A 144,179-nucleotide genomic window follows, 5' to 3' on the forward strand; every position below is an offset into this window, starting at 1 on the left:
GACAGGGCTGTGGGGACATTGGGCATGACACCAGAATAGGGGCTGTGAAGGGAGGCAGTGTCCCAGCCACAGGGTGCAGTATTACAAAGGCCCGGAGACGATCTTCGGGTCGTGGTTATGAGTTCAAGGAGGGAAAGAGTTTTGAAGGGAGAGGCTGGAGCCACCGGAAGCTGGAAGAGACAAGGAAGGATCTTCCCCAGAGGCTCCAGAGGGAGCCCCACCTGCCTGCATCTTGATCTCAGGCTTCTGGCCAGCACCACGATGACAGAATAGATTTCTGTCACTATAAGCCACCCATTCTGTGGTCATTTGTTCCAGCAGTTCGAGGAAAACTAATACAGGTAGGTATATAACCAACACTTGCTTTTTAAAAATTGCCCACATTATTATCAAGTGGGGGCCCCGGTTTTCTCTGAGGGTCATTCATGAGTTACATGTTTGTGTTTGATGTGCAAAATGAGTGGTGTTCCTTGTGCATAAGCGAGGTAAAACTATTTCTGTCTTATTTGTTTATGTCTTGGCTTGCTGAACTCATTTATCAAAGTCAAAGCGAAAATAAACATTAGTCTATCCTAATCCAAAGCCGAACTGGCAAGATGCAGAGTTAATGAGATGCTAATGTAAAATGATGCGATCTTTGCTATTTTTAAGGCATGTGATGCTTGTGTGCGGCAAATGTAATTAATCGTCAGCCAAAATCATCGGTTCCAAATTTACACCCCCAAACTGTTGGCAAAGCGCCTTCCTGCTTCTGTTTGTGTTCAGTGTGAGCTCAGCAGCTTCACTGCAAGTAGACACTTGCCTGTTGGCTTAGGCAGAGGTTCCCGACCACCATGCACACCCTTGGCGGCGCTAGGCCATTGGCTTCTGATCTGGGGGTGTGCTCATTCCTGGAATTCAATGGGCCAAGCCCATCCCACTCAAAATGCCCATACGCACCACTGTGAGAACTATTGCTATGGATTTCCAATGCCTATCTGACACCTATCTGATCAGGTGGTTGGGAAAATCAAACAAGTTAGCCACGGGTGAGTCTCTGTGACATGACAAAAAGATGCCATTCGTCTTTAATGAAAAATAATCAAAGTGACTTGCATTGGCTTCTTGTCTTTGTATCTGAGGTACCTTCTGGATGACGGCCTTGAGCTTTTTTCTGATAGGCCTGTGTGTCCACATGTCCATCTCCCCATGGGCTCTGTGCTATGCCAGAAGTGAGGCAGCGCTTCCTGTACCTGTGTATCTCCAGCACACGTCAGCAACAGAGTGACTCCTCAGTTCAGGTTGATGAATGAGGGAATGAAATCTTGGTACACCAAAAAGTTTTTTTAAATGTTCATAAGAACAAATCATCATTTTTGTTACAGAAATACCTGTGGGCTCTGGTTCAGTCAGGATCTGGTATCCTGGCCTAGGGTTCTTGACAGGTGAGTTCTATCATCATCTTAGTAAGTCTTAGTTTCTTCATCCAGGAAACAAAGAAAGCTGAAGTGTGGTCTGCAAAGGTCTTTATCAGCTTCAAAAATTCTGTTTCTTTGCTAAATAAAGACAAAAGTACATCAAGATTAGACACCACATCTCCATTGCCAAGGGCAAACAATTTCCTAATTCCTCTAATCTAACCGCGGGCATTATCTTATTCAATGTCAGAGTCTGGATTTGGCCAAACATCATTTGTAGAAGCTACATTTCAGAAAAACAAATATTTCAAGTTCTAGAATGTAAGCTATGCGGCCATGTATCATCTTGGTTTCCATGGCAGAATATGTTTCTTATCATCCCTGGAGGAAGACAGGGGAAATACCAAGAGATGTTTTATGTAATCAGAGTTGAATGAGGATGGGTATGGCACAAAAGTAGAGAGAACAGAATATGGCAAAAATGATGGGATGTCACTTCGTGATTTGGTTATAAAAGACTGTGACTTCCATCTTACTAACAAACTCTCTCTATTGCCTTCTCAGTTTGAACAATTTTTTGAAGCAAACTTGCCTTATTGATGAAGCTCAGTGGCAGGAAACTGAGGACAGTGTCCAGCCAGCAAAGAACTAAAGCCTCCAGTCCATCAACCCACAAGGATGCAAATCTTGGTAACAACATAAATTTGGAAGCAAATCTATCTCCGGTTGATCCTTAAGATGACTGCAGTCCAATCCACACCTTGATTGCAGCCTGTTAGAAATTCTGAAACAGAGGGCCCTGTTCAGGCATGCCTGGATTCCCTGCCCCACAGAAATTGTGAGATGATAAATGTGTGCTGTTTGAGGCTGCCAAATTTTGAGGTAATTTGTTACAGAGCAAATACCTAATAACTAATATGCTTGGTATCAAGAACTTAGTTTGTTACCTGGCACCATGGAGTCTAAACACCAATGTCTATTTTTTATTCTTCCCTCTGGTATTTACTTTGCTGATTAAAACTCCATCTGGTCACCTAGCATCCTGATCTTGGTTTCTCCACTAAATTGAAGTAGAGCTCCTAAGGAAACACTTGAATCCAGAGTTAGGGCAGAAAGAAACAAAAACAGAGCCTAAGACATTTTGTAGTGCCATAAAATAAGGAAGTGCTCAAGAAAGGATAAGGTCAAAAAAAAAAAATGATGGGGTGTGTCAAAAGGACACAGGAACTAACTTGAAGGATCCCCCAGTGGTCAACCTGGAAGTTGAGAAAGAAATTAAACGATAGTAATAGATTATAACCCACAGAGTTAAATAAATATTCATGACTCCGTTATGATATAAATAAGTAAGAATGGGAGAAGGGACAGTAGAATTAATAAGCATAGAAAGAATGGTGCAATTAGAAAATAACAAGATGAATTCCACAGTAATCATTGTACGATGAGAGACAGTGTATGTACATAGTCTGAAAACAAGATCTTTATTAATTATAAAAGGAAAAAAACTGGAGAAACTTGTAAGATATCACCTTAAGCAAGTACGTAATCAAATTTAACATCACTAACAATAAGGTGTAACATAGAAATGTCATGTACTCGCTGATATCATACCCCGAGAAGGGTACAATATCACTTTGGTGGTATTCTTGTCAAAAGTGCCCAACTTCATTGAATTAATGAAAAACAAAATCAGACAGATGCACATTGAGAGTTTTACTATGATCTTACTGTGTGGTACTCTCTGGGTCTTAGTTGGAAAACAAGGGTGTTACACTATCTAGTTTTCCAAAAGTGTCCAAACATGGAAGCAAAGAAAAATTGAGGATTTTCACAGATCAGTGGAGAGTAATGAGACATGGCAACCAAATGCCATATGGGATCAGAAAAGGGATATCAGAGAACCCTAGTAAAATTCAAGTAAGATCTCTATATTAGTTAATATCATTGTATTGATGTTTTATTTGTGTCCATTAATTATTAATTATTAAATCAATTTTCAAATGTGTATCAATATTTCCTGGTTTTGATCATTATACTATGGTTATGTAAGGTAGTAACCTAAGGGTAAGCTGGAGTGAAGGGTATGTGGGATGTGTCTCTACTCTTTTTTGCCACCTTTAGGCAAGTCTAAAGTTATTTCAAAATAAAAAGATTAAAACTAAAAAACTCCACCTGGTACCCTAAGGCTGGAGTTCTAATGATCTTTCAGCCTCACACCACAGCTTAGTGGATAGAAGACCTTTGGTCTACACTAGGAAAGTCTCTACTTAGTAGATACTTATCAAGCCATATCAAAGGATACCTTGCTTTTCAACAGCAGGTGGAGTTTGCATTTCTGCTATATTGGCTATTTTTCTTTAAATCCCTGTAAGACATTAGCCCAGTTTTAATTAATCCCTTCTAACTTTATAGAGTCAAGAGTCTACAGGTTCTTGCCTCTGTCCTTCACATCATTAAGGGTAGAAGGAATTGCTCATCCAAATCATTAACAAAAGAAAGAAGGTGCACATCAGGTCCTTCTGTACCGCTCTGTAGTCATGTTTTTATGTTTTCACGTGACTTACATAGTCAAACCTCAGTTATCTGCCAACATGAGAACATAATAGCATGCCTCATTTCCTAATATGAGGAACAAGTGGTCACCACCAATCATTACATATATTACGTGGGCCATAGATGTTGTCTAACATTGCCCTAATTATTTCTTGTAACAATTAACGTTTTATTCTTACTATGTATGGGGCACTGGGAAGACCACTTAATGGATTATTTCCTTTAATCTGCCAATACCCTATGAGGCAGGCAGAAATGAGGCAGCAGACCTTAATCTGTTAGTAAGAAGTGGCTGTAGAGAAAGAGCTAGGTGGGTGTACACAGGGCTCCATGGACATTCTGCTCTGGGGGAGTGACTGGGGTGCCACAGGCGATGTCCACTATTTGTTGGCCAATCCCCTTTTATCCCTCTTATCAAATTATTAGCACTGTGGTGGGGGAAAGGGGGAGAAGCAGGGAAGAGAGGAAGGAAAGGAGACACATCTAGAATTGCATGAAGATTCTCCATGTTGTCACCCAGTGGAACTTTTGCTGTGATGTGTTTTAAATTAGAGAAGTTTCAAACTGGGAGAGAAAGACTCAGGGGGAACATGAATGCCATCTTAAAAAATGTGAAGGGCTGTTTTGGGAAAGGGGCATTAGAATTGCTGTGTGTGGTCTGAGAAGGAAGTTCAGAGAGACACATTTCAACTCATTCTCAAGAAACTCTCTCTAGCTGGAAAATCCAATGGCAGACAAGGCTACCTGAGGACTTGGTGAGCTCCTGGTCCCCAGACAGACAAAAAGAAGGATAAAAGCAGGGAGTTGATACTTACATTAGAAGACCTTGAAAGTTTCTTGTAGCCAAGAAGCTCCGCAAGGAATTCTGGGCCTCCAGGTGGCGGCTGCATCAGCCCCAGCGAGAGGTGGTGATGTGCAGCACCTCACTCCTGCTGTCTCGTCTGGTATGTGCTGAGTGAGCAGAAGCAAACTCAGTCAGTGTTTGGGGATAAGAAGTCAGTTTAGATATTCGATGGATTGATGTCAGAGCCTTTCAGAGCGAGTGAGACCTACATGAGTTCTAATATTTGGAAGACTCTTAGCTTTGTAAACTTCTCTCCACGATGGTGCCTAGGTCCACTTCCTGGTTCCCATCTCCTGGCTGGGGTAGTCACTGGTGCTATTTCCAAACATTTCCAGATCTTTTATCCTGCACAGTAGAATTAGACCTCCCCCCACCACACACTGGCTGTGGGTACGTGACTTGTTCTTGCCCAGGACATGATATCTGTAAAGCCAGTGTGAGTTTTGCAGCCTGGTCTCAAAGTGACAACAGTGTAGAGCAGAGATCTCAGCCATGCATGATGGACATGCAATGTGAGTGAGAAATAAATCCTTGTTGTTTTACGCCACTTAGGTTTTGAGGGTGTTACCTCAGCATAACTCTGCCAACCTGACTCTTACACCAGTCCTGAGCCAGTTATTGAACATCTATAGGCCCCATCCATAAATGGAAGATTAATGCACCCATCTCATAGGAGGGCTGTGGAATCAAGTGAGAGTGAATCCATCAAGTTAATGCATATGAAGTGCTTAGCCTGGTGCCTGGCTTACAGGGAGTACTTAAAAATATCATCTTCTATTACCACTACACCAGAAGCACAACTGGATCAGAATCCGTGGAACCTGACACATTGCAGGCACTCAATAAAAATGGGTTGCAGAAGTAAATTAAGTTACTCTTGACAAGAACATCAGTGATGCATCCCAAGCAGGCACTAATCAGGTGATTCCCACCATCTGGGACCAGGCAGGCTTGAGGAAGACTTTACCTGTCCCCTGGGAATGAGGCTGGGGGATAAAGCAAGATATCCTTGATTATCTCTCCTTGTACTTCAGGTGTAAAGGTCCAGGCTGGAAGGGTAGAAGGCCCCCTTGGTGTGAGCCTCAAGGCCAAATGCCTGGCAGCTTACTGCACTTAATTCCTCCATTTCCCTCCTGCTGGAATACTGGAAAGCGGATATGACATCATGGCAACACAGGGGTTGCCTAAGGAAGAGGAAATTAAGTAAAGTATGAATTTTGGCCAGACAACCAAAGCAGGAGGGGTGGACGGGGCTCACCACATTTGAGTCTAAGCTGACTTTCTGAGCCACGTGCTCTTGCTTCCCTTCCTGCCTGCACAGGCTGCGCTGAGCCCTGAAGACTCCAGGTAAGCAGAGTGAGTGGCGACCTCCCCAGAGGTCACCTGCGGCTGGTTTGAATCCCTGGAAGATCCTGTGCTTTCCCAGGGCTTCCACAGCATGTGATGAGGCCCGTGATCCAGGCTTCAAGGTTCAGGGCAGTGTTAGGAGAGACCTCACTGACCTGGGAGGGAAAAAAAAATCAACAGGGCAAAATGGGAATAAATAGGCAAAGGGAAGATTACAGAGAAGGGCAAAGAAATGAGAAAGGCTGGTGCTTTGAGGACCTTCGATGTGGCCGGAGTGCAGGGTATGAGGGGGAAAAGATACAGGTGGAGACCTGGGAGGGGCATGGCTGACCTGTAGGGTGAGGAAAGTTTTCCGGGTTCCAGGGAACACAGGACGCACAGAATCACTTAGGAGCCTGTTGAAATAATCCAATTACTGAATAAATTCGTTTCTACACCAAGTTGGCAACAGTGGTAAATGAAGAGGATGGGACAGATTCAAACTGTATTAAGGAGGTACCAAAGAATACAAAGAATTTGGAAACCAACTGGGTGTGTGTGATGAGGGGCAGGGGATGTGCAGGACCATTTCCAAGCTTAAGGCATAGCCAACTGGGCAGGTGGTGAGGCCACTAACAATTACTGGATCAGACAGCATTTGGTCAGGAAACAGGAGCTGCTCTGTGTATTCCAAGCACAGCAGGTTTTAATACGGGGAACTAGAGGCTTACAAAATCTCAAGGGTTAGCAGTGGTTCTCAGATGCTCTAGAGCTGCTGCCCAAAGGAGAGGCTACTTCAGGCCTGAAGAATTTCAGGAAAGCCCGGATGCCAGCCTCAATGCCAGGGTGGGTCCACCCCCAAGAAACGGTCAGCGGCTGTCTGGGTGGCCTGTCACACACTAACAGGTGCTCCCCTGGGAGCTCAGCTGGGGTCGGAGGTGGAGTAGGGGTGTGCTGTGTGATCTCCCAGAGGAGGTGCGATATACGCATCCAGGCCACACACACAGACTCTGAACCAGGAGGCCGGATTTGAGAGTTGTGGGGCTCAGAAATGATGTTACCCAGAGAGACTGCAGAAAGAAAAATGAGAGACAGTTTTTAAGGACAGTGTCCACAATGGGCCAAAATACAAGGCAACAACAAGCAGCAAACCATGCTTTCTGATGCGGCCCACCCACCTCTAACCTTCGGAGCCCTTTGTCTTCCAGAGCAGCACCAGACTGTGGTCCCAGCAGCTCCCAAGCCACATCTTATCCATCCAGTGCACTACTGACCAGGCTCTGTACGGAAAAGGATCTCCTGACACAGTGTGCCAGGCACGTATTGTATATCTGGATTAGCTCAAAATAGGAAGAGGTGATAGTCAAGTGTGGATGGGAAGAGAGGAAAACTGGCAGAATTAGGGACTGAGGTATAGGCTGGGTAAGATGTTTTCTACATTAAATTTAAGCCCTTATGTAACTGAAATAAAGCCCAGAAGAGAAATATGTCCGATGAAAACCACGATTCAAACTAAGTGAACTAAACAACTCTTCTCTATGCTAAAGATTTCATGGTTTGTCTCATTTGCAGTAGGGTTGGGGGAGGGAACCTTTTAAAAGAATGAATCTTTAAAAGCATTCCATGTTTACCTGCCAAGTAATTTAGAAGATCATTCAAAGAAGGACAAAATAACTGGTATCAAAAGTATATTCTAAAAAGTTAAACTTACACAAAGATTCACTGTTGCAAATAAGATATCACAAGGCATGATTACGTAGTTTCTAGAATTTCCCCCCAAAACATAACTTTTGCTATATTGCAAGAAAGGTTAAGTGATGAAGTAGGAGATTAAAGCGAGTGGTATAGGTTGAAAATGGCTTCAAGACAATTTCCCTTCCACCTTTTGAGTCGTATTCTACCCACCAACAATATTTCCTCCTTTTTTGCCCTCTTTTAATTTATAATCACTTTTCCACATTGTTTAAAGACTTCGGCAGTTGACCACTGCCATTTCTGCCATTGTCCAGAGTGACTTCAAAGTCCATGTGAACGCCTCTCTACTATATGGGTGCTCATCTCCTTGACCTCACCTCCAATAAATAATTCCTTCCTTCTAGTTCAGATTCCACCTTCAGGGTCCCGTTTTTTACTTCAACATCACCTGAAGTTTTCACTTCCAAAAATGACAACTGTAATTTTGGAGGTGAAGTAGTGAAAATGTGTAAATACCCAATTCTGTGACCAGAACCTCCCATCCTTCCTGCTTTCTTGCTCAAGTATCCTGTGGTAGGCTGAATAATGGCCCGAAAGATGTTCAGTCCCAAGCCCTGGGACCTGTAAATTATAACCTTTATTTGTTACCTGATATTACATTAGTCTTGTGGGGCCGCCAAACCCTTGACTCACCGGCTTCCTCCCCACCCTCTTCACCTTCCTTTCTGTCTTCTCCTCCGTCCCTGTCCATCCTGAATGTCCCTGTCCATCGTTACAGTACTGCACCTCCTCATAATCCCTTGCCCTTCTGTCCATAGCCAGCTGAGTTACTCCCCACCCTGGGCCCATCTAACCATTGGTCAGCTCTGGTTATTCTGACCTACTAAGTGCTGTGGCTGAAAAATCATACAACCAGGCAGACTGATGCGGCCCAAAATTGCTGACTGTGAGCCTCAAATGTGCCTTCCACACTGCATGCTCTCAGTCATGTTCCAGAGCATACATACATAACTGCCAGCTCAACATGGAGGGGTCACACAGGCATTTTAAATCCCGTATGTCCAAAACTGATCTCAGAATCCCACTCTCCAAACCTACATCTCAGTGTTCCACAGTTCAGGAAATGGTACTAATCCTTCCCAGTTACTCATGCCAGAAACCTAGGAGTCATCCTCATCAGTTTCCTCTGCTCACACCCTGGGCTGATCCATCACCAAGTCCTGCGGATTTTACTTTCTGAAGATTTCTCAGAATGGTTCATTTTTCTCTACGTTTTACCAAGGCCATGTTTGGCTTCCCGTTGTCCACTGCCTAAACTGGGGCCATAGGCTTGACACAGGTCCCCACATCCATGCTTTCTTCCCTCCAGGTGATTCATTTTTCATGACCAGAGTTACTGTTTAAAATACTAGTTTGATCATTTTATGTCTGTACTTAAAACTAAGTATCTGAATCGATCCCAGTTCCTCATAGGGTAAAATTCCTGAATCCAAAGCATGGACTCAAAACCCCTCATTTAGTCCCTTCTGCTCCTTACAGTTTCATCTCACCTCGTGCTTCTCCTTAATCCCTAAGCTTCAATCTGCTGGTTTTATTTCAGTTCTTAGAATGCACCCAGTTCTTTACAGACTCAGAGTGGTTGCCCACACTCCTCTATTTGGAAAGAATGTCTTCTCCTCTTTGCTCCACCATGGTTATTTCTAGGCCTTAGTAGCTGCTTATTCAATTCTGCACAGAAGGAATAAAAAAGTAGGGGGTCAGGATATAAAAAATGAGTCCAGCCTGGTTTTGCACCTAAGAAGTTGGCGTTTGGACATTGGTTCATTCTTATCTAATCTAACCCACCTGAGAAAGAAGAATTTATTTTACATCAAGAAATATATCAAGACACATGTCTGAGAAATGGAAGATGGAAAGAGTTGTTTGAATCATGCCCACAGTCATCTGTCACATGGGTTCTGCCCTGCTTAAGTGAACATAGTCAGGAGGTGGGTAGGACCTAAAATCCATCCACACTTGGCTTTCCAAGCCATGTGTCTGTGGGGACTGCATCAGCTGAAGATGTGGAGTTTTTTCTAATTTGCGCAAAATAAGGTAGAGGCTAGTGGTTTCCTTGATTCACATCTCAAAGACATAGGCCCTTGGTGATTTCAGTGGTAGCCAAAGACATGGAATAGCCTGAAAGTCAACCAGGTAGTAAAAGAACCAAGAAAAAGCCCAACACTTGTGGCAGGTCCATTACTTTACTGTGGTGCAACTCAAAGAGTTAACTGTGAGGAAGAACAGAAGATGTGATATGTATGAGTTCTGAGATGATAATTAAGGACATCTAATAGAATCTGTAAGTGGTTCCTATCTGACTTTAAGATGTCTCCCAGAAGTCAAGACAGGTCAAATGGAGCCTCCATACATTTGCCAATAATCTCAATGTTGACCCCTCAGTAGCTCTCAGATACTGTACCACTTGCTGCAAAATTAAAATAAGAATCAATACAATGAATACTCAGAATGTAAAACAATTTCAGGCTCTATTTCAGCATGAAGTTTCATTGAAGCTGTAGGAATAAAAAGAAAAGACAACCCTTTGTTCTCTTCATTTCACAGTCCTGCAAATGGCCTCTTAGCTAAAATAGCTCCTCTAATCTTTAAGTTTTAATTAGCTGCCCACAATTCATAAACTATCAGGAATTAAAAAGCTGATACCTCATTCTCCTGAGAAATGGAACACAATTAACCTCTTTTTTCTGGTTAAAGACAGAAATTGAGAAAGGGTAATGACAAAATTAATCTATTCTGGTGGCAAGGCCTGCCACAGTGCTGGGAAACAGCCTCTGACCCTACATCAAAGGAGAGAGCGGTTTGGAGCACGTGGGGAAACTGCAGATTCGTCATGGATAGCCTGTTGTATTCATGACAAGTTATAATCACAAAAACCATACTGGGCCCTGCAAGTCTTACAAAACTTTAAACAATTCCTGAGTTAATCAACCTAGCCCACCTTCCTTTTTCCTCTGAAAACAGGTACATCTATAGTCTTTAAGTAAGTTCTGAGGCTGTGGCTTTCTAGCAAGGTGAAAGAAAAGGCTAAGGAACATGTATCCTCTTGGCATGATCTCAAGATCAAAATATACACCCAACAGTGAAGTCAGATGGAGGTAATGGAACTGAGTTTATGCCTGTCTGGAGTAATTATTCCCCCAAAAAGATAGATTGTGCTTTTTTTCTGATGGTAAATGTTTAAATAAGACTAGCCATATCCAATCCATCTAAATAGTAGGAAGCTCACAGAGACAGAATAGAGGCCAAAGCATTTCAACATATGCTCTCAATGCAGGAGGAGATGAAGGGTAGGATGGAAGCTGTAGAGTCCACCTGCCTGCTTTCAAATCTCAGCTTGGCAACTCAATAGCTGTGTGATCTAGGGAAAGTTGCTTAACCTCTCTGATCTTTTGTAACATAACTCTAAAATGGGGAAAAAACCTGTGTTGTAAGGATGAAATAGAATGCTTATAACATGCAACCTGACCCTTTAGACGTGCTCATTAACTTCTATTATTGTCAATAGAAGAACCCAAGTATCTTTGATAAGCACAAAGAGAGAAAGATACTGTTTATGTTAAGAACCCTTTGGTAATTCCAATTGCTGCTATCTATGTATTAACCCATTTAAGGTCTCCAATTCAATGGGTTTTAGCATATTTCAGAGTTGTGTAACCATCGTCACAACCAATTTTAGAACGTTATTAACGCAAAGAAAAAAAAAAACCCATACCCATTAGCTATCACATGTTTCCCAAGCCCTCCATTTCTCCCAGCACCAAGCAACCACTAATCTATTCTATCTCTATAGATCTGCCTATTTTAGACATTCCAAAGGAATCGAATCATCTAATACACAGTCTTCTTGTGAGAGAATCCTTCCACTTAGCGTAATGTTTTCAAGGTTCCTCTGTATTACAGCATATATCAAGATTTCATTCCTTTTCTCTCCTTGCCTGGGATCAAAGCCCCTTTCTGAGGATTGTCCAAATTGTGCATCCACTTCCACCCTCAACCTCACCAGACAGGGGAGGGAATTCTACTGCCCCTCGTCCTGCCAGCCTGGTTCCTTCTCTCCATTGTCTGCCCTTTTCCTCTTCTGTGAGCGCAGCACTGCACCACCCTCCAGGGCAGTCAGTTCATACCACACCCCTCCAGCTATTCCAGGTCACACGACCTCTTTCAGTGCCCACCACTCCTCAGTAATGCATTCTCCTGCTAGAACATGGAGCTTCTGCAGAGTATCTTCCTGGAGTCAAAGCCAACTTTTTTGAGGAGGTAGCCTTCTGCCATAAGGAAATGGGCACACATTCAAAACAGAAAGTGCTGCTGTGTACCTGGGAGGTAGGGCAGGGTCATGGGACAGGTGTCATGATTAGCTTTTCCTGCCTATAGTAAAAATGCTGCAATATAATGTGGGGAAGTTGGGTTTCCTATGGCCAGGATCCTTACTGAACTTAAACCACCTGATGATGTAACTGGCCTGTTGCTAGGCTACCGCTTCCACACCTTTAGGCAATAAGCTATTATTGCGCTACCTAGAGAGCTCCGCCCAGTGCTCTGGACAGAGGTAGAGACGCTAGTGCTCGACCTGCCCCGGGAGAACAAGCCGGGTAATAAACCCTTTCACCCCAAAGAACATTTTGCTGTCAATTTCTTTGGTCACACTGAATCCATAGCAAACTTGCCCAGGGCTGAAACCCATTGGCAAGACATATAAACAGCATAGTAAGAACAGGAGGGATTCGATCTTAAGGCTGATTTCACTTTAAAAACCAGGAAGTTAGGAAGATTCCTAACATATTCTTCAGCAAAAAGACAATAACGAAACCCACTTTGGGGGCAGGGCAGGCAGCTTGATTGATAATGTTTCCAGAGGGAAGTTGCTATCCTGGAGAAGAACTGACCAACTTCTTGTGTTAATTTTGCAGAATTACCTGGAGGACTGATAACAGAGGAGAGGAGATATAATGTCTCCCACCTGAAATAAGCAATTTGAGACCACTTTACAAGTCTATACATCCTGGCCCTTTGTCACATTCCTGAAAAATCCTTAAAAGACAGAACCCCCAGCCTTTCAGTGCACCTCCTCTCTGAGGTCACCAGCACTTTCCTTTCTTTAAGCGTGTTCTTTTAAATAAAGCTCTCTCACTGTTCAACTGACTGCATTTTGTTTTTTTGCTATTTCATTCTATTTCCAAGTCTCCATTTTACCCCCAATAAGCAGGGAGGGGGGCTGCTGAGAGCTCTGATTTGGGTTGCAAGTTCCTGTCACCTGGGTGCCAGACGGAAGTACAGCTGCGTGTTTTTAAAAGCCTGCCTGAAAATCTTTCTTTGGGAAGCTCTCAGAACATAATCTCACTCCATACCGTGCTCCGTGGCTCCCCCAAATCCTGGGGTGGCAGGGGCTAGTCCCAATGCTGGGCAGATCCAAGTGGACAGCAGGACTCCAGGTACCCCTGGCTTTAGGAGTTGGCAAGGGAATCTGCCCTAGGCTGATAAGGACTTCGTTGAACTTCCCCTCTTTCCTCTGCACTGTCCTATTCTCAGTCACCTGCAGGGCAGCTGCCATTCATCTCTACTTTTGCTCTAATGAATTCCTTCCTTACTACACTAGACCGACCTGCTCAAGGATTCTTTCTTGTTCAGCATCAAGAACCTTCCCCTGTCTAGGTTGAGTGACCTCCCTAGACGCAGCTGCCCAGCAATACCTTGTGGGTAAAATTGTTATTTATCCAGAATATCTCATCTGGCTTTAGTACATATGCATATCAACAGGAGCTCAAGAGTGGAGAGAAGTATGGCTTTAGTGGATTTGCATAATTCCTCAGCAATGGAGAGAAGTTCATCTCCACATCAATGGGTGATTACCTGGGCAATGAGAGCTTACCTGTACCTGAGAAGTGAGGAGAGGAGGGCTGGTTTTGCTGCTGCTGGAGCAGGAGAGAGAGATGGTCCAAACGGCAGTTTGTAAGCAATAAACGGGTTTTAAACTTTATTTCTCCCTTTGACTGATTTCGTTTTTTAGAGGTATTTTGCCCCAGGATTTCCTTTTCCCGGACTTACACACCTGCATGTCATTCCTCCCCACTCAGTAGCTGAACCTACTCAACAAATCAGGCCTTTGTAAAATAAATAAAACCAAAATCTTCTGTTAATAATTGTTCCTGGAATAAGAGATCAGACCACATTTAGATATCATTTGTGGATTTAGTATTAAAGCCCTTTACAATCATGTCTTTAAAATTTGATCCAGTTGGGAATTTAAACATCATTGCTGTTGGGTGAGATTATGTCTGAACACTTCACAGGATACTAAATAGTCAAAGCTTAGTTCAGGTTTACAATTGGTTAAGAAAAAAAAAAAGAAAAAAGGAAAGCATGGTATGTATAAAGGAGCATCTTTAAAGTGTGCATTTTTAAAAAACATTTTACAGTGGAGTGCACAATACTGTTTGTGTAAAATGAGATATATAATTTCTAGGCAGGAAAATAGAGAGCGGGGTGGAAAGAGACTAATGCCAGGAAAGCCCACTAAAAGGACCCAGAATTAATCAGTTAAAGCTCAAAAAGCCAGGAGCAACTTGGCCTGGAATGTTTGAATATTGCCCAGATAAAGGAGGGTACCTCAGCATAGCGCATGTCTACATTGTGTTAATCATGCAGGCCCAGCTTATTTTTTAACTTTACCTATATACTATTTTTTTTTCTCCTTCAGCCCTAATCAAGTAGTTTGCAACCTAGGCAACTAATTTAGCATGCAGGCCCCACTGTAGACAACATAGTAAAAGGCAGGAAGGATTCCATCTTAAAAATAAGATTGCATTTTAATACCCAGGAAGTTAAGAAGTAAGATTCTTAACTTACTCTTTGGCAAACAGACAATAACTCAGCCCACCTTGGGGGCTGGGCAGGCAGTCTTGTTTGATATGCTCCCAGACCACAATGCTGGTATCTCAGGAAAAAATAAGAGCAGTAAATTTCTTGTGTTAAGTTAATTATAAATATTCAAAGACCACTTGTAAGTCTGGGGAGAGGAAATCCCAGGGCAAAATATCTCTAAAACAAAAATCAGTCAAAAGGAGAAATAAAATTTAAAAAAGCTTTATTGCTTACAAATTGCAGTCCTTGCCATCTCTCTCTCTCTCCTACTCAGGCAGAAGCAAGCAAGGGCCTCTCCCTAACCTCTCAGGTTCAGATAATCCCTCTGTTGTCCAGGTAATTACCCACTGATGTGGAGATGAACTTCTCTCCACCTGAGTAACACCTGCTGATATGCAAATACACTAAAGCCAGGTGAGATATTCTGGAAATATTACAATTTTACACACACCACTTAACAAGTCTACACCACCATCCCTAAGTCACATTCCTGAAGAATCCTTAAAAGGGGGAACCCCCAACCTTTCTGGACACTCCTCTCTCTGAAGGTCACCTGCACTTTCTAAGTGTGTAACCTTTCAACTTTAAACCCTCTCTTTTCAACCTTTCAGGGGTGCTCCTCGCTGAGGTGGCCTGTACTTTTTCTCTCTAAGTAACTTTAAATAAAACTTTTACTCTGCTTCACTACTGTGTCCCTGCCCTTCAATCCTTTGTTGTGGCAGGGACAAGAACCGAGGAAAACACACAACGCTCCCCCAACATAAACATACATGCTTCTATACACAAAAATTATTTACTGAAGGATACTTTGGAAGCTACTAAGCTATAAAATGTTTCTTAAAGATGCACACTTTAGAAGCCTCTGCAGAGAGGAACAAGCACAGCTAAAACAGAGATGTACTTTTCACTGTATACTTTTTGTTGTTGAATTCCTCCCCATATTCTTCAATTACCAATTCTAAAAGGCAATTCGATTTTTAAAAACATTTTCTCAAATTCCCAACTCTTAAGTAGGAGAATAGACTCTCTGAGTTGGCAGAGAAATTGACACAAAAGATAGGATGGGAAGAAAGAAAGAAAAAGAAGTTGTAAAATAGAGGCTGTGTTCTGGAAACTAAGGGAAGCAGTTAGAGAACAAACCTTTGTTCATATTGTCTTCGTGTTTGAAAGACAGTTTCCCTGGGACTGGGCTCCCCAGTTAAAAAACCACTAGAAAAATAGAGTCAACCATACATAGACTTTGTGAAGATGAGAAAGACTGGGGGAAGATTCAGATTTCAAAGAGAACCATACCGAAGGGCAGATGAGGGGGCTCTGACTTGTCTCTGCACATGGGCCATTGTAGCTGGAAGCTTCTCCAAAGGCAGATCTCTGGATTTTAGAAAAATCACCCAACCCCATCATTTTCCCTCACGCAGTAAATGTATATAATTATGTGAATATTAATTTCCTGGATAATTAACTTCATGGGCTACTACTTACCTATGATATTTCCCTCTAGGTAATCATGAAATTTACATGAAATAGACTGGCAGGATGCCCCCCACCACACACACCTTTAACAGGACAGGCCAACATCATTGAAGTGTGTGTTTCTGTGTAAGACTAGTCAACATTGTCAGTTCTTCCTCCAACACTCATTCTTCTGTGCCTGATCTCTTATTTCAAAGCCATCAAGAATGGGATGGCAAATTTCTTTTCTGAATTCCCACCTCATATAGCTTCCTGCCTCATGCATTCACTTTCACAGGTTTCAGTTTGCCTGAGATTCTGTTGATGGCCCCAAGTTTTTAGTTTTCTATTAAATCCATCATTAAGCAGACATTCGCTCTGAGAAAAGCATTTAGGGAAAAAAAAAAGTCGTTTACTTGCAAAGAAGTTTAATGAGGAGGTCCAAGTTTTAAAAAGACTAGCTCAGAAACAAAACAAACAAGAAACTCTGAGATGAACACATAAATCAAAACACACCCACATCTATACACAAGATGAGCAATGCAACCAAGTTTACAGTTACTCTGTGGTGTGAAAACAGCAATTTTGTCTCAGTGTTTTATCTACTGAAGTCACCACATATTTTCAGACATCAACATTAAGACCGTTGTGGATAAAATTATCTTTGATGCAAAGTCAATAATTTTCAGGAAAGGCTCATGGTTTCCTTATTGTGGGGACTCTCAGCAGACAGGAAGACCTGGGGAGCTGTCTTGGTGTATCTCAGGATGCAAAGTGCTTTAAAAAATTTTTGTCTTACTGGAGTGCAAAGGCTGGTATGCACACTAACTCATCACAGAGGCTGCGGCAGGTGCTGGTAATGCTTCTAGATGTGCTTAGTGTTAAGAGTGAGGGGATCCATCCCAGTGAGGCCACCACCCTTTTTTACGGCCCTGCCATTAATGTCCACACCCCATGCTACCCTACCCCCTTCCTTCCTGAACTATCAGCAGCAACTCCCACAGAGAAACCACAATTTAGTAGATTTATTTTTAATTCCTGAAGGATAGCAGAATATGCCACCTAAAACATGCCAGTTTGGCAAGGGTTATTTTTGAGCTGAAGGCAATTGAAAAGCTGATACAAGAAAAGCTCTCTGCCCTTCCCCTATTTGCCTAAAAGCTGGATATAAATGTATAAATGTGTCTCCCCTCCCCTCTACCAGGAAGGACAGCAGTTAATCACCAGAAACAACAGTACACCCTGTTCAGCCCACAGATGGCACCAGAGGAACCTATGTAACAAACTTTACTTACTAGCCTCATCTGCTATTAGTTTCCCTCATATATTTATCTTCCCACAGTTCAACGCCCTATAAATCTAGTCTTTTTCCTTTGTCTTGTCACTTCTTTACAAATGTTTTGTTCTTTTGTTAAGACTCCTTGAGTTACTCATCACTGGGTATTTCCACATGTATGCACAATGCACAGGTTAATAACCTTATGCTTGTTTTTCTCTTGCTAATCTGTCCTTTTTCAGTCTGATTTATAGGATCCCAGTCAAGAACCTAAGAGGGTAGTGGGGAAAGTCTTTATTCTTCCTTACATCCCAGAAGTTAGCTATCAGTCCTTTACACACTGGCAAGTCTATGCAACACCAAATCTTTAGTTCACCCAATCTTGGTCAGACAACTTTTTATCACCCAATTAGGTCAAATATCTTTTATCAATTCCTCTTTATCTAACAGAAAGCCCTCCTGCCTTCATCTAAACCCATTTCTTTTGGTGGTATCTCCCTGGAAACTATGTATTTCTGAAAAACAATAATTTGAAACCAATAATCGAGTTACCTGTAGCTTTCTTTTATTGTAACAAATCATGTTCATATCTTTTTTTTTTTTTTTTTTTTTTTTTAGCACCTTGATTTTTTTTTTTTTTTAAATAATTATTTTTTATTGAAGGGTAGTTGACACACAGTATTACATGAGTTTCAAGTGTACAACACAGTGGTAGAACATTTATATACATAATTCTAGGTTCCAGCTATCACCCTACCAGGCTGTTACAATATCTTGACTATATTCCTTATGCTATACATTACATCCCGGTTACTAATTTATTTTACCATTGGAAGTCTGTCCTTTTTTTTTTTTTTTTTTTTTTTTTTTTTTGTGAGGGCATCTCTCATATTTATTGATCAAATGGTTGTTAACGACAATAAAATTCTGTATAGGGGAGTCAATGCTCAATGCACAATCATTAATCCACCCCAAGCCTAATTTTTGTCAGTCTCCAATCTTCTGAGGCATAACAAACAAGTTTTTACATGGAGAACAAATTCTTACATAATGAATAAGTTACATGGTGAACAGTACAAGGGCAGTCATCACAGAAACTTTCGGTTTTGCTCATGCATTATGAACTCTAAACAGTCAGTTCAAATATGAATACTCATTTGGTTTTTATACTTGATTTATATGTGGATACCACATTTCTCTCTTTATTATTATTATTTTTAATAAAATGCTGAAGTGGTAGGTAGATACAAGATAAAGGTAGAAAACATAGTTTAGTGTTGTAAGAGAGCACATGTAGATGATCAGGTGTATGCCTGTAGACTATGTGTTAATCCAAGCTAGACCAGGGCAATAAAACATCCACGTATGCAGAACATTTCTCTCAGAACGGGGGGGTGAGGTTCTAAGCCTCACCTCTGTTGATCCCCAATTTCTCACCTGATGGCCCCCCTGCGACTGTGCCTGTCTTAGGTTGTTCCTCCCTTGAGGAATCTTACCCGTCTCTGGCTAACCAGTCATCTTCCGGGGCCATACAGGGAAATGTGAAGTTGGTAAGTGAGAGAGAAGCCTTATTGTTTGAAAAAGTTAGCTTTTTACTTCTTTGCATATTTATGCCCTGTGGCTTCTATGCCCAGCATTTGTCTTGAGGTATCTTTACCACTTGGAAGAATTATGATACTCGGTAAATTTGATATGAGGCACGAATTCTATTTAAGGGTTGTAATTAGGAAGGAAGAAGAAAAGCTATAGAAGTAGCAGGCGGAAGAAAACATGGGAAGATTGATTATTTCTTTGATATATCTTCTTGTAGAGTAACTTCAGCATGTACAGGTTTTAAGCTACTACTTAAATTGCACACACACATTAACATAATAGGAGCATAGTTACATAACCAAAGCATATCTGTAATTACCAGCCATCTGCAGTGAAACCAAGAAAACCAGTTAGGCACCTTAGGCATTTGTGAATGATTTGTGAAATCTATGATATGGTGGATATTGTCCAACTGAACTTGAACAGTCTGAGAGAAATCAGACAAATTAAAACAACCCATTCCTGGGGACTGTTCACATGCCATATGTTCTTTTAACAGTAAATAGTTTGTAGTTGTAAGACATTCGAGCGCTACAATTTGCACTTCTCCAAATTCTTGGTTGAGTTCCAACAGTATAGATCCAGTCCAATTTTGTTGTTTTACTGTATGCACAGGCCAGCTTAGATATCTCCTTCCTCATTCCCATGGCAAGTCCAGGAACTGGTGGGATGACTGCATCTACAGCTGTAGCAGTGCGTGGATCTTTGTTGGGGTTTTTTGATGATCATCTTCTGGCATGAGTCTTCCAGAGAGTGCAGATGTTGGAAGTTCTTTTTCATATCGTATCTTAGTTCATTTTCGGGGTAGCCCAATTAGGCTTTGATCCTCTGTATAAACACAAACAGACCCTTTGCCTACACTTTTATATGCCCTTTATACCCTTGTGTAGAACTCGTTGGAGGTTACCACACAGAAAATGCCCTTTTTTTTTTTTTTTCTATCACTAATCTACACTTACATGACGAATATTATGTTTACTAGGCTCTCCCCTATAAACCCCTTTACAGTCACTGTCCATCAGCATAGCAAAATGTTGTAGAATCACTACTTGCCTTCTCTGTGTTGTACAGCCCTCCCTTTTCTCCTACCCCCCCCATGCATATTAATCATAATACCCCCCTAATTCTCCCCCCCTTACCCCTCCCTACCCACCCATCCTCCCCAGTCCCTTTCCCTTTGGTACCTGTTAGTCCATTCTTGAGTTCTGTGATTCTGCTGCTGTTTTGTTCCTTCAGTTTTTCCTTTGTTCTTATATTCCACAGATAAGTGAAATCATTTGGTATTTCTCTTTCTCCGCTTGGCTTGTTTCACTGAGCATAATACCTTCCAGCTCCATCCATGTTGCTGCAAATGATTGGATTTGCCCTTTTCTTATGGCTGAGTAGTATTCCATTGTGTATATGTACCACCTCTTCTTTATCCATTCATCTATTGATGGACATTTAGGTTGCTTCCAATTCTTGGCTATTGTAAATAGTGCTGCAATAAACATAGGGGTGCATCTGTCTTTCTCAAACTTGATTGCTGCGTTCTTAGGGTAAATTCCTAGGAGTGGAATTCCTGGGTCAAATGGTAAGTCTGTTTTGAGCATTTTGATGTACCTCCATACTGCTTTCCACAATGGTTGAACTAACTTACATTCCCACCAGCAGTGTAGGAGGGTTCCCCTTTCTCCACAGCCTCGCCAACATTTGTTGTTGTTTGTCTTTTGGATGGCAGCCATCCTTACTGGTGTGAGGTGATACCTCATTGTAGTTTTAATTTGCATTTCTCTGATAATTAGCGATGTGGAGCATCTTTTCATGTGTCTGTTGGCCATCTGTATTTCTTTTTTGGAGAACTGTCTCTTCAGTTCCTCTGCCCATTTTTTAATTGGGTTATTTGTTTTTTGTTTGTTGAGGCGTGAGAGCTCCTTATATATTCTGGACGTCAAGCCTTTATCGGATGTGTCATTTTCAAATATATTCTCCCATACTGTAGGGATCCTTCTTGTTCTATTGATGGTGTCTTTTGCTGTACAGAAGCTTTTCAGCTTAATATAGTCCCACTTACTCATTTTTGCTGTTGTTTTCCTTGCCCGGGGAGATATGTTCAAGAAGAGGTCACTCATGTTTATGTCTAAGAGGTTTGTGCCTATGTTTTCTTCCAAGAGTTTAATGGTTTCATGGCTTACATTCAGGTCTTTGATCCATTTTGAGTTTACTTTTGTATATGGGGTTAGACAATGGTCCAGTTTCATTCTCCTACATGTAGCTGTCCAGTTTTGCCAGCACCACCTGTTGAAGAGACTGTCATTTTGCCATTGTATGTCCATGGCTCCTTTATCAAATATTAATTGACCATATATGTCTGGGTTAATGTCTGGATTCTCTAGTCTGTTCCATTGGTCTGTGGCTCTGCTCTTGTGCCAGTACCAAATTGTCTTGATTACTATGGCTTTATAGTAGAGCTTGAAGTTGGGGAGTGAGATCCCCCCTACTTTATTCTTCTTTGTCAGGATTGCTTTGGCTATTCGGGGTCTTTGGTGTTTCCATATGAATTTTTGAATTATTTGTTCCAGTTCATTGAAGAATGTTGCTGGTAGTTTCATAGGGATTGCATCAAATCTGTATATTGCTTTGGGCAGGATGGCCATTTTAACGATATTAATTCTTCCTAGCCACGAGCATGGGATGAGTTTCCATCTGTTAGTGTCCCCTTTAATTTCTCTTAAGAGTGACTTGTAGTTTTCAGAGTATAAGTCTTTCACTTCTTTGGTTAGGTTTATTCCTAGGTATTTTATTTTTTTTTATTCAATTGTGAATGGAGTTGTTTTCCTGATTTCTCTTTCTGTTGGTTCATTGTTAGTATATAGGAAAGCCACAGATTTCTGTGTGTTGATTTTGTATCCTGCAACTTTGCTGTATTCCGATATCAGTTCTAGTAGTTTTGGGGTGGAGTCTTTAGGGTTTTTTATGTACAGTATCATGTCATCTGCAAATAGTGACAGTTTAACTTCTTCTTTACCAATCTGGATTCCTTGTATTTCTTTGTTTTGTCTGATTGCCGTGGCTAGGACCTCCAGTACTATGTTAAATAACAGTGGAGAGAGTGGGCATCCCTGTCTAGTTCCCGATCTCAGAGGAAATGCTTTCAGCTTCTCGCTGTTCAATATAATGTTGGCTGTGGGTTTATCATAGATGGCCTTTATTATGTTGAGGTACTTGCCCTCTATTCCCATTTTGCTGAGAGTTTTTAACATGAATGGATGTTGAACTTTGTCAAATGCTTTTTCAGCATCTATGGAGATGATCATGTGGTTTTTGTCTTTCTTTTTGTTGATGTGGTGGATGATGTTGATGGACTTTCGAATGTTGTACCATCCTTGCATCCCTGGAATGAATCCCACTTGGTCATGGTGTATGATCCTTTTGATGTATTTTTGAATTCGGTTTGCTAATATTTTGTTGAGTATTTTTGCATCTACGTTCATCAGGGATATTGGTCTGTAGTTTTCTTTTTTGGTGGGGTCTTTGCCTGGTTTTGGTATTAGGGTGATGTTAGCTTCATAGAATGAGTTTGGGAGTATCCCCTCCTCCTCTATTTTTTGGAAAACTTTAAGGAGAATGGGTATTATGTCTTCCCTGTATGTCTGATAAAATTCCGAGGTAAATCCATCTGGCCCGGGGGTTTTGTTCTTTGGTAGTTTTTTGATTACCTCTTCAATTTCGTTGCTGGTAATTGGTCTGTTTAGATTTTGTGTTTCTTCCTGGGTCAATCTTGGAAGGTTATATTTTTCTAGGAAGTTGTCCATTTCTCCTAGGTTTCCCAGCTTGTTAGCATATAGGTTTTCATAGTATTCTCCAATAATTCTTTGCATTTCCGTGGGGTCCGTCGTGATTTTTCCTTTTTCATTTCTGATACTGTTGATTTGTGTTGACTCTCTTTTCTTCTTAATAAGTCTGGCTAGAGGCTTATCTATTTTGTTTATTTTCTCGAAGAACCAGCTCTTGGTTTCATTGATTTTTGCTATTGTTTTATTCTTCTCAATTTTATTTATTTCTTCTCTGATCTTTATTATGTCCCTCCTTCTGCTGACCTTAGGCCTCATCTGTTCTTCTTTTTCCAATTTTGATAATTGTGACATTAGACCATTCATTTGGGATTGCTCTTCCTTTTTTAAATATGCTTGGATTGCTATATACTTTCCTCTTAAGACTGCTTTTGCTGTGTCCCACAGAAGTTGGGGCTTAGTGTTGTTGTTGTCATTTGTTTCCATATATTGCTGGATCTCCATTTTGATTTGGTCATTGATCCATTGATTATTTAGGAGCGTGTTGTTAAGCCTCCATGTGTTTGTGAGCCTCTTTGCTTTCTTTGTACAGTTTATTTCTAGTTTTATGCCTTTGTGGTCTGAAAAGTTGGTTGGTAGGATTTCAATCTTTTGGAATTTTCTGAGGCTCTTTTTGTGGCCTAGTATGTGGTCTATTCTGGAGAATGTTCCATGTGCACTTGAGAAGAATGTATATCCCGCTGCTTTTGGATGTAGAGTTCTATAGATGTCTATTAGGTCCATCTGCTCTACTGTGTTGTTCAGTGCTTCCGTGTCCTTACTTATTTTCTGCCCAGTGGATCTATCCTTTGGGGTGAGTGGTGTGTTGAAGTCTCCTAGAATGAATGCATTGCAGTCTATATCCCCCTTTAGTTCTGTTAGTATTTGTTTCACATATGCTGGTGCTCCTGTGTTGGGTGCATATATATTTAGAATGGTTATATCCTCTTGTTTGACTGAGCCCTTTATCATTATGTAGTGTCCTTCTTTATCTCTTGTTACTTTCTTTGTTTTGAAGTCTATTTTGTCTGATATTAGTACTGCAACCCCTGCTTTCTTCTCACTGTTGTTTGCTTGAAATATGTTTTTCCATCCCTTGACTTTTAGTCTGTACATGTCTTTGGGTTTGAGGTGAGTTTCTTGTAAGCAGCATATAGATGGGTCTTGCTTTTTTATCCATTCTGTTACTCTGTGTCTTTTGATTGGTGCATTCAACCCATTAACATTTAGGGTGACTATTGAAAGATATGTACTTATTGCCATTGCAGGCTTTAAATTCGTGGTTACCAAAGGTTCAAGGTTAGCCTCTTTAGTATCTTACTGCCTAACTTAGCTCGCTTATTGAGCTGTTATATACACTGTCTGGAGATTCTTTTCTTCTCTCCCTTCTTGTTCCTCCTCCTCGATTCTTCATATGTTGGGTGTTTTGTGCTGTGCTCCTTCTAGGAGTGCTCCCATCTAGAGCAGTCCCTGTAAGATGTTCTGTAGAGGTGGTTTGTGGAAAGCAAATTCCCTCAGCTTTTGTTTGTCTGGGAATTGTTTAATCCCACCGTCATATTTGAATGATAGTCGTGCTGGATACAGTATCCTTGGTTCAAGGCCCTTCTGTTTCATTGTATTAAATATATCATGCCATTCCCTTCTGGCCTGTAGGGTTTCTGTTGAGAAATCTGATGTTAGCCTGATGGGTTTCCCTTTATAGGTGACCTTTTTCTCTCTAGCTGCCTTTAACACTCTTTCCTTGTCCTTGATCTTTGCCATTTTAATTATTATGTGTCTTGGTGTTGCCCTTCTTGGATCCTTTCTGTTGGGGGTTCTGTGTATTTCCGTGGTCTGTTTGATTACTTCCTCCCCCAGTGTGGGGAAGTTTTCAGCAATTATTTCTTCTAAGATACTTTCCATCTCTTTGCCTCTCTCTTCTTCTTCTGGGACCCCTATAATACGGATATTGTTCCTTTTAGATTGGTCACACAGTTCTCTTAATATTGTTTCATTCCTGGAGATCCTTTTGTCTCTCTCTATGTCAGCTTCTATGCGTTCCTGTTCTCTGATTTCAATTCCATCAATGGCCTCTTGCATTCTATCCATTCTGCTTATAAACCCTTCCAGAGTTTGTTTCATTTCTGCGATCTCCTTTCTGGCATCTGTGATCTCTTTCCGGACTTCATCCCATTTTTCTTGCGTATTTCTCTGCATCTCTGTCAGCATGTTTATGATTCTTATTTTGAATTCTTTGTCAGGAAGACTGGTTAGGTCTGTCTCCTTCTCTGGTGTTGTCTCTGTGATCTTTGTCTGCCTGTAGCTTTGCCTTTTCATGGTGATAGGAATAGTCTGCAGAACTGGGACGAGTGACGGCTGGAAGGACTTCCTTTCTTGTTGGTTTGTGGCCCTCCTCTCCTGGGAGAACAGCGGCCTCTAGTGGCTTGTGCTGCGCAGCTGCGCGCAGACAGGGTTTCTGCTTCCTGCCCGGCTGCTATGGAGTTAATCTCCGCTGTTGCTGTGGGCGTGGCCTGGCTCGGGCAGCTGCTCCAAAGTGGTGGAGTCGCGTTGGAGCAGGAGCTGCTGGGAGGCTATTTATCTCCGTAAGGGGCCTCCCTGCTCCCTGCAGCCCAGGGGTTAGAGTGCCCAGAGATCCTGGATTCCCTACCTCTGGATTAAGTGACCCGCCCTGCCCCTTTAAGACTTCCAAAAAGCACCCGCCAAAACAAAACAACGACCAAAAAAAAAAACAAGAAAAAAATTTTTTTAATTAAAAAAAAAAAAGGTGGTCGTTCGTTTTTCTTTATTCTCCGGTGCCAGCCTCAGGCCTCTGCTCACCGGTCTTTCTGCCCTGTTTCCCTAGTATTGGGGTCCCTGTCCCTTTAAGACTTCCAAAAAGCACTCGCCAAAACAAAGCAGCAAAAAAGCAAAAAAGAAAAAAAAAAATGGTCGCGCGCTTTTCTTATGTCCTCTGTCGCCCAGCCTCCAGTGCCCGCTCACTGTTGTTGCTGCCCTGTTTTCCTAGTATCGAGGGCCCTGCACTCTGGCCCGGATGGCTGGGGCTGGGTGTTCGGCAGCCCTGGGCTCCGTCTCCCTCCCGCTCTGCCTGCTCTTCTCCCGCCGGGAGCTGGGGGGAGGGGCGCTCGGCTCCCGCGGGGCCGGGGCTTGTATCTTACCCCCTTCGCGAGGCGCTGGGTTCTCTCAGGTGTGGATGTGGTCTGGATATTGTCCTGTGTCCTCTGGTCTTTATTCTAGGAAGGGTTGTCTTTGTTATATTTTCATAGATATATGTTGTTTTGGGAGGAGATTTCCGCTGCTCTACTCACGCCGCCATCTTCCGCCCCTCTCTCATGTTCATATCTTTTTGTTATTTTTAGAATAAATCTTCTCTTTTCTTGATCATGTTTTTGCTCCTTGTTAACCCTTTCTTCTTAAACTGAGTTTAACTGCTCTCACATGGGTCTCATCAATACAATGTATAAAAGAACTATGACTTTATTTTAATGGCTCATGTTCCATTTTAATACTTCTCAAAATTATGCTGGCTTTTTCCAACACCTCTCCTAAGCATTTTCTTTTTTATTTATGAGTTAGGGCAGGGACATGGGACAAGCATCATGATTAAATTTTCCTGAATATGATGAAAGATGTTGAGATATAAACAGTATAGTAAGAACAGGAGGGACCCCATCTTAAGGCTAAGATTCCATTTTAAAATGGTAATCAGATAATAACCCACCCAATCTAAAGGCAGGGCAAGAAGCCTTAAGTGATATGTCCCCACTGCTTGAGGGTGACCTCTATCGTGGAGATGAACAGAATCATTAAACCCCTTGTGTTAAGTTCATCTTACAGAATTATCCAGAGGACTGACTGTGGATGAGGACAGAGTGTCCTTCACTGGAGAGAGACATCATGAGACCACAAGTCAAGCCTACACCCAACAACACCCCCTTGGCCTTTTGCCCCTTCTTGAAAGCCTTGAAAAGACAAAATCCCCAGCCTTTCAGCACTCCTCCTCTCTAAGGACACCCACATTTTCCTTTCTTTAAGTGTGTACTTTTAAATAAAGCTTTCTCACTGCTCAAATTACTGCATTTTGTATCTTTGCTATTTCATTCTATTTCCCAGTCTTCACTCTGTCTCTGCTTTATTCCGGATCAGCAGGGAGAGGCTGCTAAGAGCTCAGATTTAGGCCTGTGAGTTCCTGTCACCTGGGTGACCTGGACGGAACTACTGTTGCAGGAGCCTGCCTGAAGATCTTCCTTTGGGAAGTTCTCAGAACATAATCTCACTCCATCTCATGCTCGATGGCTCCCAAATCCCAGGGTGCTAAGGGCTAGTCCCCACACAGTGCAGATCCAAGTGAACACGGATGCCAAGTGACCCTGGCTTTAAGAGCTGGCAGGGGAATCTGCCCTAGGCCAAGAACTTTCTCTCTTTCCCTCTGCACCTCCCGCACTTTCCTGTTCTCTGCTGCCTGCAAGGCAGCTGTCTTTCCCTGCTGCTCTTGCTTTAATGAATTCTTTCCTTACCTAAACTCATTTGACCTCCTCGAGAATTCTTTCTCATTCAGAGTCAAGAACCCTCCCCCATCCAGGTTGAGGTTTCACCAGGTGTGCAGGGAGAGACCTCCCCAGATGCAGCTGCCTTTTATATTTATATTTAACTATGCCTCCTACATCAAAGAATTATTAACCAGTTTTGTGGGATTATGTATGAAATGTGCTCATCAGAAAGCTGTCCACATGGCGAGCACTCCAGGAATGGCAACTCTGGTGATTAGTGATACTTTGGACCGGAGAGTCAATGAAGTATGTAGGCGGAGCATTTGAATACTCAAAATGCACTATTGAGTGTATTTAGGTAGTGACTCTTCCAATATTGGTGCGCTCTGCTTTAAGAGAACTCATCATCTGGAAATTGGAATTTACGGAACTAATGTGTGATTTAAGTATCTGTTAAGTAGAAGAATTTTGCCTTTGCTCAAACTGTCCTGCTTCATTCCCCAGGCTATCTGTTGGCCTTCTCCCAAACATTAGACTCCAACAGTGAGGAACTGCAAATAATCCTCCAAGAATATCAGTTAATAAGTGAGCTTTGCTTAAACAAGGTGCTGCTTAGGATCCATATATTCCTGGAATCTGAGGCAAATACAAACAGGAGTTTCTGTATTTCCGACCAAGTTTCAACATCAGATACATTTGAGATATGACAAAAAATACAACATGAAACCAAAAATTATAAATGACTTTACATTTAGAAGAGTGGAAGTGTGCCCAAGACTAATGGAAGCATTATTAATGTATGTATACACTGAGTACACCAAAGGCCCCAATGAATTATTAAATGCTCATCTAGTTTTATTGCATGTAACAATTATAACAGCCTTACTCTATCATAATTCTAGCCTAAAGTGAATATAGTACCCAGAATAATTAAGAAATAAACAATCACTTATCAATACACTTATGTGTCATCTTAGAAATTTGTCCCATGAGCCAACCCAGATGTCTCAGTTTCTTTCTAAAACTTTCCAAGGATATTTGAGAAGATGCCTCCCCCTTCCCACAGTGGGTAAATGACCTGAAGCAAGAGGCGACATTCACAACCTTTCTGCTGGCAGGAGCGAGCTGGGCTGAGCTGTCACCCCTATCGGTGTTTAATGTTGATCACATTCCTTCCATTGAAAGCATTTCTTTTCTAAAGTAAGGGCAGACTCCACACTTTGATCCTTTACCCTGCCCCCTGTCCTTTCCTGGGAGAGCTATGGAGAGCTCTCCCAGAGCTGCCTGGCCTCAGGGGCTCCTAGGAGACAGCTCTTGTTCAGCTTTTCTCAGCCTTCGCTCCTGGAGGTGACAGGGTTTGATATCTATCATAGTACTTCACACGTCACATCAGTGAAAGGCAATAAAAACAATCAGAAACATCGTAGGTTTTACTTGTTAAGGTTAAAAAAAACTGTATGTACAAATTATATAACTATTTTTTAAATTACACATATATACTTTAAATGTTGTCTACCTCCTTTCTGGTCATTCCTCCCTCGCACAAGGCCAGCAAACCCTTTACAACCGAGGTAGAGCAGGGATGTAAGAGAAGCATCATGGGTAATTTTTTCTGCCTACGATGAAAAATGCTGACATATAAATAGTAGAGTAAGAACAGGAAGGACTCCATCCAAAAGGCTGATTCCATTTTAAAAACCAAGGAGTTAGGAAGTAAGATTCCTAATACAGGTCATTAGCCAACAACTGATCCCACCCTAAGGCAGGGCAAGCAGTCCTAAAAGGTACATTTCCTCTGCTTGAGGGTAACTGCTATCTTGGAGAAGAACACCATCAATAAGTTCCTTGTGTTAAGTTTATCTTACCAAATATCTAGAAGATTGACTACAGATAATGACACAATGTCTCCAGAGATAGACATCATGAGACCACATATCAAGCCCACACCGCACATGGGTCCCCCGCAATGCCACCCTTTGTCCCATTCTTGAGATCCTTAAAAGACACTAATCCTAAACTTTAAGTTGATGCTAGGTTTCTTGTTTGTGGAATCAAAGGATGAACTTAACAAACACCCAAAGTAAGAGAGGCAGGGAGAGGCTTTTATTTAGAAATAAAGTGAGAGGACTCTTTCACACCAGGAGGGGACAAGAGAGCCCGGGGTGGTGTGTTGTCTAGGGGATTTATAGGCAGTTGAGGATTTTTGGGAATTGAGGGCTTAGGTGTGGACTTGTACCACCTGCCCTGCCCTCAAGGTGGGCTGGGTTGTTGTCCGTTTGCTAGGGCTGTTTGCAGTGAAGTCATGGGGTACACTGAGATACCCTTGCAGAACACTCAAACATTCCAGGCCAAGATGCTCCTGGCCTTTTGACCTTTAACTGATCTCACCTGAAGATGTCTATATTCCTAGTCTAGTATCTTTACCCTAGAGAATTAGTGTGACCTTGACTTTGCATAATGCTGAACACAGAGTTTCGATAGGGACTTTACACTGTTACATTGCTTTGACTGTAAATATATTGCCTTGCTTTTTCTGGAGGCCCTCACCCCACTCTGTCTAAGCCCACAGTCCCTGTCTCAAAGTGCTCCTCCTCGCTGAGGCTGCCTGCACTCCCCTTCTTTGACTGTGTACTTTGCCTTAAATAAAGACTTCTTTCTGCTCAACTTGGTGCATTTTGTCTCTGCACTCATCCAAGACTCTTGGGAGATTAATAAGCAACCCCTTTAACCAGTGCTAAGCATCTTTGTTACTTCACTATTTCATTCTGTTTTCTAGACATAAGCATTAGTCTTCTCTCTCTGTTTTACTTCAGTCAAGCAGGGAAGGGCTACTAAGATCTTGATTTGGGCTTGCAAGTTCCCATCACCTGGGTGACTCAGACAGGACTGCAGCTGTATGATCATTCTCTTTAGTAGCCTGACCCCAAATGTCCTTTCTTTGCTTTGGGTAAGTTCTCAGAACATAATCTCTTTCCATCCAGGGCTCTGAGGCTCCCCCCAATCCTGGGGTGGTAGGGGCTTAGTATCCATGCCATGCAGATTTAAACAAACACTGGATGCCAGGAGTTGGCAAGGGATTTGCCCTGTGCCCAGCAGGAGTTCAACAAACTTTCTTTCCCTCCCTCATTTCTACCTTGCTCTCTACTGCCTGAATAGCTTCTGCCATTCACTACCACTCTCACTTAAATGAATTCCTTCTTTACCTATAGTGGTCTGACCTGGTCGAGAGCTATTTCTGTCCAGGCTGAGGTTTCACCTAGAATGCAGGAAGAGACCTACCCAGATGCAGCTGCCCAGCAATACAACAACCCTGTTGGAGGTGTTTGTGGAATTAATGGGATTAATACATAAATCAAGTAATGTAGAAATCAAATGTACAAATATATGTGACTTGATCGTTTTTCCTCCAACTCTTGATGCGTGATCAAAAACAGAATGATTAGAGCCAAAACAGTTCGTACAACTCCTGACCGCCCTCGCATGGTTTCAGTATCCTTGAGGAGCCTCACGCCCTAGGGCTAGACTCAAGGTCAGATAATGATTGTGTGTTGATCATGTGTTGAACCTCCTACTCAGAATTCTTTAGATGTTTAAGTTCATTTGCTCAATAAATATGAGGAGTGCCTTTTCAGTGTTACTCTTGTGCTATGACACCTTGAGTCCCCTGGCTGGCCTTTCAGGCCTTCAGCATTCTGTCGCCTTCCCTCCAAATCTGCGGGTCAGAGGGAGGGGGGAGCCAAGAGGCGTTCCATCTTCCCCTCTTCAGACTTCTAACCAGATATGTGCATAGCCTCCCCACACACCAAATGTCCCTACTCGAATAGCAAACACTTGGTCTTACTGTGTCTGCCCCAGAAGGTGGTGAAGTCTCAGGTTGTCTGAAATAACAGCCTCTCACTTTCAGCACCCACACCATTCCCCTCTCACGTAACGGGGATAACTGGTTGCACTCCAGTTCTCTTTCCCTATCCAAGAAATCTTCCTCTGAGGAGCCAGTCAAGACTTACTTGCCTATAGAGCCTGTACAGCTTAAACAGCAAAAGCTTTTAGTTTCCTTAACCAAGCATCCCAGCAACTTTTCAGGGACATTAACAATAAGGAAGTGGCAGATGTTAGATGCCTGACATATGTTAAGTCCTTGCAATTCCACAAGGACTTATGTGTAAAATGAAAATAATGATGGTACTTTTAGAGTAGTTACGAAGATCAAATAATATCTGGCATATAGCGGGAGGTCAATAATTAATGTCAAATTGAATGAATTGATAACCTGAGAGCTATGCAAGACCTAATAATGGATAAATCCCACAAGTGACTGTCTCTCATCTGCTGACTAGCGACTCACCATCTTGCTAGATGCCAATAGATTGAAATTTCTTCCTCCTTTAATTCAGACTTACATCCTTGCAACTTCTACCCCTGGATCCAGGCTCAGCTTGAAGGAGCCACACGATACAGAATCAGATACCTGGGGCTCCATTTTCTTTACTCCACAACACCTAGTTTCTTCTTGGGGTGGGCTCCCACAGGTAGCTAGGAAAATTGATGCCCTTGCACACACACACTCACTGTGAAAACAAAAATTCTCAGAAACATTAATCTTAAGCTCTTGCCAAAGTTTTATTCCAGATTTGCAGGACAAAAGACCGCAAAAGGAAAATGCATGTTCAAAAAACCAATCTTAGGAAAAGGCTCTTTAGAAATAGAAAGGAATGTCTAGGTAAGTGAATTTCAAACGTGAGCTGCTTTAGAATCTCACTTGGGGGGGGCTTGATAAAACACCTACTGCTGGAAGACTCACAGACTCCAAGAAGAGACTAGTGCTTACCAAAGGGGAGGGATGGGGGAGGGTACATAGGGAGGGGGTGAGAAGGGGATTGTGGGGTATCATGATAGGTGCACATGGTGTGTGGGGGGGGTCACGGGGAAGATAGTGTAGCTCAGAGAAGACAAATAGGGACTCTGTGGCATCTTACTACACTGATGGACAGTGACTGCAATGAGGTATGGAGGGGACTCAATAATAAGGATGAATGTAATAACCATATTGTTTTTCTGGTGAAACCTTCATAAGAGTGTATATCAATGATACCTTAATTTTTAAAAAGGGACAGAAGAGGTATAGTGATTGCAAAAAAACAAAAACAAAAACACCTACTGCTGGAAGCCAGAATAACCGATTTTGTAAGTCTCAGGTGGGGCCCAGAATTTGCATTTCTAACTAGATACCAGATGAAGATGAGGCTAGTGGTTGGAGGACCTTTCGTTGGAGACTCCTGGTTTAGACTCCAAGTAAAGTTGCGTAGGTGTAACAATTAATTTCACAGAGCAGTAAAGCTGCCACGCCTTCACCCACTAGCCAAGTAACCCTTGGTTGTGCCAAGCGGAGTGCCCAGGGTGCCCCTCTAATTAGAAATGCCGAGCAACGCGGTTCCCTTCGCGGTAGAGGGTAGACGGGGGTCATTTGATCAAATAGCTGGGTTTCGCTTTCAAAATTGGGATGCTTTGGGATGAAGTTGTCTTTCTGGCTCCGCCGACTGCTTTCCAACACCAGCCCCCAAGGCAGTGCTCCCGCCGCGGCCGCGCAGCAACCCGGGACGCGCCCGCGCGGGGCTCCAGGCCGCAGGCTACGCGCCGCGCACACGCAGGCCGCTCTCCGACGTCCACCCGGAAGGCATCCCGGAAGGCGTCCCGGAAGTGACCGCTCCTGGGGTGACTGGGAAGGAAATGGCTTTCCCACACCTTTGCCCTTCAAATCCGTTTTCACCTGAGCTGACGTTAACAAGGCCGGGTTACCCCGGGCAGGGGGTCCTAGAAATTTGACGTGAAGTGAAAAAAGTGAACGACCTGCCGAAACCCGGGATCGAACCAGGGGCCTTTAGATCTTCAGTCTAACGCTCTCCCAACTGAGCTATTTCGGCTCCCGCCTGTCCTTTCCGAGGGTAATCTATCACTACATTCCACATGCCTGCCCGTTCCTCCCTCGCCCGGTAATCCTTCCCGGCCCTTCTTCCTTATCATATTGACTAATTACGGAGGAGTTCTTCCGTTTTGCTCTTTACAAGCCGTGATGCGGTGCGCTGTTCACCTTACTTTCTTCAGGATAATCCGGGCTTCTGACCTGACCACCACCAGCAGGGATCACGAACGTGCGCGGGTGCGGGCCGCCGGATGGGCGGTGGGGCTGCCGCGGGCCCTGCGGCCGGCCGAGCTGAGGTGTCGGGGCCGCGACCCCGCCCCGCGCTCGGCAGCTCCTCCGCCGGCGGGTCCCGGCCCCCAGGGCTGCTTGCCCCGTCCCCGCGCAGGCTGGTACCCAGGCGAGCCCCCCGCCCACGCGCCTCTGTCCTGGGGCGCACCCGTTTATCAGATGGGGATGGAGGTGTGGACAATGGCCCGGAGGCAGGACTGCAGCCTCCCTGTGATCCTGCCACCAATGCGTGCCGTCAGCCTGGCTCCCCGCAGGGCCTCCGCCAAAGCTGGGCGAGCTCCTGCAGGACCGTCATTTGTCAGTAGCACGTCCTACACCAGCAAGAGAATGTTTTTGAAGCATCTGCTCCGTACCCGGCACAGACATTCTGCAATGCCCTAACATCCTATTTTATATTTGTTTCTCTCCAATTACATTGTAATGCTCTGAAGGCAGGGATGGTTCTCGTACCGCCCTTTAGCCCGCTCCTTGGAGCTCTGCGTTTAAGTGGAAGAGTCAGAGATAATTTGGAGGGATAGGTGCGCACACGCATGCATTCGAATGTGAACGAAAAAGAAAAAAAAGGTATATTCGAAGTGCTTGCAATCTCTAAAATGGAGAGTCGCTTTCTCAGATCCTTTGTTGTGCCACATCCAGATAGCAGAAGAGCTTGAGATTTGGAAGTCATTGGCAGAGGAAGGGAAGGAGACTAAAGAGAGTTTGGGAATAGACATGGACTGTGAAGGCTTTGGGAGGCTTGGAGTGGAAGGAGAAATTTGGAGATGCGGAAAGAGGTCTTTTACAGGCGTTCTTGTATGTCACGAATATACCTACCTTTCACATTCTCCTCAAAACACTGCAGGAAAGATTTGAACCTGGGTGACTGGGAAAGGGGCAGGTAACTTTTGGTGGGATTTGGGGTCCAGGGAGGAAGGGAGAGAAGGTCCAGTGTCTGAGGGGAATTGGAGGGAAAAGGATAGAAATAAGAGACAGAAGAGCAAAACCAATGAACTTCACCTTTCACAATTTAATGTGATAAGATTCTTTGCAAACTACAAGAAAATAAAGACGTAACAGCAACTATTCATTGAGTAAAGGTGGATTTCGGAATGTAAGTGTTGTGATGTGTGTCATGGGTTACCTGGTGTCCAGATGCCCAGAACAGTCCTTGTTTACATTTCCTGTCCCAGAATCCTGTCACGGTAGTACTCCTTGCCCTCTTTAAAGTCTCCTAGAATGGCTGGGAAATAACAATGTGATCACCCAGTTTATAAACCGAAATAGAACATAATGCTACAAAATGAACTATACTAGCCTTCACCCTTAATGAAAAGATTTTTAGCATCAACTCAACTTCTTGTTGCTGTTTTATAAAGAAGACTGGAAGTCTCCAGGACTCAGTGTCACAGTTCCCAAAGTATGCAGCCAAACACCCTGGAGTAATGCCGTAGAGAATATTCTACATTTTTTAGGGTGACCCAATGATACTGGACATCTGTGGGACACTGCACAGATGACTAGATAGTTCATATTTCTGGACTAGATTGCTCCACATTTCTTTCAGTGACGTCACCTGCTCACAAAACTAGGTTTTAAGCAATTGTGAGAAAAAGCAATTGCCCATGAAAATAAATACGTAACAGGAAAATAAGAGTTGTGCCCAATCTGCTCCAAGGCTTGAGAAATTGTGCTGGGGTACACATCCCATTGGTAAATAATGATGGTTGTTTAAGAATGAAGTATTCTAACCTTTCTTTTAATTGATTGTACAATTTTTTCCCTAACAGTTACAAAGTTGTTGGCCATAAAAACTTAAAGTTGCTTGGGCCTGAGTACTTAATAAAAAGAGCAGTTCAGTACTGCTTTTAGCCTGGGGGTACTGGAAAAAATTACTGAGACACTATGAGGATTACAAATGGAGTAAGTTGGGAAACCTCTAGCTTACTTCCTTAGTGTTGATTGCAAGAATTAAAATTATTCCTGAGCTTGGAAGAAAATCTGGCTTTGCTCAGTAGGATTGCTGAAGCGAGAAGAACCATCAGGACTTCCACAGAACAAGCGCCGGGGGCTGAAGCGAAGTGCATACCTGTGCCCACATAGGAGACAGATGACAAGGAAGTTGGTAGTCAAAGAGCATAAGATGCTGAAGAGGATTCCATGTTGCCAAGAAGCTTTGCATGGGCTGCAGTCCTGTTTCCAAATTAGCTCAAAGATATTGACCAACTCCAGTCTAATTACATATGATGACTATGAAAACTAATTAAGAGAACTAAAAGACATCAGAGTCTTCTCACAATACAACTAAAGAGAGTATGTTGTATATGGCTATAGCACCTAATAAATTTTTAAATTGCTGTCAATTGATAATCTGTCCTTAACTTAGCTCCTGGGACCCCACAGCATACACACAAAAAATAGTGCTTGTTTTGATTTGCTTCTGATTTAAATCAATGTTTCTCCAAAGTGTTAAAAAGATGGGAGTATATCAAAAGGCTATAAGAGCCAGTTTGATGGAGCTCCCGCTAACCAAACCTGGAACAATCCAAGCATAAAAGTAAATATGGAGAGTGATAGATTTTTTATCCTTTGAATAAAATAAAAATTCATTAGTACAGTGATGGAGGGAGGAGACTGAGAGTTCTGGCTTTCAGGTGAATCACTTGCATGGACTGATAAACGGGGGTTGGAGGAGAGTGGTGCCATTGGACATCATCATTTTCCAAGCATCGACATAAACACTGGCTTGGTCACGGATCACTAATGGTTGGTAAGGCTGGGGAGAAAGCTCTATGATGAGCAGGACCATTGCATGGTCTCCAAGTATCTCTCCCAAAACGCTGGACAATACCTTCATCTAGTCATCAAGATTAATGAACATCACCAATGAAGGACACTCAGACTTGTGATTCCTAAGGTGCTTCCCAGAAAACGATACAACATCACTTACCTAGTGGTCCAGCCAGAAGTGCATAACCTGACTTTCTTTAATCTTGAGTCAACACTAAACAGATTCAAAATAAAGGTTTTCTAGTAAATGACTGGCCTGCCTTCCTTTGAATGGTTAAGGTCAGGAAAGCCAAGCCAAGCCGAGGAAGTGTCCCAGATGGAAGGAGGAATGACAGTAAGGAGCTGTATGTGATCCTGGACTGATTCCTCTTCAGGCGGGGAACTGCTTTACAGGATATTACTGGGACAATTGAAGAAATTGGAACATAGGCTATAGATTACAGAAAAGTGTTATATCAATGTTAAATTTCTTGAAGTTGGGAAAAACTTCCTGATAAGTAAGAAAAATCTTGTTTTTAGAAAATACATATGGAAGTATTAAGGTATAAAGAGATATCATGTCTGCAATCTACCCTCAAGCAGCTCAGAAAAATAAAATAATGTGTGCAAATATATGGCGAAAATATGGAAAAGTATATGGAGAAAATATTAAAAGTTGGTGAATCTGGGTAGAAGATACATGGGACTTCTCTGAATCATTTTGTAGCTTTTCTGAAAATTGAAAACTCAGAATTAGACAAATGGGTTTTTTTTTGGTGCTCTTCTTCTGGAGCCACGCAATTTCAGTTAAAATAATCGTAATGCTACAGATAGATGAGAACTTAAGGTTAATTTAGTCTAATACACAAATTTTACATATCAGGAAATGGAGGCCCGGAAACACTATAAATAACTTGGTTAAGGTCACTGTCTTAGGCAGCTTGGGCTGCCAAAACAAAGTTCCGTGGTTGGGGTGGTTTAACTAACAGATACTTACTACCACACAGTTTGAAGGCTGGGAAGTCCAAGACCAAGGCGCCAGTCAATTAGGTTCCTGGTGAGAGCTCTTTTCTGGGCTTGCACGTGGCTCTTCTCTGTGTGCTCACATGGTCTTTCTTCGGTGTGTGTGCATGAAAGAGAAAGAGATCTCTCTCTTCCTCTTCTTATAAAGCCACCAATTATTCTGGATTAGGACCCCACACTCATGACCTTTTTGACCTTATTGCCTCCTAAAGCCTTTTTTCCAAATAGTCATAATGGGGTAGGGTTTCAACATATGAACTGGTGTGTATGAGAGGGGATCAAGATTCAGTCCAAACCAGTCACACAGTTTGGTACAGAACTGACTACTGTCCTATAGAGAATATTCTTCAGCTTGCACAAAATGCTCTTATATTTTTTTAAAAGAAAGATCCTATTTCAAGTAAAAACTGGCATGAGAGTCTAAATCCAAACCTAGAATTTGAGTTTAAGGCTCAGCTTTTTCTTGATGCTTTTTTGGGGGGGGCATGTCTATGCACTCTGAAGTTGTCTGTGTCTAGAAAAGAATACCAAAGTGATTTCTCCAAAGTTATATATTACAGTCGTAATTTAGGGGGAGAAGTATAAAAGAGTTAATAGTTTGCAAATATCATCAATGTGCTGAGTTGATCCAAATAATGTACTTATTTAAAGCCATTAAACAACAAGTCAATATAGACTTCATTGTTTTTTGTTTTTGTTGAATCACGTATATCACTATTAGCCTCTGAGTATACTTACCAGGCCAGAAACAATTAAGTCAATTATTCTCAAGAACAACCTACCAAGCTTTTCCTATGTAACTAATCCAATCCTCCCACACCATCAAACAAATGTCTAACTAGCCATGTGGATTTTGCACAATGCCCCTAAAGGCCAGAAAACTTGGATTCCATACTTCCAGTTTTAGAGGCCCTCTTTAAATACTGTCAGCTTAATTGCTTGTCTTTCTTTTTTGATGAAGTAGCCCAGCACCCCAACTACTTCCCTGCCCCATCTGCCCATGCCACCCCATTCAACAATTAAGGGATGAGGCCTAATAATCCACCCAAAGAAGTAGGACAAAATAACACTAACACAGGATTTTCCTAAATTCTTTGATAATTAAAACAAACAAGAAATAAATCAGTCTCTTCCTTTGCACCAGTGAAGATGCACAAGACATAGTTAAATGACCAGAGGCTCAGAAAGGGGGCCTGGGACCCTGAAGCCCCTGTGCTATTTGGCCCTGACGCCCGTCCAAACTCCCAGGTGCCCCTGTCTTTGCTCTCCACAGCCTTCACCCACTTCTCTGGTCCTGTTGTTTTATATCTTATACCCCCAATTACATGCCTACCCCTGGCCAATCCTGACACACCTCACTTCACTGAGGAGCCTTGGTGACGAGGGAGCTCTTCACTATAATTTCTCCCTGTCTTCTTTGCACACATGGGCCAGATTTTCTAGAGCACTTTTTGTAGATGGGTGGGATGTGGTGAGAGGAAGGGTCAATGGAGCTTTACTGTTTCCTGTGGGCTGGATGTCGGCAGGACTCAGCAGTGTGATGGAGAAGCTTCCCCAGACCCAGGCCCCTCTGTGCTGCATTTGGAGCTGCCAGGCCACATTTCCAGGGCCCTCCTAAATTAGGGGACAGAAGGCAGGGCCCAGACCCCACATTGCACCACTTAGCTATCCAGCCCACTGTCATCATTAGCAATTAGAAAAGTTGACTATACCCACTTTTCCCCCACCACCAAAGGCTGCATGTGACTCAGAAGGGGCCGCAGCTCCACTCATCCTTCCCCATGGCTTCCCATTGGTAGTGCAGGGTCCACTTCTTCCCTGATGGCAGGAGGGAACCTGTCATACCACAGACTAGGTAGTGGCCTATTCAGACTATGCATGTTGCCCTCCTAAAAATGATTAGATAGATGACTGGATAAGGAGGAATGCTTTGATTTGGGGATAACAGATGCTTCCCTGCTTGTTTTATAAGGAAGGCAAGAAGTAAAATCAAAGTATTGTTCCTTGTCTCAACAATAAGTAAACACTGACATTCAATCACATCAGTGCCTCTGTAATATTTGCAGAATGACTGCCCATCAGCTGAGACCATAGCTTCTACTCCAAGTGTGAGTTGATGAAAGTCCACATAGGTTGATGATTCCCAGTGTCACACAGTTATTTGGTGACAGAGGTGGGTCCAGAACTCAGATCTGAGCTCTCAGGCCAGAGCTGTCACACTGAACTATGCTTGCCCCATATTAGACCAGTCTTTTCCAAAATACAGCAGTTCATTTAAATCAATGATCCACATGCACTTTGGGGACATCAGGTTTAGAGACAAACTGTCTTCTTGACCTTTCCCAACGCTGAGTCTTCCTGCTTACAGCAACCTGGCTCATTCCCCCAACACAGGACGAAACTTTATGCCAACATTATTCTGAGCATCTTGAGGTCTGGTTGCTTTCAATTCACTCTGTCCTAGTGAAAATCTGGGTTCAGAAAAGGAGCTGCTGGAAATCATTCCTACTTCAGGGTAAATAAAAGTCCTTCAGTCCATTTTTATGGGCCTTGGCACTGTACTATAACGTGCATAGTATCACCTATGAGGCCTTTTGCCAAAAAATGCTTGACCTGAAACTACTCAAGCCTCTGACTTCCAATCATGTCTACAACTTACTTTCAAATGTCTCAAAAACACATGTAGATAAAAACTGAGAACAAAATGTTAACTGTGAATCTAGATAGAGAAATATACTTTTTGGTTTCTCTGTATGTTTTAAATTTTTATAATAAAAGTTTGAAAAAACTACTTCTGAATTTTAATGCTATTTTTCATTTAAGCTTGAAGAACTCTGCTCCTTATTAATGGGATTTTAGACATCAGAAAGTAACTAGGGATATATTATTACAAGAGCAGGGGGGCCCTTCCCCAAATCCATAATCAATCTAAGTAGTTCTTTTGTCTGTCTATTGCTAAGGGTTGTCCTGTATATACCAGGACCATATTTTTGTAATCACCAAATCAGGACATGTGATCTGACAAGGACTTTTTCTCTTCTACTTTGACTCACATGAAAGCTCTACAAAGGCATAAAAGTCAAACCATGTGTAGATGTGATTTTTTTGAGTGTTTAATATATAATGAATCACCTTTCTTGAAAAATAGCACAATGGAATGAGATTATGGTGTTTCGAGAGGATTTGGAACAGTTTCCACCCCTTGTAGTCAGCTCAATGTGATTTGCAGCAAAATCATTCTTTAACTCTACAAGGTCAATTTAATAATCTATCATGACATATGCTAGGGATAAAACTGTCTTCCTTGTCCTTTATTCTTAACTTTCAATTCCCTTTTTGAATCAGGCTTTCAGTTTTGACCTTCACAATTACTAAGGAAAATCAGATTGTAGTAATTAGAACACTGCAGAAACATCATCTAAAACTATAGTTTGATTAGACCATTAACTGAAGGAGCCAGAATTTCAACTCTTGAGAATTTTAAACTGATTTAATTTAGCTCTTTGGTACACTATTCTTTTTTATGATCGCTAAAATATTTGTGGAGTCAGAGGTAGCATACTTATTTAGAATGTTACCAGGACAAAAGAAAAACCTGCAGAGTAGCAGGTTAATTTAAGGGAAATGGTTATTTTCTAAAGAGTAACACATGAAAGTTTCACTTGATATGTTAACATCCAAATAGCTAGAATGAACACTTTGGAGGCATTTTTGTGGGCAAAGAAAAATTGCTTCATATTTTCACTTAAATCCGTTTTATTTTTTTAAATGTGAAGGTCAAAATTCCAGAAACATTCATTAAAGTTTAAAATTTGCTGGAAAAAGAAAGATGTTTCTCAAGGGCTTATTTGGCCTATTTTATTTCATAGTTTCCATCTCTATAAATTTCATTGTTTTAACCTGAAATGTGCTTCCCTTCTCTCCAGCCCAGATAGTTAATTCTGACAATTATCTTCATTAGGTAACAATGTTTTCATTCCAAGTTAGTAGATGAAAAACTAAGCCAAGTATAGAACTTACTAGACAGTTGATTGGAGGGTTTTCCAGCAGTTTAGAGACCACGAATTAGAATTGCTTCTTTTACTCCTTAAAACTGACGAGATTAAGTTGGGATGATGAAAAGGGGGCTTCCCACTTGCTGCATTTAGAGTAGAAAGATTATGCTGGTAAAATGGATTATTTTCCACAGTTGGGTAAACTCGTCTTTTTGAGTGTGTCAGTTAGAACATAAATGGGTTAGCTATAAACACAGCTATATTAGAAATACTGTTAAAGCTAAGAACAGATCAAAGAACAATGATTCAAAGATACAAGTTTGAAGAATGAAGAAAAGTGGGGACTAAAGATCAGTTCATCTAAATGGCAATGCAATAATAAGCAAAATCAATAGCAAACATAGCACTTGCAAAGCTGGTTTACCTTTGAAAGTGTGGGGTTCAAGGAAAAGGTGATCTTTAATGCATGTGAGAAAGCAAGGGGTTTTGTCTGGAATGAGGATGGAGAGCAGATGGGTGTGTGTGTGTGTGTGTGTGTGTGAACAGACAGGCAGAGAGAACCCGAGAGAGACACACAGCAACAAGAACCTGCTCCTTTAAAGCCCTACAAATGCATAGTGATGCTGAGTGTCCAGGTCCTGGGACACAGAGATGACTACACTCCCAGGACCAGGCCAGGGGCCCTCGAACCTGTCGACAGATTAACCAAGTGTGGTCATCATATGGAGCGCAGTCCTCAACACCGCTAGTGAGGCCAACTTCGGTGAGCATGTGACTCTAGGTAGAGTTTTGAAGGTTGACCAGTTCTCAAAGAAGAGGAAGGTGCACTTCTGACAGGATGGACAGCTGCACAGAGGCACGGGGCCTTCAAAGGGCCTGGAGGGCTGGGCATCATGAGGCCTGTGAGGGCAGCTATGGAGGCAACAGCAAAGAAGGAGGGAGGCTGGGTGCGCATCGCCTTTGGCATTTGGAGCATTGGCTATGCGGAACCAGAATACATTTTCTACACCAGGGAGTGGTTTGACTCATGAAAACACAAGTCTGTTTGTTACCAGCTGAGATGCTATTTTTCCCAGAATTGTGTCTCAGAGGTGAAGAAAAATGAAGCCAGCAGACAAGAGTATGGAGCAACCAGCAAAGTTTAATGAAAGAGTGAAAGAAGAAAAGAAAAACTCCCCCTTATCAGGAAGGAGGGCCCAAGGGAGGAGGCCGTTAGAGCCGCGGTGTCTAGGGTTTATAAGCACAAATCTGAGTAAACCACCCAAGTGGCTGGGAGTTGTTGCTAGGGCCTGTTGCTATAGCTGAGCTCAGATCAAAGGAAAAGAAAAACTGCCTTATTTCTCAGGCTGATTTTCCCAGGTGTCCAGGATGAGGCTTCTTGTTCACTGCGAAGCTGTGACCCTGGCTGACTTACCGGGGCCTTGAGCTCCATCAGCCTGCGTCCCACTAACACTTGCCTCTTGGGGACACAGGAAGGCAAGGTCTGAGTGGAAAGAGTCCAGGGGCAGGAATATGGGCAGGGAGGGTGTGGCAATAAGAGCTGAGGCAGAGGCAGTACAGTGGAAGAAGAGGTGCTGGATTCCAGAGACGGCTAAGGAGGAAACTGCGGGATTTAGAGACTAGACATGGGTGGTGAAAGAAAGGTCAGTGATGGCATCAAAGTTGCTGGCTTTGAAAAGGGTGCGTGATGGTTTTTGAGGGATTTCCTGGAATCCAGAGGAGTCAGTCCAGGGTGCAATAGGCACTCAGTGCATAGAATCTGGAAAAATAAGGTAATGCTGGGAAAATGAAATGTGAGTATCATGGCTACCATGAGGATGGCAGTTTAGGGAAGAGGAATGAATGAGATACTAAGAGGTCAGGTGAGTGAGGAGGCCCAGGAAGGAAGGAAGGCTGGGAATCTAATTTTAGTGCAGTGGTTCTCAACTGGGAGTGAACTTTGCTCCCCGTAAGACTCTCTGGAGGCATTTCTGGATGTCACAACTAGGAGAGAAGTTAGAGGCCGCAGATGCTGTTAAATCTTCTGCAATGCACAGGACAGCCCCCCATAACAAGGAATTATCCAGCCCCAAATGGCAATTTAGCCAGCAAGAAGTTGGGGGGCAGGTAAGATGGGAGAGGTTGGTGCCAATAAAGGCAAAGGAAGAAAATGTTTTAACAAATGGGGTGTGAACAGGGCCAAGTGCTGCCTGGAAATGAGGAAGAAAACTGGTCTTTGAAAAGCTTTTGCAGTTAGAAGGTTATGAGTGACAATGGTGAAAACACATTCAGCAAAGTAACGGGGTGGAAACCAGGTTATAATAGGGTACTGAGACCCGGGACACTGATGGGGAGTCTCTCTCAAGAGTTTGTGGGTGAATAGAAGAGGGAAACCAGAGAACAGGCAAAGAACAATTTTTTATTTAGAGCAAAGATCCTGTTTCCTCTATTATTTTTTATTTTTTAAGGTATCACTGATATATACTCTTATGAAGGTTTCACATGAAAAACATTGTGGTTGCTACATTCACCCATATTATCCAGTTCCCCCCTCCATACCCCATTGCAGTCACTGTCCATCAGTGTAGTAAGATGCCAGAGAGTCCCTATTTGTCTTCTCTGAGCTACACTGTCTTCCCCGGGACCCCACACACACCATATGCACCAATCATAATACCCCTCAATCCCCTTGTCTCTCCGTCCTCCCCTCACTCTACCGCCCCTCCCCTTTGGTAACTGCTAGTCCCTTCCTGGAGTCTCTGAGTCTGCTGCTGTTTTGTTCCTTCAGTTTTGCTTCATTGTTATACTCCACAAATGAGGGAAATCATTTGATACCTGTCTTTTTTCTACCTAGCTTATTTCACTGAGCATAATACTCTCTAGCTCCATCCATGTTGTTACAAATGGTAGGATTTGTTTTCTTTTTACTGCTGAATACTATTCCATTGTGTATATGTACCACATCTTCTTTATCCATTCATCTACTGATGGACACTTAGATTGCTTCCTTATCTTGGCTATTGTAAGTAGTACTACAATAAACATAGGAGTGCATATATTTTTTTGAATCTGAGATCTTGCTTTCTTTGGGTAAATTCCTAGGAGTGGAATTCCTGGGTCAAATGGTATTTCTATTTTTATTCTTTGAGGAACCTACATATTGCTTTCCACAATGGTTGAACTAATTTACATTCCCACCAGCAGTGTTCCTGTTTCCTCTATTTTTCCTGTAAAATGAAAGCTATCATTTACTGAGCACTTATTATTAATGCACTAGGCAGTGGTTGAATACTCTTCATACACCATCTTATTTTAAATTCACAGTAACTACTATTTCCATTTTACAAAAAAGGATACTGATCCCCAGTTGAAGAAATGCACTAAAGATCAGAGGCAAGAAGTGGGCTTTGAACTTGGAAGTGCTGGGTGTCTCTCCTAAATTTGTTGACCAGCCCCAGTCTGAGTCAATCCGGAGGCCCCCACCAAGTCATGTCATTAGTATAAACTCAAGAGTTATCAAATGGGGCCCCTATTACTCAGGAAATTCCAAGGGTTTAAGGAGTTGTCCTAGGAGCCTGGGAAGAAGACTGAATATATTTTGTGTAGCACACTTTCCATGACTTGCATCCTCTGTATAGCTGGCCCTACCTCTACTCTATTCAGCTTTTTGAAAAGCTGGTCTAAATTCCACTTCTCCCTTCTTTGATCCCTAATCACTATTCAACCTACATTATCCAAACACTCTCCCTTTCCCCCACACTCCACTAAAATAACTACAAAATTTGCCTTCATGTTGCCAAAATAGACACTTTTTAATGTCTTTGTCTTACTGAACCTCAGCTGGCTGCCTGCTTGTTACTGAATGTCTATCCCTTTGGCTTCTGTGGCTTTATTTCCCCATTCTCTTCCACTCCTCTAACCATGTTTTTTCTCACCATTCCTTGTCTCCCAGCTCCTCTGCCTGCAGCTCACACCTTCATGTTTCTCTTGGCTTGTCTGTGAATCTCGCTGCAGCATCAACCATGTCATTTTGTGGGCTCTCCCTGGGGGGATTTAATCTACTTTCAGGGTTTTAATAGCTATTTAACTCCTAAATGTGTATCTGTAGATCTCTAACCTTGCCCATCAGTTTGAGCTGAAGATTTCATATGTCTGTTAGATTTAATGTCCACCTGGACATTAGCGTAGCACCTCCCAAATGAATTTACCATTCTCCACTCTTTCCAATTCAACATTCAAAACCTTAAAATAACACACAATTCAAGAAAGTGCACCTCCCACATATAATCAGTCAAGCCTTTTAATCTAAAATGTCCTCACCCGTCCCTAATGCTACCCCTGCTTTAGGACTTATCACCAGCCTGATTTACAGGAACAGCTCATAATGTGAATCCCTTCAAGATTTCCATCTGCTTTCAGTGAAGTCATCTTCCATACTGTTGCCACACTAAGCTATCAAAACCTAATTTTGCAGTCGGTAAAAATGGCAAAAGATCTCATGACATGTAAAAACACTTGTAATATATTGCTTAGTGCAAAAAAGCAGACTCTCAAACAGTATGACCATTATGATCCCATATACAGTTTTTTTAAATGTGTACATATGCCCCCAAAAATGAAATGAAGAACACACAACTAAATATTAACACGAGTTATCTTCCAGTGGTAGATCATGGATGGTATTTTTTATTGGCTTCGTTTTCCAAGCTTTCTGCAATGAGCACATATTATTTTTGAAATCAGGAAAGACATAAACCCCACAAATCTATGATGTCAATTTCTTCCTTAAAATCCAGAGCTAGCTCTCTGCTGGTGGGATGAGAACCAAGAATGTTTTCATGGCACACAATGACCTGGCCCCTCCATTCCTCTCTAGCTTCATCTCCCCTCCCATGTTTTAGAGCGGTGGTTCTCAAACATTGGGGTGCCAACCCCCAGAGTTTATGATTCTGTAATTCTCGGGAAGAGCCCAGGAATCTGCATTTCTATCAAGTATTTGGATGCTGTTGATCTGGGAACACATTTTTTGAAATTATTATTGTGGTGAAATATACACAACATAAAACCATGTTAACTACCTTAAGTGTACAGTTCAGTGGCATTAAGGGCATTCACAATGTTGTGCTACATCACCATTATACATTTTCATAATTTTTTCATCATCCCAAACACAAACTCCATACCCATTAAATATTAATTCCCACTTTCCCCCTCCACCCCTCCCCTGTAAGACTTGTTCTACTTTCTGTGTCTATGAATTTACCTACTCCAGGTACCTCATGTAAGTGGAATCATAGCATTCCATTGTTTGTATACACCACATCTTGTTGATCCATGGATCTATGGATGCACATTTGGGTTGTTTCCACCTTCATTTGGGTTGTTTCCACCTTCTGTCTACGGTGAATAATGCTGCTATGAACGTTGGTATACAAACATCTGAATTCCTGACTTCAATTCTTTTAGGTATATACCTAAAAGTGGAATTGCTCGTTCATATGGTAATTCTATGTTTGACTTTTTGAGGACACACACAATACTGTTTTCCACAGTGCCTGCCCCATTTGTATTCCCACCAGCCATGTATGAGAGTTCCTGTTGTGTCACGTCCTTATTAGCATCTGGTATTGTAACTGTTCTAGGTGTATAATGGTATCACATTGTTTTAATTTGTATTTCTCTGATGATATATGATGTGGAACATTAATTTCTTTTAGACTTTTTAATTGCATGTTTTTTTAAACTGGTTTCTCATAATATGTTCTTAATGCCTCTCAAGGCCATCTCCTGAGAGTAGATAAACAATAAAGATAAATCATCTTGAGTATATTAAAGTTTACACAAAATGTTTACAGAAAATAAAAAGTTTACACAAAGATATGTAAAAAACAACTGACACACAGTATTTTGTCACCTACCCTCAGTCACCAAACTCCACCAGAGGCCACTGGTTCTCAGTCAGTCCCGCGTGGGCTGTAACTGTGGGCTCCCTGAGCCCCCACCTCCGCTCCCTTGCGCCTGCTCCTCCGCTCCCGGTCACAGGCCACCCCCTGGAAGCTTCTTCGGCCCTACGGGTCTCAGACCAGCAAGCTGACACGGCCCCGTCACGCGCAGCTCCCCACCTGGCTTGTACTGCGCCCAACTCCGGCTCAGTCTAAATCTTTCACACGTCTCGGAATTCTGCAACTAGGGTGCCCAACCGCACTTTGTGTTTCATTCCTACTTGGCAAATCCCTTATTGATTTTGGAGCTGCTTACTCTTTTCCCAATATCCACACCCTCAAGGTCCTCACTCCACTGTTAGACCCTCCCCTCAGCCGCCTCTGAGGTAACCACCTCACTTCCTACTCCACAGAGAAAACAAGCCCTCCCTCACGCACTGCAGCCAGAAAGCTGGGCATGACCTTTAACAACTTTTCTTTCTCAAGGCAGTAAGTAACTAATCAGTTACTTCTTCAAGTCATTTTAAGTCGTTAGTTAAGGGAGAGAGGAATTAAATAATTCTAATTATAAATTAAATATAATCAAGTATTTAAAAACTTTTTCTACAGCAAAATAAAAACATGCATTACCAATAAGAAAGCCACCTTAAATACATTAAAATATGGATAATTTTATAAATAAAAGCATTTTAAACAGTAAATACATGATACAATTTTTCTGATACATGGTTACCTATATATAGGTCAACAACTGATTTTGGAAATATAAAGACTAAAGATGACATCCTTTTTTTAAAAAAAGTTTAACTTAATTTTACAAAATTATCAAAAGTTAAAAAGTGCTACATATGCTCTCATTTTGTTCCATTTTTAAGGCAATTACAGCACATTAGACTAAAAAAATGAATTAGGACATAAGGCTCATCCTATATTGCCTAAAAATGAAAACTTGAGAGACTTTCTAGGCAAAGGGGTACGTTGGATAGCTGCCCGAGTTCACCGTCAGGGGAGGCTGTCATCTGCTCAGAGCTGTTTCCTGTTCTTGGTCTCAGAAAGTTTTCTCCTTCTGGCTCACTCCTATAGAGGAGTCTTTCTATGCCTATTGATTCCTAAATTTCAGGAGAAAAGATTTCTGAAAGAATTTTGATATTTAAATCCTTCATCAATACTGAAACTCTTCTAAAGGTTAAGGGATTTTGCATTTGAATTTTATATAAAAAGTCATGAATCTAATTTCAAATGAGAAGAACACTTCATTGGGTCACTTGATTTCATATCACTTGTCCAGGTAGGATAAATTTTCTTCTTTCTCCAAAAACTGTCCTGACTATACAAATGGTGATTGTACTGGAAAGGGTTCTAATGCCTTTTCTGCATTCTTCCAGTTGTGAAAATTCTCTCTGTACCACTCAACTAATAGGAAAAAACAGAAGACAAAAAGAAAAAGAAAACACTAAATACCAGTTAACCAACATTTACTGAGTTCCTGCTAAGAAAGTCTTTGTCCATCAGCTAATCATCTAATTTTACTTAGAGTCTTAATCTAAGCAAGGATCAGTCTTGCCTAAGGGTTGCCTGATTAAAACTATTTGATTTTGAACTAACCAATGATGTTAATCAGAAGATATTTCATCACCTAAAAATTTAGATTTAAAAATCAACAATTTTTTTCTGTTTAATTTCTAAAGGCTTTTAATGCTAAATTTGCTGGTATATGTGTTTAAGACACTGTGATTTAAGGAATTCAGGGGGAAAGTGGGAGAGGCCATTTACACTGGTTTTAAATTACAGGATAAAAAAGTGTAATCTTGTTCATGTAAATGTAGCAATACTATATTATAGGCATAGTGAGATGATGTGAGCTTCCTTCTGTTAATATGTAAAATAATTTTATGTTGCTATACTATTAGTCAAGTTTTTTACTTAAAAAATAAATTATCTTTAGATCTGACTTAAAATTCAACACAAGTATTCTGTAAGTCAAGCTTTGAATCAAGACTTTTTTGCTACATTTGGGTATATCTTTTCTCATGAATACATTTCTACACAGAACTCTAACATACATACACAGACTTTATATACATTTATTTTAATGGCTATTTCTTCACATACTAAATTTGTTTCCTATTTGTTTCAATATAAAAAAACAAGATACCAGAAGACTACAATTGACTATATTCCATCAAATCTAAGATGCCACTGAACTTAATAAGATGGACCATTATTTTCCTTACTACTAAGGAAGAAAAAAGCTGCAAATAGTAATTACAGGACACTAATGATTGTAAAACATGTACCTTTTAAGGATGTGAAAAAGTGAAAAAATGTGTCCCTGAGAATGAAATAGGTATCTGATAAGTGCTCAAAGGAAGACTGATCAGAAGACTGATCTATGAAATTCAAGATGCTAAGGAAATACATTACTATTGTTAGAAATTAAGGTAACAGTTTGAAAAATGAAAATAATTTATCACAACATTCTGCTGAATTTGTAGGTGTTCTAAAAATAAATTATTATTATCCTGTAAGTTTTTCTGAATCCTCTCCCTAAATGATCAATTCATAACATACTTGTTTTCTTTATTCCTTCTTCCCAAGGCACTTTAGGTCTCCATCCTAAACCATGTATTTTTTCTGACTTCATTGGATATCTCATATCATTGGTAGGTCTTGGAAAACAAAACAGATTTAAAATGACATTGTGGATATATATGTATTTACATATTTGAGTATGAAGAGAAATAATGTATGTCTATGCATATTTACCATAATTCAAATTTTTCTTAAAAAAATTCTCCCTGAGGACACACTTGTTTTAGAAAATTTGTAAAATCAAAGTATATGTTTTTAAAAATCACATGTAATCCCAGATACCTAATCCTGTCTGTAGTTTATCTTTTTCTTATTTCAAACACAATCTACATATGAATGCAGCATCTCACACAAAAGTGTTTGGTGAATGAATAAATAAACGCACATAAACTTATTGGGACTCTAATGTCCCACACCCTGGATCAGGCATTTTATATGCATTATAATTAAATCTTAAAATACTTTCATAAGCAAGATATTATTATCCTTCTTTCATTTTTGAGGAAACTTTTGACTTCAAAAGGGTCATAACTCTCTATGAGTCACAGAGCTATTAAATAATGTTATACTTTGTTCTTGTGACCTTTATAATTAGGAAAAAATATTTCAGCAGAAAACTCAAAAGAGAGAAACTAGTTTCTCGTTAACTCCATATATATTATAATTTCATAAGCACCTAAGATTTCACAAACTTCCCCCAATATTTTAATATGTTACTCACCTATCATTAACATAATGAACCCAGTTTTCCATTTCAGACTCTGAACTGGTCTCTTTGATCTGTCAAAATGGAGAAGGCTTTTGAGTCAAATTATAAAATAAGACCAGAGAATAATAATGGCATTCAGTAGCTAATTCAAGAACAAAGTGGGGGAAACTGCTAAAATGAACAGCATTTTAGTAATACTTTCTGTACCTTGTAACCCAAATTCCATCTAATGCTCAGAAGAATACACACTGTATAAACTATGGGGGAAAATGAGTATTTTTGTCTTTCAGTTATTACTCAGTGTGATATTGTGATTTACAATAACAAATACATATTTGGTCTTCATCCTTGTTCCTAGCATGGAGCTCCTGAAACCCCTGGAATTTCTAAGTGATATGAGATAGAGGTGTCTTTTGCTATCATAACAAGTCCCTTTTAACCACACCAGAGTTTATGTTAATGAGCGATTTCTGGAAAGCCCCTAAGGATGGGGGCTGGTTGCCAGGGCAACCAACACATGATTACAGGGATGCAACTCAGCTCCCCTTCCCTACTTGTGGGAAGGGGAGAGCGGCTGAAGCTTGAATCAATCACCAGTGGCCAACAATTTAATCAATCAAGCCTGATTAATGAAGCCTCCACAAAAACCCCAAAGGACAGGGTTCAGAGAGCTTCTGGACTGCAGAAAACATGGAGGTGCTAGTGGGTGGGTGGTGTACTCGGAGAGGCACGGACACTCCACACCCCTTCCCTCATACTTCACCCTTTGCATCTTCTCCCTCTGGATGTTCCTGATTTACATCCTTTGTAATAAACTGGTAATCTAGAAGCTAAGCTGTTTTCTTGAGTTCTGTGAGCCACTTAAGCAAAATACTTATTTCCAAAGCACAGGTGGTACCCAGGTCCTGTAACTGGCTGGCATATGAAACAGGGCAGCCTTGTGGGGCAGAGACCCCAAACTGTGAGATCTGATGCTCTCCCAGGTACATTATGTCAGAACTGAGTTAAATCGAACGATATACTGGTATCTGAGAATTGTTTGGTGTAGAAAACCCACAGTACAGAAACATTCTGAGAGTAAAGAAAAGCAAAAGTTTTTCCATACACTAAGTCTCCCTTTCTACTATATCCTGAGATTTATAATTGATGTTCACTCAGACATATACACACTCACAACTATAATTATTTCCATATCATTGTTCCCTGATTCTAGAATACACAGTTTTGTATTTCTGAAATGGAGGTATTTCTTATAATGGGTATGGACATTTAATGTATTAGGATTTTTTTCTGAAAACTGTTATTAAATGAGTGATACAATTTCAAATAATGACGATCTTAGCATATGTATGTGTACATACTCACAAACTGCACTCTATACTCATTCACTTTTAGATTGAGTAAACTGTAAATTGGTGATTTTGACTAAATTAGTGATTATTGACTCTAATTGAGTAATAACTTTGAAAACATTAGCCCTTATGGTGTATACATACCAGCTGTATCAGTTCTTTGGCAAGCTGGAGAACTGACATTTCAAAACTGGTTCCAATGTTGTAAATTTCACCTGGTTTCCCCTTTTTGAGGACAGTGAGAAATGCTTCTACTACATCAGTAGCATAAAGGAAATTTCTTGTTTGAAGCCCTGATCCATGAATGCAGCTAAGAAGATTAAACGGAAAGGAATCATAAAATATAAGAAAGTAAACTCTCCCAAACCTGGGTAATGCAATGACCAGGTACAATCCCAGAGAAGCCAATTCCCGTGGAGATCTCAGAAATCTCTTACTGAAAACACAAACTCTGATGACTTTTCTAAATTTTATCCGTAACTCTTAAATCATCTCCAAACCTTCTGACAGTACTAAGAAAGTGGCAAGCCGAAAAATATTTATTCATTAATTTTAAACTTTACACTCATTTTGAAGAAATTGCTATTATTCTTTGTATTAAATAAATCCTTTGAAAAAGCAAAATTAGATAAAGACAGATGTTGAATTTTAATGCTATAACTCAAAAGTTCTAACATACATCATTTAAGAGTTGAAATTATTTGGTAAGTAAATTACAAAGATGGACTATAAATATAACTATTTTAAAACCTATTACACTGACTGTAGAAGAATTCTTAAATTTGTTGGGACATTCAATTTTATGGCCTCCAACTCTAAGACATTATGATTTTCAAGACAGACTATCACCAAATACTATCAATATATTCAATATATCAGAAACACATGTGGGTACAAAGGTAAATAACATACCATTTCCTGTTGTGTTGTAGTAAAGATATAAATTTTGGAATAACCTAAAAGAATATTTAAATATGATTTCAGACATTGGAAATTCACTCATTAATATGAACCTGAACTCATTAAAAAATTGAAAGATTACTACTGTTATGAAGTATTCATGTGGATAAATTCTAATTCTTATCAGAAGTTCAAGAAAAAAACCATTACAATTTTGATAAGTACAAGAACTCTAAGCTTCCTATTTCACAAAAACAAGTTATTGACTAGGTAAATATGAAGAAAAAATGATATAAATAGTGGAAAAATTCAGAGAAAGTCTTCTTGAACAGTTTGGTTCCATCACAAAGTTCCCCTTTGTGCTGGTTTCGTAAGGGCAGGAGTCGCACCTCACTTACTGCTTTACATACAGCACCCACTCAGTAAGAGCTTGTGAAACCAATAAAAAGTAAACCCCAGTGCCACTGGATTCAAAGAAAAGTTAGGTTAAACTGGGTGAGATAAATTAAGAAATTTATAATAAACCTGTTAAAGACACTTTAAAAATTAAGCAAAGTAGATAATAATACCGGCAGATCATATGGCCCTTTCGTTTGGGCAAACAGACCAATGCACCAGCTGGGAAGTGAAAAACCCCCTCTAAATTTAGGGAGAGAAAGCCATAGTTACTTAGAAAAATTGGGCTTAATGGTACAGAACCAACTGCACAGGCATTTTCAGCCCTTTAACTCCATTTCTTTATTCACTACTTGTATTATTTCTGAAAGACATTCAGGCCTGCAACAATAAAGAGGAGTTGGGGAACAGTTAACCTGCTGACTGTAAGACATATTTATGTACAAGCTTCCTGCATTGTTCTCTAATTAGCTTTTACATTTCTAGATGGCAAATGGAAGTAATCTTAACTAGCATGACAGCAGGGACATGTACTCCATAGTGCTTTAGAATTCTGCAAAGTACAGGGCGTTTTCACCTAGGTCATCTCACCAGATTCCTCAAAATCCCTTCTGTATATTGATTTCCCCCTCAATTTAAAGACAATTCTCAAAGGGCCTGAGTCATGCCTGCTGGTGAGTATCAGGTTGAGACTTAAACTCAAGACCTTAAAACTCCAAACCTGATGAGATCTGCACGTAGGCTAAATAATATTTATAATTATGTATCATTACAACATTAATCCTTTTGGACAAATAACTGAAGAAAGATTACTTTAAATAATAAGAAATTACAATCTCTAAAACACACTATGAGTTCATAAGTAAAATATACCTTTTCTGGATACTGATGTGGTCCATAAACATTACTGCTTCGTGTGATGACAACTGGAAACTTAAAGAATATTCAGCATTAAGGTAATGAAAGGTCCAATAATAATGAGCATCTAAAGATAGCCGTTTTAAAGTAAGGGGGCTGTTGGCTAAGTAATTGCACACACCTTAAGGATAGAAATGAAGGGATTTTTTTTTTCTAATGTAAGGTTCTTGAAAAGACAGGAGAGGATGCGATTCAGATAAAAGCAGCGGTTCCAAAGGAAGAAGAGTACTTTCTTTATTGGGACAAGGGGAGGATGAACATAGACGGAGGCAGGTTAGTAAGTTCCATAGCAGAAAACTAAGGAAATTTCCACCTCATTATTTTGAGACTGTCGCTAGGACTCTAAGGTTAGTTAAGTTCTACTTGGTTCACACAATGTAGTAAACAGGTTTTTTAAACTCCCTAATATATAACTTTTCTCAATCTATGTCTTCTACTCTAAAAGTGAAATGTTACTAATGCTAGCTACGAGTTTTAACACATAAGTCCAAAGAAAAATGACTGGAGAGTTCTTACCTTGTATCGTTCCCAGTAAGATTGCACAAAATATTCAGCAGCTGCTTTAGATGATGCATAAGGATTTGTAGGTTGTTTGGGTGAAGATTCATCAAATTCCTGATTTTAAAAAGAGATATTTTAAAAATGAGTATTATGCCTCCTTTCTCAGTAGAAAAATCAGAAAACATATTACAAACTTGAAATGCTAATCACTACATTTTAAAAAAACAGTTATTGAACCCCAACTATGTGCCTAGCATTTTTCTAAGCATTTTATATGTAGTAACTTCTTTAAACTTCACTACAACCCTGTAAAGGAAGAGAGAACAGCAAGCAGACAGGCCCTGAGGCCAGAAGTGTGCCTGAGGCACTGCAAGGAGGTGTGTGAGGAAAGAGAAATGAGAGATGAGGTTGGACAGTGAGAGGGAGACCAGCACACACAGAACCTTGAAGGCCACCCTAACAGGCTTTGAGCAGAGTGATGTCATGATCTGACTTATATTTTAAAAATCACTCTTGGCTGCTATATTGGACCTAATGTAGGGTGATAAGGGTACAAGAAGAAAGAAGTTCACCTTGTAAAAATTGCAAAGAGAATTGAAAATGGTTGCTTCTAGAGTTGGGACTGGGGACTGAGAAGGGTCAGGGTCAGCGGTGTCTCTATAAGGTTTTTCAAAATACTTGATTTTTTTCACTATGCATGTGTTTTGGTTAAAACAAAAACACTAGAATGGGGTCACTCCAAATACTGACTATGAGAAATACAGACTAGAGAATGGAGCCACCTTTTTGCATAAAAAATAGTTACAAATGATTTCAAAAGAAGAACAGATTCCAGTTTCTACAATAATTTCATACTTATGCCTTGACATTCCAAAGAAAGGGCTTTCCTGAGCAGAAGAGAAAGGTGAGCAGGCAGTATGCGGCAGACTAACTTATATGTGGTTTGGCCCATGGGAGTGATGTTCATCATATATGTAAGACTGGGGACAAAAAGGCGACATCTGCTGCTCTCTTGTAAAATATTGTCATTCAAATTACATAGAAATCTGCATGGAGAATAGGTTGTCATTGCCATTTGGGGTGGCATTATTTGATTTGAAAAGAAGATACAATGCAATAACATTTTGGGAAGTCCCATAAATGTACCTAATCAGAGGATGAGTAGGTTTCAGGAAGACAGATTTGTGTCTTGGTCCATGGTAAGTTGGTGAAATACATATTTTCCAAGCTTACCTGATCAAGACTACCTCCATATACTTCATCTGTGCTGACGTAAATGAATTTCTCTACTCTGGCTTCATGAGCTGCACTTACCAGAACGTGAGTGCCATACACATTAACATATGTAAACTCAAAAGCACGTACAAATGAAAGATCTAAAAAAAAGAGAGAAAAAGATAGAACAATTCCACCCAGGCACAAAACAAATATCAAAAAATAGACTCAGGTTTAAGGTAAGCGCTATTCATTTCTCTTCATTTACCACAACTGCAATAGTTTTAAAAATAACATAAAAACACATTACTATGTACAATTTCTTTAAGCCTAAATTACACAGTACATTCTTAGAACTTAAAAACTATTGGTGCTAAATTTGTAGAAAACATTTTTTATTCTAAAAAAGAAAAAAAGCGAGACACTACTAAATTTAAAATGTTTTTAAATTTAAAAAAATGTTTAGACTTCTAGTTTCTGCCAATAGAGGGCTCAGCTTTTCAGATCAACCTGTTATTGCTGAAAAGAACAATAAATGCTGGATAAATTATTTTAAAATAAAATCTAGAAATCTCTCCCCAATACCAATTGACAAATAAAAAAAGTCTCTGGCACAAAGCCACAACCTACTGCAGCACTATTACAAACAGCAAATATAGGTAATAAAACCTAACCACAGACCATCCACACAATGCAGTATACAATGAAAATAAAAAGGAATGAGGGATATCTCTGTATTCTATTATAGACTGATCTCCTATATGTTCTGTTACTTATAAAAAGCAATAGGGAGAAAGATATGTATAGCCGGCTACCATTTCTCTAAGAAGGGCAGTGGGTTATAGTTTTTTAAAGGAAAGATAAACTGTAAAGTAAAGCATATAAAGTTATCTACAAGTAAAAGAGGAGAATACAGTGGAAAGGACAGGGGTAAAAATTAGACTTTTCCAAATACACCTGGTTTGGTATAACTTTGGAAAACCATGTACATATTTTATATAACTGAAAAACAAATCAAAAAGGAAAAGAAGCAATTCCTAAATATTAAAAGCAAAAGAAGACAATTATCTGTGTGTTTACTTGGTTCTATAACCATGCAGGGAGGAATTTATTTAATTAAATAAAACAAAATAATTTGGTCAAATACCTAGTAGAAAACTATGTAGGGACAAAAACCCGCCTTAAAAGGGTTTTCATACTGCTATGGGTAATATTGGTATTGCTCTTCTCATACTACTGTGTGTATTATGGGATAAAGTAAATGAGCAATTATTACGGTGCTATCAGGAAGCAAGGTTTTCAGGGGAAGGACAAGGAGATATAAATGTAAGGTTGTTGAGGTTAAATAAGAACTCTGAATTTGAACTAGACATCTCAGTATAAATTCATGATATACTTAATCTTCAGTAAATAGACAAATAAACACAGACTCCCTAATTCTGTCCATTGAAAAAGCCTAGGAACAAAGTCCAGTCAGCAGCACATTGTGCCCAGACTGTGGCCAGATTTGGAGAACATGATTAACCAACTCAGCCTAATGGATGTGTATAGAACAGTGCACCCGACATTTGCAGATTACACATTCTTTTCAATACACATGAAACATTTACAGAAAGGAGCCATGCACTGAGTCAAAAACCAGGTTTCTGTTCAAGAACTTCAATCATACTCTATGTTAACTAACCAATATAATTAAGCTAGAAATCAATGACAAAAAGATAATAAGAAAATCCATACACGTTTGGCAATTAAGATATATACTTCTAAGTAACCCATGGATTGACAAAGAAATCAAATTCTGAAAAATAAAAGATACTGAAAATAATGTACATGAAAACTTGAGGGATTCAGATAAAGCAGTACTTAGAAGTACATTTACATAAATCTACTTAGAAATTTAGGGTAAATTTATACCCTAAAATGTATAATTAGAGAAAAGTTGAAAATTAATAAGCTAAATATTGTCACAAAAAAGGTAGAAAAAAGAATAGAAAATAAACCTAAACATGGTGAAGCTAAGAACAGAAATTCATTTTGTAGAAATGATACTGATATGGGGGAAAAAATCTGAATGTAAAAGGCAAAACAACAGCTTTTATGAAAAGAATGTAAGAGAAAATGTCCATGACCTTGGAGGTAGGAAGAGTTCTTACACAGAACATGGGGAGCACTAACCCTAAAGGAAAAGGTTGATAAATTGAACTCTATCGAAAAAAAGAACTTCAAATGATCACAAGGCACATTAAGAAAGTGAAAAGGCAAACCACAGATTGAAAAAAGGTAGCCAAAGGCTTGAGCCCAGAATATATAAAGGGCTTATAAAGATCTGCAAGAAAAAGATTAACAACTCACCAGAAAATAGTAGAGATCTAAACAGAAACTTTTCAAAGATAAGCCAATAAGAAAGGAGGGAGGATAGTCCAATAAACAAACACAAAGGTCTTTGACCTCATTAGTAATCAAGGAAAAATAAAAACCGGGAAAGACTGACTACTGGGTACAACTGCTTTATTATTAACCAAGTAGAAGGACTTGCTCCAAAAGTTATGAAAGCCCTGTATTAATCATCCCATATACTGTGTAAACAGCACAGGTACCGACACACAGACAAATGAAGAGTCAAGAAACAGATAACTCATACAAGGATACTTGATATGACTGGGCTGTGAGAACTGGTGAACTTCTCCATAAGGGGTAAGTGGTCCAATTAGCATTCAAATAGAAGAAAATTAAATTGGATTCCTATCTCATACTATGTACAAAAATCAATTTTAGATGAATTAAAAATCTAAATGTGAAAGGAAAACTATAAAAGTCTTCAAAGATAATACAGGAGAATATCTTCATGACCTTGGGGCAAGAGAGAATTGCTAAGGCCCCCAAAAGCCATAACCATACTGTAAAGGGAAAGATACATAAATTCAGCTATATGAAAATTGAGAACATCTGTTTATCAAAACACATAGAAAAAATATGAGAACATAAGCCAGAGTGGGAGAAGACATTTGTAATATGTATGACAAAGGACTGGTATCGAGAATATATATGTGTGTGTGTATATATACATACATATACATATAAAACTCCTATAAATCAATGAGAAAAAGTTAAGTAACCCAATTCAAAAATGGGCAAAAGGTTTCAACAGCAATTCACAGAAAAAGAATTGGCAATAAACATATAAAAGATACACAGATTAGTTAGCAGTCAGGAAAATACAAATGAAAACCACAATGAGATACCACTACACAATATTTAGACAAACAAAAAAGGGAAAGATTGACAAAATTAAGCTACAGTGAGATCAGGAGCAACAGGAGGCCTCACATGCTACTGGAGGAGTGGAAATTGGCTCACTTACTTTGGGAGACAGCTGGACATTATGTTGAAATATACATGTCTTATGATCCTAGTTACATATTGAGGGAAATGTGTACTTGTGTCACCAGTGCACATTTGTAAGAACATTAATGATAGTATTGTTCAAAATTGCCCAGAAATGTAAACAATTCAAATATCCATCAAGAGTAAAATGGATGCACAAATTGTGGTATATCCTTAGAATGGAACATTGCATGTCACTGAAAATGAACAAATTACACCTACACCCAACTACGTGGATGAAAAAGCAAGACCAAAAAAAGTACATTTTATACTATTATAAAAATGTATAAATTTACAAAACTTAAAAACAGACAAAATTAACCTCTATTGTTTAGGGATAAATACAATGCAAAACTATGGGGAAAACCAAGGGAAACTACATGTTTAAGATCGGGGAATAAAGCAATAGTAATACTACTAAAGAGGGTTCAGCAACATTCTGTTTAGGTGATTGCTACATGGGTATTCACAATACCATTATTCATTTAACTTTGCTTCTTTTTATCTGTAACTTTATCTGCATTTAACTTTATTCCTAAATTCTTTTGAATATATTTCACAATGTAAAATATTGGACAAATTACTAGGTATCTCAGATGCACAAAACAGTACAAATAATAATATAATATTCAACTGTGTAACCACCACCCAGCTTAAGAAAAATAGCATAAAAAAATACAGTTGGAAGACCCATCTCCCCAGAAGTAATCACTATCCTGAATATGGTGAACTCAAAGTTTTAAGATAGCATTCAAGGTAACATTTCAACCTACACTAATAAAAGTGATCTGAAAAACACCAGGCACATGGATGACAGGGTGACCAAGGACTTGTTTTTCTGGTAGAGCAAGGCAAATGCTCTTTCAAAGACACATATTAAATACCTACTTGTTCAGCCCCATCACTGGACTTTGATTTAGGCTAGTTAGTCACTGGAAAAAAAATTTGCCCCTCAGAACTGTAACATAAAACAACGCTTACCTACATGTGTTTGTGCAGCAAAATGTAGTACTATATCTATTTTCTCTGTTTCAAAAAGCAATTTCACAAAGGGAGAATCACATATGTCCCCCTATAAAAAAAAGCAAACATGAAAAAATTAAGTTTCATTCGGCACTCTCCCACTCATAATGACCATTTCACTATATGAACCAAAAAAATTGAAAGAAAAACATTTAATAAAATAAATAAATAATATCTTTTAAGTTTAATTTAAAAATATCTTGAAAGTGTAATGAAGGAGCCAAGTAAGTATAGGAATGATGTATTTCTCCAGCATCCTAGGATATAAGTTACTCAATTCAAAATACTTTTTTCAAAGAAGTGTCTAAAACAGTATTTTATTGAGCACCAAGTACTACTGAGGGCTGTGGCTAGCTTTTTTCCATAACATTCTTGACAACCTAAGATCACTATATTAACAGGAAAAATTTTGAGCATATTGTGAAAAGTTTGGGATAACCATTATTGAAATATATTTAAAGTAAGTGTAACAACTGGAATGACATTTTTAAAAATGTATTTCACCACAACTAAGTAAGGTCAAGGTCATAAGTACTTCTGATGTTATATGTACATTTAGTTCTTCTGAAATTATGTATTCTCAACAATTCTTTAGTGAAGGGAACACTTTCAGATGGAAGAACAGAATTAATGAGATGAGTATATTTTTTCAAATTTGTGGTTACAAAGAGTTTATAAAATCACTTAAAAAAAACATTAATCATGAGATAAAGAGTTTCATTTGACACTGAAACTTCCTTTAGCAAATCAGTGACGTGGCTCTCTGGTTTATACTTTGGACTCTACCAAGAGTGGCTAGTAAGAATTAGCCTTCCGATGCCAACCAATCCAGCTTCTTGGAGGACCAGTCCTGTGGTCTGTATGGAGGGTTTTTAGGCTGTTGGGTGGCCTAACACCCCACATCATACTCCCAGCAAGGCTCTCTTCAGAAGGCTACCAAGGATCTAAAAATCACATACCATGTACAGTTCAATCAGCTACTCCTAGATTGGCCAAGGCACCAAAAATCCCGTGCAGCAGCTTCTATGTGGTGTCAATCTAAAGGCAGTATTCTCAATAGCATGTGGTATTTTTGAAAATTAAAAGGTCTTTAATAAGTGTGCTTTCCAAGCCCAAATTATACAAGTTGTAAAATAGAAAGATAAAATGTCTGAATGTCCAAAGAGGAACAGTATAATAATCATATAAGAAAACTTTCATACCTGTATAAATTTGTAGTTTTGTTTGTCAGAAATGTTTTCAAGATTCTTTAAGCTTGCACAGTAATCCAGCTAAAAATAAGTAATGAGGGAATGGGGTAGATAAAGAACACAAAAAATAGTAAGAGTTTTTCCCATAAATATCAATTTATTTTAAAGACTATAGATGCTCTGATTGTAATACAAGAACATGTCATCTTAAAGTGTCTGCTCTTTGTGCTTTGAGTGGTTTTTGATATCTTAAAAGTAAAAACAAAAAACAGGTAATTTTGTTGCCATATCAAAATACCAAAAACATTACTTTTTATAAACCTCTCCTTTAAGAAATTTTTCTGCCTAGATTTGACTTCAGCCACTGGTGGCTAGAAAAGGTGGCTTTATTTCTTACTGAAAAGGAATTAGTGATTGAAAATAATCACAACAATGTTATGCACATTGTAACTCTTTGCACTTTTTCCTGAGTTAGCAATTAGTAAATAAGCACACAGATGGGGAAAAAATTACTATCCATGACAGTAAAGCAAGTAAAAATTCATAAGACTTACAGATTATTCTTTGTCTATATATTTTTACTATTATGTTTTATAAAATTAAGGTAACTAATTACATCTTGTGTTTAAAGTAAAAAATCCAGTGATTACCAACCATGGCTTTCCAACTCTCTCCAGGGAGACTCCAATTGTTACACAAAAATTCTCAAAACTATATTAACTGCACTTTAATTTTAAAAATAAACACAATTTTCCAGGAGGTGGCAGTTATAAAATAAAATAATAAAATAAAATAATCAGAGTATCCCAACTCCAAAACAAGGTTAACAATCACAAGACTACACTAAAAATTGAATTTAGGGTGAAGATTTTCTTTTGGTAAAAATACTGCACTTAAACCTCACCAAACCCAGAAGAATCCTCAGCCTTTTAAAGTGTAAAAGTGTCTAAAAACATTTGTATGTGTACCATTTTTGATAAATAAAGCTAGCCAAATGCAAAAAAAAAAAAAGAAATACTGCACTTAACACCTTGACTTTATGGCCTATCATAATACATGAAAAAGTTTCAAAAAAACTTTGTGTACAATTAAACAGTATGAACACATGACTATGTAGGTCCCTAAGCTGCTAAAATTAAATTAAAAAATTGAAATTCAGCATGACAGAACTCTAATACTTTTTAAAAAATGTAAATAAGTCTCAGTGCACTAAGCTCATTTTTATAAAACTCACCTTGTCTAGATTTATGATCATATAGTTTGGATAATCTTCTACTAAAGACACAATTACATGTGATGCACTGTAAGAAAAAAGTATATCTTATTAGTAGAAAATGTAACCTTTATTCCTAAATTCTTGACTGTTACCCTAAGCTATCCAGTATTAGTAAACTATCCAATGATACCTTTAAATTTTTACAAAATAACAGAAATATAACCACACTGACTATACAAACACCCACACTTTTCACTAACCTCAACAGTATTGATATAAAAAGTCTTACATTTCCTTTATACTACAGAGAAGAAAGATATTCATTTGCAAAAGTTTGCAAATGGGTTCAAACTATAATGTATCTTTTAAAGGATGGTAGGTACAATTGAGATAAGGCAGGAACATGGGACGAGCTTTATGATTAACTCTTCCTGCTTAGGATGAAAAATGCCAAGATATAAACAGTACAAGAAGAACAGGAGGGACTCCATCTTAAGGCTAAGATTCCATTTTAAAAACCAGGGAGTTAGGAGGTAAGATTCCTAACATATTCTTGGTAATCAGCCAACAACTATCTTAAAGCAGGGAAAGCAGTCCTAACTGGTATGTTCCCAGTGTTTGAGAATAACCACTAGCTTGGAAAGAATAGGATCAACAAATTCCTTGTTTTAAGTTTATCTTACATTATCTAGAGGACTGACTGTGAATGGTGACATAATGCCTCTCACGAGAAAAAGACATCAGACCACATGTCAAGCCATATGTCACCCACCACCCTCCTGCCTTTTGCCCCATTCTTGAAAGCATCAAAAGACAGAATCCTAAACCCTTAACTACACCTCCTCTAAGTTTTCCGCACTCCTCTTTCTTTGACTGTGTACATTTTGCCTTAAATAAAGACTTCTCACAGTTCAACTTACTGTGTTTTGTCTCTGCGCTCTTCAGTGGTGGCCTCTGTTGCTTCACTATGTCATTCAGTTTTCTAGACTTAAGCACAAGTCTTCACTCTGTCCTACATCAGCCAAGTAGGGAAGGGCTATTAAGATCTCTGATTTGGGCTTGCAAGTTCCCATCACCTGGGTGACCTGAACAGTATTGCAGCTCTACGACCAGGCTCTTTAGTAGCTTGCCCAAGTATCTTCCTTCCTTTGCTTTTGGGAAGTTCTCAGAACATAATCTCACTCCATCCAGTGCTCTGCGGATCCCCCAAATCCTGGGGTGGTAGGGACTTAGTTCCCAAGCTGTGCAGGTTCAAGTGGACACTGGACACCAGGTGACCCTGGCTTTAGGAGCTGGCAAGGGATCTGGCCCTTGCCAAGCAGGAGTTCAACAAGCTTCCCTTTCCTCTCTGTTCTTCCTTGCTCTCTGCTGCCTGCATGGCTGCTGCCATTCACAACAACTCTTGCTTTAATGAATTGCTACCTTATCTACACGTCTGACACGTTCACGATTCTTTCTTATCCAGGGTCAAGAACTCTCCCCCGTCCAGACTAAGGTTTGACCTAGTGCTCAGGGACAGGCCTCCCCAGATGCAGCTACACCACAACATAATTATGTAAAAATTAAGTTAATATGAGGATAAGAGTTGTCCATGTTCACAGTAATCCTACTGCAATTGCTATTTTTTGGTACAAGCATTTGGTGGTGTAAATCAGAATCTTCAGGGAGGGGTTCTAGACTAAACCTAGGTTTCCAAGGCTAATAATGGCTCAAACCATCCTGAGCTAAACAGCCATAGTTGGTGGCTGCTGGGTTTCAGAGGACCGTGAAGTGGAACCAGATGAGATGATCCACCAGATTTTATCATATACACCAAGATGTTGGGCTCCCAGGAACAAGGGCAGCTCTTGACCAAATTATGAACCAAGGGTTTGTTCTTGACAACCCTTTCACAGCATTTTCTAGGATGTACCCTTCCTGGACCAGCACACAAGTACCACCCTTGTACGTCTAAGCTCCTCTTCTTATTAAATGAAATTAAATTGCCTAGTACCCTTCTCCAAGTCATTTTCAGATTGGAAGTGGTGATTTAGTGTATTACTAGGCTGGGTGTGTGGGGGAAGGATTCCCATGTTCCTCTTCTTCCACTGGACTTTGGGATAGTTTCCTGTTTGTACGCATGCATTCATCCACTCAATAATTACTGAAGACCTTTATAAAATGAGCCAAACATTCTTTCAGATGCTGAGTGAATACTCTCTGCCCTCATTCAGTTTACATCCTAGAGCAGGGTTGCAGGCAATAAGCAAACAGACACAAGTACAAAATATAATTTCACGCAGTGAAAAGTGTGTTAGCTGGGAGAGGGGCAAGTTTAGATAGGGTGATCAGGTAAGGCCTCTCAGAGGAAGTGATATCTTAGTAAAAATCTGAACTGAGCGAAGCACACCGCCTGTGCAAAGGGGAAGCAAGGGCAAAGGCCTCAAGACAGGAGGCAGGAGCCTCCTGTGCTCCAAGAGCAAAGGGCAGAATGGCAAGAGATCAGGCTGGAAAAATACGGCTTAGGCATTTGAGAGTCTTCTAGGTATGAAAGAGTTTGGATTTTATTCTAAGTCTGACAGGAACCACTGGAGTAAAACTCTGCACACTTATTTAATAAACACTGACTTCTGTATTAGGAACAGACTTTAGGGGAACAAGAATGGAAGCAGTGTGACCAATCAGGAGGCTACAGTAGCAGTCTAGGCAAAAGAAGACAGCAACATGGGCTCGAATAAAAGGGTGAGGGGGTTAAGAGGTGGCCGCTGTGGTAGTAGGGAGACAGAACTTGCTGAATGAACGTGAGTGTGAGAGGAAAGAGACACCAATCTTTAGTACAAGTCAAAGCACCATTAGAGGTTTCTTTTTTTTAAGTCTGCATTATAAATGAATGCTCTACCATAACCTCAAAATCTCCACGCCTGCATGTGTAAGGCCTGTGCACGGGGGCGGGGAGAGCTCTAGAGGTGGGGGCAGCTGGGGAGAAGCTTATTGCAACTTGGGCGCACTCCTGACAGGTGCGACTCTGACCAGGTAAGGCCAGGCAGGAGGGCGGATAGTACCACAGAACTTTTGTTCTGGGAGGCGGTTTAAAGAAGTCGCAGTTTGAAAGGAACCACGTCTTCGCAGGCCAGAGAGCGATGATGAGATAGGATGATCCCGGTCGTGCGCTAAGACCCTGCCCACATCAGACCCCCGAATTAGGTCCCAAGTTGCCCAGCGCAAGCAGAGCCGCAGAAAGAGGCGAGGATTTCTGGGGAGTCACTACTCGGCCAGCGGCACCGTTACCTACATGAAACCAGCACCCCCGGTCACCAGCACCCGCTTCGCAAAGCTGCTGGGAGGACCCACGGGCTCCTCTGCCCGGCCAGCAGCCGACATCGCCCAGCTCAGCAGCACCCGCCACCATGAAGCGCCAGGTCTATAGACCATGGGCCAACTCCACCGCGACTTTCTGCGACGTGTCTCGCTGCCCCGACACGTCAACGAAGCAGGTAGGGGCCGCTTCCGGGGCTGCCCTGCTTATCCCCGCCCACTGGCGGGCTGGGCGGGCCCCCGGGTGCGCGGGTTGCGCAGTACCACTGCGCAAGCGCAGCTCTTGACTGCTGAAGCTCGTGGGCTAGGAGTTATTGGGGTGGACGGGCCACTGAGGCCTGGAACGTTTTGGGGGCCAGCGACAGCAGCAGTGAGTTCTCTTACGGCAAAGTGTGGAGATGGGAGGTTGGAATTACAAAATAGCGCTTTTATTTTGTTGTTAGTGTGATTACAGATAGGGCAGGCTGCTTGCAATCCTGGTAAAGATGTACCCTAGATCCCACCGTTAGTTATTTTCCTTCTACTCACGCTCTTGCTCAGGGACCCAACCTCTCCGTCCTCCTTGCTCTTCCTTGAATTAACCTGGCATGCTACTTCCCATGCACCTGATGTCCTGTCCCCAGATGTCTGACAAGTTTTTTATCCTTACCTAAGTTCTCAGCTTGAACGTCACCCTAGTGGAGAGTCCTTACTTTACCATCTCAGTTAAAATAGCAAGCTCTATCCCAGCCCTGCAGAACCACTTTACTTTCTTTTTCTCCATAGCAGTCAACATTTCCATTGATTGCTCAGTGTTTCTTCTCCCCCTAAGGTGAGGGGCTTTGTTTTGTTTCTCGCTGTAATCCCAAGGCCCTAAGGACAGACCCGGCACAGAAAAAACAATCACAAATATTGATGAATAGATGAGTAAGTATCTTGTTTTTGGTTATTGTTTTTTTTTTTTTTTCACAGAATGTGTTGGCAAAACCTAAAAATGGGAATACCCACTATGTGTGGAAGTGTCACTTGTTATATTTTGGGGGCAAAATATTAACATATCTGTAAAGTTCAAATGTACATACTCTATAATCCTCAAGTTCCATGACATATAATATAGATAATTGCAGAAAACAAATACATTCATCGCTACATTGCTTATAAAAATGAACTGGATATAATCTCAATGTCTACTAATATTGTCTCACTTTTTAAACAGAAATACAGCCTTTAAATAGAATGCACAACATGCAATGAGAACAAAATATATTGTAGTGGATACTTAAAATTTTATCTAACCAAAGCCCTCTACTCTTTATGATCTCCACAAATTGATTAACCTGGGAAAAGCCACAGGCTGGGCATCTGACTCACCCTAGGCCAACTGAAGTCTTTTCCTGGGATTGGAATTGGACTAAGGTTCTAGCATATGCTGCTCTTCTCCAACTCTGAGGAACTACAAATTTGGGACTCGTCAATAACCATATTCATTCAAATGAAGTGAGGAAGCAAAAAACCTGCCTACAGTGAGAGTAAAACAAAGTTGATTACGAAGAGAAGAAAGAGACAGATGAGGCCTCAGAACATTCAAGGCCCATGTTCTGTTTTTTTTTTTTTTCAGGACCAATTTTATTCCTGTCCTTGGTGTGCAAATACTACATACATTTGTAAATGCCTGTCTGAAAAGATCCACCCTAAACTTAATGGGTTACCTTTAGGTATCTTTTGAGCAGAGGAAGGAGGAAATGAGGATTTCCATTTTACTTCATGTACTTTGTGGGTTTTTTTCCTAAGCTGCATGAATTATTTTTATGATTTAAAAAGAATGCAACTTTAAAAAATCTTATAATACCTCCATTTTATTTCTGGTCAGCCAGAAGTAGAGAAAATACTGAATATGTGGTAGGAAGTATTCCCTCCAGATTTCTTTTCTAAATGATATGGTCTATTTGAGAACCTGCTTATAGGTAATAAAAGATGGTTGTCAAATGAACATAAGTTATACACATTTATTCATTAATTTTGAGCTTCTATCAAGACAGAGTCTGACCAGATAGTGGGGGATTCAGATAAATCAATAGACATTTACAATACAGTGGGCCATGTTCCTGTGTAGGGAAGTAAGGTGTTCTGGCTCCAGGGGTGTATAGCACAGACTTGGAGGGTTGAGAAAGGCTTCTTAAAGTGCTTTGGGAAAGAGTAACACAGAAAAAGGAAGGTGATGGTGAGGTCAAGAGGTAGAATAAGCAAAGTATTCCAGCCAGAGGTATCTGCAAGTGCTATAGGCCCAGAAAGGAGAACTTGCACTTAGTGAACTGACATTGGCTTCACAGGATGGAGATAAAAAATTGAGAGATGGAAATTTTTAAGAGACTCGAAAGCCTTGTACTAGAGTTTGGGTTGTGTACTAACAGCAATGGAAGGCCTTTGAAGGAAAGTGATGCAGTCAAGATGCGTTTCCCAAAGCTTTCTGTGGCTCTGGGGAAAGACGGGCAGTGTGTAGCTATATGAGGAAAACTGAGACTGAAGGGAGGTCAGCTGCCATAGGCCAAGTAAGATGATGACACCGTGATGACCTCAATCGCTAGTGGCTGCTGCTTCCTACCGTCGCTGCCCAACAAAGGCGCTAATAAACGTCTGCTTCATTGAATCGATTGGATATAGGGGTGTAAGGAGGGGAAGGTCGCTGTAGTTCTCAGCTCTCCGGCCTGCGGGATGATGACATAATTCAAGAAGACGGCATCTAGCAGGTAAAAATCGATTAGAAGTGCCAAGTCAATTCACGCGTTGAACTGTGGGCAGGTACAGTTATATGCTTTTGAGACATTAAAGTGGAAACGTCCAGTAAGTCACATAGGCACCTAGCGCTTGGCGGGAGTTCCTCTCTCCGCCAGAAATCGTGCTGTCCTGTGTTTGCTCAATTACTTCCGAATCCCACAAACTCCTCCAAAGCCGTCCAGGACCGAGCCCGCGCGCCGGCGCATGCGCAGTGGCACCACACACGAAGACGGCGGGGGTGGGCAATAATTTTTCCTTAACCTGAAGCAACATCCTCCTGATGCTCCATAAAAAAGGCGGGAACTAGCCCGCAGGCTGGCAAGTGATGGGACGCGCGCCTCTGCATGTCCCGCTGACTTGGGCCTGTGATTGGTGGATACACCCGGCTCGCGGTGGGCGGGCGGGCCACGCTGGCTGTCAGTCTCCCGGGGGCAGGCCGGCAACGCCGGCCCCGCTCCCGCCCTCCCCGCAGCTGCCGACGTGGGGCCGGCGGTTAGAGGCTGGGTTGTGGGCGCGGAGCGCCGGCGGGATGGGGGTGCTGCAGCTGCTGGCGGTGGCCATCACCTGCTGCTGGTGGCCGCCGGGGAGCCACGGTAAGACCCTGCGAGGCAGCTTCAGCAGCGCTGCGGCCCGAGACGCTCAGGGCCAGAGCATCGGCCGCTTCGAGTTCCACGGTAGGTGCGGGGAGAGGCAGGAAGGCGCGTGGGCCCGTCCCGCGGGCCGTCCTCCCTGCCTCGCGTGGGGAGGCCGGCGGCGGCCAGGCGGGGCTTCGCCCTGCGAACCTGGATGTTCAGCGTCGCCCGCAGCGCTGCCGCAGCAGCTGTCCTGAATCGTGAATGCGTTTACTGCCAACCCGACTATTGCTGCTCCCGACACCCTCCTCAGCACCCTCCCCGGATTGGTGATTGTATTCTGCACCTAAAAGACCGTTTCCCCAATCCCCAGACAAACGACTGTACGGTGACTTGCCTGCTGCATCCCTCCCGATCTTAACCTGACAGAAGCATCTTTAGCTCACGCCTGTCTCAGCCTGATAATATACACTAAGACATCGTAATTACCTGTAAATTTAAGACCCAGAACTTAAATTTACGGGGGTTTGGTTTTGGTTTTGAAATCAATTTCCTAAAACCTACTTGCAGCACAGAGATATGGGAAACTCAGTAAAACACCGGGTAATCTAGTTGTCACAATTGCTAGAACAAATTTGGTTACTGTGGTACTAAAGGAGTACATTTACAATGCACCAAGAGGCCTAGAGTTTATTTGACAGAAATGCATGTTAAGTGTGACCTGGAAGCTTCATAATTTGTATCCTCTCTGGCCCTTCTGAAATCACAAGTGCGTTTGATACTTACCTTCTGGTCTTCCTCAAAAATCAATAATTCTTCAGTGGATGAGTGTGCAATTCATTTTTAATCTTTGTTTTATTTGCATCTTCAAAGTTTGGGGATTTTTTTGGTACCCTTAATTTAACTAGTACTATATTGCAAATAATTATTTGCTATATTGAGGTTAGGAACCTTGATTCATACTGTTTTTATCATTAAAAGATACAAGATCAGAATATTGTCCTAGAGAGGATTCCTAGGAGAAAATAATAGGAACAAGAAGCTATTTTGGTGTGGGAAAGGAGTTTAAAGTATATATTGGGAAATTACAGAATTCGTGTAAAGAAAGGGGAATTGAGTACTTATTTTTAATCCGAAGTTTTTTAAAAAGCTGAGAAAAGATGCAACCCAGTTTTCCAGAATTTAGTGTGGAGCAGGCCTTGGGTGAATGAAGAAGCAGCTCTAGAAACAGAGTATTGTTACTATTTTTTAGGTCACATTTTCAGTTTCTTAATCAACTGGCTGTCACTGTACTTTGAGTATTGACAATAATAATAATGTCTCCACAATAAATGGTACAGTCTGGACAGTGCTGGAAAATCTGGGATGTATGGAAACTATAAAATGGGTTATTATTCATGACTAGCTGAGAGATTTAGACAACCCCAGTGTTTCATTACGATAATCTGGTAAACATAGAGAAGCGTAGGCAGTAAATCCAGATTTCTCAAGAAAGACTGAAGAATAGTGTTCAAAGTATATTAACACTCTCTATGTGTACAAATACACATTTTATTATCACCAGTTCTCAGTGAATTCAAATTTAGTGAACTAGTAGTACTAAAACTATATTGAAATAATGAACTCTAACTCAGAATATGATTTAAGATGCTAATAGGGCTTTTGAGTTACTTTTAAGACTTTTGATCATTTATAATGGACCAATTTACGTAGGATACTTAGACATTCTTGGATATATACTATGTATTTAAAAATGCTTAATTAAAGTGATAGTTGTAATAAAAGTAAAACAACAACAGGAGAATAGATCTAAAAATGAAAAATGAAAGAACAGTTTCCTACCTCATTTCTCACCCAAAATCCTTTCCCCAGTGTCAGCTACTTTTTGTCATTTCTGTTCTGGGCCTTAAATGTAGTTGGTATGTGCAACCAGGCTCATTCTATAATAGTCTTACAACATGTGTTCTGAAAGTTGTTTTGCAAAAGTCACAGATGTCAAGTTTTGTATTAGGTGTAAAATGCCTACTCCAAAGTTCATTGGTTTGAACTTTATTGCTACTAGTTATTTTTTTTTTGCTATATTTATTCTTTATTGCTATACTTATTTTCTACATTAAAAGTGTAATTACATATTAACAGCCACGTTACATTAGAAAACAAAAGAAACTTCGGTGAGCAATTTCTATAGCTAGTTTATCAACAACTGTTAAAGACATGGAGTAGTTATAAAACTAGGCAAAAATTCTATTACAGTGAATATGCAGATACAGCAGATACTGCTATTTATTCAGTTAAATGTCATCAGTTGTCAGCTACAGTATGAGCAAACACCACACATTAATTTGAATAATTGACATGAATAATCTCTTCACTTGCAACTGAATGGGATGTTTTTTATAATGTGATTTATGTAGTTTAGTGAGATTTAAGAAACATTGTGCTCTTTAAATTCCCATTTTGACAAATAGAGGTGTTGAATTGTTCTCTCATCTCAGTTCCACAGAAGACCAAACTAGTTACAATTTTTGTTTTTATGTCAAGGTGACCATGCTCTTCTGAGTGTCAGAATCAACAACATAGCAGTAGCTGTTGGAAAGGAAGCTAAACTCCACCTGTTCCAAGCCCGGGAATGGCTTAAGCTGCAGGGAAACAGTCAGGATTATAGCTGCAGGGAAAAATTAGCCAAAGCTCAATTGACAGGTGAGTATCTCCTTTTTCCCTTGATCATAAAATATGTTTTTTTAATCCTAAATGTTATAGTATAGTATCTACACACCAAGATGTTTCATGACACAGCCCACATCACATTGTGATGATACTTTGTCTAGGACATTTTAAGCTGAGGTTAAAGGAAACTAACTTTTTCCTTGATCAAAAGATAGAATGCCTTTTTCCCCCTTTAAGGTTCAAAATTTTTGAGAAGACATCCAGATAATTTATAAAAGCATACTTTCCTTCAAACAGGCTTCTTACAGATCACATAATTCTTACCAGTACAGCACATATAATGTGAACCAGTGGTGACATGGAATGAGTGATAACATTTGTTGAATGCTTATTATCTGGTGGCACTGAACTAAGCACTAACCACGTATTATCTCAATTAATTGTGTCCCGTTGCCCAAGTGATGCTGTTTTGCAACATGTTATTAGAGCATGGGACTTAATCATGCAGTAACACAATATGTCATTTGGAGATGTACCAGCACCACATTATTTGTAAATCTATAGGTTTGCCTCTAGAGAAACTCTCCTTTTATTATCTTAGTTGCCTGAATCCTTGAGCTCTTTCATTCTCATCAACAATACCCCAGGCATTAGGGTGTTAGCCATCCAGAGTGTGTGCAGACCTTTTTCCTATAGAAATAAAAAGCATATGCCTTGTTATCTGTTTTATCTCTTTGAAGTTAATTGATGGTAGGAGACATTAAGAATGTGAAGCATCCATAAGAAAAAATTGGAATTATCCCTCTTGCTTTTTTCCCCATACATTTCCTCTACCATGTTCTGTATATCAGTGAATCTCTGAGTCCTTTAGCCAAGTCAAGGAAAACACTGCCATTTCTAACATCCAGACATCCTCTTAAAGTAGTTCCCTCATAAAGCAGCTAATCAGAATAGTGGTAACGGAAGTCCCCAGTCTATGCCACCCACTGTGGTATCTTTTATCTAGATTTGTGAGTTGGCAACTGGATTCAGATATCACAGGACAGTTTGTTATATAGTTATTTACCTAAACCCCGAATTTCAGAAATGAACTAGGAAGTTCATGCAGATGCTCATTATCAGTTATTTTTCCCCTTTCCACACCAGTTTGCTCATCTAAATATTGCATGTATACATATATATATATACATAATCTCAAACCTTCTGTTTCCAGTTCTTATAATGTCTGAAGCTGAATTCGCCATCTGGCCCATCCAAACCTGGTCCTCTTCCAGTGTTCCCTATTTCAGGAACTGGCACCACCATCCATCCAGGAAACAAACTAGAAACCAAAGTCCTCCAGCACTCCCCTCTTCGATCCCTTTATCCCCTTCCAGTCTATCAGTGAGTTATCTCAAAATATGTCTTGAATCCAAATACTTTTCTTCACCCCTACTCCCATCATGTTATTCCAGGCCACCATCACCTCTTACCTCTGCTGGTGCAGTAGCTTCCTATTTGGTCGCTGCAGCCAATGCTGGTCCCCTCTGCAAGCAGTGATCTTTCTGAACAGCAGAGTTGACATGTCACATTCATCTCCTCACTGCCCCCTTAAATATCTAAGTGGTTTCCTTCTGCTGTTAGGACAAAGACAGGCCTCATTAAGCTGATCAGCAAAGCCACCATGGTCTGGCTGCAGCCCACCCCCCAGCTCCATCTGAAATGTTGTCCCCCCCCCACCTCGTTTTATTTGTGCTGCTGTTTTGTGCTACGGGGGGCCTTTGCGCAGGCTTTCCCTCTGCTTGTTCTTCCTTCCCCTCTTTGACTCCACCCTTCATTAACTCAACGATTGAGTTTTTTTGCCTCTTGCTTTCCTCCACAGCACTTATTAGAGTTGCCACTTTACCTATTATTTACTTGGTATGAAATCATCCTGTGAGAGTGGCAGGGCTTGTGGTCCCTTCATTCGCACACTCATTCGCTGAGTCCTTCCACTGTTTCATGTACTGTGCTAGGCACTGGTGCTACGTCAGGGACCAAAATACTGACATGTTTTCAGTCCTTAAGGTTAGTGGGGGTGAGAAGAGTGAATCAGATCTACGTCAGGGACCAAAATACTGACATGTTTTCAGTCCTTAAGGTTAGTGGGGGTGAGAAGAGTGAATCAGATCAGTGTGAATAAATGTGAAATTGGAATTGTGCTAAGTCCTGTGAGTGTTCATTACATGGTACTATGAGAATGAGAATTTGTAACATCCTAGTCCTTAGTTGAGCATTTACTAAGTATTTGCAGGATGAGCTGTCATAAAGCTTAGTGCTTGACAGCTTTTTTGATTGGTAGGTCGTTTGCTTTGTATTGGGCACCTCAAAGTCTTTTCCCTTCTCCAGTAAAAACTTACCAGACAGTTTAAAGCTTTGAGCTATAGGAATCAATTTGTCTTCTTATATCAGATGGTGACTACTATACCATATACTGTTACACTTGCAAAAACATTATTTTTGTATTAATTATATACCTTCAGTCACAGACCTTATGTATAAAGTGCCATGGAAAGACTACTAAACAGAATGATTGCTAGTGATTTGTAACAGCCTTTTTATCTTCAAGCTGCACTTCATTTAACTGTACAGCAAGGAAATTGGAGTAGTTTCCTCTAAGTTTCCTGAAAATCCTAAAATGCTCTGATTCAACTCTTTAGGATGGAGTTTCATGTATGTAGGGCTGTAATTTATAAAACCTTGCTGTTGTTTTTCTATTTTCCCTTCCTATTCTCTGCTCTGACAAGCGCAAGGGTGTTCTTTGGAATTATTGGAACAGAAGATCTCAGGAAACAAATTTTTGAGAAATGAAAATTGTTTGCTTAAATTTGGGGACTTGAAATAAATTAAACACTGGTGATATTATATCACTTCTGCATATTTCATTAAAATTATTTTCCAATAACAAAAGCTAAGTTTTACAAAACTGTATTCACTGGTGTTTATATATTAGCTGTCATAGTTATAGTATGTTATTATTTAGGAGCTTTGGTGCATTCATGTCCTTAAATTCATGACAGTGTAGTAACACCACATATTTTTTAAAATTCTTTGTAGAAATAATTCTCATTCCCTGGCCATTAATGAGACTTAAGAGTTAATAGCCTTTCACCTACTTGGTAATGAGTTCTGACAATGACTAACTCTTATGTAAAACCTTACTGCTGCTATGAACTATGAAAAGACTAGAAGATTGGACAAATCCCCTAGTGTTACATGTTGCTTGTGAGTTACAGTCTCCCAAATTAGTGTTTGAGAGATTATTTTTCAGTTTTCCTTTGTTCTTTTTCCATAATGTCATAAAACAAGTTAAAAAAAATGATAAAAATTCTGTGAGTTTTTAAAGCAGGCAAATAAGACATTTAAAAGCACTAAAAATTATGAGTTTCTATGTAAAAAAAGTTTAACAAAGATTCAGAGTAAATTGCTGTCAGATTACAAGAGCTAAGTATAGTTTTATGTATGTAGAACATTTCCAGCATTTTACATCATGCATATATTTCCTTTTGTACATTTGGTGTATATTTTATCAGTCATTTAAAGGTGTTAGTATTTTATTATTTGTATATTTTTGTTAATAGTATTCATTTTAGCTTATAATATGATTGGGCAATTAGCCATTCCATACCATTCTCTGCAATTCAAATTTTGTTAATATTTGTGGTACTAATGACACCAGCATAGACTATGTGTGCTGTGCTATATAGTCTTTTGTCTCAAAAACAATGAACATACAGTTTTGTCAAGAGGCTTGTTTTCCAGGCTTGCTAGAAAAAAGCAGCAAGACAAAAACTAAAGGCCAGTATCACTTTATGAAGCATACTTAATGTTTTTACCTGATATAAATCCACATAATTTAAAATGAAGCATCAAAAAGTGTATTGGTGAAAATATGACGGTTCATGTTTGTTTTGTTTTATCTAGGAGAAAAAGTGCACATGATAAGACAGTAACATAGAAGAGCCTTTCTATAATGAGGGCCAGATTATATAATTGCAAGCTGCATATTTCAAAAGCCCTCTTTCTCTGAGCCACTTAGTGATCACATATTGAATTATTATTAAAGGTCTTCAGATATTTAACAGAAACTAAAGTTTTTGCTATATTTTTCCAGAACCTGTGCAGTTTTAAAAAATTGCACGTCAGCTAAATTAAGATAGCCAAAAAAAGCAATGCTGTGGTATTATTAATAAAATCATCTTGTCCAGTTTAACTACTACTAATGAAATTTCCAAATGTAAAATCCAAGTCCTCAAAATGTGAATCCTGACTAGGTACATCTATATCTCATTTATAAAGACAACCTATAAATAACATTTTCTCGACTTTTTACCAGGAAAATTTTCAGTCCCACAGAGAAGTTGGCGTAGATTCAATAATTGTTACTGTTTTGTTACATTTGCTTTATATTTATGTGTGTGTGATTTTTGTTTTTAATCGAGCCGTATGAAAATAAGCTGTGGTGTCATAAGCCGTTCACCCCACCACATTCAGCATACATCTTATAAGAGTAAAGACATTCTCCAATATAACCACAATACCATTATTACACCTAAGAAAATTAATAACTTCCTAATGTCTTCTAAAATCTCTTCTATATGCAAATTTCCACATTTGTCTTCTTTTTATAAAAATGTTTTTTTTCTTCAATTGGGAAAAAGATCAAGACAAGCTGACATTCTATGGGGACAAAATAGAGTTGAGAATTGGGCCCATCATAATCTTCTAATTTTAGAATACTTTGTACAGAATCAGACCCTTTACATAGGATTTTCATATACTGCCTCATTCCTCATGAGAATGCTGAGCTAGAGAGGGCAAGCATTTAAATTTTACTACTGAAGAAGCAAGTTTAGGGAGGTTAAGCAATTGCTGAATCACAGGATACTAAGTAAATAAGGACAAGACTTGCTTTTGTAACTCTGTTTTTATTAAAGAGTTTGACAACATTGCCTCCTACAGCTTTGTGATAATGAGTGCCTCTTAGATCAGAATCATATTTTTAGATCTGGAAGAGATCTTGGACATCGTTTATTATTTCTCAAAGGGGGTACTACCGACATTTTGGGTAGACAGGTCTTTGTTGTGTGAGACTTTATCCTTATCCTGGATTGCATGAGGCTTCGCACAGCCCTCTGCCAAGTATCTTCTCAGCTATTGTTCTTCTCAACAAAACTGTCCATGCACATTTTTAAATGCCTTGGAGGGAAGGAGAATTACCCTGGATTAAAAACCACTTATTAGTATAACTACCTTGTTTTAAAGAAAGGAAAAGGAGAGTTAACCTTTATTCAGCAACTACTATATGACAGATACCGTGCTAAGGGATCCCTTAGTTCTTGCATCACCTCTTTGCTCTAAGGATTATCTCCATTTTACAGATGAAGAAAATGGTGTCATTATTTATGTTACTTGCCCAAGGTCACAAAGAAGGTAAGTATTGGAGCCGGGATTCAGTCGTAGATCTGTGTGATGCCAACATTCATGAGTCCCTGCTGTATAGACCTGACCCAGTATAATAACTTGTATTACAGTGATTTCTCTTTTTCTACTTTTAGTACCTTTTTTTTGAGAATAACCAGTGAGAAAAAGATTTTGGAAAATCTTTTTAAGGTATTTGTCAGTTGGTCTTTAGATATAATGATTTCCCAAGATAAATGCTCCATTTAAAATTTAATGCACTTAAGTAATTTTGAAAATGTCACTGTGGTGGTTACACAGCTTGTGAATGTACTTAATGCCACAGACGGTATAACCTAAAAATGGTTAAAATGGAACTTTTGTGTTGTGTTTATTTTTTTACAAAACTTTTTAAAATATTACTAACACACTTGAAAACTTTGAAAATGTTTAAAATTAAAATTTGAAGTTTCAGTGAAACCATTCTAACTCATTCATGATGTTTATAGTACTTTTATAATAATTCCTTTGGTTAAGATACATTCTTTCTATCTGCTTTATGACTTATGTTATTCCAATACTACACCAAGGCTTGGATTTCCAAACCAACAAGAACTAAACAAAAGAATTCAAACTTCAAATAGTTTATATGATTAAAACAATGGATACATTTGAGAGTTTTGCTTTGAAAGTGCTATTTTCTTTTTCTTTAAAGTGACCATGAATCAGACTGAACATAATCTGACAGTGTCCCAGATTCCATATCCACAAACTTGGCACGTCTTTTATGCAGACAAATATACGTGTAAAGGTGACAGTGAAAATTCTCAGGTGGAAGATATCCCATTTGAAATGATGTTACTAAACCCGGATGCTGAAGGGAATCCATTCGATCATTTTAGCGCTGGAGAATCTGGTAAGGATATGTACTTAAATATATGTCTTATGCATAACTGCTTTATGTTGTGTTTTAGAATATTAAAAATATGAAACACTGAAAATTATGTATCCAACAGTAGGTTGGTGACATGAGTCTTTTATAGCATTTTAATAGCTATACTCTTCAGTTAAAAAAGCAGAAAACTAAATTATATATTGTATAATTTCAAGTATGTTAAAAAATGCAGAGAATGAACAGAAAGAAATACAAAAATATTGACAGATTAGTTCCATATTTAGGGGGTGATTATGGGTACTTTTTAGTTTTCTCTCTATATACTAACTCTTTATTGTTTTTATGATAACCCAACATTATTTTTTATAAACAGAGAAATGTTAGTGAATTGAGCAATCTAAATTGGAAACTCAATGATTAACTGAAATGATAACCCAATATTATTTTTATAAACCGAGAAATGTTAGTAAGTTGAGCAATCTAAATTGGAAACTCAGTGACTGTATGTCTCTCCTTTCACTGTGTTGTTTGAATAGATTTAGGGATTGCCTTCATGGGAACTTGCAACCATTTTAGGAATGATCAAAGTTTATAATGCTTCTTGAAATCAGATTTACTCCCATAAAATGTTTCATCAAAATTTTAGGTTAACTGTGTATTGCCCTACTAAAGTGAAATTCCTAGCCCCAGCAGAAATAAATGACTTCCCATGATTAATGATAGACATGCTATAAAGTGTCATAACAGATTTTTAAATTAGCAACATGTCAGAATGAAAACTAAGATCTGTAAGCCATCTGTCAAAGGAAAGGCTTACGAGTGCTCGTCATGAGTTTCATTACCCATTTGGAAGAGTCCTTCTTAGAAATTCAGTCCCATTACATCTCATTGGCCGTCAGAGTGGGTGGGTGGAGGCGGGGCAGGAGTTTGGGCCAACTGTTTAGTTCAAAGCATTAAGTTGCCAAAGCTGGAACTACAACTCGAGGAGCATGCGCTATGGACAGTAGGTCACAAGTACTTAACGTATGAGGAGAGAAACTTTAGTTTCTCTTTAGTCTGAAAAAATACATAGTGACAGAATGGGTTGCTAAACATTTAAAAATAGTTCATTCTGAAAGTTTTTTTGTGAAAGAAATGACATAAGGGTAAGCTACTCAAGTTGTTTTTAATACAAGTGAACTTAAAGGTTAAATTTCACTTGCTGGTACTTTGGATCAGTGTAGATGATTATTGGAAGTTAACTCAGGCCTACCATTTATTTTATCTTTATGAAATAATGTTGACATTTATTGACATTGATGAAACCCAGGTCTACTAATAGCATTGGCTGCATAGCTGGACAGAACGGCTTTTAAAATCCCTTTTAACCATAAGGCTTCATAATTTCATCTGACTCTTATTTTTAGGACTGGTTGAGGTACAGCAGTAAGTAATGCTCTGCTGCAGTCATTATATATGCAAACCACACAGTCTCTAGTGGAGTCCTGATCAGTAGCCCTTCTCCTCCTGCCTTCCAGGCAATGGACCTTTAGCTCAAGAAGTTGTTTTATTTACTGGGTGGATCCATGGGACTCTACTGGATCCTGATAATGCTTTCTCTTGCCTCCTTACTCAGGCTTTCATTTCCGGTCTCGTTCCTCATTCCCAATTTGACATCAGAACATAGGCTGTAGGCAATAAAGTCATCACATTTGTGCCCTGTGCTATGCTTTGGGCCACTGAATGTTGGTGAGACCCACCCTGGCCCATCCTGAACCTTACCCATATCTTCTAGTATTATTTTAATACCCTGAATTGTGGCTTTTTTTCTAGGTTTCACACTAACCATTTTGATTCAGTTCTTAGTTTTGACTCCTTCTGACCTACCTTCTACTGTGGTTGATTTTGACTGATACTTATACTTAAGTTTAAAAATTTTTCTTATAGTAGAATAGGAAAAGTTACATTGGTCATGTCACCAACAATATTTAAAGGAAGGAGAAAATTTCACTACAGTATATATTTTCATTAAATATTGAATTGTGAGCACAGCTAATCCATTGGCACTGACTGTTAAAAAGTGCCAAAAATACTGAAAAGAATTCAAATCTGTTATATGGCTGGCTTAATCCCCTAAGGATCACATCATTTTATTGCTTAAAATGCCTATAAGAATTAAAATATGAATAATTCTATATTGCCATAAAATGTGGTTAATTCTACATTGAAGTCTAAATTGGTGCCTCTGAACCCATCACTTGTGTATATGTCTGGAGAACTTTAAAAAAAAATACAGATGTCCACCCCTAGAAACTCAGATTTGATTTGGAGTAGAAGCCAGGCAGTTACAGTTTGACTAAGCTCCAAAGTTGTCTATAATGTGCAGAACCACTGATGTAAAAGTCCATAGGAATAATCTCCAATTAGTACATTTTCTAAACTTTGGCTCATTACTCTGATTTTCTGCCCTGAGTGCAAAAAATTGATTCGCTAGGCTTTTTACTGAGAATTGACTATGAAGCTATGTATCTGAGGGGTTTGAATTAGAATAACCTGGTGCAAATAGCTGCAATTAATGCTACTTGTTATTCTGGTTAAATTTTATAATTTTTTTTTTCTTTCAAACCAGTTAGGTATTTTCTATCTACTAGACTTTGGTTAATCCTGTATTTTACAGACTTGGTCTAGATTATTAAAAACAAAAATAAAACTAAGGCAAGTTTAATACCATTTGACAAAATACTACATGGACTATATCATGCTTTAAGGTAGGATAAAGTAAAACTGCTTCTTAAAAAAATTAGAATTCTCATTTAACTGTATTTGTGCTCTTGTTAGAGACCAAAGGAAGTATCCAGAATCCTGCGAATTTAAGTATTCTCATCTAGAGTAGACTGGTTTTCACTGGACTAACAACAGGCTGTGTCACACCTGCCATCTCACTGCTTTCAAGATCCCAGATACGTTCATTCTTTTCTCTTGTCCCTCTTTTCTTCTGTTATTCCCAAAGATAATTAGTTAGATCTTCCATTTAGTTCTGGTAATGTGTTGCTGGTAACATGTTGGAATGTTTTTGGCTTAAATTAATGGAAAATGCTGATGCAAGTGGTATAGACAATCAGAAAATTATCTTACCTAACAAGAATTTTTGAGTCATCTTCAGCATGGTTTATTCAGCATCCCTCTACCCTGCTGTCCTGACTGTGAGCTTTGTCCTTATTTCCAGAGTTAACTACAGCAGTTCTGGACAATTTATCTAGATAATGGCAAAATTCAGTATCTCTTTGAAGAGCAAGGAAACCATTCCCAGAAGCTCCCTCACCCCATTTCATTTGCCAGAACTGGGTCACATGCTTTTGCTAGACAACACTGTAAGAGAAATGAAAGTGAAGGCGTCAGACGATAAGGGTAGGACCTCTGTGTCAAAGTAAAGGGCTAAGCTTACCTCTTCTTGGCGGGGGTATTGATACTCCTCTGATGATGAGTTAGACTAATCAGGACATATCTTTGGACATTGGAGAGCAGGGTGGACACGAACTCTGAGACAGCAAGCAGAGCGGGCAGGCAGGAGTGCCCCATGTGCTGCCCCATGACCAGACACTCTCCCTGTTCTTACTCCCTGTTCTCCTGTGTCCTGGCATTCAGCTGCAGCTACATTTTTGAAGCTGTCCTGTAAGTTTCTTCCAATAAGTTTTACCAATGCTTCCTCCCATTAAGGTTGCCTTAAAATCCACACATTTCCTTATAATGTATTTGCCACTGATTGCCTCCTCATTTCAGAGTCTTTTCTTCTTTTGTATATAGGTGAGATTTAATATCTAGCATCCACCTGTTTTAAAATTTGATTTTAATTTCCAAGTGAACAGAGATTGCTTTCTTATGAAGGACAGTGGCAGAATAAAAGCCAAGTTGACAGCTGAAGAGAAAAAACAGACTTTTTTCTAGAGATGATTATTTAAAAGAACACTGAGTGCAGAATCAGCCTTTTATCTTTAAAGTATCTTGTTGACAGGGTCAAGATAAGAATAATTTATGTAAAATTCAGTGAACAAAGTTCAGGATGATGTCCTAGTTCAAGTTATTTTCAGTGTATTATCTGAATGAAATAATTTGTTGGTAATAACGTTAGCTTTTTCTAGACAGTGTAATCTTAAATAATCCTAAGACATTTTTTTGCTGGCGATGTGTCTTTTCAAAAGTTCCTTCCTTCCATATTATTCTGATTACTCAGTAACCAGTCTGAGCATTTTCTTTTCATGGTGGATTTGTGACCTAATGGAGTCTCCAACTTTATCTTGTAATGGATATTCTGTGAAGTATTATAAATAAATAAAACTTAAATTGAATGCCATATTTTATTCCTTTATACTAAGAAGGAAAGATAAAAAACTAAGATTCAAAACACAGGATATCATAAAGAATTTTACTGACCCACAGTTATGTTTTAACTTATTTTCTGTCTTGTTCTATTACTATAATAATCCCAGGCTTATTGCCCCATTATTTTTAAAGGTGGAATATTCTTCAATGTAAGGAGTTTAAAAAGAAACTATACCTCTTCTGTTATTTGATCTTCTCTTTCTAAAATCTAAACATGTTTTCCCACCTGGACTAGAGAAGTGGACTATAGACATTTATACATATAGAGCAGGAGAGACACCCAGTGGCTGAAATACTTCTTATCTCTTTTTTTTTTTCTCTGTACTAATTATGTCAAAAGCATGACTGAGATTGAACTGTTTACTGCCTACTCTTCCTACCATTTTTATCTTCTGGATTGCTTTTACAAAATTATTTTCCATATAATGTGAATATTCCCTTCTCTGCCATTAATTGGAGTTTACCCCAAATGGGAAACTGGAGCAGATTCAATGTTCACATTGGAGTGGAAATGATTGCAGCTTAGACTGTTCACCCACAGCTTCGACAGAGGTCGCGCTAATCATAGTCGCTGTCACTGTGCTCCAGTGCCACTGAGATAGGTCATGAAAACCCTACTATTAGGCACTAGCTTTAGAGGCACCAAGTAAATGTAACTCACTAAACTCAAAGCTAGCCCTCTGTTTATTATAAACATTTTCTGAAAATTCTGAAAATTCAAAGCCACAGTCAGAAGATTGCAGGTAATGCAGAAAAGGGGGTGTTTATCTTGAAGGTGAATGCTGACTATACTGAAAAGCTGCTGGTAGGAACTAAGGGCTGCTGAATGACTGGCACCATTTTTAGTATAAAACTGACATTTATTTTATTCTTGACTTTACGAACCAGCTTCCTTTGCTCATTCAAAGTTTCTGCTTCCTCAAAATTTTTGTCGTTAATGGCCTGGTTTGACTCCTTTGGCCTATCAACACCCTTCAGCTTCAAGTTCTATTGCCTAGCCCAATCATCTTCATGTTTTGTGGTTTAATTTCTCAAGAAAATATGATACCCTAAAATCTCTGAGAACTGAGTTAGGCTGTCAGCCAACAGCTAGTCTTTGGATCAGTAGCCATTTGACCAGCTGTAGTTTGTCGACTGTGGAGTGGAGTCACGTGGTCTCCATAGGCATTCCTCCCTGACAAAAGCTAAAGACAGTTCACTTCAGAAGGGGGCTCTGGTCATGACAGGTATTTTGAACCTTTGTCCAAATGGAAATTTATGGTAACGGTACATTCCAGAGCCAGGGGTTCTAGTGTGTTAGCTACATCAGAATCATCTGAAGGGCTTATTAAAACACAGATTGCTGGGCCCTACTCCCAGAGTTTCTGGTAGAACAGATCTGGGATGATGCCCAAAATTTGCATTTCCAACAAGTTCTCTATTGGTGTTGCTGCTGGCCCAGGGATCACACTTCCAGAACCATTGTCAGGGTATAGTAAACTACTGTTGACTGATTCAGTCTGTTTCTAAACTTCTTACAAAAGAAATCCACTTTGGGGGGGTAAAAAGTATATCTAGGTGAATGCTGAAATCATTGTTTTAATTTACTGTTTTTGAACAAAGCTATTATGGTTAGCCTTTGGGCTTATTCTCTGATGGCTATGCTTTTTTATGGATTGACTTTAACTAGTTTGGTTTAATTTAAAGCTTTATCTTAAAGTAGAAAATTATTTCAGTTTCAATAATTTCCTTCTTTTTTCTCTTGAAAAAGTAAACGCTATGACTCCAGCTAAAGAACAAGTTCTAGAACTATATTAACAGGAAGATTTGAAAGCAACCCAGAACTGTAACTGGCTTTGTTTTACTGAAGCAAACTCCTTTCTTCTCTTCACAGGGTTCCATGAGTTCTTTTTCCTCCTAGTCCTAGTGTACTTTGTGATTGCTTGCATTTATGCTCAGTCATTGTGGCAGGCTATTAAGAAAGGAGGACCCATGCACATGATTTTAAAGGTTCTGACAACTGCCTTGCTGTCACAAGCTGGCTCAGCTTTAGCTAATTACATTCATTTCTCCAGGTAACTCAAAACCACTAAAACTGTGTTCATCATTACATCTAATTAATCCTAATTAGTCTGCCAAAATTGTGCTTGCTTTGATTATGAACCATTTTTTTTCACATTTTAATTTATACTTACACTCTCCTCTTCAATTCCTCAGTTACTCCAAAGATGGACTAGGGGTACCTTTAATGGGAAGTTTGGCAGAATGTGAGTATCTTTCTGAGCATTTTTTAAAACATAAACTTGCTCTCTGCTTCTTGTTTTCCTTTTCTGTTAATTATTTTTGTCATAATACAATTTTTCTATCCAAGGTTGGTTAGAATTCAGCTCAACTAAAAAACCAGAGTACAGATTTAGTTCCCATATGTCCTGTTTAGTTTCCTCTTCATAGTAGGTAATGTATGTAGCCCTTTGTTGTTTTTATATCAGGCTTATATGCATTCTGTTATTTTATCCTCAGTAAAACCTCAGTGAAGTAGGTATACTGATCCTGATTTTGCAGATAATGAATCTGGGCTCACTGACGTGAAATACATTTCCAAGCGTCAGTCAGCCTCTGAGTGGGTAGGGCCAAAACTCAGACACAGGCTTTCTGATCCCAAAGCTGAAAGTTTTTTTCTTATTTTCATCCCTCTTTTGTTTCTCCTTTATTTCTGACCCAGAGCCATGGAGTACACCTATAATTGAGGCGACCTCACAGCTTTGTTCTTTTATTTATAAGAGGAACTCTTATGAAGTAATTTTTCAATTAAGAATGGTGAGGAAAAAAAGACTTTAAAGTTGCCATAATCGTGACTTTTTTAAAAAGAGAACTTTGGAGGGACATCAGGTTGTATGTCATTTTCAGTCCTGAAAAACTAGTTAAGATTTGTTCTAAAAAAGCAGATTCTGAATATGAAACCATTCTAGGATTTACTTCTCTTGTATTTCCATATTTCTCTTCTAATCTTGTCATTCTTTAATATGGTAGCTTATGACAATCTCTCTGACCATCCCAAGACCCACTTATCCTGATCTTGCTGCCTATTTTAAGATTCTAAAACTTCTACAACCTTTCTAATTTGCTAGTGGAGAGTAATGAAGCAGGCATGCCCTGGCCACCTCTTGGGCGTGAACAAGAATTGCTTCTCCTTTCTGAACATTATGGGATCCCTGGTTTCTCTTTCTTTTTTCTCTTCATTGGCTCCGGATATTTAATAGAAGCATAGAATTTTAAAGCTAGACAAAACCTTAGAAATAATTTAGCTTATGCATTTTAGATGAGGAAATTGAGGTCCAAAGAGGGAAAGTACGCAGAAGCCCATCAGTGGCTGTTACTAAAATCAAGGACTTTTGAATTTTTGTGTCTGCTATATACAAAACAGTGTTTTAGGCTGTCTGATTTCTTCACTGTAGATTAAAAAGCAAAAGTCTTTTTTTAAAAAATCGCAGTAAATCAGTGTTGTTAATTTTTGGTACTTCTGACAACAGGTTTGGTTAAATGATGAAATTTCAGGATTTTTAATCAAATCCCATAGAATGGGATTTTTGTGACCTGTGTATTTTGTCTGTAATTAGTTATTTTTCATAATAAGCAGATAAGCAGTGTTCTACTTATTACTTACCCTCACAGTTATGGCATTATATCAATATGAGCATTGCTTAGTGTATAAGGAATGAGCCAGAGGTTTCCCCACCAGGTATTTGTTTTTGCTAATTAGCAATTTATGTAGGAATATTCCTTTGCTTAGCTTCTCTATATAAGTAATGGAATATGTATTTGTGAAATATTTAATAAAAATAATTGCCATCACAGTCATTTAAAGTCTACAATGAAAGAAAATTGCTTGATCTGAAAGGCCATAGCATTTTACGTCATTCATATGTAGTGACAGTTCACTATCATAATTCACAGTTAACTATCATAATTCACTATTAAAAAATATAGGCATAAATGTAGAGCATCCAGTTTTAATTTGGATGGCAGGACAGGAAAATATGTCAAAATACATCTGTAAAAGTGTTTGATAAGTAGGTTTTTGGTTTCTAACATTTAAGTATAAGCATTATACTATAGCTAGTTTTATCTGTTTCTTCAGGAATTTCTTTGTATAAAAGAAGTAAAAGTCATAGACATCGAAGTTATGGATAGCAATTTGAATAAGTTTTACTTTGTTAAATTGTGATTATACATTTACCCAAAATCTACATAAAATACACTGTAATGAGAAAATGATCATCTTTTTTTATAATTCAGTAAATACTAGCTTCTGAAATAAATATGCATGGAACTTCAAGTATTTATATTGTTTGTCTTTTAGCTCTAAACTAGATGTGGATGGCTCTGCTTCCTCTCTGAAGTAGCAGGCCTCCCCTGCAGTGCAAGGGACGGCCACCTGGTGGCACATCACACTAATGCACGGAGCATTTTGTCTGTCTTCCAGACCGACACTAAAGCCAACATAATTGAATTTTACAGCAGCTATGCATTTTATTGTCAGGCTATTTCTTATTAATAGTTTTAGAAGATAAGTTCACATTGTACAGTTCATCAGTTTAAAAAATTTAACAATCCAGAAATGAAGGAACTAGTATTCTCCGCATTGCAAAAATTATACTTAAAATTTGTTTCTTTTAATAAACAGTGACCTATAGAGAATAGGATTATATATTTAGAAAAACTAAGAAAAATGGGAAACAAAGAGATTTAACATTGGCATTATAAAGTATGATATGGGTGTATATATATTTTTTAATAGTTTTGCCATTGTTTTAACTATTGTGTTTACAAATTTAGTGGCAAATTTTTAATTCTTTAGAATTGTACATGAATATCTTACTGAATTTCATCAGCTTTGACAAAGACTTTTTTTATGGTTAAAAAAATTCTATTCTCAATGCAAAAAAGACCAAATTCTTTGTATTATGAAAACTTGATTGACTTTGATTTCTGTTCTCCTTAGTTTTTGACATCGCTTCCCAAATTCAGATGTTATACCTACTTCTGAGTCTATGCATCGGTTGGACGATAGTCAGAATGAAGAAGTCTCAAAGCAGACCTCTCCAGTGGGATTCTACCCCAGCGTCCACTGGCATTGCCGTGTTTATCGTCATAACACAGGTGAATATTAACACTCAATGTTTCTGTGTTGCAATATTCAGAAATGCAAACTTGAACAAATCTTATTTCAAAATTGAAACCTAGGGCCCGTGAGGACTTTGTGTCATTGTAAAGTATGAATTTGAAGAGTGATAGATCAAATAAGCTATTAATCTTCTGAGTGCTAGTGTTTGTAAATAGCAGAATTTAATTGTAACTTACCTGAATTTGAGCTTTCTATCAGCTTATTTAAGTGCAGCATGTTCAATATTACATTGGAGTCTTATTTCCTGCTTAATGCTTTCTTTCACATTTTCTCACACACCGTAAGTCCACAACATTAAATGAGTGAGTCAATGAATTTGAGAGTCATCGTCAGCAAGGATCTTTAGATCCAGTTCTGTTGCCTTATACATGAAATAATTCAAATGAATATCTGAGTTTAATGAAAAAGAAAATATAGGATAAAAAAGAATGGGATCTAGTTTTAGAAAACAAATGCAAAGCCAATTTCATCTTTTAGCAAGTTCCTCTATGCCTTTTTCTTCGTTTTCCTCTATTTGCCTATGTGCAGTGCATTTATAAATGTTAAGAAGAGTATAAACATAAAAATTCATACTAAGTGTCACCATCATTAGCTTTAGATGAAAATTAAATATACACCTGGGCTCTGTAAAGGACATTATAATCTAAGTTTTAATGTATTAAATAAATGGAAATTTTTACCAATGAATGGTAAGGCCTGTGCTTTATTCATCTCTATACCTTTAGTATTTATTTAGTATATAGGTGCTGAGTGAAGTCGGTGTATTAACTGTATATGATTGATTTGAGAAAGAGACTATCTCACATGTCATGATACTCAGAAAGGAGACAGTGCCAGGAAGGGAGGGCTGCTGAGAATTGAATTAGGAGTGATTAAAATAGGAGCAAGATTCTATCAGCTTAATGTTTTTGACCCTAGATTATGGAGAGTAGTGTTAAAACTGGGTTAAATTCTCATTTATCAATTAACAGTGTTTTGAAAAATTGAGCTTCATAGACAAACAAAAATTGAGGATTGAGATTATGATACTACCCTAGAGTTTATGTGAGCATTTGTGGAGAACACATTATACATGGCACCTGTCCGCAACAACGACTAAGACAAGGCAAGTAAGACAGGCAGTCAGAGACTACAGAAATACATATGTTCCACAAGTCACATATTAGCATCTGTTTATGGAAATATGGAAATTTGAATATGTAAAAATGTGAATCATGGTAAATAGTTCTTTTTTGCTATAATAGGGAATATTTGACAAATAGATATTGTATATATTTAAAGTATACAAATTGATGTTTTGATATATGTATACGTCATGAAATGATCACCACAGTCAAGCTAGTTAACATACCATCACCTCAGATAGATAAGGGGAATGGTAGTTCTATAATAGCAGTTCTTTGTTGTGAAAGCCAAGTTTAGAAATGTAGGGTAAGGAATCAGATGGGTATAATGTGATGGAATGGGAGAATAATATTTCAGTAATAGAGAGCAGATATTCAGCCTAAGAAATAAATTTATGTGTGCAGGATGACAAAGGAGTTCACCTATCAAGAATGGTAGTAGGAGTAAATTTACAGTAAAAGATTTGAGAATGATGAAAGGAAGAGGTTGCTGGTAAATCCCATAAAGCCTAATAATTTTATTTAATAATGGAGTTTATATCTAAATTCTTTGGAAGCCACTGAAGATTCATTTCTGAGGGCTGAGCTGGCACGTGAAGGAAACAGAGGACTAGTGACATGTGGTGGTAAAAACACTAAGTATTTTGTGATGTTTGGTAAAGATGGAAGGAAAGAAGACACTGCTTTCTACTGAGTAGCAATAAACAAAACAGCTCAGTGAAAATTTGCTGAGCTTTTTACTGTTACAGTAACAACACAGGAGAAAAGGTCAACAAACCAGGTTTAATAACTGTGCCCTGGATGCTTATAGTGACATCAAAAATGCACTCTCCTTCACCCAGGGAGGTTGCCATGGAAAAAGAGTGGAGTCTGAAGTCAACGGTCCTGACTTGCTACTTTCTGGATCACAAAAGATGCTGAGACCTTTGAAAGTTCTCCTGAGTTAGTGGCCTTGAGTGCAGAGCAATGTGACTCCTGATATGGTGCTGAAGTAAGAAAGAGAAAGATTTAGAAGAAAGGTTACATTTACTCTTTTAACCCTTCCAACTTATTTTCATCTTTAGAAATGTCATACTTAAATCATGGTAGCAATTGCATTTTTATCTTTTAGCATGGTCTCGTTTGATAAAAAAGCCCTTTCCTTTAGCTTAGAGTATCAGCAAGAGAAGACTGTGCCTGTGCTTAGACAGCTTTTCTGGTCTGACAAGTCCTAGAACCTCCTAAGAATGTGCACATATGATTTAGGGGATGTTTAAAAGGAGTTGAAAAAGTACATTTTCATAAGCAGGGATGCTTTTTTTTTCTCTAACTGTATTATTGTTTTTTGCAGGGTATTTTGCTACTTTGGGAACAGTTTGAAGACACCGGTCCTCACAGCAACCACTCACACCACGACTCAGCAGGCTTCCTTCTGATCCTTCTAAGAATTTGCCTGGCATTGTCACTAGGCTGTGGACTCTACCAGATCATCACAGTGGAGAGAAGTACACTAAAAAGGGAGTTCTACATCACATTTGCCAAAGTATGGGTTTGGGCAGAAAATGGCTTCTTCTTACTATCAACTTCATTCTGCTTTCTTTGGGGAGTTAATAAGCAACCACATGCTAACATTTATTTAAATTGTATTATGTGCCAGGCACCACTGTAAACCCTTTATGTACTTCAACATATTTAATCTTTGCAGCTTATAAGATGTAACGATTATCCCATTTATAGAACCTGTGGAACAGCAGTTTTCATGTAATCTTTGGCAGGTCAGTTTTTGCCTAGACAATAATTTCTTTATCAATAAAAGATTTTACATTTTTTACTATGGTATCGGAATTTTTTTTAATTAAAAAAATTAGAATATGGTTTATATTTCTCAAAAAAGTTATTAGTTATGGACTGTTACTCTCAGAGTTTTACAGTGTTTTATGACAAACCATGAGAAGCTGTCCTTCAGCATAAACAGATGGAGCCAGGAAGCTGAGCACATACTGTGTTTCAGCCATTTCACTGTGTCCATATGAGATCAGATCCACTTTACTCCCCCTTTCTATGTCCATCTTGTGTTACTGAGACCCATTTAATAACCTTGTACAATTATTGATTTGTTACTGTATTATTGTATTTTTAGTATATTGAAACATGGGTACATAAGAGATTTACAAATATAAATACCCATTTAGAAATAAAGTATGGTCACAGCAACAGCAAATTGATTTCTACATGTTATTGCAAGTTCTACTCTAAAGGTCAGTTGAGGTCATCCAAGGCCTCCGATGTGCTAGTAATGTTTTTTTCCTGGTACATTTGGAAAATGGAGATCCAGCTGCACTTACTTGGCTTATTTTTCATTTGTTTCAGGGCTGTATCCTGTGGTTTTTGTGCCATCCAGTTCTTGCATGTATTTCTGTCATTTTTAATGACTACCAAAGAGATAAGGTAAGTAATATATGTGATCACAATAGCTTTTTGTAGTCTTTATTGGGAAATTATTGAAGTAGGAAAGGCCTACTGAGTTATTTAAAGTAAAACTTTGAAATGAAATATTGAACCACTGAGGTATATAAATTAGAAGTTTAAAATATAAAGAAAAAATTTTAATTCAGTTAATAAACAAAATGATAGACAATAGCTTTGATTATTCTTTGTTTAGCTGATTTCATAATACTGCTTATAAATTAAATTAGACAATTTCTTAAGAAAAAAATGACTAAATTTTTTCACTGCATAATAGAAAACATCAAGATAGATTTATAAAAATCAGTGCAGTTGCTTCCACAGGCCGCAGGCTGGCATGCCATGCTCAAGTATGCCACATTTTGACTATGTCGAGGCGTTCCTTCTTTACCTACCTTCTTAGGGTAACAGCTCCATCATTTCAAAGTGGAGCTCTGCCAGATACCCTTTACAAGCAAGGTAACGTGCTTGAATGCACGCATTTTTTGAACGCTTAGGTATTTACAAAGGGTAAATAGATGTGAAGCTTGTCTACAAAAATAAAGAAGTGTCTTAAGAATCTTTGAAAGAGCTTCTAGAGTACTCTTCAAGATTCAGGTTGGGGCATGCTTTATTCCTATTATTAGATTAGCCAGGAACCTGATTTTTCTTACTACTTTCTGTAGTGTGTGCGCCCTGAGGAGAGGATAGTTTAGCAAACTGAATGTGTCTTCTTTTGGTTGTATAAACTTAAAGGAATTTTACCTTTGAACAATTACAGTTCTGAACACTAGTCATATTTTCCTATTGAAAATTTATTTGATAAAATGCATCCATGTTAAAGATGGAGGATAGAGTAGTGAGTATACATGTATTGAAAGTATATATATAGGTTCATGATGAATTAAATAGAATTTCTCTATTTTTGCCTGCAGTAAAAGCATTCCCTTTCTTTTCTTTTCAGGTTATTACAATAGGTGTTATCCTTTGCCAGTCTGTTTCCATGGTTATTCTTTACAGACTCTTTCTATCCCACAGCCTCTACTGGGAAGTTTCTTCACTTTCTTCAGTAACACTACCACTGACCGTATCATCTGGACACAAAAGTCGGCCTCACTTCTGATACTTGATTTTCTTTAAAGGAAAAGTGAATTTATTTAACAGTGCAATAAGGATCCAAATACAGTGACTTGTGATTTCATACTTATTGTATGAAATATTGAACAAAGAAGGCAAAGCATGTTATTTATACAACTGCATTTAAGCAGTACCAAACCTGAAAAAAGGTAATACATGAAATGTTTTGAAATATACTTAATAAACTTTCAAGAAAGAGTATTGGCATAAGGTGATTTATGCAATTCCCATATGTAAGTAGAGACGAAAAAGAATTATATAATATTTTGCTAAGAGATTGACCACTTATAAGCCTCATATCAATAGTTAACTCAGGTTTGATAGTATTATAAAAGGTAATCAGTTAATGATTACTTGCTTATACATATCTAAACTAAATCCAGTTATGAAGTCAGTGTAGTACACTGATTAAAAACTGCTGCTTTTTATGCTTTAAGGAAAATGCATTTCCTGTTGGAGTTTAAGAAATTGAAAATGAAAATGAATATAAAATATATTCATAGTTAAATAAATTAGCTTTTGTTTTCTTGTGGGTGGAATTATTCTCCATTTTTTTAATCATTTTTGGCTCTAGTTCAGGTTGTAGCTTGATTAGTAAAGGTTTTTGACAGGTAGTTTATGAAAAATAAAGCTTAGCAACATTATATGGGTTGTAAAGACAAAAGGTTTTGAATCTGAGCACTTAGGTGAAGGGACAAGGAGGTTTACATGTTTAAAAAGAAAAAATAAAAAGTACTGTGTGAGAAGGTACTAAAATTTTAATCCTTATACAATTCATTTCTCTTACATTGAATCCCCAATTGTAATTAAGCCATATACACAGATTAAATTAACAGAAGCATTTCACATAAATGTTGGTTTCACTCATCAACTACCCATGAATTCCTGCCCAAGGATACTTAATCAGGATTAAATTTTCTATGAATAATTGAAAAACAAAATACTGACTGGATTTGTTATAATCCGTGTTGGCACTGGATTCTAAGTAGTTGCCATCTTGAATCCTTTGTAATAAAGCCATACTTTTTGTGTATGTGATGCCCCGGTGTTGAGTATGCTAGCTATAAATAATCTATCAAGTGCCTGTTTAAAGAACTGCTAATGGTTGTCAATACCTGCTGTATAAAACGAGTTTTCCCCATTAATAGTCACTGACTGGAAACTATTCTGTTGCTATTTGTCAGGTTGTTCAGGCCTTTTCATTTTTACCTCTGGCTTATTTAAAAGATATTTTTTAATCTACCTTCAAAGGTATTACATTTTTAACCAAGAAATGTGCACTGATCTGGTAACTCAACTATTTAATTAAATAGTTAAAGTAATGTAGCACAACTTAAAAATATCTATGGCTTCATCTTTGTTTTCCCCTTACACCTATTCTCATGGGAAATGAATAGTAGTCTGATTCATTTTAAAGGCAAAGTACATGTTTTCGTGACTAGTAGTATGGCAGTGTGACAAAGTTCAGCCTGCTCATTAAATCATTTCTCTGACAGTTCTTTGTAAATTACTTAACAGAGAGCTACACGTTGCAACTAGAAAGTCTGAGGTATATTTCAGGGTTCCATGATGGGCTGAGTGGTCGTAACCTTTACTTCTACCAACTCTCACTAGCAACCTCAGTTATGTCTGTTGTGTTCAACTGAGATGCAGTTAATTAAGCTAAAGAAAAAGCCTTTTCATACATTTTGTGAACTTGCAACAATAGGAAGGAAGTAATCTTTCTGTTATTCTACACAAAGGACATACAAACTGTAATCAACATATATGAAATATGTTACTGTGCTTGACACAAAACTTTGACAGGTTTTTTTTTTTACTTTATGTCTTAATTTATGGTTGAACTTGCTGATAATTTATTTTGTTATTCAAAGCCATTGTTAAATGAAGGGAACAGTTAATAATTAATGTATGAAGCAGTTGTTAATAAAGTTTAGTAATCAGAACTTAAAATTTATAGTTCCTAAGTCATGACGCAGCATCCTCTTTCTCTGAATGTTTACATGGAGATTTGTCATCATAGATTACAGAGAGAGAAGTGTCTACTGCAGACTCTAATTAAAGATCAAGACTTACCTACTTCTCTTTCCCTGTCAGATAATACTCTTTTATCTACATTTTTCTCAAAGAAGATGAATGATCTAGCCAAAGTTCTTCTCTTTTTTTCCAGAAGCATTTCATTTCTTCCCTTAGGAAAGTACAGATGTTTATTTTCATTGACATGTGTGATCATGTCCTGCCTGGTTGAATGACTGCTGTGCGCCAGGCCCCTCACACTCATACACTCATCGCCGAGCCCGGCCACACTAACCCAGCTCTCTCTTAACTGAGTGTAAGAGGGAACTAATAATTGTTCTAATGTCCCCTGACTTCTCTTTTGTTTTTGTACTTTACCCTCCTGGTTTAATGAGCATACCTATTCGGTGTATATGTTTTTAGTGAGAATGACTGTCTATCCATAGTTAATTGTGCTGGAATTATGCTGAAATCAGAAACGAGCTTGAGTATCCAAGTGTGCACCTCAGCACACTTCAGTATTTGAAGTTTAGCTTTCAGCCAGACAGTATTGCTGACAGGGAGATAAAATCAAAGCAGAAGAGCTTGCTTTAGGAAAGTTTTTCATCATCTCAAGTAAAGTAAGACAAGCCTGAGGACCATAGAAGCTATACGAGCCTAAGGCCACTTCTAACGTACCGAGACTAGAACTTACACATCAGTGGGGAGGTTGTCCCCTTCAGCACGTTTCCCTTCAGAGGCTGTGCATATTCTCGGGAAATTGTTTGGAAATTGGAATTCTTTGTGAAATGTTCTCTTTCTATAGCTTCAGTGGGTCAAATCGTTGAGCTTTTCGTTGGTTTTTGAAAAGTGATGTGATGGGCCAATGAATTTGTGACCATATTTGCAGAGGTAGTATCATTTGTTTTTTTGTTCCAACATGAATTCGTGAATTGAACTACAATAATGACATTGGTTTTCCTCTGAAATATGAAAATAAGTGTGGGGGCACACGAGCCTGAACTCTTGCAGTAATTCTTGAAGTAATATTGCTGCTTCCACACTTTGGCAGCGTTCTCTGCACAACTCCAAGGGCATCATGCACATATATTCTTAGGAGTGTTATTTGCACAGAATTCCAGGCCTGGAAGCATAGAAAGAAGTGGTCCTGCCCACTAAACCCATTCTGTGCAAAGCAAAGAGAAGTCAGGTGGGTCATGGAATTCTTTATGTTACTTTTACCTTTGTTTTTTAATTTGAAGTTATTTTGAAATAGAGTTTTAAAAATACAAATCAGATCAAACGGCTGCCCTGTTAAAAACTCCATTTGCTTCCCATTGCACTTGGAAAAAACTGATCAATGCTCATTACCATGTCCTACAAGCCCCCCCGTGATGTGGTCCCTGCCCTTCTTTGCTCTCATTTAATATCATTTTCCCTCTTACCATAAAACAGCCTCACCACAAACCACCTCATTTATATCACTGCTTTAGAGCCTTTGCACTAGCTATTTCTTCTGCCTGGGAAATTCTGTTCCAAATCTTAGCATGGTTGCATGGCTGAACCCTCCTCATCTTTCAGGCTGTCATCTCAAATATCTTTCAGAGACCCCTGACCATCTGTGGTAGGTTTATATGGTGCCAGTGTAGCTAAGCTGGAGATGTGCTCCTCGGAATTCTCCCTGTGTAATTCTAGGATAGGGTGGGTGAAAAGACAAGATGTTTCGGTGTGAGGTGTAGAAGGCAGAAGTAAGTTAGCCAGATTCAGATTCTTTTTAGAATTGAAAGGTCTGAGCAAGGCACACCCTGCTGCTACTCACTGATGTTTTAGTTCACCTGCTAGCCTGACCTCTTCTTGGGCTTTGGACCCACAGGAACACCAGCTCCTGCTGACTCACCTTCAGCTTCTCTGGCTCCTGAGCCAGGTGTGTGTTTTACTCTGTGACAAAGGATGGCAAATTCTGCAGGGCAGCCCCATCCTTGCAATTGGAAGTGTGGAGGCAGTGAGAGGGTGGATTCCAGTCCATCCTCACGAGTTCCTCTCAGTCCTGTGGGTTCAATTCATCCTGCCAGGCTCCAGTGTGTCTTTGCTTCCTCCACTTTGCAACCATCTTCCCTTCCCACCTGCCAGGTGCAAAAGAACAGCCCCCTATAATTCCTATATTAAAAGCTTTATTTTGTGTATTTAGGATGTGTGTGTGTGTGCATACATTCATGTCTGTGTGTTCCAGTGATGTCCTATGGGGTTTTTAAAATCAGATACGGTCGGATGATGCAGTCCTGACCAGTGCTGCTTCCCCATCCCAAATGCTCTGTCATATTATCCCCTTTTCTCTCTATAGTATTTGCTGCTTTATCTTTGCCTGTTGCCTCTCTCTTCAATTAGAATGTAAATTCTAAGGGATTTTGGCTGTTGTCTGTATTGTTCATTGCTGTATCCCTAGCACCTAGAGCATTCCCTGATGTACACTAGATGCTCAAAAATATTCTTGAATGAATGAGAGAAAGCAATTCTGAAAAACAGTTCCAGATGTGTATTTAGCGATGTAGCATTAATTAAATAATAGAGCCTCCCATGACTTCAATAATGCTTGCCTGTTCTTTATTCAATTATATGGAACTGAGAATGTAAAAATCTTGAGTCAAGTAGTTACAAATTCTAATCTCTAAAGCTCATCAATTGTGAGAGGCTTCCTCAAGTTATCAAAGAGGTAGTTTTTCCCTCTATTTTATATGGTATTATATTAGGACCATATGTTTGTTTTCTTAGCTCACCACAACTAAAAGTGCCAATTTAAAAGAAGTTTGAGTCAGCTAGAGGAAGGAATGTTGACAGTAGTCAGAAGCAGCTGGGAAAAATTTTTTAAAAACTAAAAATGACACTAACACTCGAATCACAGCATCCTGGGGTCATTTAGAGGGGGTAAAAACAGCCCTGTGTGCCTCAACAGAGTCTTAGAGCTTTATTATTCAATATAATAATTCAATATATTCAATGTATATTCAATATAATTCAAAATATATTCAATATAATTTATGACAATGATTCAAAAAATCTGAAAATTAGCAAATTGTAAGGGCAAAAAAGTAAGTCTTTCTCCCAACCACTCATTTCTCTCTGGATAATGTCTGTTAACAGTTTTTTATCTTTCTAGAGATGGCCCCATGTGTATATAAACATACATATAGAGAAAACACAAATTATAACAAACCATACAGATTGTTTCACACATTTTCAGCAGTTTTGTTCTATATGCCTACAGAGCTGCCCCATTCTTTTCATAAGTTGCATGGAATTCCATTTTATAAATATTTTGACTTTAAAATCAGTCCTCTGTCCCTGGACATTGTTACTTTCTAGTCTTTTGCTATGACAGGTAGCTTCTAAACCCTTGAAATAAAAGAATTTACTTGGCTCTCTTCCCCTCCTCTCTGCCCTGCTCCCTAGCTACATCTTTCCCAGGATCTAAATCCTTAGAATTTCTAGAGTGATTGAAGTTTGTCGTTCATGGTGGAACCTGATTGTTTATACCAGCAAGATGACTCATGATGAGGGTGGGCCCCACCAGAAGGATCAACCGTGTGATTAGAGAGTTGGGGGTTTGAATCACAGGGTTAGCAGTCTGACCTCTGGGGAGGGAAGAGGGGCTAGAGATTAAGTTCAACCTTGTGGACAATGATTCAGTCAATCATCCTATGTAATGAAAACCCAACAAAAACTCTGGCCACTGAAGCTCAGGTGAGCTTGTAGATTTTTGTTTTTTAGTAGAGATTGAATTATCAGTATCTTTTTTTAATGACTTATGTGTTCTACCTGTGTCACAAATAGAAAAGCATTACTTCTCTGAGATTCTGTTTATATTGCCCATATTTTCTTCTAATAGTTTTATATATTCTTTTATGTGTAAGGTTTTGATCTACCTGGAATTTATTTTGCTGTAAAATATGAATGAGGGACCCAACTTAATCATTTTCAGATGTGTGCCCACTTATTAAAACATTATACATTGTATTATCCACCTTTTCTTTACTGATTTCTGGACTTTTAAGGCTGTTCAATGAAGTGTTGATTCATGATCTAGTTCCACACTGTTCCAATTATTGTGGTTTAAAATATGCTTTACTGTCTGGTAGAAAAATTTCCTGTTAGTGTACTTCATTTTCATAATTTTTTCTGGTCATTCCTGCCAGTTTTTCATGTGAACTTTAAGATTAAGTTTTCTGATTTTCAAAAGAAAATCAAATTCTGTTTATTATTTTAGTGGGATGAATTAAATTTCCTTATCAATTTAAGGAGATTGATTTCCTTAACTTGTTGGATATTAATCCCACAGATGGTAGCTCATCTCTTCAGTTCCTTAGCCAACCATATTATTAACTGTCTGAACCTATGATTGCTCCACAGTGATCCAAGAAACTGGTATGAAATACATTCTATTTCTTTAATGTGAATGAGTGTTGATCAATCACTTGTTGAGTTCTTTGTATAGATCTTGTGCATTTATTGATACCCCTGGATATTTTCATGTTTTCTTTCATTATATATTGTTTATGGCTGTTTTACACATGAAGACTGTTGATTTCTGTATTTTAGTTTTGCTCTGAAATCACATAACTGAATTTTCCTAACAGTTGTAATAATTTTCTAGTTTATTTTGTGTTTTCTAAGTAAACAATCATGCTATCTACATATAATGATCATTTTTATTCTTATTTCCCTTTTTTACCTCTCATATTTACCCCTTGCTGCTAGTATCTCCAGAAGAGTGTTAATTAGTTTTGGTAACATGGCAGCAAGATTTCTACATTCCACAGGAAGAGGCTCCAAGTAGACTTTGAAAAGTTAAATACATATTTTGTAATTCCACAGCAACAACTGAAAACAAATAAACAAAAAATTATACAAAAATGTTGTCAAAAATGCAATAAGAGAATTAAAATTGAATACTAAAAAATGTTCAAATAACCCAAAAGAGTGGAAAAGAGAAATGGAAGAATTAAATACTGAAAGAGAAAAGTAAGCAAAAAACAAATAATAAAATGATAGGCCTAAATCCAAACACATTAATAATTACATTAAATGTAAATGTTCCAAATACATAATTTATTAAAAGATAAAGATTGCCATAATTGCCAAATATAATGACATAGGTAAGTTAAAATAAAATGATGGGAAAAGGTATACACATGCAAATCATAGTCAAATGAAAGCTAGAATGACCATATTAACATCAAAGTCATCTTCAGATTCATGAAATTTAACCAGGGCTAAACAAAAGCTTTTGAAAAGATAAGATCAACTCACCAAGAAGAACTTACAATCTTAGATGTGTACACCAAACAACAGATCTTCAAAATACATACAGCAAAAAACCAATGTAATTGAAAGGAGAAATAGACAAACCTATAATTACCGTTGGAGACTTCAACATTCTTCTCTCAGTCATCAATAAAACTAGTAGAAAATCAGCTAGAGTATAGAACTGAACACCGTCAATGAGCTGGATCTAGTTGACATTTATAGATCACTCAACCCAATAGGAACACAATATACAGTCTTTTCAAGTGTGCATGGACCATTCTTCAAGACAAACCAAGTCCTGGATCATTAACCATAACAAATTTAAAAATTTGAAATTTTACAAAATAATGCTCTGTGACCATAATCAGTGACAGAAAGATAATGAAAAATCTGCAAACACTTGAAAACAAAATGCCTTTAACTATGGCTTACCAAATATATTTTGAACTGACTGAAGATGGAAATAGAGCATATCAAAATGTGTGGGAGGAGATGAAATATTTCTTAGTAGAAAATTTATAGCATGAAATACATGAAAAATAAAAGTCTTGAATCAATAAGCTTCCAAATTAACAAAATAAAAAAGTAAAACAAAACAAAAACCCAAAGAATCGCAAGGAAATAATACAGTTGAGAACAAATATCAGTGAACTTGATCACAGAAAAAACATGGGGAAAAGCAATGAACAAAAATGATTCTTTGAGCAGATCAGTAAAATTGGTAAACCTCTGGCAAAATTGACAAAGAATAAAAAGGGTGACATGAATTACCAATATTAGGAATGAAAGGGGAGATACCAGACTCCACAGAGGTTAACAAGATATATGAAATATTGCAAAAAATAAAACATCTACTAACACAAATATGACAATTTAGATTGAATAACCAATTCCCTGGAAAGTATATGTGAACGATGAAGGGGCTGAGATTTTTTCCTATGATAAGCTAGCTAGCCAGCTTGTTACTGGTCCAGGAGGCTGCAGAGCACACAAGACTCCTAGATTAGAGATGAAACACGTTACTACTCAGCACAGCAAGCATGACCTTCATGTTGGTTTGCATCGGTTGCACATTATCTTCTAAGTCCATGGGAGCAATACAGGTGGGACTGTTACACATGTAATGGATATGTATAAACCCCAAGGAACACCAAAATTGGGGAAGTTACCTCTTTTGTAAATGGCTCTGTGAGGGAGTCATTACTTCATCCTGTTGACTGCAAACAGCCCTGAGAAAGGGACCAGATAAAGAGCAGCTAGAGCCTTGCATTCTTGGCATACCCACCAAGGGGATGCAGATACATAGGGCTTACAGTATATTATCTCTTCCAACACTGCTCTCTACCAAAACCTACTCAAGATGAACTAACCATGCAAAATAGTCCTCTAGTGACTAAGGGATTCTTGTTTAAAGGCCTTGTGATATAGAAATCTTCAGTTCCACATGGTTTTACTGATGAATTCCATCAAACATTTAAAGAAATAACACCAATTCTATGCTCTCTCCTCCAGAAAAATATAAGGGAAGAGAGAAAGGTGTATAGGCAATTCAATGGAGAAATGAATGTCTTTTCAACAAACAGTGTTGGAACTATTGGACATCCATGTGCAAAATTAACAAATCTCACGTGAAACCTCACATCTTATATAAAAAATTAACCCAAAATGAATCATAGATTTAAATGTAAAACTATAAAACTTATAAAATACATAGGATGAAATATTTGTGATTGAGGTTAGGCAAAGAATTCTTAGACACCAAAAGCACAAACTATGAAAGAAAATAATGATTTTTCACTTCATTAGAATTAAAAACTTTTGCTCTGCAAAAGACACTATAAGAGAATGAATAGACAAGCTACAGTCTGGAAGAAAATATTTATAAATCATATATCCAATAAAAGATTCTGTATAAAGAATGTATAATGAACTCCTAAAACCCTACAATGAAAAGATAGCCCAATTAAAAAATGGACTAAAGTCTTAAAGAGACTGTGCAGATAATAAATTAGCACATAAAGAGGTGTTCAACATAGTTATCCATTAGGGAAATGTAAATTAAAATTGACCACTACATACTCATTAGAATGGCTAAAATAAAAATAATGAAAACACAAAGTTCTGCCAAGGCCATGGAGCAACTGGAACTCTCCTACATGCTGGTGGGAATGCAAAATGGTACAGCCATTCTGGAAAGCACTTTAGCAGTTGCTTATATAGTTAAATAAATTACCATATGGCTCAGCAATTCCACCCCTGGGTATTAGCTCTAGAAAAGTGAAAACTTATGTTCACACAAAAATCTGTATGCAAATGTTTACAGCAGCTCTATTCACAATCATGAAAAACTGGAAACAACCCAGATGTCCTGAACTGACAAAGTATGATAGAACCGTAGAAAAGAATATGATCAGTAATAAAAAGAAACGGACTATTGATTCATACAACTTGCATATGTCTCAAAGACATTATGCTGAATTTAAAAAGCTAGTCTGAAAAGGTCATATGCTGTATGATTCCATTTTCAAACAGAAGAAACCATCATAATGTAAAAAAATCAGTGGTTGCCAGGAGTTACAAGTTGGGGGGAAGATATGACTACAAAGGGGTAATGCCAAGGATTTTTTTGGGGGGTGATGCATCTTTTCTGCATGCTGATTGTGGTTACATCAATCTTTACATTTGTTAAAATTCGAAGAATCATACACCAAAAACAGTCAGTTTTATTGTGTCATAATTTAAACAAGCTACTTTTTTTTTAAAAAAAAGGATGTTGGATGTGGTCAACTGCCTTCAGTATCTGAGAATTGATGATCTGATTTTTCTCTTCTGGTGAGCAGTGTTAATAGATTTGCTGATGTAAAACCATTTTTCAATGCATTTTTCAAAGTTTTGATACCCCAAACTGATTATATATATTTTTAAACCTGGAATATTTAATAGGGTATACACTTTATGCAATTTGGAAAATGAAAATATTCAGATTCTCTCATTCCTTGAGGATGTCTTTGAAACACTCATATGTGTTTGTTCTGAAAAGTGCATTTAAAATCAGTATTATTTTGAGATTTTGTTTATGAATCACTTATTTTTCAGGTTTATTGCCACTAGATACTTTAGAGCATAGCTCATTAGGTATAAAAGGTATGAAATCTTTCATATTTAGAAAGTATTATACTACTGTAAAGAGCAGGGACTTTTTGGCAAGATGGACTAATTTTGAAGCATGGCTTTGACATTTCTCAATGATTTTTCTCCTATGTAATCTGGTTTGAGAACAAACAGTGATTCTTTTAGCACAGAGAAGCGGTCTTCCTGAATAGAGTGAGGAGTGGCCTGATGTGAGAGATGATTCTAATACCACTAACTCATGGGATTGCTGTAAAGATTATGTATGGAGCTCATGTCTACTCGGTACAATGTCCTTTATAGACCTGAAGGTTGTGTGCAAAACTTTAAGTGAACCTGAGATTCTTCCTCATCTATTCATTCATGGAAATAATATTTAAATGACTGTGAGATGAAAGTATTTGCTTCAAATAATCATACATATGTGGTTAGAACAGAAAGTAGGTGTGACTGGACTATGTTCAAGATTCTAATTCACACACGACTACTTTCCAAGTTACACCCACACAAAATAAACTTTAAAATCTCTTGCCTAGCCTGAGCCTTACAGATCTTTTAGAAGATAAGTTTTTAAGACTCACCCAGAAATTAGGGAGTTTGTAAAAGGCTTTTCTCTTGTTACGGGAAGTGGCTGGGGGGAAGCGGGTTGATCTTTTTAAGTGGAAAGTGGTTTCTTCTCAGGTTCACCAATTGTTGTGACTGATGTTCCTCCTCAAATTAGTAAACCATAATATTCTTTACTTCCTTTAGTAAAGACATCAATTTTGTAGAAATAAATGATATTCAGCAGTTGTTGAAGTTTGATATTTCCAAACTAGCAATCCTTTCAAGCTCCCATAAAGTCTATCTTTGTTCCTCAAAGTGTATAGAGTGGCTCTTAAACTTACCCTGAGAATTCAAGATGGAAAGCATTCCGGACATAGTAAAGTCAGGTTTTAAACATAATCACGAAAATCACAAATTATAGTTCCTATCTAGACTTCATGGCCATAGATCTCTCACCTTTTTCAATATTTAATTCTCTTACAGAGAGCAACTTTTCAGTCCCGGCACATCAGCTCCCAGGATCTCAACCCTCCCGTCTGGCCACTCCTTACTCTATCCATCCAGGGAGACCCCTTCACTGAGCTGAAATACACTGTTTGCTCTGAGCCAGATGTTTTCCCCCAGGGCTCTGCTGTAAGTCAGTAAGGCAATATTTCCTGCTCTTTGTCTTCTTATTTTTCATACTTATACTCTTTAGCATAATGTTGTTTTGGTGTTTCTGGTTTTTGATGATACATCACTCTCAGCTCAAGCTTACGCTGTGAGTTTCAACAGCTGTGACATGTCTAAACTGCATTATCTTGGAAGTGTTGGCACTAGTAAAAAATAGAAAGGAGCCAAATTAATAAAACAAAACATTTCAAAGGGTTCCTATGGATACATCCTGAAACCAAGAAGTACACACTGGATTGAGTTGACTCATTTAGCCTGCAATAGCTTCTCCTATCCAACTGCATCACTTGTGTACACAGTGTATAATATGTGCTTGAAGAGAATCAGAGCATCTGATGATTGTGATCACACCACTACTGGTGTGCCTTTTTGCCTATAAAATCCATTCTTAAATGGGTTATTGTGTTTGAAGTGATTTATTACAATCTTTAGAGATGAAATATGAATACTGTACAAGGGGTGTGGAAACGAAGGTGCAAAATGGTATGTTTTATGTAGAAGAGTAATCAGAAAATAATGAGTATGCATTCCAATAAGGGTAAAGTCACTACAGTCGATTGAAAAGACTGCCTTTTATTGCAAGTTGAACCTGTGCAGAGCTGGACTCAGGCAGTAATAAAGTGGTGCTACATCCCTTTACATCTGCTTTTATGAGAGCTTTATGTGTCAGTGTGACTTTCATCTTTATGTATTCATACTTTAGTTTTAATATATTTGCTTAGAGTTTGATTTTTTTTTAATGAGGTAGACCCTCGGGGTATAGATGTAAATGCTACTGTACAGCCCCAGAGTTATGAGTAGCAGGGGAGGAGCCAGGAAAGGAGGGAAATATATTGTGAAGTGAACATCAGCTTATTTTTCATTTAAAAAGGAGATGCTTTTTGTCTCCATATTGTAGTGACTTTTTGTTCTGGGTAAATTACCTATACCTAACCTTTTCTATTTAGTTCTCCCTTGTCCTTTACATTTCTAAGACCTTTGCCTATAACGTATATTGGAAATATTTTTCCTAGTTTGTAATTTGCTTTTGCTTTGTGATTTTTGACTCATAAAATTATAGTTTGCTTCTGGTTAAATATATATATTTTCCTTCCGTGCTTCTGCCTCTAGTGTTCTTGAGTGCCCTAAGATTACATATACAGCTATATTATTATTCACTAATTCAAGTTTCTTTTTTTGTTTTACAATCAAATTTTTTAATCTCTCTGGTAAAACAACAGTTCTCATCCAGGGCTATGCCTTAGACTTAGATGAGAAAAAAAAAATTCATGCCTACCTAAATCCTATCCCAGACTTAGAAGCCACTTAGAAGCCACTTAGAATCTCTGAGGGGAGAGGCTGGCCAGTTGTGTTTTAGAATTTCTGCAAGTGATTTGTGATGTGCAGCCAGAGTCAAGAACTGCTAGGCAGAGTCAGGTACACATCCAGTGTTTTGTTTTTCCAAATCGGTCCAATCCACCTCGCAAAGATGTTCTTTGACAAATTTTACTGATATGAAATGGTCATGCTAAAAGGAGCATAAGTGAAAAAATACTGATGTAAACTTCATATATGTCCGCATATATTAACAACACTCTCTTATTCCAATTTTACACTAATGTATATAGTATGATATAAAAAACTAAAAATACATCCAAATCTTGATGATTATATCAGGGTGGTAGGATTTAAATTTTCTGATTTATTCTTTTCTGAGTTTTCCATATTCTCTGCAAGAAGCATGTATTACCCTTTATAATGAGACTTAGTTGCAAAATTACTTTAAATTTTTAAAAATTACCTTCTAGTCATTATATTTTAAACAGTGCATAGAAGAGCACCAGATGTTTCAACAGTAACTAAATCCCTAGGTTGAGTCCATAGCTTGCAAAGGTGGCTTCTTTGATGAGGACAGGAGCACTTGCATATGTAAGTTTTGCTATGTTTGCTGCTTATATATATATATATATTTTTTTGGTATCATTAATATACAATTACATGAGCAACATTGTGGTTACTAGATTCCCCCATTATCAAGTCCCCACCACATACCCATTACAGTCACTGTCCATCAGCATAGTGTTTGCTGCTTATATTTTTATAAATGAAGAAGAATTTATTTAATATACATATATTGATTAAAATTATAACTGATTTTATGATTGTTAAATTTTTTTATTTTTAATATTCTTTTGTCTCTGAGATTCAGCTTTTGATTTCTTTGGTCAATGAGGGAATCACAGCGGCCAGTACGGTTTTATCTTCACTTGTGTTAGCACATTTCCTCATTTTGCCTAGGGAAACCAACCTAATAATCAGATACTGCTCTCATATAGGATTTCTAAAGACATCAGAGACTAAGAACTTTAGACAGCATTTGGTCCCTTCTCCTGTTAGCAATTGACAAGACTGTTTGAAGACTTTTTGTTTCATTGAAGTCTTACAAAAATTCCTGTACTATGTTGGCAGAATTTAACTGTACTTAACTGAATCTAAGATGCTGCTGCTTTTAAGACACACCATTAATTTTACTAAGAAAGAAAAAGTGTTGCCAATCAAATTGTGACACAGTGCTTTCCAAAAACACTAATAGATGCATCCCATTTCAAGACCTTAAAATTTGAAAAATATATGCACCTTAGAATCAATGAAATACAGGCATTATTCTTTTCAACTGAGAATACATAAAGGTGAGGAGACTCCCTTATCCAATACATCCAGCTTTGAACTTTAGTATCTGGGTTGTTCTATGCCACAGAAGCAATTAAGTTGTAGATGTTATAACTGAGATTAGTGAAGAAAGGTTTCATATGGCAATTTGTTAGGAGACTTATTTAGTCCAACAAATAAAGGTGTTATGGTAAGAGATGAAGTTAAGAAGTCTCAGAGGCCATGTCTTCCTACCAGTCCAAGAAACACTGGAATGACCTTTGTGGAGACATGCGTTTCTGCTATATTAAGTGTGACATCTCACAGATAGTAAGAGTTCTTCTGTAAAAGTGTTCTGATTGGCTAGATGATGTAGGCACCTACTTTGCCACAGTAGATGAAATGTTTTATGCCAAATATTTGTCTAGTTAGATCTGAGCAGAGTGGCAATTGTATTACTTTGTCAAATCTTAAATCATAGATCTGAAAAGAAGTTTAGAGATTCTCCTTAAAATAATCCCCTCATTATATGGATAAGGAATCTCGAGCCTCTGGGGATAAATAATTCGCTGAAGGTCACATGGACACAGAGAGGCAGAACTAAGAATGGAATCCAGTCCCCAGGGTCCCAGTCTAATATGCCCTTTTCCACTGCCATTCAGGGATATGAATATTATGGTTGGTAAATAATTTTAAGGGCACTGAATTTGTAAACTGTGTGTTTATTGTGCACAGTTGTTTAACTGTTTGCTTCACCTAATGTGGGAAAAACCTAAAAAATAAACTAGCAGTGATGACTTACTTATCACAGAGTTCAGAGCCATGGCCAAGTACAAGTTATTTAATGTAATCCTCTCAACTACCTTGAGAGGAAATGAGTTCAAATAGGTTAAGTAATTTACCCAACTTGTTAACACAGTTAAGCGACAGAATAGAATGTGTCAGATCTAAAGTTTATTAGCCACCACAGTCTACTCCCTTTCTTGTGATTAAAATGAGCTTCAAGTAAAGTATTTGTGCTACAAAAAAGGACATCTTGGGCCTCTCCAAGCCCCTTCAGGAGAGGAACAGGAGGAAATGCGCTTATTGGGAGGAACCTTTCTCTGACTCTGGTTGTGCTGTACTTGTGGAGAAAAGAAAGAAAAGGCATTCAGTCTCCTGGGTTACCTACCATACGGCTGATTTTTATGCTAGCATAGCCTCCTTCTCATCAACCAAATTATCACTCATTCTCATTAATTACAATACAAATAAATAACCTTGTATTACATAAAAAGATGTCGACCATGGCCTCAAAGCTAGGTGTGCTGTTGGTAAGAGCTCTGCAGTGCCCCCTTCAGGAACAGTATGTAGCATTGGTGTGAGGCTCTCTCCTCACAGGGTTTTCTCCTTTTATTTTTCTAACTGAAATTCTAAAATTTGAGTCAAAGTTTATCCCTGAATGGTTTTATGTACAAATGTCAGTGTAGGGCATAAGGCTGCTAATCTATTTAAACAGATTTGGCAAGCCCTTCAGGACAAAAAAGGGTTGTATTGGTTATTGTTTTGTTGGCCAATCTTGAAATTATTCATTTAATAAACTGGGCCTTTTTCAAAGATTATACTTATTAGTGTTAATAGTGTATAATTTTAAAGATGTGAGACAAAATAATATTGAAAAGAAAGAACAAAACTGGACTCACATGACTTGATTTTAAGACCTACTGTAAAGCTACAGAAGTATGGTTTTTGTGTACAGATAGACAGATTAACAGCACAGAATATAGAATTCAGAGATTGACCTATGCTTATATAGTCAATTGCTTTGTAAAAAAATTTTCCAAGACAATTAAACAAAGAAAGAAAGGCCTTTGCAAAAAATGGTACTGAAATGATTGGATAGATGTGCAATAATATAATGAACTAATGAACCTTGAAGCTTCCTCATATTATCCCCCCAAAATTAATTTGAGAGAAAAAATAGGCGTAAGATACAAAAACTAAAACTAGTAGAAAACTTCATGACCTTTGGGTAGGCAAAACATTTCTTAAGACGCAAAAAGTACTAAGCATCAGAGAAAGTTGATACAAAGGACTTCGTCAAAATCAAAACATTTGCTTTTCAAGAAACACCATGAAGAAAATATTTTCTGCCATTTTGAAAATTTATTGGCGGTTTATTACATGGTTAAACATAAATTGATCCTAGGACCCAGCTCCATTCCTAGGTCCTTATCTTAAACAAAAAAGGTACGTCCACAAGACATTTGACTTGAATAACAACATTCATAGCCACATTATTCATACTAGTCAAAGCCTGGGAACAGCACAAATATCCATAAATATGGGAATGAATAAACAAATTGTGGTATATTCACATGAGGGACTATTACTCAACAATAAAAAGGAACAAACTATTAATATATGCAGCAACATGGTTGAATCACAAACATGTGAAGCAAAAGAAGTTATACATGAAGGAATATGCTCACATTGTGAAGGTTTAGAACAGACAAAACAAATCCATGGCTATAGAAACATGAACAGTGGAAACTGATTAGAAGGGAGCACCAGAGAACTTCCTAGGGTGCTAGAAATATTCTTATCTTCATTGGGATGTAGTTACATGGATCTACATATTTGTCAAAATTCACCAAGTCAAACACTGAAGACCCATGCATTTTATTCTACATGAATTTTACCTTAAACATATCTTTAAAAGATGTTATTGCATTCACAGACGTGAAGGTAGCTAACAAAGCTGTTTCACATAAGATGGGGACATAACTAAGTAGACACAAAGTATAGGAGCCAAATTCAGACTGCAATCAACTCTGACTAAGCGATGAGATGGATTTTCGTCTGTAAGACCTGGATACATTAAATAGAAGCATCACACGGAAGAGCTGGAAATTCAGTAATTTTGTTTTACATAGTCTTGTAGGATAAATGCCTTACTGAAATGTTAGGTTTAACTGGATTTTAATGCTGTGAGAGGGTAGGAGAAACTTAGTTGAAACATGAAGTAGGCCCTGTGAAAGAGTGATGGTCAGGAGGGCTCAAGAAAAGACTGAGAGGGTTTCTCAAACACAAACAAGCAAGCAAACTATGTGAATAAAAGAGAGTGTAGGGAGTAAATATCTGTTTTACATTTTACAGATGACAGACTTCTGTGCAATAATTTAAAACTATAGTAAGTGTAACTTACCTTAGACTTTGATAAAGAATTTACTGATTAACCATCCTTGCACCTGCCAAGGGTCAGATGGGGGAGCCTTAAAAGTTCACTGTTGGTTGTGCTGCCTGCAAGGCCAGCTTGCTGCCCATAGCTGGGGAGCCCCTGGGGGCCCTGAACTGGTCAGCACAGGACAGCTCAGAGTATAGGTTAATGGGATCAATTAGAGGAAAACCCTAAGGCAGCACACACCCTCATTCATTCTGGCCTTCATGAACTATGGAGGGAAGAAAGGTGTTTGTTAATTTGTTTTTAATTAATAAAAATCCCCTGATTCTTGATCTTTGGGGCCCAACTGAAGTGTTAGCTCCTCACTGGTTCATGCCTCTCCCAGGCTGGGTTAGTGTCCCTCTCTTAGGCTCCTGCATTTGGGTTCTTGTGTTATTGTACTGCTTTGCATTGTCCAAGTCTGTTCCTCCTCTCTATACTGTGAATTTCTTGAGGGCAGGAGCTGTATTTTTATCCTGTATATTCTTAAAATTTAGCAGTAGACCTAACATATAATAGGTACTCAATAAAAATTTGTTTTAAATGACGACTACTTATTTAAATAAGTTTGTCTACAGGAACAATGATCTCCTACTAGCCACATGCCACTATGGAGAAGAGCATTCATATTGTTTCTTCCATCAGAAATTCCTTTTTATCATATATTCCAATACAGAACTAAATGCATAGGAAAATTTGAGGAACTTAGTGGAAGAAAATTTTAAAAGATAATCAAGAAAAAAATATTACAAGCAAAACTTTTTCCACCAACCAGATACCACTGTTGGTAAATGTATGTATATTCATACAAATTTCCCCCCTGCCCATGGTTTTATCACACACACATATAATGAGGTACACCTATAATATTATTTCATCGTGTTCAGGATATATTAACTTTTAGCATCAGTTAAAATACCTGAATATTATTCCATTGTGTGAACATATCACAACTCAGTTAAGCAGTTCCTAGATATTTGGTTTAAACAATCGGGTTCTCCCCAATTTTTGTTGTTATAAACAATGTTTAGTTATTCCTTACAGACTTGTAAAGGCAAGCAGCCCTTTTTGGAGAAGGTAGAATAACAAAAATGCATCTTCACTAAAAGTTCTACTAGACTGGGTAGGACCTGTGTTATTGGCACTCTGGCATGTGGAAGGGATTCAGTGAGTTTTACATTTCAGCACAGAAGAGAGAAGGGGTGGGTTTCCAGGATAATGTTCTTTCCCTTTTGTGGGTGAAGTTCTATACTTCTTATCCAATTCCACATTTCTGTTTCATACCCAAATTAATTTTCTTCCTTTCTAGCGAACTCATTTGCTTAAAGCACACATTTAAATATTCCTGTTTTTGAGCCTTTAATTAGTTTTAGTTCCCTTCCTGCTTGTAGTGTCTCTATGATTTGTCTTATATCTTATGATCTTAACTCACTGTGCCTTTTAAACTTTACCTGGCATTCTGCACAGATCCGAGCTTAGGCGGAAGCTTCATAAATAACACTTGTTTAGTTATTCCTTACAGACTTGTAAAGGCAAGCAGCCCTTTATGTTAGTGAGTTGTACCATGTCTTCTTTCCATGTGTCTAACATGACGTGCTGCCATGCGCCATGCCGTGCGTTAGAGTGGGAGTGTATGAGGAGGGAGGCAGCAGGACTTCCGTCTTCCAGAAGCTTTTACAGATAAAGTACGGGCATGGAATCAAGGACTGGCATTATTTTGAGGTCAGAATTGAGGAGTTCTGCTCAAAGGCGGATGGAAAGGCTTTGGGGGAAAGCAGCCTCAGGTTTGGGGGTTGGCGTTGGGCAGAGAGAGCTTCCTTGAGGAAATGAAGGGTGAGGTTAAGACATTAGAATCCTGAAGAATGAGTGAGGAAGTTTGCCAGTTGGCCCAAGAAAGAGGGACATTTTAAGCAAAGTGAATGGCCTATGCAAAGCCCCAAGGTTTAAATGAGCATTCCTGCAGAAATACAAGTTGTTTGGTAAGGCCAGAGGGCAGGATATGAGTTCAAAAGGCCAAAAGATAAGACTTGTGAGATGGATAGCAGCCAGTCAGAAAGTACTGTGACTATCAGACTAAGGACTACATTTATCCTAATGTATTTTAAGAGGAGGGAAACTTGATCAGTTTGGTGATGAGAGAATACTGGCCTCAGATACAAGTATTGGTTGTTGAGGTTTGACTCTACAGCCCGAGAACCAAATACAGCAGTCCAGGTGAGAAATACTGCAGACCTGACAGAGAAGAATGAGAAGAGGAATAAAAATATATTTTGAAAGTAAGATTGATGATGAGTAGTCATGATAAAAAACTGGGTATGCCTAAGGATGATGATGGCCAAGATTTCTGTCTTGCCTTAGGAAACTGGGTAGGCGATATATGTATGTTCTCTGTTGCTGTTTAACAAATTACCACAGACTTAGACAACACACGTTGATTACGTCAGTGTCCGTGAGCGAGGGGTTCAGGCATGGCCTTGCTCGGTCCTCTGGCCAGGGTCTTCTGAGGCTGCAGTCAAGGTGACAGCTGGGCTGTATTCCTACCCAGAGCCCAGGGGCTTCTTCCAAGCTCATGTGGTTGCTGGCAGAATCCAGTCCCCTGCACTTGTCAGAGTGAGGTCTCATTCCCTTGTTTTCTATCAGCCAGGGACATCTTTTACCTTCTAGAAGACCTACACAGTTTCTTAATATGTGGCCCTCTGATGGCTTCTCCCCCAAGATAGTAGCTTACTTCTTCAGAGCTCACAGGAGAATCTCTCTGATTTCTAGTCCCTCTTTTAAAAGGCTTGTTGAATTATATTAGGCCCATACAGGTCTGTCTTCTTTTTGATTAACTCAAACTCAACTTATTAAGGACTCTAATGACATCTGCAGACTCCCTTTGCCTTTGCCAGATGTCTGCCCTTGTAACATGATCGTGGGAGTGGTATCCCATCGTATTCACAGGTCTGGCCCACACTCAGCAGTGGGTGTCATTGGAGATCTTAGAATTCTGCCTACCACAGACTGTGTTATGCACTGAAATAGAAAATACACAGAGAGAGACAGTTTTACTAGGGTTGAATACTGAGTTTAGTTTTCAACATATGAAATTTGAAACACCCGTGTGTCATCTGGGTGTTGATGCCGTATTTAGTGACTTTGTACACAGTACCAATGGGCCTTAGCACACATTTCATTTCAGCACAAATACTGCAAATCCATCTTCTGGATAATTGTACTCATCTGATTGAACAAAAGTGGTAATTGCATGAACAATAAGAGTATCTTAAAATTTCATTGACTACATCACTACAATCTTATATAAAATTTCAATTTTACATTCTTCAATTTTACTTACAGTTGCATATATATGTGCATATACACATGTGCATACTTTGAAATAATGTAAAATTATTTCCCATATTTCCCTTATTTACTTCTCAGTAGTATGAGTTATTCTATGAAAGATGTATGCACCAACTACTGTTTTATGTATTTCAAAAATATACATTTATTTCCTAATATTTTCTGCATGCTCTGGCTTCAGAATAGAAACTAAAACACATTCTTTCTTATGCTTTGAATTCTGAGAAGAAGCATCCTTATAATATGTTATTATGAGTGTGATCTCACACAGTAAAATGAAGTTTATGTGATACCTGATATTATATAGTTGATGTCCATGAATATTGTTGTATTTTACATTTATAGCATGTGGGTTGGCATGTTTATAGGAAGAGTCTGCGTTACAGCTACACAATTGCCCCGGAGAAGTTAACACAGTTGCCAACTGAGAGTAGGCACCGCCTGCAGCTTTCTGGAACGCTCTTCAACTACAAGGACAACATCAGACAAGATGGTGGATGGCTTCAGTAGCAGCCTGTTTGAATAGCATTTTCTCACTTTGAGGTAAAAATGCTCTGAAGAGTTTGTTTAGTTCTACTAATGAATGTTTCATCCCAGATAGAGGAGGCACAGAAAGGAATGTTGCACAGCAACCCTTCCATGAAGTCGCCCACCCTTTGTGTTCAAGTGGTATGTATAACTAGAGAGGAGAGGGCCACATTTCTGAGAGCACTGACTCTTTTCAAACATAATTTCCTTGTTGTTTGGTTTTGTCGCAGCAAGAAACAATTGAATTCTCACTAGCAGCCTAACAGTATGGTACTTACGTGAGATTAAATTCGATCAGTACTTATTTAGTAAACATCTAATTTTAGGCTTTTTAAAACCCTCCCTCTGAAGACTTTTATTAGGCTGAAACTTTACGTGGAATATAAAATTAAAAGGTTTACAAATAAGTATGTTTTGCTGTGTCGCATGAGGATTTTAATTTGTGAGTTTAAAACAATCTTTGAAGTGTATCAGCTCTTACATGTTCACAAGATCTGGAGGGTCAGGCCCTTCATTTGCATTTTCATATTTTCTTTGGCTCAAAATAGATTTGATTGAAAACAAAATTTGGCACAAGATGAATCTATAATAGAATTTTATTGCTTCTGTTTAAAAAAACAAACAAACAACATTGTGCCTTGAGGTGTGATTAACACATAAATACTGCAGCTCCTTTTCAGATATGTATCATTTCATTTTTTTTTCCTGTATTTACCCATTGGATTCCTCCTTTGTTGATTGGTGTGTTGAAAGTATACAGTTTAGCTCACCCTCCTTACATCTGCCATAATATACAAAAATCACAAAATTTAGTACCATTTGCTTTTGCCCAATTGCAACAAATGAGTCCACATACTCATGTGATGAGAACTAATTTGTTTTAAAAAAAAGAATAGATTTGAGTAAAAGTGAATCTAGTCGGTATTTGAATTGTAAGAAATTTAAAGTTACAGCTGACTGCTAAAATCGAGTTGCCCAACCTGCCTCAGGAACATATTTTATAGGGGGAAGGTTTTGCTGTATTAGACATCTACATAACTGAGGATTACAAAAATCAGTACATTTCTGTAGTGTGTATATTCTACTTGTTCTTTTTCTTACAGTCTATCTTGGATAAAAGAGTTGAGGTCAGAATGACTGCTGTCCTAGTTTTCCATGACCAGTTTAATTTTTCCCTTGTTTAGGCTTTGGACTTTGAATTGTTTGCTCTGTTTCCTATAACATAATGGTCACAACAGAATATTTCTTGAATACAAGCTGAGAATTAAACAAAGCTCAAGACTGGGAGGTCAACTTGGTCCTTGGATTTATTATCTAAATTAGGCATGTACTTCAAAGGCAAGTTGTTAAAACATGTAGTAAATATATAAAACTCATTACCTGGAGAAGCTAGGTCAGCCATATCCATGTCTTAGATATATCTATGAATTATATACATGTCTAGCTTTCTATACACTCATCCTTTATCTCATTTATATATGAATATATGTACATGTATATATGCGTATATGAGTTTATGTCCATATGCACATGTGCACACATGCATACATAGATGCACAAATAAGATAAAGGATGAGTATATGTAGAGAGCTAGGCATGTGCGTAGTTCACATATTTTAAAATCACAACAGTCTCTTTTAGAAGAAAGTACATGAATAGACATTGACCTCTTCTAGTTCAAGGATCACTCCAGCTCTATCACTTAATGATGTAACTTCGGACAAGTTATTTAAAGTCCTGTGCTCTTCTGAAGGGAGAAGGGCCTGCTTAGGAAGGCACCTTCAGGCATTTCATCTTACCTTCCCACTAACTTGCTGGATAGGGCTGATTAAGTCTTTTCCACACCAGTGGGGACCTGAAAGGGTCTGTCTTTTCCTATGGTGATGCCATCAGAGCATCACCACGCTCTCTCACGAGACATTCTTCAATGCAAGACTGAATAATCACCACTCTCACTTCGTATCACATATGTTACATATACGAAACACGTGGAATGTGTGAACAGAGCACTTATATGACTAAATTTAATTACCCAAAAATCAAGTCATGTTTTCTTAGACTTCAGACCCCAAACTGGAAAATACTAACATTGCCAACATTACATATTGCCAGCATTACTAGAGGAGAAGTGGAATACTCCAATGATGCTTTGAATTGGTTAAATGGAAAATACTGCACTTTTTATTTTCTTTAGGCAAACAACGATACCCTTGAGATAATCTTCTTTGAGTGAGCTTAATTAGAACTTAAGAACAGCTGAAACATTATTCGTCAATTAAATTGATCAATTAACAAAAATAATCAACTATTAGAAGCTGGGCATTTTTTAAAATAAAATATTATGTGCTTTGAGAACCCACATTCTCAACATGAGAGGCAAGAGATACAATGTAATATAGAAGAAGTTGAATAAAACCCTGTAGCCCTGTTTAAATTAGAAATATCACTATGAACTCTTGATGTAATTTATCTTTAACATTTATACATTTCTAGTGCTGTCCACTGGAAGAAACAAGAAGCAGTGGTAACCCCATAGCTGTGAGCACCTTGAGGGCCGGCTCCATGTATCATTTCTCACTCAGAGAAACCAGGGCTCTTTGGAGGGATTGCTGCCCCAGGTTTGGGGCAGGGAATGTATACGATGATGTCAGAGCATCTTGTTAAACCAGGAAAAAGGAAACTATCAAAGATTCCTAGGGTCTAACAGACTTCGGAGCCATTTGAAAGGGTTCCAAGAGCCAACATGGAACAATTTGGCATCAGTTAGAATAGTAACTGCAATGAATTGAAATGTGTCAAACATAGTTAAAAACATGAGTTCGTAAGGATACCAAAAATACTAGCTGTCACTGAAGGAAACCAAGTCATGATTTTGAGAATCTATGAAGGGGAAGAAAATAATATTTTACTCTGTTCTCCTATATAAGCTGTGCTAGTAGTTGAGGGGATGCTTCCATTTATGTTTGTCTAGCTCATAAATGAAGAAGGGTTGGGATGATAATCCCTCACCATTTAGCAACTCTAAATAACTAATGGATAATCTCAATAACGCTGCCATGGACGTTCCCAGGCATGTGTGGGAGCTGTTCTCTGGGACACCCTTGAAGAGCGACACTGCCAGTCACAGACAACGCACATGTTCAACTTCACAAGATGCTCCCAAACTATCTTTTACAATGGTCCTACCAAATCATACTCCAACCAGCAGGTTATAAAGATTTCTGTTGCTCTGTAATTTATTCTTCACATTTTTCTATAAAGAAACAAAAGTGGCCTCCTTGATTTTCTGTTAGAAAACTACCTTCTACTGTTTTCTCAATCCTGTGGTTTCAATGGCGGTGAGCCCCCTTCCCACCCCTCAGACGTGCACATAGTCCAGACCTGGCCCATGCCCCAGCCGCAGGTCAGGAGGTACCATTGACTCACATTGTGCCTCAAGTTGGCCAAATGAGACTTGATTTCACAATTTTTGAAATTATTTTTTTTTCCACTCTGGGTCTTCTGGGCTAAGAGGATGTCTGTTTAGAGGTGCTGAAGGCATGCAAGTGATGGATTAGACCTGCCTGGGAATGAATTAAACATAGAAGAAAATAGAATCAGTAGAGGAAGAGACTGATTCCTGGACCCAGCCCATTCCAGAAGCAGTAAATTCCCCTTGTTTCCTTCAGTGATGTAAGCCAATGGGTAACAATCCCCCCTTCTGCCCCCAGGCCTAACTTACATATGATTTATGAAGTATTTATTACCCACCCATGCTAGCTTTAAAGATACAGCAGTGAACATGCTCCATTACTGTTTGCTTATTTTGATTTTTATTTGAATGATTTTGGTATTAGGAAATTATAGTTTTAACCTCTAACAGTCTTTAATAGAGATACTTATAAATTTAACACTTTCAAACTTCCTCAGAAGCAGTTGGTCAAAATATTTGTTCTGTATGTTAAAAATATTAAATAAAAACTCTTATATTCTTGCACAGAATATAAAGAGGAGATAGTCCCTATTATGGAGTCATTTATTATATCATCTAATGGAAAAGATAACACAATTGCAGGGGGAAACACTCTCAAGCTCCTAAAACTCACTATATGTATGAGCACAATATATAGTTCAAAGAGAGAGAGAGAATGAGCAGGCATGTATATAAGTCCTGAGAAGGTTCTGGACTGAGTAGATACCCACATGGAGGTGAAACAATAAGGGGGCTGGCGCAGGTACTGATTTTGTGGGGCCTGAAGCTTATACAATATGAGTGCCCTCCTTAAGAAAACTAAGGCAAAGCTAAGTATAAGGCCTTAGAAATGGTCCATGCAAGTGAAGGGCCTGAAGCCTAGGCTTCATTGATTGCATGGTGAATTCATCTCTATGGGAGGAGTATGCGTAGATGTAAAGACACAAGCTGTGGTTCAAGGAAGAGCGAACGGGTTAGCTAACTAGGGTCTAGTGAGTAGAAGAAGGTGACAGTTGTGTTACTAAATGGTTGACTGAAAACGCCAGCCCTTTTAGGGGGCCTCCAAGCTCAGGACGGTAAGTTGCACAATGATGTAGTTGGGAACTAGAGCACATTTCTGAGGAGGAAAGTTGCATGGTTAGGTAAATTTTCCTTGCCCCTTGGGGACAAGATGGATTAGTAAATAAACATAAGGAGGCATTAGAGCTCCTAGCAAGAAATGATGATTTTGTGGACCAGGCTACAGACTGCAGAAACAGTGAGTCCAAGTGTTATTGAAGGAAATGGTCTTAATATTTGGGAGAAAACCACACTTAAAAATCTATAAGCTCTTAAGGCTGATGTGCAAGGAAGTTGGCAAAGGACTCATTTTTATATGTTAATTTTTCCTTAACGTAGTAAGCTTCTTGTAGGTCAAGGTTTTTAGGATTATTTTGCATTTTTTTTGTAGATGCATATTTTGTAATCATCTAGTATTACTTTTCTCCCATATTGCGGTGCTATGCTCTGAATGTTTGTGCCTCCCCAAAATTCATATGCTGAAATCTTAACCCCCAAAGTGATGATCTGAGTAGGTGGGGCCTTTGGGACATGACTGGGTCATGAAGCAGAGCCCTCATTAATAGGATTAGTGTTTGTATAAAAGAGACTTCAGAGAGATCCTTCCCTGCTTTCCCCAGGTGAGGATACATACTGAAGAGAGCCTTCACCAGAGCCCAGCCATGCTGGCCTGTGACCTTGGACTTCCAGCCTCCGGAACTGTGAGCAGTTAATTTCTGCTCTGCCCATCAGTGGTATTTTGTTGTGGGAGCCTGAACAATACTAAGGTATCCAGTAATAAAAGAAATCTTGATACTGACCCATCTGAGCTATCAAGGGGCAATACTTTATAGCCTCTTCCACAATAGGTGAATGTGTTAGATTGTGTTTCTATATAGTCCAGAAAAGGAACATGATTAGGAACATGGCCAGGGGAAAGAAGATTGCTAGCAGGTGAATGGGATCTCTCCTCGTCTCACTGTTCAAAGCTGGAAATACTGTAGGCAGCCCTGAGTCAGGTACAGCCAGCTGTGTGTGTAGGCCGGGGTCTAAAAGGAAGCAGAGGAGAATATTAGGCAGTTCATCTCTCCTGCAAACACTGAAGGAAACAGGCTTTCCCACCCTTTGTGTGCAGCGTAAAGAAGAGGAGGAATACCAGGTCCAACAATGTCCAAGCATTTTCTTAATGGTTATACTTGAAGAACGTACAGAGTTTTTTCATCATTTGAAGGGAATTCTATACTAAAGGATTGAAGTAATCCAGTTTGGGTTAAATCTTCCTGAAAGAAAGGCACAAAATATTTCTGTGATTTATGTATTCTCCCTTCCGAAGCCCAGATCCACCACTGGAAACATTGAAAAGGCTAAGGGCATCACACGCCTGGTCTACTCAATGATTTCAGGGATGAATGTGAACACCAGAAATCTGAGGTTATGAATCAGTTTCAGAAAGCTCTTGAGATACAAAGCTGGCTTTATGTAGGACTTAGTCTAATCACTATATGGGAAATTAGGCAGTCTAGGAATAGGAAAGAAGGAATTCATTGAAAGCTCATCTCAACTCTAAATAGGATGACTTTGGGTTGGTTGGGTTTTGAGGGGGTTAAGGAGGGGTTGGTTTTTTTCTTTTTTCTTTTCTTTGTTTTTTTGGAGTTTCTTTGCTATGCACCTATAAACACACCAAGTGGGCAGTTTTGGAACGGAAAGTTTTCATAAATCACAGTAACAGGAAACAGACCACTAGGGGGGATTGTTAAGCCATTTTGTGCAAAAAGAATGACTCTTAACTTTTGAAAATGACTGCAATTTCATTCTTGTAAATTGTCATTAGTCAACTTTAAGCAGGCGCAGAACACCAGAACTGGAATTCAATCTTTGTAGGCGAACTCAAATCTCCACCCGAAAGGCGATCAAATGCCTGTAAACATCCCTTTTTTATTTTAATTGCGAAAGGATTAATGCAGGCTTTGAAGAAGTAGCTGTTCCCACTACCTGCTTCCAGAAGCGGCTGTTCTCACAGCGTCTCGGCAGGTACAGCCCAGAAGCTGCTCCCTGCCCTTATCATGGAGTGGGTGGTATATTTGCCAAGTCCAACGTGTGCTCAGCTCTGAACTAGTCAACTTTGTTATCTAAATTCTCCTAAACCCAAAGCCTAACGAGAAAATAGCTGAGTAATTCCCCCACCGTGATTACAGAGGGATGAGGATCAGAGGGGAATGCAAGAGGTCGGTCTAAATGAATCATTTTCCAGACAAAGAGGCAAACTCTAGATTTTTAGAGAGAAAGAGAGAGGGGCTAAACCACACATGTGGGGATTGTTTAAAGGAAAAGCTGGTATTTTGCTTGTGCAGTGGATAAGGGATCTTGCTAACAGTGAGTTAAAATCATTTTCAAGTCAGTAACTAGAAGTCACTGCCAGCAGGTCCAGGGCTTGAGGAGAACCTTGGAAGGTGCTTTGGAAGCCAGTGTATTTGGGAACAGCGAGAGAAAGGGCTGAGGGCAAGACCCAAAGTCTCATGATTGTTTCAGTCATTAAACACCGATATTTAATTTGAGCCTTAGTAATCCAGGGCACTATTATTATTGGGGCCCAAGCAAAATGAAAAAAAAAGAAAATTAAATAAGTATAATAAAAGGGTGAGGAGGGACCAAGCTACTGTGGGTAAAGAAGGGCAATAAAGGAGTCTTTACAACCCACGATGGGGGGGCAGCCTCCCCCACCCCCAAGCAGAATGTCAAATCTTGTCCCCTTTTTCTCCCCCTCTTAAAGTAAGCTAAAAGGAAAATTCTTCACAGAATCTTAAAGAACTTTTTTGACACAACAGCTGCAAAATCTATTTTCTAAACAAAGATTTATACATACTTATATGAGCTTAATCCAGATTTTTTTTTAATAAATCATCCTCAGAACTGCAGAGGTAAACTATATGTAAATACCTCAAGTAATAGGCTTGTAGGGCAAATCACATCATTTTATCTTCAATTTTGCATTCGTTTTTCTGGCTTAAAGGTGCATCAGAGATATGCATTTTAGCATATTCAGAACACGGGGCGTGAAATTAAATGTTTGACAGAGTGAGAAAAATATACAGACTTTGGAGATGCCTTAAAAATAGTAATTTATGCAGATCTAGAGGAGTGAAATCATTTGCAATGGAGTGACCCTCTCTCCAGGAATTTTGTGCTCAGTGTTCTTCCCTAATCTCCTGCTGTATCTTCATTTTTCATTGAACTAGCCAGTTTTCTGCGAAGCCGTCTTGTAGATAAGGGGAGTGCTAAAGAAGAAGAAAGAGGACGCTCGGTGGGTCCGTTTCCATTGCACTTTTACCCAAGGCAATGGGCAGAATTTAACGGATTCCTTCCAACATATGTTTTTGCCAGATAAGTAAACAGTGTGTGTCGGAAATGAAAAAGCATTTGCAATTTAATGACATTACAGCTCTCAGCTTAGGCTGGCGTGCTGCGAGGCGAAAAGCAGAAAAAGAGAGGAGAGTAGAAAGAGAAAAAGAACAAAGTTCATCTTCCCTTTTGTGCATTTTTATCAAGGAAAATTTACTTCTTTCCCCCTTGCATTCTCTTTTTCTTTTTCGTCGTTTGGCTTTCTTGTGTCACTCATTTACATTTTTTTTTTTGCTTTTGTGCCTTTCTGTCCTCTGTTCACTTTCAGCTTTTTCTTATATTGCCACTGACTCATTTCTTTTCTCCCTCCATTGTGCGTCCTTATTCATCTGTTTTGGCCATTCAGTTTTACCTTATAAGAAGCTGTTTATCCCACAATGTATCTTTTCTCCTGTGTTGTACTCCTAGTGCTATAGCTCATAGTCAACAGGATTGTCGGAGGGATTATAACGTTTCATTTCAAAGCACTACAAATCTGATCTCTTGCCTTCTGTCCCTGCTCCTGTTTCCTCTGATACTTGTCATTTTATTTCACATTCACTGCAGTCTTTAGTTTCATTCCCAGACAGACAGCACCCTGATGTCTGACCACTGACACTCACTGTCTTTGCATGGCAGGTTGTTTCCACAATGTTCTAGAAACGTAACCTTGAAATGGCAGGACCATTCTCTCACACCTCAGGTCAGGTTCAGACAGGTGTAGACAGTGAACATGTGGTCAGGCGTGGTCATTCCGATGCCTGATGACGAGGATGGGGTGTCCTCCAGTGGATGCTTTTAATGGAACACCTTCTAATAGAAAACCACCCTATCTATGGCAGTCATGCTTTCTGCTACTTCTCCTTTGTGTAAGAGTGATTCCTAAAATACACATATACTTCAGTTCTGTGACTTGAGTGGGCATATGTGTGTTTGTATGTATGTATGACCTGGACTGTGTGATAGGAGGTTGTATGGAGCTCTCTAAGGCAGTATACTGTCTTTGAACATAGGCATATAGAAGACATGACTACCTTCAGCCTTGAATCTCCTTTAAATTCCACAAGTAAAAGTTGAATGGAAAACCAGTAATTTCTCCCTCCTGAGGTCCATAGAGTTTTTTTTTCCACCCAGTCTCCCTTGTGTGACAGACTAGTTAGATGACCAAGTGACCCCATTTAGGAGTAAGGCATGTCTCTGAGTCATTTTTGCTGCCCTAAGTTGTCAGTCTGTCAATCTAAGCAGTTCCTGAAGAAACAGCGTTTAACATGAAGATTAGGATTCATCGCTGCCTTCTTATTTTTGCAAACCAAGCTCCCATATTTTCAATATTGTTATCGTGAACATGTGATTATTAGCACTCCCGATGTGTTTAACATAAATTCCATTCCAAAAATACACTTGAAAGTTACTGCTTAACCTCCAGGTTGAGCATAATTGAAAGGACTCATAATCAAATTGCAAGTCCTGTCATAGAACTACTATACAGACTTTTAAAAGATGCTTAAAAATGCTCTTGTTTAAAGACATGTGCATGTTTTTACCATAAAATTGCATCTTCCACATCTTCCAGATCCGGTACTTGGTAAGTAAAAAGAAAATCTATTTGGACATAAGGATGTAAAGTAGCTGGAGGTGGTAATTTAATCAACCAAGGATATATTTCAATGTTTTTCTGGTCTTCTAGGCATTAGCACTTTAAATTCATTATGTCGGTTTGACAGATATATGCAGCCTTAAGGATCTAAAAATGAAATCCTAGAAGTATAGCCTGCTAGAGGATATATATTGAACTTAAGAGATTAAAATGGTATAACCATCACAACAGAATGGAGCATACCGTATTTTTCATTTTTTCCCCCCCAGTAAGCATGAGTATTTTGCAGATGTAAAATACAGTCTCGTCTAATTGTAAAACCTGGCTCAAGAGCCAGAGCTTTCTAACTTTTACACTGATGAGGTGGATATTGAAGAGAAAATGCTGGCTTCACATACAGTCTGAAAATGAAGAAGTCTTCCATTTGGAATTTTCTGTATCAATAATTTATTAAGGAAAATGACACAAATAGTCACATGCAGCCTCCTGCTAAGGGGCAAGCATCATGCATGCTTTTCCAATTCAAGACAAATAACAAAAGAGCTAAAATATAAAGCAGGTCTTAACATAACTAGTATGTTAAATCTACTATATCATTATACCAATTTAGTTACATAAAGATCTGTAATATTAATTCATCATCCAGGAAAAGAGTGGCCATAATTAACTATATTAAGCCACAATTAAAAAGTCATCCAAGCTGTTGTTAAGATTCTAATGATGATAAAGGGTGTTTGTTACATTACAAACCTTTCTGACCATGCAAATTTTGTATATAAGATAGCCTCTCACTCTGAACTCAGATATGTCAAAAGAGCAGCCACCTACAGAGGCAGTGGCACCAACTAGACACTGTATCAGCTGTTTCAATCGCCAGCTGTGGCTTAACACTTTCTTACAGGGAGAATCAGCTTTGAAAGAGGTACAACCTTTTAGCATATCTACTTTAATTCCTCACGGGGAAGCAAAAAACAGGCTGTCTGGTGAAATTCACATATGTCGGGCAGACTACCTACTCCCCTGAGATTAGGGCATCTTTGAAAGTCACATTTCAAACTGCACAAAATGAACATTCTGATGTTTTAAAAATGAAGATCCCATAACGTCTAAGCCTAAATCCAGGTTGCCTATCACAGATGTCTATAACCTCTTAATTCCCCTCCCCAGCTATCTGAGGTCTCTGTTGTGGAGGGGAGTCTCTAAGGCACAGACAATATCAGGTGAAGAGATAAACAGGGCTGGGAGAGTGAAGGGATGTGGCCAAGATGACAAGTGACTTCACTGTCCAGTGCAAAGGACTCCCTTTATCTTTGACGGGACAGATGAGCTAATGATAAAAGGCTATTTCCTCCTTTACCCACCTTGTCTTTATACTCACTGTTGTTACCCTTCTCATTAATGACCATGAGTTCTTCTTCCCTAAAGCAACATGTAGTAGGCTGCTGTCTCTATGTACGCAACATCCCCCAAGTGCATTTATAATCAGGGACTGTCCTTGCTGTGGTGAGCTGGGTGAGTGAGCACGCACAGGTGGTAGCTTGCACATAAGTGCAACCAGGAGGATTTCATGACAACTGAAAAAGAAAGCACATCACCAGCCTGTTCTGAATAAGGTCCCAGGGATTTCTTTCTGCAGACTCATAAGGGACACCTGTGTTCGTTGCCGTGGCTTTCTAGGGGGCTTATTTAGCCCAAAGTCCCACTACTGCAAATTCAGAATCACATCTGACACAATAATGCTCAGCACTTGATCAAAATTTTCAATGAGAAGAAACTGCAGGGAGTCCCCTAAGCAGATTTTCCTCCCACACTATGTGCTTTTCTACCAATATTATAGTATGTGCCTTTGTAAAAACACACATACATTCCACCCTCTAATTTCTGCAGGGTGCCACATGCCAGAAAAGCCTTAACAGCAGCCTAGTGTACATCCTTACCGACAGGGGACAGATCATTGACAATCTGAGCCTTACTTATTTGACTAGTGACATTCCATTCTAACCTTCCCACTCAACAGGACACAACAACTTGTTCTCAGAGAAAAATCTCTGTTCCATCTGTGCACCTAAGCAGATAGTCTAAACATCCAGCCAAAGAAGAATCATTTCCCTTCATGGAAAGCTGGACACTTCATGACTCTTGGCCAAAAAGCAGCCCCTTCAAATATGGTACCTTGCACAGGTGGTAGCCATGCAGTAGCTTCTGATATGAGAGGGTTCCCAGGGAGGCTTTCTTCCACTAGACATTACCAGAAGGAAAGAAGGGCTCTTTTTTTGCATGTATGACCACTCTGGAAATTTGAAGACATTTACCAAACCAAACCTAATTTCACTCCCACTTCCCTGGAGCAATTACCATCAAGAAGCCTGACTTACCTTTGACACATGGGGATATAAAGACAAAAAGATACAGTTGCCAGACAAGTTTACCAAAAATCCTACCTAGCACTAGCCCCGCCAGGATGCTGGAAAGGAGAGGGCCAGGCCAAGCTTGCATCTATAGGTGTACATGGCTCCACTTCTAGTCTGCATATTTTGAGGATGCACTCAAGGGCTCAAAATGAAGCCATATTTGGGGTACCATGTCTGAGGCTTTCAAGACGCTTTCTGCTCTCTGTGACCTGGAATCCTTGTGGAAACCAGTTAAAGCAGCATGTCAGCTAATAACTGCATGTACTGTGTTCATCTAGTGTGACACCTGCCTTCCTGTGATTGTCTAAATTCAGGTGCTTCGGGACTCAAACTTCAGCTTTGCACGCACAAGTCAAAAGTGAGGTAAAGACAGTCAAACCGGCTTAGCACAACTGCCTTGTTTCTAAACCCAGAGGTATTTGGGTTGTTCAATCCCCCTGTTCCAAGTTGAATCATGTTCCCCCAAAAGATACTGACTTCCTAACCCCCAGTGCCTGTGAATGGGACCTTATTCGGAAATAAGATCTTTTCAGATGATCAAGTGAAGACGAGGTCATTAGGTGAGCCTTATTCCAATGTGCCTGCATCCTTAGAAAAGGCAGAAATGGGAACAGAGATAGACCCACTCAGAGGGAAGAGGATGGGAAGACACAGGAGGCGATGTGAAGACTGAAGATTGGAGTGACATGTTTACAAAACAAGGAATGCCAGAGATCACCAGCAAAGCACCGGAAACTGGAGACCTGTAGCAGGTCCTCCCTGGAGCTGTGCAGGTTACCAGCCCTGCCAGCACCTTGATCTTGGACCTCCAGCCTCCAGAACTGTGAGGGAAAAACTTCCTGTTGTTAAGCTACCCAGTCTGTGAGGCTTACTTGCAGCAGCCCTAGGACATCAGTGTCCCCCCAAAACAGTATGAAGTGCAAGCTTCCTTCTGTGGTTACTTCATGTTTACTTGTTTTTTCTTTTGCTAAAGGCAGATTTGAGGTCACAAATGTGTTTGGAGGCTCTTGGTGATTGTGAAAGGAAATGAGATTTGTAACCCTTAGTTTATAATCACTCAAACTTTGTTCTTCAGAGATCCTTCAAATTTTCAATGTTATATCATTTTTATTTCTAAATATGATTTAGTAAATGCCCTTAAAATTCGTTATTGTGCTTGGTTTTTAATGTGAAAGACACTCAGTGAATGAATCATTCAGTATATTTAATGAAGCTCTATTTGACCTTCTGTTTAAAAGTGCTAAAAAATATTTTGTGTGGCACACAGTAGGAGCTTTATCAATATTGAGTTTATGAATTACAGGAGAAGCACACATGCACATATATGACAAGCCAGGAAACTTTGTAGCTGGCTAGGGTTAGCTTTATTATTTTTTAGTTGTTTTTTTTGCAGAGTAGAGATAGTTTTTTTTTCTATTATGCCCTAGATTATTTCAGAGTTGGGTGAGAGACTTTGTGATTACTTAATTCTATAGTAACGAAAAGCTACCAGCTAAGTGTTAATGGATTTGGAACATATGGTAAACAAACTTTTTGACCCTTGTACACACTTTTTCTGGGGTAGGGGAGATTGTACAATGTTATTATTTCTAACACCAAGTAGAAAATTGTAAAATAGAAGCTAGTAACTTCACTTGACTCGAAGATTTGAAAAAACTAAATTATATATGTGCTACTCAGAGAGGTTTATGTGAAACCACCTAAGGGGTCTGAAATGGGCAGCTTCTAATAGACAGGAGCTGAGTTACATCCCTCCGCAGGGCACCTCATCCTGCCAGTACAGTGTCCCCTGGCAGCATGCATCTTTCAGGACCCCTGCACGTACCGTGACAGACTCAGCCAACTCAGGATGAAATAGCCAAGTGGAAAGCAGAGATTGAACATATACATGTTTTATCCACTAAAGCCTCATTTAAGCATGTCTTTCAAGAAAATAAGCACATCTTGCTGGAGTTTTCAGTTCATGTATTTGCTGAGAATGTTCCTCAGGTTTTTGTATTAATTGAAAAGTTATCACCTTAAATTGAAATTAGCCTCTGGCTGGTGTGCTGCAAAACTTTTCTTTAGGTAAAATCAAAGGCACAATGCCTCCCAGTCATGCAGAAACCACTGGCTTCTAGCCTCCAACCTCAGCTCATCTACATTCCCTTCCTTTGCCTCAGTCCCCTCACCTCCTCCCAAGGGGCCAGGTCCTGGCCCACCTCTGGGACTTCCCACTTGCTTTGGGCTCATGTGCCCACATGGGATTGCCAGATAAAACACAGGGTGTCTAGTTACACTCAAATTTCAGAGAAACAACAGAACTCATAGATTCAGAGAACTGACAGGTGGTTGCCAGAGGCAGGGGGTGACAGTGGGCGAAATGCATGAAGGGTGTCCAAAGCTACAAGCTTCCAGTTGTAAAATAGACAAGTCCTGGGGATATAATGTTCAGCATGGTGACTACAGTTAAAAATACCATATTGCATATTTGAAGGTTGCTAAGAGAATAGCTCTTAAAGGTCCTCATCACAAGGGGGGCAATTTTTGTAACGATGTCCAATGATGGAAGCTAACTAGATGTGTTGTAGTGACATTTTGCAATTATACAAATTTTAAATCATTATGTTGTACACCTGAAACTAATATAATGCTATATGTCAATTATAGCTCAATATTTTTTTTAATTTCAGAGAAACAACAAATACTTTCCTAGTAGAAATATGTCCCAAATACTGCAAACTTATACTAAAAAATTATTTGTTGTTTACCTGACAACACTACCCCACCTTGCTCATTACCTGGCTGCCTGAGGTTCATTCTTCAGGTAACTTAAATGCTGAATCTTCAAAGCTGCCTTCTGAAGGCCCAATCAGAAGTAGGTTATTTTATTATTCTCCTTCAACACACCCTATTTTTCTTCACACATTCACATCAATTTGTAACTATATTTTTATTTTTGTGTTTATTTGATTCAAGTCTGCCTTCCCCCTGAAGGCAAAGCCCGTGTCTTTTTTTGTTTGCTATTATACTATCCAGTGCCTGGCACTTATTAGACACTCAATAAATATTGGTTCATTGAATGGATGAATGAATGAATAAATGGAGATAGTCTTACAGAGAGAAACTCCTTGTATTGCTTTGTTTCTAGTTAATTTGGTAGACCAGCTAATGATTTAAGCAGGTTTACAGAGAAAAATGAGATCCTTCAGGAAATTAATGGAATTTTCACAGAACATGTTGCAAATAATGTTAAAGTACTTTAGATCATATAGTATGTAATTATATGTTATAAAGTAGATGTTCAAAGAATTCTATATTCACCATAGCTTAATCTAAGTCAAATAACTTTGTTAATAGATCTGCTGTTTGTTACATGGTAGAATTCTGAATAGAAAGGTTATTAGCTCTAATCAATTGTTAAAATGGTCACGTTGAAACAATTGGCATTCCTATCCATTAATTGAAGAAAGAGCTGCAAATAGCTCATGCAGTTGGACATATAAACCCATCTAGTACATGAATAAGTGTGTCATATAACATACAGTAATCTTAGAAAAGAAAATAGTTGTAGTATTTCATGGAGAATGCGATGTTCTTCCCTGTTGTAAAGAACTAAGCAATCGAAATGGTTTACACTTTTAGAGAACTGCATTTTCTATTATTATAACTTGAAAATCACATATGTACATAACAAAAATTTGCTCATACTGCCTATAGCTTTAGCAATACAAATATTTTCTAACTGAGTATCCAAGATCAGGTTTTGACTGATGTGTGGGGTATTTTTTCCCCCACTTAATGATCCATTACTAAATGTTGGATCTCAGTTGTTGCTGTAGAAAGATTTGGGGGACAGGTTAGGGTTGGGTCAACTCAGATGAAATGAAGAGAATGGTCTGGGCCAGCAGTTTAGATGGGGTATTGACATGAGTTTAACTTACTGGAGGATGGTTCAACTTCACTTCTCTTTAGCTTTGTAACCATGTGACTAGAGTTATGAATCCAACTGTACTTATTTCCCCTTTTTTATGATACCAAAACCAACTGTCAGACAAATAAAAATCATTCATTTTAGTTCATTTTTACAGGGTGATGGAATCATCATTCATTCCATCCTATTTTATAGTTGTTTTGCTAAAATCACAAGCTTATCCAGTAAAAGATAGAAATGTATGTGTCTAAAATCTCCAAATGCCTTTGTTTCAGATTTTTTTTTTGAAGCTGTCAGCTTTTATTTAACGTAATACTTTAAGGAAATATAAGTAAGGGAAAACTGTGAATAAATATCATGTGTTAATTGCTGAAATTGTTTATTTAATATTTTCTATAGTTTATATAGAAATACATTTATGTATAGGTACAACAGTGCATGCTATTAAGATTAGATTGTGTTTAGGTCACAATCTGTGGTTCATATATCTAAAATGTGAAAAATCCCAAACTTGTACTTTTATTTTGTGTTATTATGTTTTAAATATGGCAGCAATGTATTTCCTACCCACCTCATCCCCGGTATTCATGCAAAATTCAAAACTCAATAAAATATAGCTGTGGTGTGGTTTTTATCCACTGAGGGTCTGGTCCAGAATTCCAAAATGAACTTGGAAAAATCACATCCAGTTGCTCAGAAAAAGCTGTCAAGTCTGCTTGTGTATTGCTATGTTTCAATTTGTGGAAACAACTGTAGACTCTCTAGGGTCTTTTGCCTAATCACAAAGTGGTCAGTGGGCAGAAAGAATTCAACCACAAATAAAGGCAAAAAAAATCTTCAAGACTATATGATATTTTTCCCATTTTTTTAACCAGACAGCTTGGCTTTTTTATAAAATGACCTTGAGGCAAGTTATCATACTTTTTGAAGAATGATGGAAGGCATTACAGGGGTCTGCCCCTCCTGAGCACACTGACGTGCAGCCTGGTATCACAGGAACATCGACGAGGCCAGCCGGAGCTTCCTGGGTTCGTGTCTTGTCAGGACGATTTGGAGCACGATTTCAATGTGTCTTTTCTTTCCAAGTTGTAGAAGATAAATGATATCTTCTTTCAGCATTTGTGGCAACCTGAAGGACATGTCCTGTGAGCTTTTTTGCTTTGTAACTTTTAATGTCCATTTGCTTTTTCAGATAGCATGTCCAAGGACCAAATTAGGTAAAGCGCTTGGTAGAGCTTGTCTAAGGAAGTTGAAAACAATTGACTTACGTGGTTTTTTAAAATGTCAATAGCTGTGATATCTGCCTATGTCAGATGTAAGAAACTCAGAGTAGGGGTGTGTGCATTAGTGTCTGTGTGTATCTGTGTGTTTGAGATGAAGTTTCTGCAGGTACCAGTCTACCTTTAGCTGATAAGTACTTTTACTTGGAGAAAATCCTTTAGCCTCATGGAGAGGAGGCATTATTATTCTTTGCAAATTAGCAAATGAATTTAATGTGACTACTGATATTGTTTCTGCTGAAACTAAATGGCTGCTTTCAACATGAATGTGTGCTGACTGCTGCTTTTTAATGTAATTGTTTTTGATTTGCAATACACTCACACAGTTCGAAAACAAATACAACACAAGATATAGCGAAAGGTCTCATTTCTGTCCCCCTGCACACTATTCTTAACCCTTCATCCATACCCCTTTGTTTTTCTTCCAGTTTTTTCTTTACATTTGAAAAATAATGTATCAGCACTTTTAAAAAGACACATAGGTGAAAAGAAATCAAGCAAATTGTGACAAAAAATATTGGTTGAACCTTTGAATTTCCTCTCAGTTCACTTGACTAACTCTAGTCTTTTGACTCGTAACTTAGAATTTTTGTTAAAATATATAAAATTATATACATGTTTGTGTGAACTTAATCATTTTCAAGAGGAAGTTCAATGAATACAGTTCTTTGCGGTGTTTGGACAGTTTTGAAATGGGATTTCCTCACTAGGTGGCGCTCATGCGCCTAGAGGTCAAGGAGGGAATTGTCCCGCTGCCCTGGGCTGCCCAGTTCACCCGCTTGCACGGAGTTACACCAAGTTACACCTAGTGTGTCTCCAAGATCACACAGAAAGAAAGGTCTCCATACTTTCAGCTCTCTAAAGAATAATTATTCTACTAATATTTCTGCTCTTCGTTATGTATGACATTCCCAGTAGAATGCAATCGTTGCAGTTTCGTCTTTAGAGTGGGGACGTATGTTATGTAAGGTTTGTACCCAGGCAAGAAAAGGTCCTGGCAAGGTCCTGGATAAAACCCTGGGAAAACTGAATATAGAGAAGTTCCCTATAACACACGAACGATTTGGAAGGCGCTCCCACCCTTTCTCTGAGGACTGTAATGTCCATACAACAACAAAAAGCTTTTAAACATGGTTACATGGTATTATTATCTTCTGTAGGCATTGACATGGCCTCTCTACTGAGAAAGGATGAAAGTGCTTTATCCTGTCTGGTTCTTGCATGCACCATGAGACAAGTAGGCTTTTACAGATGTGCATAAAATAATCATCTAAAGCATGTCCATTTACCACCCAACCCTGTCAGAAAGCCAGTAAGTGCAGCTGGCAGTAGAGGAAGAAAGGATATTTAAACCAAGATTGAAGAAAGTCAGAAATAGACTGGTTGCCTTTTTACTAGATGTATTTGATCCTGCATCAATTCATTTTTCATGCATCAATTCACTGGATGTTTATTTTCCACCTACTATGTGCCTGGCACTATGCCAGTTGCCATAGATGCAAAGATGGATTAGACTAAATCTGAGTTTCAGGCCTGCTGGCAAAATGAACTTTCACCCAGAACTTTCTGTCCTAATCAAACTCCCATCATCCTCAGGGATTACTCTGACTCAGTCCCATGTCTTTTTACCACTCTCTTCCACTTTCTCTCGTCTGCATCAAAATCTCAATTCAAATTTGTCTCTTTTAAAACACCTTCTAACTCAGTTCAGTTCCTTAAGCCACATACTCTATTGTATTTGTAATTTGTAAATGTTTATATGTCACCTTAATGTGGGGACAACCTCAAGTCATGTGAATGTCAGTTCACCTACTCAGAACAATTTTAAGCTTTAAAACAATGCCTTCTGGGTCTCTGGCACACACAGTGTGACCTCAGACCTCATTGGTTGAAATACTGTTTTAAATGTTTATTAGAAGAAACAAAGAAAAGCCTGTTGCCAAAGACCCTTTTGGAAACATGGGACAAGAAGTTGAGGGCACCAGCTAATCCTTGGGGGCTCCTCTGGGTGACAGCCTTGCAATTAGGGACACAGATAACCTGGGGGAGCCCCTAGCTGGTGCCCAGGGTCCTGCCAACTATAGTGGTGACGATTTGTGCCTCTGGTTTCTAGAAACAATGCTAAAGCACAAGTGGCCCAGATTCCTGTTCCGCACTGAGTTTGTTTTGTTTTGTTTTTTTAAGAATAAGAAAAGTGGGGGAAAGACAGAAAAAGAAAAGAAAAAAGAAAACCAAACATCCTCTATGACCCGATGTTGCTTTTCTTACCTAACCTTCAAATTTTTTCCTTATTTTCCCCCCAAAATGATAGCAAAGTGGAAGAAGACAAGGAAGGAGGCATTATCTACTCAAATGACTCTGAGGAAGATTTTCAGCCCTGTGATGGTGGCGTGTGAGCTCATGAGGGCCCAAACTTAGGGCTCCGCAGGACAAGGAGGGCACTTACCTTCTGCAGGGGTGAGTGAGTTGGGTGAAGTCTAAGTGGGAAAGGCCCCTGTGAGATGAAATGTACTCCAGGCTAGCACAAGGCAGGGAGGACACCATCTGGTTGTATTTTTGGTTTTTCTTTAATCACTAAAGCATTTTCAGGACAAGGTTCCTACATTCTAACAAGAACTAAAATGCACCAGAGACTTAGGAGAATCTCCTCCTGTTTCCCCATTGCCTGGTGTACTGTGTTGTACTCTAGTGAGTCTAGCATAAATGGAAAGAAGCGCAGAGCTACACATCTTTGAACACTTAGGTGGAAATTAGGTGAAAACAGGTGATACCGCCAACTGTGCCTGCTTTCTCTCAGCCTCTGCACCTGCGCACGGGGGTCTCCTCCATCGCCTTCCTTAGTCTTTATGGGCAGAGAGTAGTGCGATTTTTCCCTACAAATGATTTTCCCCAGCATTTCTCCTTCTTTCCTTACATCTCTTTGGGACTGGTTGAATTTAAGTGAGCAACCATTCATGCCAGATAAATTTCCTTTATAGTTTGTCATGCAAGTCACTCCTATGGTTTGTCCCAAATAAAATGTACCACAACAGACACACCATAGCAATTACTTCCTTTGGCCATCAAACTTCAAAGATCTTATAACCAAATCATGTCATAATTTGCATTTATTGGGATGGCAGGCAGTGAATGGTGGTGGTGGTTATAACAAGGAGATAGAAACATGTTCCTGGAGCAATTTCTCATCTTAAGACACATACAGTCAAAGTAGACAGAAAACATAAGCACTTCAAAGACCTAAATAACAACAACTGATAGACAGGCTGTACAGGGAGACTCTTACATGGGCGTTCTAGGAGCTCTGAGGAGGACACAGCCTCCCTGGGTAGAAACCTCACAAAAGGCAGAAGAACTTGATATGAGCCTCCAAGAACAAACACACATCGCAGTTAGAGGCCGGAAAAACCATTCCAGGTGGATGAATGGTGTGCCTAGACTGGTGTCAGTGGTGTCCACAAAAACTGTGGGGAACTAACTAGTGGGAAATAAACTGGAAATGTGGATTGGGGCCAAATAGTGGAAGGAAACTAAGGCGCTCGGACTTTATCCTGGTGGTAATGAAGAGATAATGAAGATTTTTAATTAAGGGCTTGGCATGATTAAGTGGTGTTTTAGAGAGATTACTGTGGCAGCAGTGAATTGGAAGGGGAGAAACAAGTAAGCGATTAGTTAGGAGGCTATTATAATCATCCAGGCTTGAAGCGGCAGGGGTCTGGGGGCAATGGGAATTGAAAGGCAGGGTGGAGTGTGAGAGATAGTGCAAGGGAATGCCCAGCAGGGCCTGGAGGCTCGGGATATTTGGGACAAAGGAGAGGCAGGTGGCGGTGAGTGCTGGTACCACAGACAGTGAGGGGATTGGGACAGGGAGCCACCTGGGACCAAAGAGGGAGATTGGAGCACCAAGTTAGCTGAGTTTGGGGTAACCACAAGCATGCAAGCTCAAATGCCCAGCAGGTAAGTGGAGGTGCAAGACTAAGACGCTGGAGGGCAGCCAGGCTTGGGACCCTGACCTCACTTTTTTATAAGTCAGTCTGATTTCTTTCCCCATAAAGAGCTGAAATTCAATGACTAAGCAATTATGATAGAATGTGTATCTTTCAGGATGTGTCCCTACATATCAACAGGAAGGTAGAATCCAGGTCATTCTTTAAATCTTATAAACTTCTGGAACTGTGGTTTTTAATAAATCACCCAAATATTTCAAATGAATATTTTTTAAAGCTAAATTTCCCAGCTAATATTCCCAAATGTTCAGGTTTCTTCCTTCATGGAGGCTCAGCTTTAGTGTCTAATCGAGTTCAATTACAGAATGATTTCCATGTTGGCTGTGGTGGTGACGTGCTATCTGCATGAGCTCTGTGACTGCTGTGTGACTCCGGGTGAATGGGATGGGGGCCCTCATCACCCTCATAAGCCCTCTGTCTACTTCTCTCATGCAGATTAGAAGGAAGAGAGGTTTCCAAGTTTCATTTTTTCAGGAAAGTGCATCCTTCTAGGAAAAGGAATCAGCAAGAAAAGGTACACATGCCCTTTAACGTGTGTTGTGGAACTGGTGGCACCTGTCCCCTTGGAAATCCACTGTGAGATGAGAGCTGACCCTTCCGTTCAAAAAAAGTAGAGTATTATGGACCAAAATGTGCACATGGTGGGGATAAAAGAGCTTCGGACTTCACACTTGGGCGTGTGGACTCAGCTGCCGAAGGCCTCCGCACGTCTCAGGTCTTAGTGATTATTGTTTGAGTTTTGCTCTGAAATTCAAGAGACCAAACACATCAGTCAAATCAGCCATTACTGGCCAAATCAAGGAAAAAAAAATTTTTTAACCTGAAAATCAAATGCTGGTAAACAATTGAGTTCCAAATCTAGAGGAATGATTCCTCTCCGTTCGCAAGTGCACCTACGTACTGCTTGCCCTCCCAGGAGACCTGAAGGCTCTCTCCTCACCTAACGCAGGAGCTCACACAAGGTGTTTTTAAGGTGGGGGCTCTCGAGAGCAGGCTCCCTGTCTCCCAGGGGAGTTAGTAAGCACCAAGTCTGGTTATCAGCTGGCCACGAAGAGCTTGAACCCTTGCGCACTGTCACTGATTCCATGAGCAGAGCTGACCCCTGCTGCACCCAGAGCTGAGTAGCCCCATTAAGGGCCCCAGGAGCCTTTGTTGCCCCTTGCGTCATTTCTAGTTGGACTAGGGAAGTGGTGGTGTGAGTATCTCTCCTATGGGAGAAGAGCTCTTAACTGAAGCTGGAGCTCAACTGCCTAAGACCCCCAGGAAATCTGGAAGGGGGTATTAACATCTCTTGGGATCACCATCTTCCCACCCCACAACTCTCTTTACTGAAAGAGCACCCACATTTAGCAAACCTCAGTCCTAGGCATGTCAGTTGAAGCAGTTGACAAAGAATCCCATCTAGGAATTCTGCTTTATTTGTGATCAAACCTTTTCACTGGTAGACAACAGATAATACTAAGTAATCAAGAAGTTTCTCACACCACACAAGACAGCCACACTTGGATCAGGCTAGGGAGAGACTCCTTTCTCTTCCATCCTCATAAGATAATGTTATCAGTAGAGCCTTTTTTTGAATACAGGCTAGCGGGACTAGATGACTTTAAAGGGCCCCCCCAACTCTGAGCTCCTGTGTCTTTTGATTAAGATCAATATATTTGCACATTGTGCACTGTTCCTTCCACAGGTCTCTGCTCAGCTGAGACACTGCCTCTGGCCTCCCATAATGGCCTCAGCCCTTGATTTTTGGGAAGCCCTTATTAGTAAATGTCTGTTGGGTGCTCCAAGCCTCAAAAAACAGAAGAAAACACACACACACACACACACACACACACACACACACACACACACTTAATTTACATTTTAACTGAATTGAGCCCAAATTTTCCAATGTACCTAAGATTTAACTTTCTCCATATTTAAATAACTTTTAAATTCTGGTATTAAAGTATATACACCTGTGTATATTTTAGCTTGCTAATAATCCTTTCTAACCAATGTATGAGAAGACATTATGTAAAGAAATTTAATCTTGGTTCATTAAAGGTAATCCAGGTTGATAGTTTGGTCTTAGTTCTCCTCCAGCAAAGAAAGACAAAGGTCAAAAAATAATCTTTTTTCAGTCATTCTTGGTTGAAAACAACTTCTGAATTTCTCTTTTATTAATATGTTGCCCTTTTTTATGTGTCAGAAATAGAAACGGTAGAAGGCTGGAATGTGATCTTGATATATGACTTTACTGCTCTTTGCACTAGCTGCTGAATTATGATCATTTTCCAGAAATTACATCCGAAAGGGAGGAATGTGTTTTTAAATCACATGATTCCAAATGAATAACCTTTGCCAAAGTGATTAGTAATTTCTCCAAGTGGGAAGCTCAGAAACACTCCATTTTCAGGATCCATATAGCCCTTTCATCCCTCCCCTGCCGCTGTTACTCATAGAATGGAAAACACACATGGAGTGTGGCGACTCTCCATGGAAAGGCTGCTGCTTCGCCAGGTGTCAGGAGAGAGGAAACAACAGTTTACCTGGGAAAAAAGAGTGGAGAGTCGGGTGAATGAAGACACTGTTCAATACTTAAATTAATATAATTTCCTTCCTTAGTGGGGCTTCTGTACATTCACTGTGAGAGAGTATCATCCACAGGCAAGTATAACCTCAGGAGGTGACTTGCCACTGGGAAGGAGAGGCCACAGTATTTCATCAAATGCAGCAAAAACAAATTGCCTCAGACTCAGGAACTCTGAGACCACTTTGTAAAAGTGTGTGCTGCTGGAAGGGGGAGGAAATTGCTTTCTCAGGGGACCATGGTGGCAGAGGGTGTAGCAGGGGGTGAGCGGGCAGGCTTCCCAGCCTACTGACCCTCGCCTTGGGAGAAGACCCTATAAATACAAAATGGGCAGCCTCAGGGCACACCTTACTTGCCCCTGAAGGTGACTTTCTACCGCTGCTTTTGTTCCAAGTTTGAGTGAAGACAAGGGTGCCTTTCTGTCTGCTCAGGATCCCTGGGAAGCTTCAGGAGCCGATTTGTCAAAGTCAGCTGACTTGAAGACAGTGACAGTCTAGTAGGAGGTGAGTGGAACTTGCATGGCTCTGAAATGCACTCATTTTCTACCTTCTAGTATTTAAGAATAGACCCTGCTACATTGTTCCTCTCCTGGTGTTCCAGGAGGCATTTCCCTGGGATCCAAGACAGAATAGCCCCCTGTGTCTTCCTTTCTCTTGCCCTCTGGTCTCTAATTATAACCAGGTCTGGGCCTGGGGTGCAGAGAAAGGCAGGATGTTACGGCGGTTAGGAACACACGCTCTGAGAATGACTACCTGGGTGCAACCCTGACTCCACTGCCTGTCCTGGGGTGTTCCCTCCGCCTAGGGATTTACCTCGCTGGGCCTCCACTTGCCATTCAGTAAAACAGGGGTTCATTTACTCATTCACTTTTGCAAATGTTTATTGAATGCTCTACACACAGAGATGAGCAAGAGTGGATAGAGTTTCCATGACAGTAGGGAGAAGAGGAAAAAACAAAAAGTGCAATGAAGAGAATTAAAATAGACTTACATGGTAGAGTGACATGATGGCTTCTTAGCAAAGGCTGCTCTGAAAAGGTGGCCAGATTGCAGGGAGTCACCCATGAGGAGATCACGGGGAGAAGCGTTCCAGGCAAGCTGGAAAGGCGAGTACCAACCCGAAGGCAGAATGAGCTTGGTGTGCAAAGGCCAGTGTGGCTGGGACATTGTGGGCAAGGAGGAGAGGAGAGGAAATAGGGCCAGAGAAAGGGAGCCCAAACCTGGTATTTTATTCTAAATATGTGGGAAGACACTGGGACGTTTAAGCAGGGAAATGACTTGGTCTGGTTTACGGGGCAAAAGTGGAGACCGAGACTAGTTCACAGACTGCAGCAGTGACCCAGTTAACAGGAGGGTGGCGCTGGAGAGAAGCGGATGGATGCCTCTGTATTTGGTAAGAAGAGGTAAGAGAAGTCGTTCGTGGATTTGGATTTGGAATTAAAAGAAAGGCTGACTCCGAGGATCGGGGCTTGAGCAACCAGGTGCTGTGTATGATAGTTACATGTCTTGCAATGAGCAGGACTGGAGGGAAGAGCAGGTCAGGGTGGGGGAGGATCAGAGGTTCTGTTTAGGCCATGATGTTTGAGATGCATATTAGATGTGTGAGTAAAGAGAAATCTCTGGCAGAGTGTTGGATAAATGAGTTTGAATTCTGGGGAAACATAAAGGCTGGCGATTTGAGGGCTGCAGGAATAGATGTGGCTTTTAAAGGCATGGGACTAGATGAGATCATCTGGACAAGGATTACAGAGGGAGGAGGTAAGGTGCAGTAGAGGCACAGGGGCCGGAGAGAAACAGCCACAGAGACTGAGATAGGGAGGAAGAAAACCGGAAGGACTTGTCATGAAAGCCAACAGGGGAGTTGCAAGGAGGGAGTGGCCAACTGTATAAATGCCACAGAAGGCCTAGGAACACAGTGACTGAGAACCGACCATCGATGCGCCGATCTGAGGTTGTTGGTAATCCCCAGAGAAGCACTGAAGTGCAGTGAAGAGCTACTTGAGTAGCTGTGAGGACCAAGCTCATCTGGAATGGGCTCAAGCATGGGCAGACCAGCTTTACTTACAACCAGGACTGTGTCTGGTGGGTGCAGAAAGGCAGATTGTTATGATGGTTAAGATCATGGACTCTGGAGACTGACTGTGGGAGGGACCTGCAGTCTCCACAACATGGGGGCTGTCTTCCAAGAAAAGTAATACAAAATTAATACAAAAGTAAGTGTAAATGTATATACCTATTTAGAATGAGAAATCGTAAAATAAATTATAAATTTTAAAAGTCTGACAAATCCCATATACAACCAAATACAGAAAAATAACAGTAGTACTTTTATTGATTGACTACCAGATGCACCTTTAAATATTTTCCCTCCTTTACCCTTCATTCTGATAAAGATTTTTACATAGGTGATATATAGGTACATATGATGTACATATGCATATATAATTTAATCATAGATGATATATACATACATTATACATACATCATTTCTCTGCTTACCCTCTGGGTCCGGTAAAAACATGTCTTATATAGGGTTAGAGTTCACTGCAGCTGATGGTGGGATTTTTGAGTTCTATATGTTAAGAGGAATATAGAAATTTGAACTATTCTCTGATGTCAGTTGAGGACTCAACAAAGCCTGCAAAATATGGTGCAAGTCAAAGCTAGACATCCTCTTTGATGATTGATTACACCAGGGTTGCTCAGGTTCACACTTTGACCCTGGGGCCAGGTAGCTCTTTGTTGTCCAAAGCCGTCCTGTGCGCTGTAGGATGTGAGGCAGCATCCCTGTCCTCTACCCACTAGATGCCCACTAGACAACTAAAAATGTCTCCAGACATTGCCCAGTGCTCCCCCGGGGTGCACAGTACCCAGATGAAGAGCCACTGCATCATGCTAAGTGTGTGGTCTTTGGGTGCTCTTTTCCTGCTGTGAATTTGTCATCCAGGATAATTTATATGCATCCCAGAGTACTTTTCTAGTTTTCCTTTTTCACCAAGGCTTGTTTTCTTATCTTGACAAGAAGTGACATGGGGATAAAAATGGCCTGGCACCTCTTTGTCCCCCTTGTACCCAAGGTCAGATCTAGAACTTCTCTCAGAAGCCATAGCCCATAGCCCACTGAAAAACTCACAAGTCTTGAGCAGCCAACCCTGGAAGGATGCAGTGTGTCTACAGAACCTTGAAGAGGGAGGAGGGATTAAGGATGAAAACTTTCAACTAAGAGATGATTAGAACTAAGGTATAACTTGTGAAAGTTGAACTAATCCTTTTTTTTCCTAATGACAAAAGCAAGCATTATTTTAGATAGAGAATGCATTGAATAAAGTCGTTACTCTAAGAAGTGGTGTAAAATGACTAATGTTAAGATAAAGAGGATGACATGATTATTTGGGGTGAGCATCTTTAAACTTTCTGACATCAGAGAGACAACCAAATCCAATGTTGCAGTGAAATACCAGCTCACACTTCCTAGGATGGCTAGAATCAAAGAAACTGAAAATAACAAGTGTTGACAAGGATGTGGAGAAATTGAAACCTTCTTATATTGCTGGTGGGAATGTAAAATGGTGCAGTCACATGGATAAGAGTTTGGCAGTCCCTAAGAAGTTAAACATAGAGTTACCCTATCACTCATCAGCTGCATTCTTAGGTATATACCCAAGATAATTGAAAACATGCATTCATACAAAACCTTGTACACATATGTTTATAGAAGCATTCTTCATAATAACCAAAAGGTAGAAACCACTCAAATGTCCATCAACAGATGAATGGATGAACACAAGATGGTATACCCATATCATGGAATATTATTTGGCCTTAAAGAGGGATACCTGCAATGCCAAGGATGAACCTTGAAAGCATCATGCTAAGTGAAATAAGCAGACACCAAAGCCACATAGTGTATGGTTTCATTTATATGAAATGTACAGAATAAACAAATCCACAGAAACAGAAAAAATATGAGTGGTTGCCAGGGGATGAAGGGAGGAGGAACTTGAGCCTGACTGCTAATAGGCACAGCATTTCTTTTTGAGGTAATGGAAATGTTCTGGAGTTAGATAGTGGTGATGGATGCACTCTATCCGTAAGCTAAGAACTACCGAACTGTACACTTTAGTGAATTTTATGAATTAAAAAAAATGCAACCACCAAAACCTAGAATTGGAAGGGTGCCTGGGAACCATGGGGTACAAACTTCAAGTTTCCTAGTTGAGAAACCGTGAGGGTGTTTTCCAAGAAACTATCTTTAAAAACCAGTTTGAGCAGATTTCTACTTCACTTAGAACCCAGAGACTTGCAAAGGACAGCTGGAATTAAAAGCAGTACGTTCCTCAGGCCGGGACAGTATAGACCACCTCTGTAGAGTCATCATTTTACATAAACAAATACTCAGTGAAGGTCCACTCTATGCCAGGCACTTGTCCAGGTGCTGGGGTACACGAGGAACGACACAGACAAAAAATAACCTGCCTCCGTGGAACTTAGATTCTCATGTAAGTCCTTGCTAGGCAGCATTTTCTAGAAGCTATGTTGTCAGACACTAGTGCACATTTAGAAACCAAAACCAGTTTTCATAAGGAATGGTTGAATGAACTGAGCATTTTCACCTTTAGAAAGAGAAGATTGAAGGAGAACATGATAACTGCCTTCAAAAGCTGTTTGGAAGGGAGGGTCGTTTCGTGCTCCACAGCTCCCCAGAGCAGTACTTGCCTTAAAGGGTAAATGTTACGGTGAGGTGGGTTTGGGCGCCCATACCGGGAGGGAGAAAATGCACATCCCTGTGTCTCTGCTCAGCAGCAGGACTTCTGCAGGGCATTTTCACCTGTGTTATCTCATTTAATCCTCACAATATCCCCACAAGGGGCAATGATTAGCCCTATTTTTAAAGAAGAGTAAATGGAGGCTTAGTGAGGTTGTGTAGCTACCTCAAGGTCAGGCAGCTGGTCAGTGGCAGAGGTGATCCCAGGCTGACACCTCTCTCTTGCCAGCTGTGCCATGCTGCCTTCCCAACAATTACAGCTTTCCTAAACATGCACATATACGGAAGGGAAGCCCAAATGGGATTTAAAGGTGGACCGGACAACCCAAATCTTCTTTCCAGAAATGCTTTGATTCTCACAATGTACTCTCACATGGCACATCTCATTTGCTTACTGTATGAAGAAAGTTAAAATGAAATTAATAATAGTCCACAGGTTATGTGGATCGGATGAGATAAGGTATGTGTAGAATCTTGCCTAGTGACATCAACATTATCCAGCACATATTACCCAAGAATCTGCTTTTTTGCCAGATCCTCTGATTTGGCACCAGCCTGTCTCCATAGAGCTTACAGTTTTGCCTAACAAACAGAGGGCCCTACGTAAGGTGGAAGGTCCAGCCTCTTTCCCCTAGTCCCAAACCCACGTTTCCTCTAGGTAGGGTGGCTACTACGCTCATTTGATACTCATGTATTCAATCATCTGGCAAAAATGTACTGGGTGCCCTCTGTGTGATGGGCACTGTTCTAGGCATTGGACATAAAGCAGGGAACAAAATGGACGGAAGTCTACTTTGTGGAGTTTGATTTGGTGCTTACAATAAACAAATTATAAATAAAATATCTACTGGAGCTGCAAGTGAAACTACTATGGAGAAAAATTAAGCTTGGAAAGGGAATAACAGAGTCTGCAGAGTTTAGAGGTTGCAATTTTAAATAGGGGATCAGGAAGCGCCTCACTGAGAAGGTAGAATCTTGGCATTGACTTTGAAGAGATGATGAGCCAGGTCGACTCGAAGGGGAAGAGAACTTGGGGCCAAGGAAGAGCAAAGGCAAATGCCTGGCCAGGGGGCATGCTTGGTGTGCGAGCATAGCAAGGAGGGCTGTAAGGGAGATGCGACAGAAAGACAATAGGGAGCTGAACTGAGTAGGGCTCAAGGGGCCCTGTGAAGATGTGGCTTTGCTCTGAGTGAGCTGGGAAGTCATTGCAAACCTGAGTGCTGTGTTGAGGACAGACTGTAGGGGATGCACAGACTGTAAGTGCATGAGCAAGAGAGCAGTTTAGGCAGCTGGGGCAGGCAGAATGACCCCCAACCAGGACTGCCCCAGTCCCTGGAACATGTGCCTATGTTACATTGCTTGGCAAAAGGGACTTTGCAGATACCATTAAGGTTATGGGCTTCAAAGGAAGGAGATGGTCCTGGGTTGTCCAGACAGGCCCACTCTAAACACGAGAGTTTTCTTCAGCTGAAGTCAGAGAAATGCGGCAGGAAGAGAAGTTGGGCAGATACAATGCACAACAGGGACTTGATCGTCTGTTGTTGAAGAGAAACCATGAGAAGCAACTGAATCTGGCCAACAGCCTAAGGGAAGCTGGAAGTGGAGTTTCCCCTAAGAGCCTCCAGATAAGAGCCCAAGCCAGATGATACCTTGATTTCGGTCTTCTGAGACTCTGAGCAGAGAACCTAGCCAGCCCTGCAGATCTCCGATCAACACAGCTGTGAGACACTAAGTGGGTGTTAGTTTAAGTTGCTAAATTTGTCGTGATTTGTTAAGGCAGCAATAGAAAACTGAAAGAGGGGTTGTTGCATTAATTCACATGAGAGATGATGATGGTTTGGACCTTTGAAGCTCGATTCCAGAGGGTTTCCTGGTGGACAAAATGTAGGGTGTCAGCAAGATGGAGGAATCAAGATGACTCCAAGGGTTTTGACCTGAGAACTGGAAGGATGCAGGTGACATTCACCAAGGTG

General features: G+C 39.3%; 2 protein-coding genes, 1 long non-coding RNA gene and 1 other non-coding gene across 9 annotated transcripts; 2 read left to right on the top strand and 2 right to left on the bottom strand.

The window, feature by feature from the left end:
• Positions 1 to 33,204: 33,204 nt before the first annotated feature.
• On the bottom strand, positions 33,205 to 33,277 carry TRNAF-GAA (transfer RNA phenylalanine (anticodon GAA)). The gene has a single exon. It is a non-coding gene; the product is annotated as a tRNA-Phe (tRNA).
• A 12,320-nt stretch (positions 33,278 to 45,597) lies between these two features.
• Positions 45,598 to 66,055, bottom strand: TGDS (TDP-glucose 4,6-dehydratase). 4 transcript variants are annotated; one of them, XM_057494641.1, is made up of 13 exons: positions 65,916 to 66,053; positions 63,565 to 63,656; positions 62,663 to 62,729; positions 61,441 to 61,509; positions 60,197 to 60,287; positions 55,850 to 55,992; positions 54,632 to 54,730; positions 54,071 to 54,130; positions 52,814 to 52,857; positions 52,046 to 52,211; positions 50,562 to 50,620; positions 49,820 to 49,917; positions 45,598 to 48,661 (listed from the first exon to the last, which is right to left on the bottom strand). In XM_057494641.1, the coding sequence occupies exons 3-13, from the start codon at positions 62,681 to 62,683 to the stop codon at positions 48,576 to 48,578; spliced, it is 936 nt and encodes a 311-aa protein (XP_057350624.1). In that variant the 5' UTR covers positions 62,684 to 62,729; positions 63,565 to 63,656; positions 65,916 to 66,053; the 3' UTR covers positions 45,598 to 48,575. The 4 variants fall into 4 exon arrangements, with proteins under 4 accessions (XP_057350624.1, XP_057350623.1, XP_057350625.1 ...); XM_057494640.1 differs by having other exon boundaries at positions 65,912 to 66,026; XM_057494642.1 differs by lacking the exon at positions 63,565 to 63,656 and having other exon boundaries at positions 65,912 to 66,026.
• Positions 65,996 to 97,316, top strand: GPR180 (G protein-coupled receptor 180). 3 transcript variants are annotated; one of them, XM_036893968.2, is made up of 9 exons: positions 65,996 to 66,117; positions 71,806 to 71,964; positions 78,065 to 78,265; positions 84,477 to 84,657; positions 84,800 to 84,849; positions 87,585 to 87,742; positions 90,222 to 90,413; positions 91,241 to 91,318; positions 92,280 to 97,316. In XM_036893968.2, the coding sequence occupies exons 1-9, from the start codon at positions 66,054 to 66,056 to the stop codon at positions 92,436 to 92,438; spliced, it is 1,242 nt and encodes a 413-aa protein (XP_036749863.2). In that variant the 5' UTR covers positions 65,996 to 66,053; the 3' UTR covers positions 92,439 to 97,316. The 3 variants fall into 3 exon arrangements, with proteins under 3 accessions (XP_036749863.2, XP_036749861.1, XP_036749860.1); XM_036893965.2 differs by lacking the exon at positions 65,996 to 66,117 and adding an exon at positions 69,018 to 69,366; XM_036893966.2 differs by lacking the exons at positions 65,996 to 66,117; positions 90,222 to 90,413 and adding an exon at positions 69,007 to 69,366.
• Positions 66,146 to 67,939, top strand: LOC130681442 (uncharacterized). The gene is made up of 3 exons (XR_008994600.1): positions 66,146 to 66,308; positions 66,750 to 66,844; positions 67,265 to 67,939. It is a non-coding gene; the product is annotated as an uncharacterized LOC130681442 (long non-coding RNA).
• Positions 97,317 to 144,179: the final 46,863 nt, after the last annotated feature.

This window comes from Manis pentadactyla, chromosome 17 (genome assembly GCF_030020395.1).
Source record: "Manis pentadactyla isolate mManPen7 chromosome 17, mManPen7.hap1, whole genome shotgun sequence".
Lineage (NCBI taxonomy): Eukaryota > Metazoa > Chordata > Mammalia > Pholidota > Manidae > Manis > Manis pentadactyla.

What these genes read in the sequence shown, in the direction of transcription:
- TGDS (XM_036893969.2), bottom strand. Translation starts at nt 66,055, where the DNA reads ATGGTCTATAGACCTGGCGCTTCATGGTGGCGGGTGCTGCTGAGCTGG. An exon ending in ACCGGGGGTGCTGGTTTCAT is followed by an intron (nt 62,730 to 65,915) that starts GTAGGTAACGGT and finishes TTTTTCTTACAG; the next exon opens with TGCATCACATGTAATTGTGT. An exon ending in AAAACTACAAATTTATACAG is followed by an intron (nt 60,288 to 61,440) that starts GTATGAAAGTTT and finishes TTTTTTTTATAG; the next exon opens with GGGGACATATGTGATTCTCC.
- GPR180 (XM_036893965.2), top strand. Translation starts at nt 69,018, where the DNA reads ATGGGACGCGCGCCTCTGCATGTCCCGCTGACTTGGGCCTGTGATTGG. An exon ending in AGCCAAAGCTCAATTGACAG is followed by an intron (nt 71,965 to 78,064) that starts GTGAGTATCTCC and finishes TTTTCTTTAAAG; the next exon opens with TGACCATGAATCAGACTGAA. An exon ending in TGTTTATCGTCATAACACAG is followed by an intron (nt 87,743 to 90,221) that starts GTGAATATTAAC and finishes TGTTTTTTGCAG; the next exon opens with GGTATTTTGCTACTTTGGGA.